Here is a 144,179-nt window from a genome sequence, read left to right as displayed (position 1 = left end):
AAAGCCAACAAGACTGTTCTGTTGCATCTAATACAGCTGGGTCTCTGTGCTGCATCAATCTTAGTTGGAGTTATCCAAGAAGTCATTTATATTTATACTAACTATATAACTTCAGTGAATGTGATGTATTTTTGCTTTGTAGTGTTTATGATTTTTCCAAGATGTCTAAGTCCTCTAATATATGGCATGAGAGACCAGGCCTTTAGATATTTATTTAAATACTACTTCACATTTGGTCTCAAAAGGAAAAACAGTTGTAATACAGAGATACATTTAGCAGGAGGAGGCTGAAAAGTCATTGTAAAAACCTATTGAAATATTATCTACAAGGCTTTAATAGATAATGTTATTTCATTATTAAGATACAAAAGGAAATTTCTCTTAAATTGCTAAATATATGAACTTGTGTCTTTATACAATGAGATTTTGGAGATGAACCTCACAGATATGAGAAGGTGTTTTGCAAGGGTTGTTTTATTTGTCCATGTTTTGCACTCTTTCCAGCCATATGACAAACATAATTACAGTTACCATAAAGGTTCATTTTCTTCAGTCATATACTGTTTTATGCAACATGTGTGACACTTGAAAATGAAACAATGAGAAAAATAAAATTCAGTGTAAATTACTGACTGCTTAATTTCTTTGTTGCTAACATGATTATGTAGATTATGTAGATAAATATAACATATGTCTCTCATTTGATCATAAAAAAATGTATGTAAACTGTTGCATGTGTATGCGTGCACATGATCTGGAAAGCAGACAACACTGTGAGTGTTTTTGTTTGTTTGTTTGCATTAAAAAATACATTCAAAGCCATGTCAAAGCGCTTTCTGCGCAAAACTCAGTGGTCATCATCAGCTTGTGAGTCATTACTTTATTTTTTGAGTCAGTACTGCGGCTCCCTATACACAGTATGCGTGATCGCGAATTGGAAAGTGAAAGTAGAAAGCGAGCATGTGTTCAAAAGCGAATTCAAATACCCTGCATATTGATGGCTCCCTGATGCCACATGAAGCTAGAACTTTCCCTATCCGATCTTATTTTCCCTCGTTCTAAAATAAATTCCGTAAACATTGCGTCGTCTCGAGAAATATCTGTGCTCACACGAAAACACTGAAACCGACTCAAAACGATGTATACATTCCAGACTAGAATGTGGCACTGTAATTCTACAACAGAGATACAATAAAAACAGAGAAGAAGAATTGGAGCATGAGCTTAAACCTTGTGCACTGTATACAATAATAATTGCAGTAGCTTTTTCTTCTTTGTTTTTTTTTTATTTTTTTTTTTACCATAATTAATATTATTGAGCAACCATATGGCCTGGTACAAAATATGAAATGTCTTAATCAGAACACAGACATCTGACTAGGGTCGACACGTGGGGTGATGACATCATCGTTTCACAAAATATACGGATTTGTTGTACACATGAAAACGCAATTGTTTTCAGATATATCCACTTTGGGATCTGGTTTAAAAAGATTGCGGTTTCAGGCTCCCAAAACGCCGGTTCTGTCAGGACGAAACGGCAATATGATGCAAAAAAATTACGTATACAGCTAAACGCGTCTCCGTGTGGACAAGGCCTCAATTTAATTCTATCTTTATTTTGTGTTGTCTTTGTGTTTCAAAGCTCTCGTGGTTCCTTCACTATGGATTCAAAAAACAGTAGGTGAAAAGTATCCAGATGACCTACTTCCTCCGAGATTCTGAAGTGCGGATTCAATGGACACTTTACTATCCCATGAGGCCACAGGAGAGGATTTGTAAATGGCAGTGAATGGAAGCAACTGATGCTAGTAGGTTACATGACAGTAACAACATGGAAGATTTAGTATGTACAAATTTAATTCATACTACCCATAATCATATTATATAGAGCATACTTTTTTAACAGTCGTGAAGTAAATTCAAATTCTACTCAGACAGTTTGTGATTTCAGACGCACCGTGTATGATTGAGTGAAGCGGCGTCTCAAACTAAAAAATGTAGGGCGGGACTTGATTTTGTCCATCGGGAATTGATTGGATCATTGTATCATTGTGGTTTGCTATTGATGTGATTGTGATCTCATATGAGTGACATGGTTGTCCCGCCCTCACGCCAAAAACACATCATCAGAGAAGAGATGACATGCATTGCAAGAGGGAGGGGAAATTATTTTGAAAATGTAAATGACAAATAATTTATAATACTGCAATATTCCATAAAAAAAAACTAGAATAATCTTTTTTGATTTCATGGTGACTTTAAGGTTGTTTTGCCCAAAGCCATCAAACTGGCATCATCAGAGAAGGAACACCATTCCAGAGGGAAAGCAAATTTCAGATTTTGATTAAAGATTATGAAGACAAACAAATATTGGATTAATTTGCATGAATTAATTGTTCACTAAAAGATTATTAATGTGCACTAACAATGGATATCTTGTCCATTTTGATTACATGCAGACTTTAAAAGTTTATTTAGCAGTAATTTACAGAGCTAAATAAATAAGTTCACCCACAAATGAAAATTATCACATGATTTACTCACCCTCAAGACATCCTAAGTGTATATGACTAACGTCTTTCAGATGAACACAATCGGAGATATATTTAAAAATATCCTGGCTCTTCCAAGCTTTATAATGGGAGCGAATGGGGGGCGAGATTTTGAAGCCCAAACAAATGCACCCATCCATCATAAAAGTAATCCATACATCTCCAGGGGTTTAATAAAGGCATTCTGAAGCGATGCGTTTGTGTAAGAAAAATATAAATTTTTAAAACTTTATTAGCTATAATAACTAGCTTCCAACCAGGGCCAGATTATCCATAGACGGGACTGGGCGAGTGCCCTGGGGCAACAGCCAATAGGGGGGGCACTCAGGGCCGGGTTATCCAATGGGCATTATGGGGCCCAAGCGACTGGAAGAAAAACAAGTAATAAAAACTCAGTGAGTGTTTTAGCGCAATTTTCTGACGTCATGGGATCACAACACTAAGAGATAGTAAATCTTTTTATGTTTTTTTTTTTTTTTTTTTTTTTTTGTGCGTTCCCGAGATTAGACCTTCCTTAATATAATGCCGAAAACCCGAAGTCTCTAGGTGGTCTGGTTGAGGAGGAGATAGAAGTGCAAGATTGGTGCGCACAGACAGAACAGAAATCATGAGTTAACAATCGCAATTTTGTCCGTAGGAAAATTGCGCTAAAAATCCTTGTTTTTTTACATTTCTGATAACGGAGCGTATATTTGCAATTTATTATTGCATATTTATTTTTGGCAAAAAGACACCCGCTACTAAATATCTACAGTGGTAGGGCGTGAGGTGCTTGAAAGTAGCCTTTTGCCGAACTCGCTCTTCTCCTTTTCCCAACACATATGATATGTAAAATGTATAGCCTAACATAAAGGTCTCTAGCGTTATATTTTGCCAACGAACTAAAATCGAAACCGTGATATGGCTTTGTGTCTTTATAAAACAGCACAAGACTTTAATTAGCCATTCTCTTTGTGCTGCGTGATTTAAAGAAAAGTGCGTAGGCCTACTTTGCTTTCGCGATCAGCATGGTGATTTGGTGTTTTCTCCAAAATAAAAGCTCAAGGGTTTATTTCTTGCAAGTGAAGAACTATACTATAGTGTAATGTAAAATATACTTTTGAAATATTCATTTTCATTATACAGTACATTTATAGGCTATATGGATTTTACGTCATAGGAATAATTATGTAAATCATTATTATATTATTATAATAATTGTTTGGCATCCTAAAACACCAGTGATAATGTAATGTAGACCGAGACTCTATATCATGGCTAAAAAGATGTTTGAGCCCTCTTTAATGTCCAGGTACAAGTCAATGCTTTTACTTTGTTCAATGTGCACAGTTCATGGGTTGAAGCCGGTTGAAGCTCTTAATTTTTAGCTCTCAAAGTGCACCAGATTGATGCATTTAACCTTAAAATGTACACAATTTTCTTGCGGGGGACCATGCCCCCAAACCCCCCTAGGGACAGAGGTCCAACCAACACAGTTTTACATAATCCTATATGGGAAACAACGATAATTTATGGACGTTACTCCAGCATAGTACAACAAAGTTCCTTTTAAGTCAGTAAAACTGTTAATGCCAAATTAAAATGTCATTGGACAAACTACATTTGGCCTGCCTACACTGTAAAAAATTCCTGTAAATTTACATGAAAATTTAACAGCAAAATGCTGTTTTCATGTAATAACTGCAAGTTACTGTTTTTTTGCAGTGCATTATGGGAAAACTTTGTCGCTTCAAATTGCGTGTTGACCAGCAGCAGTATGACACTGTTATTTAACAGTATAATACCATATTTTTCCATGCACATGAGTTTAGGAAGACATTTTAGTTTATCTGCATGAGGTCATTTTGCAGCTCTGCCTAGTATTATTTTATATGTAAACTACCTATTAATTTTAAATATTAAACATCCAGTGATGTTTTTGTGATTTAAGTCTGATGAAGCGACTTTGTTTTAATCCGGAAGATACCACAGGAAAGTTAGCCCATTGTACAGACTCATCACATCACATTCAAACGGGTAAGCAACTTTTATTCAACTTGCACATTTTCCTTAACTTATCCGAGTAAAAATCCGAGTGAAATTGTGTGTTTTTTTTCTTATGTGGTTAAATTTTTTACGTGAGATTCAAACCATCAATTATCTGCTGCTGTTATTTGCAACTAGTACTCTTTGATTTGATATGTAAGTTACCAAGTAGGCCTACATCAAAATATTAACATACAGTATAAATATCCAGTGAAGTGTAATTAGATGACAGGATAGCGTGTTTTAATCATGGAAAAGTAACCGAGTAAAACGATAGCATGCCTGTGAGCTCGTTAGCATGTACTCAGACTGCATTTGGTTTGTATTTGCTACCGTCATGCACAGTTTATGCAACGGACACATGTCCCAATCTATATTGAAGCAAAAGATAGTTGAGGTATGATCAAAATTCATAAATCTTGCGTGATTACTGTGAACGTGCATGTTCAAACCGCTGCAGAAATAGCAGCATAACAGATGGATGGAATGTCAATAATTTTCAGATTTTTCTTTTTAATTAAGACTATTTTTTTTAGGTATCTCTTCTTTACATTATGTTTACCTTGTCATTATAGATAAACTCCTGAAGGCTAACTTTGTAGAGAAGCAAGGACTCATTCTTTAAAGAACTGTAAGTTTGCCTATTGCTTGTTCTATTAACACCTGTATAGTTGTTCACCTAAAAATGGTAGTTCTCTCATCATTTACTTAACCTTATGTTGTCTCTTTCTCTTGGAGGAAAAATTAAGATATGGTTGTGGAGAAATGATGTCTGTTTGCTCAAACAATGGAAGACGAATGGGGACCAGACCTTCAAGCTCCAAAAGGAACATAAAGGTACAGTACCATTAAAATAATAGTTCACCCAAAAATGAAAATTAGCCCATGATTTACTCACCATGAAGGTGTATATGACATTCTTCTTTCAGACAAATACAATCAGAGTTATATAAAAAAATGTCCTGGCTCTTCCAAGCTTTATAATGGGAGTGAATGGGCACCATTTTTTTGAAGTCCATCTATCCATCATAAAAGTGTCCCAAATGGCTCCAGGGGGGTTTATAAATGCCTTTTGAAGCAAAGCGTTGCATTATTGTAAGAAAAATGTTCATATTTAAAACTTTATCGACTAAAACTGGGCACTGCACTGTAGCTTCCGGCAGATGTCTATACGCAAGTCGACTTATGCCAGTTCAAACAAACAGGGCTGAGCAACCGCGTTCGTCATTACTTCGTATGTCAAGTTCAAGTGTTACTCTTTCGCCGTAAATCTGTGCGTATGGCCGCATGGCGGAAACTAGTTATCTTAGTCTATAAATGTATAAATATGGATATTTTTCTTACACCAATGCATCACTTCGCTTAAGAAAGCCTCTATTAACCCCTCAAAGCAGTTTGGGACACTTTTATGATGGATAGATGCACTTGTATGGACTTGCCATTCACTCCCATTATAAAGCTTGGAAGAGCCAGGACATTTTTTTTTATATAACTATAATTGTATTCGTCTAAAAGAAAAATGTCATATACTCCAAGGATGACTTCAGGGTGAGTAAAGGCCTCATTATGCTTCTGCGTCAACTCCACGGCGTAGCTACGGCGTCACTCCTACGGCGTCATGGCCGTTTTATGGTTGCATTTCACCGCCAGAACGCTAGGGGGTATGTGGTTCGCGAATCTCTTTACTAGTTTGTTTTGGTTCCGTGCGCCGGTTCCGCTTTTTCATTTCCGACAATGGCGAGCGAAAGAGAGAGAGTGTTGTTGCCGTCTATGGTTGTTGCAGCTGGAGCTAATCGACGTTGAACAACAAATGTAAATAAACTTTTTTTCAAAACAACCGTTGATCTATTAATGTGCAATGAGTAAAAAAGCACGCCAAGAACAAAGGGCAAAGGTTTAAGTACAATAAAAAATAAAAAAAGAGTAATAGGTACAAGAAACACACAATATAAAACACAATATAAGTTAACCGTAATATAAAACATTATCTAAGAAAATTAACTATTTACAAATATTTATAAAAGTGCACTGAATCACTAGGATGCAAATGTTCAGTCTTGCTCTCTGCTCTCATACACCAATCACAGCCCTTGCGGTCTGCGTCGCCTCGACGCGTAGTTACAATTTTTTGGAGGTGCACGTCGAGCTACGGCGGAGGGGTTGGAGAGGGGTTCGCGGCGACGCAGAGGGGTCTGCGGGAGTACGCCGTCGATTCGACGCAGAAGCATAAAACAGGCTTAAATCATGGGCTAATTAAAATTTTTGGGTGAACTATCCCTTTAATCTAAGTCACCAGTCGTTTCATGTAGACCAAAGCATCAAAAACTGGACTCCAATCGCTAGATGTATGGTGAAACAAATTGAAACATGTGACCCGTATAAATTAGGCTAGTTTTATCTTTCATTTACTATGACTAATGGTGTTCCCCATTATTGATCCCGATTCTCTTCTTTTCCATTGTAGGGACAAACAGACATTGCTTTTCCATTGAAATGTCATCTTTTTCATCATTGGAGTTTAAATCTGCATAAGGGTAAGTAAATGAGAAAATTATAATTTTTACATAAACCATTCATATTCTGAATATGTTAGGCCTATTGCCTCTGTAGAATATAAGCAACAAGTAGCACATTAAGTTTAAATTTTTTTATTTGCAGATACAAATACTGTCAGTCATCTTAAATTGTTTTCTTTACCAATAGATGTCTGCCAAACCTGCTGACCTTGAGAAAATGCTTGCCTGTGTCTCCTTGTTTGATCCTTCTTGGTAAGTATGTCATATTAGACATGTCTGCATTTTGTTTCTCTAAAACAAAGCTAACACTCCAGACTGACACATAACTTTAGTTTATCAGGATAAGATTCACATTTATGTGCCTCAAGCTAGAATCTACTGACTATAAATGTACTCTGTATGATATCCGCAGTTAATTCCAAGTCTTCAGTGAATTATCCAGTAGTTTTTGGTTAGAAATTTTTAGATAATCAAAATTATACACTGCAAATCATTTTAATTGAAAAATTTCTCCTCTTATTTTTCAGATACTTTATTCGAATAAATCCGGAAAAGAGAATCAAAGCTGCACAGAGAAAAGAGGTGTGTAAAATAACTGGGAAAACTGTGCAGAAAAAGACTTTAACCATCAGTCCAAAAGTATAAAATGCTGATATATATTTTATAAACTATTTGTTTTGATATAAAATAATTGGCTAGTGTTCACTGAAGCCAGACTTAAGAGTATATTTGTATTTTATGAATAGGTAATGTATTTATGTATGTATGTATGTATGTATATGTAATTATGTATGCCAGTTTTAAGGCATATGGTAAAAGTCTATCTAATGTTGTATGAGAATAAATCTAAAAGTTTATCTAGTGTTGTGTTGTTCTTAAAGGTATTAGCTTTAATAAAAGCATGTTTTAAGGTAATCTTTTGTTTGAGTCATTTGTTTGCAAGCAATTTTCAGTGTTTTTTATTTTTAGAATGCAAATTTTAAATTGTCAGATTCTAGTAGTGTTACAATGTAAAGATCACATTTTAGAGTACTTTAAATACACTTTATAGTAATGCACAGTTTGTGTATATGCAGCCGAACACCCGACAGTATTATACTGTGCAGCCTATATTTTCTACAGCACAGTACTGTAATATTTTTACAGTAATAAACTGTTACTTCAGATTACAGCATTCTACAGGTAAATCTAGCTGCCTGTAGTTTACTGTAAATTAACGGGAAAATTTTTACAGTAATAAACTGTTGTTTCAGATTACAGCACGTCCACTGTAAAATTACAGCATTCTACAGGTAAATCTAGCTGCCTGCAATTTACTGTAAATTAACGGGGAAATTTTTTACAGTGTAGGGGGGACCTACAAGACATTGTGCCCAGCGGCCTCTGAATTCTTAATCCGGCCATGTTTCCAGCAAACCTCCTAGGGAGGTTTTGCCAAATAAACAAAGTAAACACACACAGACCTCCTCCCACCCCCGACATACACGAAACAACCACTGGGATTCAACACATACGTAACATAATAATGAATTTAACAATATTTAAAGTGCGACGCTCTGATCTTTCTCACTCTGTGCCATCAACAGCACACACGCCTGGAGATTTGTACGCAATCCAAGGACATTGTAGATTGCATATTAGTCAGTGTGCTATACCAGCATCTGAGGTTAACATCTTCATGTTTTATTTTGTCTGAATATGTCTGCTTTTAATGGTTCTACATCTAACCTCACTCAGAGTCCTTTCCTGGTAGATCAAGATGCACCGGTGAAAACATTCCTGTGTGTGAGCACATGTGTTATTTTCCTTTATGTCAATGGAGTCATGATCTTCACCTTGAGGAAAAAGACTGTTTTTCAGGAGACATCTCGCTACATTTTGTTTGGTCACATGCTTTGGGTCGATACGCTCAATCTCTTTATGAGTGTAGTGTTATTTGTGTGTGCTGTAAGCAGAATTTTTATTTTGAAAAATGTCTGTATCATTCTTCTTGCGGCTGCACAATCCCTCTATCAGATTGCCGTACTAAATCTGGCTTTGATGTCACTGGAGAGGTATGTGGCCATCTGCATCCCTCTCAGACATGCAGAAATCACCAGTTACAAAAGAACTAACATGGCCATTGGTGTTATTTGGGTGATGGGTTTGATTCAGTGCTTGTCTGAGATTATTATCTTCTATTCTATTGATACAACAAACACAGTGATGAATTTGTTCTGCTCAAGAACTACTCTCTTTAGACTGCAGATATATAAGAAACTTGAAATAGCTTTTACATGTGTATTTTTTGTCGTAGTGACTTTTGTTATTATATTCACTTATGCCTCTATAGCTGCTGTGGCTAAAACAGCCTCCTGTGATAAAATGTCTGCCAAAAAAGCCAACAAGACTGTTCTGTTGCATCTAATACAGCTGGGTCTCTGTGCTGCATCCATTTTAGTTGGAGTTATCCAAGAAGTAATTTATGTTTATACTGACTATATGACATCATTACATGTAATGTATTTTTGCTTTGTAGTGTTTATGATTTTCCCCAAATGTCTAAGTTCTCTTATATATGGCCTGAGAGACCAGGCCTTTAGCTCTTTATTTAAATACTACTTCATATTTGGTCTCAAAAAGCAAAATAGATGTAATACAGCGATAGGAGGAGAAAAAATAGATACTAACTGATGGGGGGGGGGGGACTATGTAAATGTTATCTAAAAGGCTTTAGTTGATAATATTCTTTCATTATTAAGATACAAAAATAGATTTCTCTTAAAGTTTAAAATATGAGTTTGTGTATGATGATGAGACATTTGAGATCAACCACACAAAAATAACTGACTTATGGAAAAGCATGTATCACATTAAACCACACTTGTCACAATGTTTGTCAGTGTAGTAACCACAAATATGGGATGTTTTTGTTTTTTTGTCCATTTAATCTTATGACAACTGCTTTTATCACACTGTCAATAATTTACAATAGATCAAATATGAGACTTTAAGCCTCTAATCCTTCTGGAAATCTATAAAAACAGACTAATATGTGCAACAGCTAAAGCATTTTATGTAGCATTATGTCAGATAATTTGTTCATAAACAAAAACTCATATGATGTGTTTGGGTAATCTTTTACAGCTTTTCCTTTTATTTTATAAATTTAGAGTTGATTATTGCTCAGTGGTCTGTAACAGTATGCACAGTTTTTGAATTAATATTTTGCAGTTTTCTCTTGTCCAAGCGTCTTATAGAGTTTATCCAGTTTGACATGACTGCTCTGTCCTTTCCAATGCATCTGTGCAATCTATTTGTCTATCAGTTAAATTGATCAATTCATCTTTTTAAATGGCCCTATGATTTGTTTTTATTACAATTATTTGTAAAGGTGGACATACTGTATTGTGATTTTATCATGACCCTGCATATGCACACATGCATACTGATAAATAAAATCATATATATTTAACCTTGTTAAATGTAAGAATTTATGACATTCTCTGATAATGCTCAGCTGAGATGTAATTTGTTGATGTTGTTTACCAATGTACAGGAACTTGTATATCAGCATAGCAGACATCTTTGTTCTATTATTGAGGTCTGTTTTCGAATCCATGCTCTGGGTTTGTTTGGCTATGTCTGTTTTGCTTAGAATCTTCTGTTGAGTAAAGTCTGACGTGAGTTTGTATATTCATCTCGTTTCGTCTTGTGTTTCTGTAATGCATCACATAGCGGACATTACAGAATACATCTTCTAAATTTCTATTGTATATCGTTCCTTGACTACAAAATATGTGTAGCCCTGAAGGGTAGGCCTATAGACAGTTTTCGTTAATACACCAAACTCACATACATCATGTTTCTACCACGGAATTAAAAAACGAAAAGTAATTGTGACCTTTTTATCTCACAATACTGCTTTGGCTTGATCTCTTTATGAGTTCACTGTTGTCTGTACTTGCTGTTAATATTATGAAAAATGCTCTCTCTGTCAGGGCTCATCCCTCTCAGACAGATAGATGGATAGATAGATAGAATGTTTTATTTAATGCCATGTCAGCATCTAAGGCTATTTTCATGGCAAAAATTCCATTACAAAAATACAAATATCATATAAATACCATAAAACCAAGCAAACAAACACAACAAGTCATGTTATACAAAAACATTTTAATTAACATTTAAAGAGATAAAAAATCCAAAACCTTGTCAGGCATAATCTTACTAAATAAGTCCTTACGTGAAATAACTTCATAAAAGAGCATTCTACTTGTATTATACCCAGGACAGTCCAGTAAAATATGTTTAACAGAGAGGGGAATCTTACAAAAACTGCAAGTTGTAAGTTGGGTATTCACCTTTAAGCAAAAAAGCATGAGTCAAACTTGTATGACCTACAGTATACGACATCTGGTGAATACCACTTGATCAGATCTAGTTTTAAGAGTGATTAAAAGTCTGTTTGAAATTTCCGGATGGATTTCATATAGCTTATTATTCTTGCATGTGCTCCACTCCTCTTGCCACTTATCTAATATATACTGATTAATAAAAGGTCTAATATCTTAGGGAGGAATTTGACATTCACTAACTTCCTGATTAAGAGCTTCTTTAGCAGCTGCATCAGCTCGCTCATTTCCTGAAAGTCCAACATGGCCTGGAACCCAGCAGAAGATAATACTGAAGAACTGATTCTGTAGATAATCCACTTTGGTTAAGATGCAGTCCACTAAAGGATGAACAATTTTTAAAGTGTCCATTGCTTGAAGGCAAGATTTAGAGTCTGTAAAAATTCTAGAATCCTTTTGTTGTGTATTTTCAATTTGTTCCAAAGCTAAAAGCAAAGCACGTGCTTCAGCAGAGAAAATTGAGCACTGTTTTGGAATACGGATTCCATAACTTCGATGTCCAGTCACCTTTGCTGCTGTTACACCATTTTCCACTTTCAAACCATCTGTAAATATAGGGAATTGATTTCTTATGTCCAAATATTGCATCTCTCTCAGACATGCAGAAATCACCAGAAGAACTTACATGGCCATTGGTGTTATTTGGGTTTGATTCAGTGCTTAATTGTATGAGTTGATAATTTCCTATACCATTGATACTACAAAGACAGCAATGCCTTTATTCTGCTCAAGAACTACTCTTTTCAGACTGCAGATATATAAGAATCTGGATTTAGCCTTCACTTGTGTATTTTTTGTGTTAGTGTGTTTTGTTTTTATCTTTACTTATGCTAGAAATCTTCCCCTTATGACGACACAATTCGTTAATCCCGATATCTGTAATAGTAAAAACGTATAATAGCTGTAATAGTAAAAGTTTTCGAGAGAGTTCCACATGTAATGCTAAATATTTCATATGCAAGCATGTCAGCCAATCACAGCAGTGGGCGTTTACACTGAAGTCTCTCAGCAGACACGCCCCTTCAAACAGAGCATTCATGCAAATGTACATACATGTCTGTGCAAACTAACCTGTTCATTTTAGGAGAGTGTATTTGACTGTTCAAGTCAAACATCAGGAAGATCAGGCCTTTCCTAACTGAGCATGCAACACAACTTCTCGTCCAGGCCCTGGTCATATCTAGGCTTGATTACTGCAATGCTCTTCTGGCTGGACTTCCATCATGTGCAACTAAACCTCTACAAATGATTCAGAATGCTGCAGCTCGTCTTGTCTTCAACGAGCCCAAAAGGGCCCGCGTCACTCCTCTGTTCATCTCTCTGCACTGGCTCTCTGCTCACATCAAGTTCAAGGCATTGACGCTTGCTTACAGATCTATCACAGGCTCAGCTCAGCTCCCTCCTGAGCTCCTACGAGTCTTCTTTCACTCGCTCCTACGAGTCTTCATCCCTACCAGAAGCTTACAATCGGTTTAAATGAATTTAAATGAAGTGGAACTTTTCTTTTCAGAACTATACAATGAAAAAGTAGTACATGATGATGCAATAAGAGAAATGTTAAGCCTTTTAGAAACAAAAATCAATAAGGAGTGCGCTTTTTTAACACAAGATTTTACAGTTCTTGAGTTGACAGAATGTAGAAAAGGTTTTAAAAAGGGGAAGTCCCCAGGGATGGATGGACTTCCCCTGGAATTTTATGAAACATTCTGGGACATTTTAGCACACAACCTATTGACTGTTTTTAAAGAATTTGACAGACTGGACATACTACCCGACAGAAAAGGCCTCCATAATGTAAGTCACAAGTGAACAGGGGTTGGGTAACCCTGGCCACTGTGAGAAAGGTTATGATACAGGTGAATCCTTCAAGTCTGCTGGCCCTAAAGATCCCTTGACATATACATCGGGCCCATTGACTCAGGTGTCCTGTACAACTACATCCGGGCCTTCAGGAATAATGGAATACATGTATATTAGTTTAGTTTATATATATTTCAGGTTTTATTTTTGAACCTTATGAAATATGTATATATTTCTGTAATACGTTATCTACGCTACGAAAGCAATTCGGTCGAATGCGTTTTTGACTCTGGGAGTGGTCTAAAGTGGACAAGCTCAAAATGTTTTAGACCACTTTTACACCTAGTGTCGTTCGCTTGTGATCCGATTGACCAAAACGCATCTTAATACTAGGTGTAAACAGTGCCTTAATGACCTCAAATAATTATTTAATTTGTTTCATGTCTTTGTTTATTGTAGATAATTTGCACTAATATAATGTAAAGGGGATAAATATAGAAAGCCTCAGAAAATATGCATACTGTTGGGGGCGCTGTGAGAAGAAAAGACTAGTGAGTAAAAAGGGAGAGAATAAGGGCAGTTAACGCATGTTGTTGTTCATGTTAAAACTTTCAGCCTCAAAATCTGTCACAGAAAACAAGAGAGAAAAACACCTGGGGCGAATAAATCTACAGAAAAGAAAAGGTTGTCATTGTTATTGTCCAAGGGGGGCAACACCTACTACATATTCACAGCTTAGTGAGGCAGGCATTCCTTCAGCATGGCATAGTGAGTATTGAGTTCCCCAAAGCACCAAGATGCAGTGTTGAAGTTCCTCTTCGAAAGGCAACATTTCAGGTTGCGTATGCAACCCGGTTCTCTGAGAAGGGGAACAAGATGCTGCATGTTGTTGTTGCCATGCCTCAGGCTTGCCTGCGTGTCTCCTTAAAACAAAAGAGTTGATGACGTGTAACTCAGGCACCCTTTTTAAAGTCATGGGTGCTCTGCGTGTGACGTCATGTTTACTCATGCCTCAGACACCGGTCATGCTGATCCCGTTCCTCATAGCATCAAACCAAGACGCTACAGCGTCTTGTTCCCTTTCTGGTTGAAACTCTCTTCACACTCGAATAGCATCCGTGCCCAATCCTGTTTCTGGAGACCTTCCTGCAAAGTTCAGCTCCAACCCTGATCCAACACAACTGAATCAACTATTTAAGATCTTCAAGTGTGTTAGATCAGGGTTGGATCTGAACTCTGCAGATCGATCTCCAGGAACAGGATTGGGCACCCCTCTCCTAATTTAACTAAGCACAATACTTTAATTCTTGCCTAATTAGTAGCTTTTATAAACATGTCTTATCCATTAGAAAAAAACATTTCTGATGAGGATCTTGAGACAAAACAATGGCTCTGACATATTTTAAGATATGTCAGTGCAAGTTGCTTTCAGTTAAAACAACTTAAACGTGCATTTTAGTCTGGGATTAGGCTTAAAACTAGTCTGTGAAACCGGGGGCTTGTGTGTTAACTGTGAACATACTCTGAGTTGGCTGAATTTACTCCTTCACGCATTTTTGAAACCAGCATACCTCAAGTAAGCAAGGTTTGTCAACCGAGAGTTTAGGGTGGACATCTATCTCTTCTGCTTTATTGCTGTAGTTACAGTGTAAAATACGCATGAATGATTATCAGAAGGTATGTTGAAAGATACAGTAGCCTACAACTTACCAGTGTTTCAACCGCGGAAAAACGTAGATATAACAGCATGTAAACAATGTCACATAATGTTACGTTTACCTCAGAAAAGCCATTCAGTGTTCAAAAACTAACTTAGTCAGCTAGAAAAATGAACTCAAGCCGGGGACACACTTAACGACTATAAAGCCGATTATGAATGTAATTTGATAGGCTACTTACGACTGATCATGCCCAAACGCACAGTCACAGAGACAGTAGCGTTCAGTCGGTGTTTAAAATCTGCAGCAGTTGTTGGAAACTCTGTAAGTGTGTTCAATTCAGTCTTAAAATGTTTCAGCTAGTCGTTAAGTGTGTCCCCAGCAGGTTACTACTTAACCTGTAGGCTACTTCAATATTTTAATGTATGTTTGAACATGTTTTTATTACAGCCACCATTTAAATGTTTATATATATTGTTTAAATGAGTAGAAACGCCCAGCCCTTTTTCCCATTACAACGCAACTATTTGTGCTATGCTATTTATTGTCAGGCAATTATTATAAAATGCACAATCTTCTATATTATTGTGTGCTATTGTGGCATGCTTGTGACGCACCCAAACCAGCCACTGGGATTTTGTTTGGTGGTATTTAAAATGTGATGCTCTGACATCTGTGCCTTTAACAACACATGTTGGGGAAGCGTGTACTGTAGATTGACAAGGATTTTGCAGTATTGACTCAGTGTTCTATAACTGCATCTGTGGTTATACAATTTTGAAAATGTCTAATTTTAATGAATCTAAATCTAATCTCACTCAGACTCTGTTGGTGTTGGATCAAGATGCACCAATGAAGGCGTTTTTGTTTGTGACCCCATGTGTCATTTTCCTCTATGTCAATGGAGTCATGATTTTCACTTTGGGGAAAAAGACTGTTTTTCAGGAGACATCCCGCTATATTCTCTTTGGTCACATGCTTTGGGTCGATACGCTTAATCTCTTAATGAGTGTAGTGTTGTATATATGTGGTGTCAGTAGGATTTTAATTACGAAAAATGTCTGTCTTGTTCTTCTCATGCAACAGCTTTCTTTCAGGTTTCTACCTTAAATCTGGCTTTGATGTCACTGGAGAGGTATGTGGCCATCTGCATCCCTCTCAGACATGCAGAAATCACAAATTTAGAAAGAACTCACATAGCTTTCGGTGTTGTTTGGATGATTGGTTTGATTCAGTCCCTGTCTGAGTTGATTATTTTCTATTCCATTGATTCCACAAACACAGCAATGAATTTGTTCTGCTCAAGAACTACTCTTTTCAGACTGCAGATATATAAGAAACTCGATATAGCTTTCACATGTATTTTTTTTGTGTTAGTATGTTCTGTTATTATCTTTACGTATGCTTCTATAGCTGCTGTGGCTAAAACAGCCTCCTGTGATAAAATGTCTGCCAAAAAAGCCAACAAGACTGTTCTGTTGCATCTAATACAGCTGGGTCTTGGGGCATCATCCATTTTAGTTGGAGTTATCCAAGAAGCCATTTATGTTTATACTGACCCTGTGACTGTACTACATGTAATGTATTTTTGCTTTTTAATGTTTATAATTTTCCCTAAATGTCTAAGTCCTCTTATATATGGCATGAGAGACCAGGCCTTTAGCTCTTTATTTAAATACTACTTCACATTCGGTAAAGGTAAAGTTAAAGTTAAAGTTAAACCAGTTATAATAGAGCAAAACATTTAGTAGCAAAGTTTATCTTAATTTACCATATTTAAATATATTGAATATGTTCCTGGACACTGAAATAATAATCTGAGATAAAATATTCGGTGTATAGATGTAAGTTCAGACTAAAATCAGACGAAATATGCAAACATTTAGACATGTTAAACCTTTTTGACAATGTTTGTATTATATAAGCACAATGTAAGGAATGGCAAAAATGTTTTGCAATTGCAATTTTTTGTAAAGGACTATGGTTATTACAGTTGTCATTTTGATTATAGTTATTTTTTTCTAATGTTTTGGACAGAATTAACATCTGTGAGTAATGAACTGTGAGTAATGGCCTGTTCATTCACTGATTCACTAAGGTGAGAAAAAAAATATGTGAGGAACAAAATAAAGTGTTTATGTGGAATGAAATGCTTCTCTTTAGAATGGCTAACAGGGAAGAAGGGAAGGATTAAATAAATAAAATAAAATAAACAATGCAGAGCTTTGAAGAGTATACCATAATTAGCACTTAAGCATTGTAAAAGTTTTGAAGTTTTGACTTTTAATTTTCCTTTTTTTATTTTATTTTTATTTTTTTTATGTGAATAACATTGCCAAAAAGTTAAGGTAAGATCTAGTAGTGGGAATTAATCATGATGACATTTATGGGATGTCATTGCACCACATTCAAACAACATAATTATATTTCCCTTCTGAGTTTTTAGAAAAGGAAGTGCGTCTTTCGTGACTTGAAAGCTCTCGAGTATCGCGACAAACACCCCCAATGGAACTCCCCTGAACTTTAAAGTTAGTGATCGCATTAATTATTTACATTGACTTTTCAGACTGACAAACATGTTTTTCTTTATACGATTGTTTGGGAATAGGTATTTCCATAAAGAATAACAGAGAAAACTAAATTTCATCAGAGATTCACAAATCGTCTTTCTTCAGGGCCTCAATCCATCACAAACACAAACAATTTTCTTAATGAGAGGTTAGTCTTACAGGACTCTTGATTCTTATTCAGCACTAAATCATTAGAAATGACATCTGGACATGACTCACTATTTAGACTCGGTCAGAATGGTGTGGGTGGTGGGGGGGAGGGGGGCTAAAAACATCAGTCTCCCTTCAGGGTTATTATCATTAAGTAAAACTTAAAATAAATTTAAAGAATAAATAAAATAAAATACATCACTTGAAATGACACTTTCTCCTTTTGGTGTTTTATTTCATCAGATAAAAAAAAAAATTATTATCTGAAGCCTAAATCATAAAACTGTATGTAGAAACAATATTTTAAGGATAAAAGAGAATAAAGAGAAACAACATATTGTCATGTCAATGTTATTCAGGTCATATGAGAGGGCTGATAAGGTTACAATGATCAAACCAGAAACCAGAAACGGGCTGCAAAAGTTCACAACACAACCAAACACAGAAACGCGCTGCAATAGCACTGACCACAACGGAAATGTTTTCAGGGGACCCCAATAAGTGACGAACCCGGCTGGGACATGCTTATTGCTCAAACGGAATTCCAAACGGAAGTGAGCATCCCTATGCCCTACTCCCTTTGAAGGGCAGATCCCTTGAAGTAGGGACTTTGGAGTGAGCAGGGCATTTGTGTGCCATTATGCAGCCGTTTGGAACACACTTTGTGAGGGGAACATCGGAAGACAACAATCGCTCGCTCGCTCGCTGCTAAGACCCTGTCCCAAATGGCACCCTAAGCACTCGTGGTCTTCCTACGAGTCCGCACATTCGTGACGTAATGCCGCTTTGACTGTCGGGAAGAAGTCTGCTGCGGAGCCCGCGTCAGTGCGAACTCGGCAAAAGTGTGCATCGATGGTGCATATCGACCGCAAAGGGGGCGCTCGCGAGCACCCTTCTGAGGCTTAAAATGACAAATGGGACACCCTACGGTCTCACGGACTTAACGGACACTCGCACGCGGCAGCCATTGTAAGTCCACAAGACCGAAAGTGCATATGAAGTGTGCCATTTGGGACTTTGTGGTCGATATGTGCCCTCACTGCACACTTTTGCTGTGCCCACACTGATGCGTGCTCCGCAGCAGACTTCTTCCCGACAGTCACAGCAGCGTTACGTCACGAAAGCACAGCTGTGTCCCAATTCAGGTGCTGCATCCTTTGAAGGCCACGTCCTTCGAAGTGCGCGGCCGACGCGGCCTTCGAAGAACGCACCGAGACTTGTTAAAAGCATAGACAGTAAAAGAAATGGACACAGCGACCCCATTGGATTCAACTGAGAAAAGTGAAGTCAATTAGAAGCACTCACTTCCTGATGGCTGACCGTACTGCGCAGACTCAAACTGAGCTTGTAGATGTGACGTGAGCAACCCGTTTGTCTTCTAGTAGCTGTGCCAAGAGAAATCTGAATCATTCCCTTCCGAAACTTGCAGAGACGGAGAGTGTGAGTAGGAGGTGTCCATGAGCTAGGAGCTGGAGAAACGTTTCTGATTAATTATTTTGTCATTTTGCCTCCACGTCTCCCCGATTGCCCACAAGCTTCTCCTCCTGTCTATACGGTAATTTCTCTACTGTGCGACAGAGACTCACGTGGTTATGACGCAATTGTTATCCTATTTTTACAAAAACTGCTTCTACGGGGCCATAACGTAAGATACAAGGTAATGGAGCCTTTTATACATTTTCGTGTTTCTTTAGAAATAAATAATGGACAAATGGAGTCTTTAAACGCCTCAAATGTAAAGTTATTTGCTGTCAAAGTGACGCCAAAATTAATGGGAGTCAATGGAATGCTAACAGCAGGTGATGGTCTGCTAATCAATGGCGGCCCCCGGGGAAGCTTCAGTTTTTTCTGAAAGATTACCCCCTTGGTTAAAAGGGGAAAGCAGATATAGCCAATTGCATCTCCGCAGTGCAACGAAGACTGTCCCAATTCGAAGGTCCTTCGAAGGCTCCTTCAATATGAGGCCTGCAAATGCTCCCTTTTTTCCCCGTGAATGCAGGATACATCAGAAGGATCCTTCGCAGCCTGCCTACCCCAGAATTAATTGCGCACCGGAGACGAAATTGCCAGATTACACTTTTAAATGTAAGTATTGGGTTTCAATTTAATCGAGTAATCAGATGTATCTAATGTATCAAATACAATAAAAGTTAGAATGTTGACTTGTATGTTACCAGTAAGTGATTTGATATATACTCTTTAGACTTTATTATGCACTTAAATTGACCATGGTGAACATTTTTAGACATTCTAGAACATTTCAACCCCATTTTGTTATAACTATATATGTATATATATATAAACTTATAAAGTTTATATACAAAGTCCAGTACAAATGTTACTGCCGCTCGTCACAACAGCTGTCACCAGTTGCTAGGCGACAAAACCAGACCGTCCCATTGCATTGAACTCCCGGGACAGGTAGCAACAATTTGTTAATGTGACAAATGACAATACATTTTGTCCAGTGGTGGAATGTAACGACATAAATACATTACTCTGGATTAAAGTATAAATTTGAAGTACTTTAGATTGTTATTCAACTCCACTTAATCTCAGAGGCAAATATTGTACTTTTTATGAAAAACTGACTTTTTACACATGGATATTAGATTTTGATATTAGATATTGTTTAAAAAAATATGAACAGTATATAATAAAAACACTAAAAATAGGTCTTAGATCAGGGATAGGCAATGTTCGGTCCTGGAAGGCCGCTGTCCTGTCCTCGCCTCCTCGCAGTGCATTTAGAGAATTGAGATGTCCTTAAAGATGGCTGAGCTCGATCGGTTTCCGGGCAATAGGTTGGAGGACGGAGGAATGAGGAAACGAGGAGGGATATTGAGAAGCACCCCCTGAATTTGGGCACAGCCCGCAAGTGCTTAGGGTGCCATTTGGTTGCCAACGTAATTTCCTCATTATTTTCACCTGGGATGATCCCATGACAACACAGCATGGTGTCCATCAGCTGAATAGCTGTTCTTATGACAGAAATTTCTTATTATTGCTGTTAACATTACTGTTGAAAATAAATATACATTTTATACAAAAAAAGTTTTTGAAATATGCGTTATATATCTCTGTGTGAGTGTCTTAAATATGGTATGTTTTAGCTTACCTAAAGGGCATCCAAGATGTAGGTGTCTTTTTTTCCGCAGTAGTTTCAATTTTGATATTTTTAGGTCAAACCGTTCTTGTCTGACAGTCATATCATGCAGGTCTATGGTCACTGTCTCAAAGAGCATGCACAGAGTCCAAATTAAAACAATTCCCCATCGTCCAAATTAAACAATTCCCCATCGTAAGTACACATTGATGGACTAAGACACGAAACGAGCGGTTTGTGTGAGAAAACGAACAGTATTTATATAGTTTTTACCTTTTGTAGACAGCCACGTCCGAGTGATCTGAAGGCGCGGGCGCTTCCTATTGTGTGACGTGTGCGCAGACTGGTGCATAAATATATACAATAGATGCCGCCTCGTAGCCAAGGCGGCATCTATTGTATATATTTATGCACCAGTCTGCGCACACGTCACACAATAGGAAGCGCCCGCGCCTTCAGATCACTCGGACGTGGCTGTCTACAAAAGGTAAAAACTATATAAATACTGTTCGTTTTCTCACACAAACCGCTCGTTTCGTGTCTTAGTCCATCAATGTGTACTTACGATGGGGAATTGTTTAATTTGGACGATGGGGAATTGTTTTAATTTGGACTCTGTGCATGCTCTTTGAGACAGTGACCATAGACCTGCATGATATGACTGTCAGACAAGAACGGTTTGACCTAAAAATATCAAAATTGAAACTACTGCGGAAAAAAAGACACCTACATCTTGGATGCCCTTGAGGTAAGCTAAAACATACCAAAATTTTATTTCAAAGTGAACTATCCCTTTAACTTTAAAACTTGCCATCATATCTTTGGACCCTGTATTACCTAATATTTCTTACCTATTCTTACCTGTTATTAAGGTTATTCTGTTATTATTCTTACCTGTTATTCTTACCTGTTCTTAAGCCAATTATTCTTATTATTCTTACCTTCTTCTTACATATTTCTTACCTCTTGAAACTTATTTAAACATAACATGACAAAAGTTGTATAATGTAACTGATGTATAGATTAATATCATACCCTCATGATCTTTTTCTCTAGGTTTTTTTTTTTTTTTTTTTTTTTCTAGTTTTCAGCTCTTTGTATTCTGATGACATTGAACATTTTGTTAAAGCTACAATATGTAATTTTTTTCGCAGCTAGGGTTCGCTAACCTCTTACAATAACAAAGGCGTAGGTTGATGACGCTGAGCGGAATGATGGAACTTGCTGTCATGCTGATGGATCAAATAAGGTTTATGGATGAGTGAATACATTGATGTATTCATTGATGTACTGCATGTTCTGCGCGTCTCTGTGAATGAGCGACACAGTTTGCGTGCCACTCATGGTGTTTTCAGCGTCTCACTATGAGGACATGAACACATGTGAACTTCATCGCAGAGCTGCTATGAGAGTCAATAAGAGAGTTAAATAAAAGTTCGGTCTAACTTGAAGAAATTATAACAGAAATATATTACTATTGCACAGTAGAGTATACTTTAAGTAGGCCTAATAATAATAGTAAAACACAATAATAAAACAATTATTAAGTTTATTAAAACTACAAATATTCGTGACGCACACACACAACCCAGCCTCTGGGATTCTGTTTGATGGTACATAAAATGTGATGCTCTGACCTCTGTGCCTTTAACAACCCTTGTGAGGGAAGCGTGTACTGTAGATTTGCAGTTACAAGGATCGTTGCAATATTGCAGTGTTACTCTATTCAGTGTTATATAACTGCATCTGTGGTTATACTCTTTTGAAAATGTCTAATTTTAATGAATCTAAATCTAATCTCACTCAGACTCTGTTGGTGTTGAATCAAGATGCACCAATGAAGGCGTTTTTAGTTGTGACCCCATGTGTCATTTTCCTCTATGTCAATGGAGTCATGATTTTCACTTTGAGGAAAAAGACTGTTTTTCAGGAGACATCCCGCTATATTCTCTTTGGTCACATGCTTTGGGTCGATACACTGAATCTCATTATGAGTGTAGTGTTGTTTATGTGTGCTATGAGTAGGATTTTAATTATGAAAAATGTCTGTCTTGTTCTTCTCATGGCTGCAACAGTTCTCTATCATGTCTCTAACTTAACTCTGGCTTTGATGTCACTGGAGAGGTATGTGGCCATCTGCATCCCTCTCAGACATGCAGAAATCACAAATTTGGAAAGAACTCACATAGCTTTCGGTGTTGTTTTGATCTTTGGTTTGATTAAGTCCCTGTCTGAGTTGATTATTTTCTATTCCATTGATTCTACAGACATAGCAATGAATTTGTTCTGCTCAAGAACTACTCTTTTCAGACTACAGATATATAAGAAACTCGATATAGCTTTCACATGTATGTTTTTTGTATTAGTGTGTTTTGTTATTAGCTTTTCTTATGCCTCTATAGCTGCTGTGGCTAAAACAGCCTCCTGTGATAAAATGTCTGCCAAAAAAGCCAACAAGACTGTTCTGTTGCATCTAATACAGCTGGGTCTTGGGGCATCATCCATTTTAGTTGGAGTTATCCAAGAAGCCATTTATGTTTATACTGACTATATGACTTCATTGAATGTGATGTATTTTTGCTTTATAGTGTTTATAATTTTCCCTAAATGTCTAAGTCCTCTTATATATGGCATGAGAGACCAGGCCTTTAGCTCTTTATTTAAATACTACTTCACATTCGGTAAAGGTAAAGTTAAACCAGTTATAATAAAGCAAAACGTTTAGTAGCAATTTGCATTTAATATGGTACCATATTTAAATATATTGGATATGTTCATGGATATTGAGATAATAATATGAGATAAAAATGTTTTGTAATTTGTTGTAAAGATGTACTATGAATCAGACTAAAATCGGATTAAATATGCAAGCATTTAGACATGTTAAACCTTTTTGACAATCTGTTTCTAATATTTTCCCAAAATGTGCCTGTAGATATGGCAAAAATGTTTTGTAATTGCTATTTTTTTTGTAAAGGACTATGTTTTTACACTCTTTCTGGTTATGTGCTGAAGATTATTACAGTTGTCATTTAGATTTGTACTGTTTTGGACAAAATTAACATCTAAATTAACTGTGAGTAATTGATTTGCAGGAGATATTATTTCATGTTTGACACCCATGATGAGAATAACATATTCAACATGTTAGCAGCCCTAAAATGACCCTTAAGAAACCCTGTTTGTCAAACATCACATTAACAAAATTACATGGACAAGACATGAAGCCACGGTATAGGAATATTTAATGTGACCATTAAAGGGAAAGCAAAGGATTTAAAGGGATAGTTCATCCAAAAATGAAAATTCTGTCATCATTTACTCACCCTCAAGTTGTTTCAAACCTGTAAGAATTTATTTTTTCTGTTGAACACAAAAGAAGATATTTTGAGAAATCTCTGTAACCAAACAGTTGATGGACCCCATTGACTTCCATAGTATTTTTTCCATCAACTGTTTGGTTACAGACATTTTTCAAAATATCTTCTTTTGTGTTCAGCAGAAAAAAATAAGTTTGGAACAACTTGAGGGTGAGTAAATGATGACAGAATTTTCATTTTTGGGTGAACTATCCCTTTAAACAAGACCCCTATCAGTGTCCAACCACGTTGCAACTGAACAACTGAACATACATTTTATTGCATAAATGCGATGTATTTAGCATTTATGCATTAGAAGTAAAACATTACTTATAGCTGCATCCTAATTCCGAAGTCTCATCCTTCACAAGCTTGCATTCAAAGGCCGAGTGTATATCGCGGTGCAACGAAGGCTATCCCATTTCGAAGGCTCCTTCGTACGGCCTACAAATGCGCCCATCTTTCCCTGGGCCGAGTGGATCCTTCGCAGCCTATTTAAAGATTAATTGTGCGATGGTGACGACTGAATTTAAAAAAAGAGAAAAAGTAATTTTAATTCTACTTCAAAATAAAACATGTATTATTAATCTGTTTGTTGTATCAACCTTACATTTGTGGCCTGTTTTTTTCATAAACAGTACATTCATTAGAATATAATAAATAAACAATGCAGAGCTTTGAAGAGTTTTTTTATGTGAATAACATTGCCAAAAATGTTAGGTAAGATCTAGTATTGCCAAAAAAAAAAAAAAAAATCATGATGACATTTAAAAGATTGCACCACATTCAAACAACATCATTATAATTTCCCATCTGTGAGTTTTTAGAAAAGGAAGTGCGTCTTTCGTGACTTGAAAGCTCTCGAGTATCACGACAAACACCCCCAATGGAACTCCCCTGCACTTTAAAGTTAGTGATCGCATTAATTATTTACATTGACTTTTCAGACTGACAAATATGTTTTTCTTTATACGATTGTTTGGGAATAGGTATTTCCAGAGACAACAAAAGGTTCACTAAAAGTCTTCAGGGCCTGAATCCTTCACAAACACAAACACTTTTCTTAATGAGAGGTTAGTCTTACATGACTCTTGAGTCTTCAGCACTCATGATCAATATAAATTATATTATATATTATGATATAAAATTACTTGAAATTCTGTCTCCCTTTGGTTTTTATTTTGTTAGATACATATAATTAGGCCTACCTAATTATCTGAAGCCTAAATCATAAAACTGTATGTAGAAACTAGGCTATACATGGAAAGGATAAAAGAGAAAAAAGATAAACAACATTTTGTCATGTCAATGTTATTCAGGTCATATGAGAGGGCTGATAAGGTTACAATGATCAAACTAGAAAACACGTAGGCCATAGCCTACCTGTAAAACAGGATTCTGTAGGCCTATCTAAATGTCATGGCATTTTGTTTGGTGAAAGAAGTAGGCTATGCTCGCAGACCTGGTTGTGGCGGTTATGACTGCCAAAGAGATAGAGAAAATGAAACTAAATGGGCTAAAATAGACATAGCATAGATCACTATCAGATATTGGTTATTGTTTAATGGTTATGTAGAAATGGTAAAACATTAGGTTTAACAATTGACAAATCATTTAATAAGGAGGCTGGCAGTAAATGTGTGTATAAAGAGCGTCATTCGCTACGGATTCGGTCATCTTAAAACGTGTATAAAGTGCGTCATTCGTTAAGGTTTCGGACAGTCATCTTAAATATCCACAAGGCTTGCCTTGGACCACAGGGTGCAATTCTCTGTCAACACCGACAGAGGGAGATCGTCATCCTTCATCTCAACAAGTATGGCGGCGTACAGAAGGAAATTGTTCGCTGTCGGACTGAGGTTGTATATTGTTTTTAGCTGTCTTATTCTTCAAGATTGTTCAATTTCATGAAACGTAGTCTTAGTGTATTTGTGATTTCTGTACAATCATCAATAATGGAACAGCAGTTGCCGTTACATAAACATATGTTGTGTAAATTCGATCAGATGTTTTGGCTGGTGTAATACATTGCTGCCCATATTTCTTATTTGAACTCTCTAAGATCTATTATTTAATAGCTTATTTTCCGTTTTATTTTAGCCTGACGTGTTCAAACTGTCGTGTATATAAAGTGTTGTCCTTGAATTCACTGTTCCTGACCTGAACTTTGCCATTATGTTTTGTGTAGCTGTGCAGCTTCCTTGATGAACAGAAGCTCCTGTCAGAGCGGCCGCAGACTGGCTCTTCTGCCCACACTCATCAGGAAGAACTGGAAGACGCTGAGTGTCACAGGTGCTCTGTGTGCTGTTCCCTTCATCCAGGTCTGCACCAACACAATGTGACTGGAACATTCACTGTGTGATTGTTGTAGCTGATAATATTTAATAAACAAAGTACTTAAGTACTTTAATTTAATAAAGTACAGAGTTCAAAAGATGTCGTAATTTCTGATAATTCACTGTCGTTTCACTCAGATATGTCACAATAGGGAAGAAAAAACTATTGCAACTTCATTTTATGCCATCTTTTTAAACTGTTGACATTTCAGGTTTGACATCTTTTAAAGGCCTCCTGAAATCAAAATTTAAGTTTTTTAGCTTTTAGTATGAATATGTTAGCCTAAAGTTTATGGATAAGGTGGTGTGTTCCCAAAACAATGACAAAATTCGCATTTAGGAGATATAAGCATACTAAACTTACAGTCTCTCACTTCCGCTAAAATGGATCACGGATTTTTAAGACATCACCACGGACTTCAGCTTCTCATCACATCTTCTGTCCAATCAAATGCTCTCGAGAATCTAAAGCGTCCCGCTCCGTATTTAGGCCACGCCCACACCGGGGGGGGGGAAACAATCCAACCGTCTCCATCGACTTTGCATTGCGAGAGGCTACCTCTTTGTCATTTATGACTTATAACAAAAAACAAAACAATGTCTAAAAGCTGCTATGTGACAAGGTGTACAGCAAACAAGCTAAATAACCCAGAAATAAATTTTTATAAGCTGTCGACCCCAAAAAACGGTTGTTTCAGGACATAAAAGTGGATCAATTGAGACAGAGCGCAACTAGTTCTCGAACTACTCTGAGAACTACGCCCACTGGAACGCGACATGATATTGTAAAAAATGCTACAGCTTATCTTACATAAATATAATATATAAAGCTGACATTTGGATATTTGACTTACCAGTGACAAAATGTTTACTGCACACGTAGACATACTGAGTGTCAGATCCCACAATTTATCTATTCTTCCTGCTGATGCTTCACGTCTTATTGCCTGTATCCACTTTTGTCTCCTTAAAGGCTGGCTTTTACGGTTCGGAAGCTTAAAAAAAAATATTTATGGGTTTTGTAGCTTGTTTGCTGTACACCTTGTCACACAGCAGCTTTTAGCCATTTTTCTGTCTTTTGTTATAAGTCATAAATGATAAGGAGGCAGCCTCTCGCAATGCAAAGTCAATGGAGACCGTTGGGTTGTCCCCCCCCCCCCCCCCCCCCGGTGGGCGTGGTCTTCAGATTATGACGCGTTGCGCTCTGTCTCTATAAATACCACCTGGCCAAAACGACGTTGACTTGTCACAGAGCAATATGGGTTGGAGATGTGTGTTCGGTTGCTCAAACGCTCGAGTTTTATTCTGTTTTCCAACTGGATGTTGGTTAAGAATGAAATGGCTAAAATGTATTCACACCTCTACTATTGAATCCATCAGCACTCGGATTCACTTCCATTGTGCTGTCAAGTACGACTTGCAGTCTGTGAGGTAAACTAAACGCTATTGGCTATTTGAAAAGGGGGAGGAGCCACTCAATATATCCCGCAGCTTTAAGGTCCTTGCACACTGAGTCCGAAATTTTCGCATGCGTTTTTTCGTATTCGTGAATATTCGTGATTCGGTGGCTCTAAATTGTCAAAACACCATTCAAAATGCTTGCTAGGGATGCGAAAAACGCAGAAAATCGAACCTGATTCGATTTTTTTTTTGACGGACGAAAGTTTCGGAGGCAGTGTGCAAGCGTGATTGACATAACGTGAGGTCGTATTTATTTTTTAACGTGCGGAAATTTCGGATGCGAATTTCGTACTCAGTGTGCAAGGGCCTTTAGCTTCCTCTTTCAGTGGAAATTACATCAACGCATCATACAAAGCTGAGCGTTCCAAGGCACTTCAGTGGGCCTTTAATATGGAAATTCAATCTGAATTTTATTTAATGTTGAAAATATTAGAGCAAATGTAAAGCTGGCTTGATATTGCAACTGAATAAAACAGAATGAAACATCTACAAAAAACAACTTTAGTCGAGCACATCTGCACAGGTCATCAATTTATTAATAGTGGCCTAGCAAGGTGAAGGCTCATTAATATTAGATGGCATGTATAAATGGCTAGGAAGATGACCTAGTAATGTCAACACATCTAATTAATATTTATAAGCTCAGTCTTCACCATATAATGACATTACAGTCTGCCATTAAAACTTCTCTAGTGTTCTTTTTTACTAAATTGGTATTTGAAAAACCTCTCACTCTGTTCTCTTTGTCTTGTTTAGAAACCAGAAGGTCTGTCTCATGAAGATCTGGTACGGAGAGCATCATCTCTGGTCACTGACAGTGCTAATACTTTCCTCTCACAAACTACTTTAGCGCTGCTCGACACCCTCACAGGTTATGTTAAGGTAATCACAACTATTAGGACAGTGGATTGATGCTTTTGTTTTAATGAATAAAAAATGTTTGCAAAAACAAAATCCAACATACTTGTCTTGTTTAGGCTATAAACAGTCTTGTGACTTTACACAAGCGCTATGTGGCTTCCATCAGCAAACTTACTCCTGCGGAGGAGAATGCTATCTGGCAGGTCATCCTTAGCCAACGTCAGAAGGTAATGACTTGGAAAAACACAGAGTTAATGTTCACAAGCTTTCATATTAGATTTATCCTTACAGTAATAATTTGTAGTTGTGTTTTTCTGACATTATGGTATAAATAAATTGTTAATATACCTTTTCTTTTAATGAAATTGATTGCAAAGTTTTTATTTATTTAATTAGGTAATTGACTGGAGAAAGGATTACAAACGATTTGAATCCTGCTGGAAGACTGCCATCAATCTCTCAGAGCTGGCAGCACAGACAGCCTTCAATGCAGGTAGTGCTCATTTTCTGGAGTAAGTGTTTAAAGGGTTAGTTCACCCAAAAATGAAAATTCTGTCATGATTTGCTCACCCTCATGTCGTTCCAAATCCGTTTGGAATCTGTTGTTTTGCGCAAACAAAGCACTCGTGTCACTTTATAAAATTGAGGTTAAACTACTGGAGTCACATGGATTACTTTAATGATGTCTTTACTATCTTTCTGCAAAACGTGCAGACAAAAAGCTCTCAGATTTCATCAAAAAGATCTTCATTTGTGTTCCAAAGATGATCAAATATCTTACAGGTTTGGGAATGACATGAGGGTGAGTAATTAATGACAGAATTTTCATTTTTGGGTGAACTAACCCTTTAAGGCTATTAAGTTAACACTGCTTTACACAACCTTTTTTTGTTAACAATTCTTTATGAACATCAGGATGTTTGGGTAATATTTAAATGAATAAAAAATACAACTATTGTATAATATGTTGTTATAATATATATTTAAATTTTTATATTATATATATATATAAATATATATATATATATACACACACACACACACACAATAATTTATACCAACAAAATACATTTAAATCAAGTAAAAAACAGCTCTTTAAGGTACCAATTGCAGGTTACCACATTTTAGTGTTAGGCCGTACTTATTTTATTAAAAACACAGTAAAAAATAAAGTAATATTATGTAATAATATTACAATTATAAATTTAAATATAAATACAATTACATGCGACAAATAAATATTTACTATTTTAATATATTTTATAATATCCTTTTAATACCCTCTTTACCTTCACTTGTGCATTTTACATTGACTTTTTAAAAATCCGGATTTCAAAAACGGAAGCACAAAAGAAAACTCGTTCGGAGTTTTACATCAATCAATCAATGACACGTTCGGTGACAGTGATCTGCATTACACGTGGGATTGCGTGGATAATTTTGGTCATGGCTTGTCTTGAAAAACGATGATCGTTTGATGGCCGTTGTAAGAGAAGTCACACTGCCAGATCTTCTGACACGGCTGTTTTAATCGGCTGTCGGTGAACATGTCAAACTAATGAACTAATGACTTCAGATTTTAGCCTAGGTTTAGAGGAATCTTTTAGAATTTGCTAAATTTGTCTTAGACGGCCAAATCGTGACCAAAATCGTAGTGTAGAGACTCATTGACATTTGGCACCTACTGCCACTTGGTGGTCATTTGTTGGATTGCGCTTTTAGCCACATGTTGTAATAGCCTAACCCTTGTTTGTCCTTTCCAGGGGCTGACCAAGCTTCTGTGACAGCACAGAGCAGTCTGCAGGTCGCACAGTCCCAGGTGGAACATTTTCGGCAGCTGATGCTGAAGGCTGAGAGAGAACTCAAAGACTCTAAAGCTGAGAACAGTGAAAGGCTTCAAAACCTCAGCCCTGGAATGGAGGATGAGGACATCCCAGATGCATATCTACGAGAAGACTAGTCAAATCAAGACCTTTATCACAGCTTTAAAGTATCTTGGACACTCTGATACAAAGACGACTACCATTATTGAAGCACAGAATTGTATTTGTACTTGATTAATACTCCCATCTGCAAGTTATTTATTTGTGTTGAAGTGGCTCAGGACAAATGCTGTGTAGTGTGTTACAAATCTGTGATGCAGCCAAGATAATTAATATGAATTAATATAAGTATTAAATACTAACTATGAGGGTAAGAAATGGGACTTGATAGATAAAGACTAACTTTCCAGGTCAGGTGCTTCACATTTGTTGGTAACTGATAAGTGCAATTACAGTTAAATTGAATGGATTTAAATTTAAACTAGTTTTAGATTTAAAAACTGCTGTTTCATAAATGTGATTAAAAAAATCTCTCTTTTTAATGCATGCACAATATGTGTGATCTACAATTACAGACATTTTCTATCCTTGTGGTTTCTTAATAATTCTTTAAATAAACAGTGGCAATTATTTGTTAAAATGTGAATTTCTGTCTGTATGTTTCTTATTAACATATCAACATTCTTTCAATTTTTTTAACCATCTATTAAAATGTAATGTGTAAAGACCTCCCTTCTAGACCTAAATTTGTAATAGCACTAAAATAGATTCACTTCTGTCTTGTTTGTCCCATTAATTTTCTCTTTCCATTCTCAACAAAAACAGTAATGAATCTATCATCTGTTTTTCACAGTCCACCATCCAAACACTCGTATTTATCTCCACCTGTTGTTTCCAGTGTGACGGGCTCATTACCAGCACATCCATCATGTCAGTAGAGATGTTGTCTGCATGCCGTTCAGAGTTTTCTCTTTTCACTTATTACCTTTTTAGTCAGCTCTCCAGAGCCAAGGTCATATGTCATTCCTTCGTCCTTTCACATCTTAATCCAAACAGATTTATTGATTGTTTGATTCATGGCATATAACTTCATAATGCTGCAACAGCAAACAAAAAAAAATCTATTTAAGGAAAGGCTATTTAATATTATTCAAATGGCTTGGGTCTTTAAAAAGTCAAAGAATCTTAAGATTGGACAAATAGAGTGACAGAAAGTGTTAACGCATAGGTCATGCATTAGATGTCTAAATGTAGGAACCGTGGACACAAATATAATATTATTACAATGTTATTGTAATATTACAAATATAACAATTGTTTATTACTTTTTTTCTTCTTTGAATTGAATTGGGTATTTATTTATTTTTTGAATTTTTTTTTGGGTATGTCTGGTTTTCTCTTTTTGAGAAGGGAGTATCTTCCCGAGAGTAACGGCCAGAAGGAGGCAATATAGGACAATAAACAGTTGACATGGTCTTCTCATCTTTATGGATGTAACACTTGTCTGTGGCATGTAGTGGTGTTAACCTCATATATGTTCCAGTCTTGATTGATTGATTGATTGATTGATTGATTGATTGATTGATTGATTGATTGATTGATTGATTGATTGATTGATTGATTGATTGATTGATTGATTGATCGATTTCAAAGACTTACTGACTGGTTGGTTGGTTAGAGAATAGATTTGGGTAAAAAATATTGAAGATTTTTGGGAAACAACTTTTCTTAATAATTTTTATTTTAAGTCAATTCCGTCTGCTATTCATTTATGAACATTATCATTTTTTATGTGATTTGTGAAGACCTCTCTTCTGACCTAAATTTGCAAAATCATTAAAGAATATTCAAAATTGGAGGAAATGTACAAGATTTGTAGATATGATTAATAGATTACAAACATGCTGAAAGGCCAAAAGTGAAAGTCCATAAATAGTTTTTCAAATACAGATCAAATGTGACCAACTCAATTATGAAGTATTTTTTGTAAAAGCAAATTATAATTTTTAAACAAACAAACAAATGAACTGAAAATGAGCATTTATTATGTTTGTTTAGCTATTCTGGACAATGTGGCAAAGCCTGGTTTCAGCATCAAAAACAATGTGGTATTTATAGTGTATTCTTTACCAAACATTGGTCAAAGTGACATGAAGACAATAGAAGAGTCAAAAACACTGTTCCTTCCAAGTCGTCATTCCAAAGACTCTGACATCTTCATGGGAAACAACTTGCTAAATGGACAAAGTAAACTCGGCCACGGTTTATATAGCCTAACTTTGGTTTGGTTTTATCCTATCAATGTCTGCCCTCTGCGACCATTGTAATGGAAATGCATCTATGACTACATGGATTTGGACACTGGATCCCACTTCAGGACTTCACTAACATGCCAGTGTTGACTGAAGACTGAAGTAATTTGGGGTTTGCTGGAATAATCAAAGGAAAACCCATAGTCGGTCCAGACAGCAAACATGTAGTTTTTGATCTTGCACTCTGTATTTATAAAGTAAAAGACTTGTTTATTGAATCCAAAATAAAAGAATGAGAATAAAAAGAATACTTCACATTGAGTGATGAGGTTGAACACAAAAATGAGACTGAGAGCATGAATGAAAACAAATGCATAAACAGCTCCTCGGTCCTCCCAGCCGGCATTAGACACCCTTCATTCCCTGCAACTCTTCTATGCATAAGTGCTGGTTACTGCCATGCTATATGATGAAATCAGTCACATGATTTATTTTCCGAGCGGGGCTGTTCTACGTTACTTGTCTAGGAAATGTTTAAAACTGCAGCTTATGAAATACTGTAGTGTATTTACTTGAATAAACTATAGAGTGTTCTGCAATGAGGGAGTTAAGTCAGGACGTGTTGGCACAAAGGAGAGTGCACCAAGCCTCCTCTTTTAAGGGTCCTTGAGGACTCATGCAACATTCCGGAGCAGGCAACACCCTCAATGTGCTTCCCGGTTTTAGAAAGCACAAGGGTGAAAAATATATTTTTCAGGGTGTAAAATATACTTAACATTAAAGTGTTTAGAAAAATCTTTCAGGCACGTAATACTTGATAAACGGCAATGCACTTTACAGAGTTTGAAAGGACAGGTTTGAGCAATTACATCTCAAGTGTTTAAAAGTATGTCCATTTGTTCTGATTCCAGGACAACCTCTGGAGCAAGATGAGGACTAGATTATCACTTGAGTTCAGGATACATTACCATTTGAATGTTGCCATGGCATCACATCATTAGAGACACTAAACCTCTTTGAGGGAAGCTTTCCCAGAAACAAGTTTAGAGGCTTTTGTTGCTATCTAACAAAAATGTCTGTAAATTAGATACTTTTTTATTTCTTAATTAGGCTATTTTTTCCATGACACTGATGGTTTTTTTTTTCGCTTACATTTTATTTATAGAAAGGTCAAGTCAAAGGTCATGAGAAGTGTTGCAAATACCAATATCTCTAAATTAGATAAAATTATTCCTAATCTTGTGATACTCTGCTATATCCAGCTTATAATTGTAAGTCATAAAACATAAAAATACAGATAACTCTAAAAAAAAGTACTTTAGTTTATTAATAATTTAGTTTAATAAGTTATGAATATACTGTACATTAATCCTTATTTTTCTAAATAAGGCTATAATCACATATATATTACAGATAAATCTACAAAACAAGACTTTAACTAGACCAAAGGGAAAAAAAAATCTCTATATAGTCAGAACCTGCCTTGCTCATCCTACATTTTCACATTAATACAGAGACAAACATCCAGACAGAGAGAAAAAAATGTACTTTATTGATCCCCTGTCACACATTAGGAAGAACAGTGAGATATACATCAGAATTAAGTTATTCATCATCATAAAGTTGTCAGTCACCCGGTAAGTTCGTTCTTCTTGAATTTTTTAATCACTTGGAGTACCTCATAAATAGTCCCTCTCTCAATGCCAGGTGAGACTGTGTGCCCAGTTTTCCTTCAATGTTTTTCCTCCTTTTCCAAATTAACAAATGGTGAAAGAATGAGTTAGAAGGAAAATTTGCTTTTAGAATAATTCTAGTCCAAACAGTAAGGTGAAACACTGGCACACATTACAGCAGATGAAGAAAACATTCAATAAAGATGTTCATAAATTTCCTTAACAGAACCTTATTTTCCAATAGGCATCCCTCACATTAAAAAACTAAACTCACCTGCGTCTAACAAGTAAGAGAGAGGATTTATTGCCTGGTTCATGGATTGTTTTAGAAAAAACTGTGTCAACAAACAACAAAAAGGGATGTAGGGTTTAGCTGTAGGAACGATGATGATGGGCCAGATTCTTTGTAAACCAAACCTTCTGGGTGCAGATGGACAAAAACACTGCTGAATGGAAGGAGTCTCTTGGTTCATATAGGCTGCTGAAAAAAAAACTGATCCTCAAGGAACGAGACTCACTGCTTCATTCAGAGAGGTTGTGGGAGAGTCTGGGGATCTCTGTCTTTGATGTACTGTTTTCATGGAGGATATATCAGTAACAGAGTGAGCTGACTTTGTTGATGGTGCATTGCGACTCCTGGGAAATCGTTTAGACAACTCTATAAATGGGAAATCTACTGTAAAGGCTCTCTTTTATTATTTTTTTTTTTTCCGTGATCAACCTCTTTTTGAGTTATATTCTTGCATGCTGTGATCAACAATGCCCTAGAGAAGAAAAAAAAATCTCTGTCCAATAAATCAAAGTAACAGTAGGGGGGAAAGGAGTGGCATAACTTCACTTCTTTCTTTGTTTTCCAGCTACCATCCAAATAAATGCTTGAGCTAAAGCTTACCCTGGTTGGATTGAGACAAGACAGAAAGTCGACAAATTGCTGATCTGGCATAAATGGGGTGGAGCTATTAGCCGCCCAGTTCATTTGTTGTTTGGAAGGATTAGCTTGTTAATTTATATATGTCTCAATTAGACTCAGACCAAGAGGTAGCAATGGGGTGAGGGGTTTTCTTGTGGCTTTGAGGCAAGAAAAACACAGATTGGAGATGAAAACTGGGGGGACGGGGGGTCTGAGTGGATTAGCAGGGGGTACGGGGATTAAGCCTGAAGCTAACAGAAAATTAGCGCCGGGACAAGTGGGAAAATATCTGATGACGATCCTAACCGAAGTATTAAATATAAATATTAAGTATTAAATAGAAACCCAATTTGTCTTTTAATGTTCTGTTTTATGCTCACAATACACAAGACTTTAATTACAATTAAATTAGTCCAAATTGCTTTCAATTTGTAGGCTATAACAGAAAAGTGAAAAGACACTTTACAAATTTGATGGAGCACGGCCAGTTATAACAAAAATACGTTATAACAAAAATACACTTTAAAATGGCTCTATGACTGCATCCAAAATCACATACTTCCCTACTATATAGTTGGCGAAAAAGAGTAGGCTATGTGACAAAAGATGTATTTCCGAAATCACAGCACTAGGCAAAAGGATGACCTACTTCCAGCGAGATTCTGAAATGCATACGATGGACACTTTACTATCCCATGAGGGCACGGGAGAAGATTTGTGAACGGCGGTGAAGCGACGCAACTGACGCTGTAGGTCACGTGATAAGAGAACATGTATACGTCCAGATTACACATTCATACTATGTTGAACATACTTTTTTAGCGGTTGTGAATACTTATTCAAAATGTTCCTAGTCGAGTAGCCTATTCAGATGCAGCCATTGTGATAATTGTAAGGCCTATGACTGGTTTGATTTTTTCATATAGGCTATGGGTTTTTTTTTTTTTTTTCGTAGGCTATGTCTATTTGACACTGGCTGAATTCGGCATAGCATACTAGAATACTCATGTAGAGTAGCCTATAGTAGGCTAGTACACCATTCTGAATTCAAGCAAAGGCTTTTGGCAATATATGAGGAAAATTTAATTCGTCAAGAAATCAAAATTGATCCCCTTTTCTTTGTTAGTGTACATCACTAGTCTTGTGGTAAACAATTCAGTCCTGTAAATTAATCCACAAGGTCACCAGAGAGAAGTCTGTTGTTTCACCGCCGAACAATCGAGTTTCGAAAAATTACGAGGTCAAGCAAAAGTTAAACAAAGAAACATGGCTACATTGTTCACTCTCAATAAGATTAATTCAATGTATTTACAAAAGAGGGTGACATTTCATTTCATGCATTGCCAAGTAGTCTATCAACGTGTTTGAATATTTCTTTGAAGTCGCGCTATAACTGTGAAAACGTGAAAATGCATGCATGCGGTGCTTTGCTACACTGCAATCATAATGTGCAAGAATGTGTGTTAACAAATCTCGGTAAACAAAACAGTTACTGTTTTAGAATATGAACAATCTACTAAAACTACTCTACTTTCAGCTATATTTGACCATCCGCTTCTTTAGTCAACATCTTGTTTTGCAAATACTGGTTTGCATGGACTGCGCTTCAGGTGAGACACACACCCCCATAACGGAGAGGCAGAGTGGTACAGTCCAGACTCAGCCTTTTCCCTATGGAGTTGTTGCTGAGGAGCTTTCAGACTGAGTTTCGGGGAGAACGAGAGAAGCGAGAGCGCGGGCGGCGATATGGCGCTGACAATGACTGCCCATTATCTCAGGAATAACCCGATTCATCCGGGACTGAATTTTAGAGTCCTGCTCATGCTGTCATTTGTGTCAGGTAGGTTTGGTCATGCCTTATTTGCTTGTGTCGTGAGAGCGCATGCCCTTGGCAAAGTTTGGGGGAATCCAGCGGTCCGTGGAAAGTATTGAGCGCGTGAACATGATGCCGTCCAGGCTCGCGGACAGTCCTTCAAAACGTCACTATGCAACGGCGTTTGTGCCACAAAAAGTTTCTAAAACTTACCTGTAGCCAATTACATTTCGGATGCCTTTAAAATATTTCATCTGGAACCCAATCCTTCCGTCGTAATTATCCAAGACCGTTATTTTCCCTCAAACTACGCTGATTCTGTGAACGCAGGAATCTCGCACGAGGACTGAGATTCAGCTGCCATGGAAACATCCGAGTAGAAACTGAGAAACAAACATTCGCTGTGTTTTATATATAAATAAACATTTCTTTCTAGCCTAAAATCTTTAAAGAATAGTCGGGTTCTAGAAATAACCCCCTGACATTTATGTTGGCAGTGGAATGCTAGTTATTGTTTGCCAGCTGGTAATCCATGCCAAATGTTGTGCCTCTTTGTTTTTTTTTTGTTGTTGTTTTTTTAGCTTGCAATTGTGGCCGTAGCAGACAAATAGAGCTCGCTGAGATTTGCTTCTTTTGTTGACTGAAAATTAAACTGTATAATGGACTGAGCCATACGTTTGCGACCCAAATCACAAGAGCGATTCCCAGGTTCTAGTAACTTGATCAGAAGTATTTTATGTAATCCAAAGTGACATTTCCATTGTGTGGCGCTTATTTGGTTTTGCACTTTGCTGGTTAATGACTGTAGGAAAGGCCTATCTGCTGGAAAATCCCATTTAAGCACGGTGCCTGGTTTAGGATGGTCTAGGATGGTCTAAGATGGTCATACCTGGCAATGTTAAGATGGATTTTCCTACAGGCACAATGCTCGTTGACAGTTAAACTTATTTTGTCTCTGTCCGGGTGCTATGAGCACACCTGTCGCGACCGCAGTTGCCTTCTTTTAGCAACGGGCTTCAGCTGTGTTGTATCATTTTGCAGCTGTAGGGGACACATGCAGGCAGAGGTCAGACCACAACTCGCGCACTGTTGGGCGGTATCCATAGTGACCGGTTTGTCTGCAAGAGACAGCGTCCTCGCGACCGATCGATCACTCACTGCTGATTCAATCGTTTTCCTGCCTTGTATTCCCACGCCACGCCGTGCCGTGTTTGTCGGGACTTGGGAAGAATTGCCGTTTTTGTCTGTGGCATGTATTTAAATGTTAGTTACCATGATATCAAAACAATTTTAATGGAATATTTCAGTATTTATTATAAATGATTTATCCGCACACATAATTGAATTCATGTTTCCTCATAATCTTGCAACATCTCTTCTTTGATGACGTGTTTACTGGCGTGAGGGCGGGACAACCTGTCGCAACTCTCATCACATCTCAGCAATAGCAAACAAACCAAATCAAATCCCGATGGACAAAATCAAGTCCCACCCTACTTTCTTTTATTTCTTCAAGAATGCGTTTATCTTGGATGTACGTCACAATAGGGAAGAAAAGATGACTGCAACTTCGTTTCATGCCTACTTTAAAGTAAATATTTGGACTGAGGTGAGGTGGGATGTTTTAAAGCTTTACTTGTCTACTTTTATGTACTAACTTAGTTTGGATTTAGCATTTTTATTGGTCTAAGAGCAAAGGGTCGTCACTTGACTTTTCCTTAGTGTTTTGTGATTTCTAAACATTTTAAATATCCTGTTTATTGTAAGGAGACAAATGTCAGGCCAGACGTCCTGCTGACGCCAAGACCCTGTGTCCAGCAGGGTCGGCCACTGCGTCTCCTGTCCTCAGGTTTGTCCAGACATGGTGTGGTTGTTAGCTGCACTGCAGTGAGTGATGGCGGCAGGGGAACGAGGAGGAAAGAATAACAGTTAAAATACCACACAGGAGCTGGGGATTAGCCCTGGCATTCCACTCTGTATATCCCCCGCTCCATCCCTCCCCCCCTCGCTCCCGTTCTTTCTCTACTTCTCTCTCGAACTCCTCTTCACTCCTTCTTATTCATGTCATCTTAATTGCTTTTCTTTCTCTGTCTCTGTCGCCGTGTTCCATTTTTATCCCTGAATCAAATTGGCTGGTTAATAACTTAAATTTTCTCTCAGGCCCTTTTCTTTGTTAAAGGGCGATTTTTCTCCACGTGTCTTGATATTTCAGCCAGGTGATATCAGTATCTAGACTTTTTGTATAGATATCATGGTACTTTCTATGAATATGATACGCTTTGGTGTCCATTACTGAACATGATGCACAAATTCTATGTTTTTGAGGACTATTCAATTTCCTAAAGTATTATCCAACATAAGATCAACAAGTTTGAAGAGTTTTAAATTCATCAAATGTCAGTAACAAAATGTTTGTGTCCCATATCAGGGGTCTTGACCTTCCCCAACATATTCAACTGTTAAAAAAACATGTAGCAGTGTTACAATTTAAAATAAAAAGTGAAAGTTACATGTGAAGACCAAGTATGGTAACCCACACTCAGAATTTGTCTTCTGCAAAACACACATTAGGAGTAGTGAGCAGTGAACACAAACACACACTGCAAACCGTGGACACACACCCGGAGCAGTGGGCAGCCATTCTTTCTGTGGCGCGTGGGGAGCAATTGGGGGTTAGGTGCCTTTGCTCAAGGGCACCTCAGTCATTTCTTGCCGGTATTGAGACTCAAACCTGCAACCTTCTGGTTACCAGTCTGACTCTAACCAATAGGCCACAACTGCCCGCAGTTTATCATTTTGATGTGTTAAATTTATATTAAATTCATTGTAGTGAAAGCAATTTTTTGATGAAAATTTACATTAACCATTGCAACCTCAGGAGGTTTCAGGAATAAGTTGTGTTAAACTGGAAGTAGCGACAGATCTTTTCTTCCATATTGTGATGTACATCCGAGTGAAAGCCAAATGTGTCAGCCAAATCCGTTTAGAGTGCTGGTGCAGTTTCCACCACAGAAAATCAGCACTGTCCTCGGTCCTAAATTCATATTGGTCCTGGACCAGGAACCACTAACATAAGAGGTTAATAGTAATTGCAGCAGTAATATATGAGTAAATTATATAATTTTGTTTTTATTTTTTCAGTTTTCTCTTGACTCAATATGATCGATAAAAACACTAAAAGGTGATGTGGAAATTGAAGCATTAGTGGTATTAAACACAATCCTTTCAACACTCTCAATCTCTGTGTATTTCTCTAGAGCTTAAAACACTGCTACCCGGCCCCCTGAGTGCTCACTCTTATCGGCCCTGTTTATATGTGGTATTAAGATGCGTTTTGGTCGATCGGCTCACAAGCAGACGAGGGAGACGGATACCCGTTTACACCTGGTGTTTTAATCCGTCTCCTTTGTCCACTTTTAACCACTTCTGTCCTGATTTCTTCGAGGGGAGGGTCTATAGGCGGGTAAATGTATGTATGTTTGTTTTTTTAGAACTTTTGATCTAATGGACAAATAAGCTCACGCAATTTACATATTAACACGACCGGAGACGAAGGAAAAACACACGGAGAGCAGCAACTTTCGTTTCTGCTCTGATAGCCACAAGATGACGCCGAACGCTGTGAGTGTGTCAGACATCAGGAATGGTTAGAGAACATTGTGCGTGGTACGTTTTTTGTCTTCAAACCAAACTTGGGTCTCCAGCCAACAAAGTTTAAATCCTGTCTGGCTAGCGCACTTCCCATAATGTTTACGCATTAAGTCAGTAGGCGGAGAGTAGGTGGTCTTTTGTTGCTGTTTGAACGCATTTGACCACATGAGCGTCTACACACTGAGTCTACAATCTGGTCAAATGTGTTTTCGACTACCCAAGTGGTCGAAAGTGGACAAGCTCAAAACGTTTTAGACCCCATTTACACCTGTCTTTAGCGTCATCTACTTTTGATCCAATCGACAAAAACGTTCACCCAAAAATGAAAATTAGCCCATGATTTACTCACCCTGAAGCCATCCTAGGTGTATATGACATTCTTCTTTCAGACGAATACAATCAGAGTTATATTTGAAAAATTCCTGGCTCTTCAAAGGTTGATAATGGCAGTGAATGGCTGGAAGACTTTGGAAGTCCATTAAAGCACATCTATTCGTGATTAATGTGCTCGAAATGGCTCTCCGTGGGTTAATAAAGGCCTTCTTAAGTGAAGCGATGCGTTTGTGTAAGAAAAATATCCATATTTAAAACTTTATCGACTAGAATAACTAGCTTCCGGCAGATGGCCGTACGCATCGACTTTCGCCAAAAGAGTGACCCCTAATTTCCACCAACTGCGGAACGGCTGCGGATCCGCTTCGGAATGGCGGCGGAGTCAATAGGTTTCCATTAAAGTCAATGTGTGTATTTTCACTGACTGCCGAACGGCTGCGTTCCGACTCCAGCGATCCGCAGCCCTCCGGAGCAGATACGCAGAGCTTCTATTTTTGCCGGATGCCGGAGAGCTCCGCAGCAATACAGCACTTATATCGCGCGATCATACGTGGATTTGCGAGATCTCGTGGGTCCTCGTGACTTCAGCTGTCAGTCATGGCCGCAGCCGTTCCGCAACAAATCCGGACCTGGTGGGTATTGAAGGACAGCGGAGCACGGAGCCGACACACAGCGGAGCCAATCCACAGCCGTTCCGCAGTTGGTGGAAATCCGGGGTAACCCTTGAACAAATGACAAATGGCAAAAGAGGCAAATGACGCCTCTTGCGTTTCAAACACACAGGACTGGGCAACCGCTTTCGTCATTACGTTGTGCTTCAAGTTCAAGGGTTACTCTTTTGGCACAAATCGATGCGTACGGCCGTCTGCCTGAAGTTAGTTTTAAGTTTTATTTTTTTTTTTGTTTTATTTTAGTTGTATTCATCTGAAAGAAGAATGTCATGTACTCCTAGGATGACTTCAGGCTGAGTAAATAATGGGCCATCAAGACAGAATTGATAAGGCTGGCAGTGCATCTGATCTGCAAGAAAGATACATCTGGAGCATGATATCATTGATCTTGTAATGCTTTTGACATGGAATATGTGAGGTAAAACAAAGTGTCCGTCCGCAAGACCATTACAGTATCAATGCATTGTACATGTTGAGAAGTCTTAGCCAGGTTCTTTATTCATTGTTTATTCATGAATAACCTACGAGAAACATGCATGTTTTGTGGTATAGTTGGAGTAGAGATTTCCACACTTTGGCACTCCGGGTCACACTGCTTTGGAGCAGGGTTGAATAATGAATGACCTCTTTATTTAGACCCTTTCATCTGTGCTTTTGAGAGCCTGTTGGTTCAGAGGCATACGGTGGAGAGTAAGCTCACCTTCTGTACCGGTTGTGATTCTAATGTTGCCCTTTACACTCACCCATAGCTTAATGACCAGATTATTTTAACATTTGGGGTCAGTAAGATTTTTATTTTATTTTATTTTATATCTTTTTTCAGCCTGGGCACATTAAATTGATCAAAAGTAACAGTAAAGACATTTATTTCAAACAATTTAGATTTCAAATACTGTATACATGCTGTTTGTACTCTATAAATCGAAAAGTCCTGAATTTTTTTTATAATTTCCACAAAAATGTTAAGCAGCACAACAGTTTTCAACATTGATAATAAGAACTGTTTCTTGAGCAGCAAATCAGCATATGAGAATGATCTCTGAAGGATCATGTGACACTGAAGACTGGAGATCAAATATTTTTGCAGACGTTTGCTGAAAATCTTACCGACATCAAACTTATGAAGAGATTTGTTTACCGGTTTAGGTAGATTCACAGCCAATTTGATTCCAGCCTGTATTTAGAAAGCATAATGAATGAATTTCTAATATTAAATTTGATAAATGTTAAAAAATTATTTATTTAAACATTCAATGAATAACTTAACATGTTAACTTTTCACAGCCCTAAATTTTTTAAAATAATTTTCTTTATTCATTCAGTTTTTCCATTGGTGTCTACTACAGTCAGTTTGTGAAGTTCGAATATTGTTTTTACTTGTGCATAGCAGGTACTCGACTGCATATTGCGTCCCTGTCCCTCTACAAAAAGTTTTCTCTTATTGTCCCCTCCAGAATAAGACTTTAGAGCATAAGCGTCATTTTTGTTTCCCGTGTAATATTGTAAACCGGCAATGAACATGGTCTTCAGTCTGGCTGACTCTTTATATAACTTGTGATGTTTTGGGCTATTGGTGAGCTGCACTATCAGAGAACAGAGCACCGCCAGCGATTTGTCCTAAACTGAGTTACGAAAATGTGCTTTTTGCAGAAGATCCAAAATCGGCAGGTTTTTCTGAAATTAAGGACCACAGGGAGATTTAATAGCCAACACAGATCGATTTAAAATTTTGTGACATTTAAAGAGAGGGTCGATGAGATGTCAGTGCTGTAGAGAACTGGGATTCATTCATCTGTCCCTCTGTTGCAAAAGAGGATTAAGCCCAAGCAATAATGAAGAGGCCAGCTTAGGATGCTATCTGTGTGTGTGTGTGTGTTGTGATGGTGCTGTTGTTAACATGAGAGAGAAACAAACAGACAGTCAGTGATCTCTGTGTGCAGTTCTCCCCAGTATTAATCTCTGAGATGACCAGCCCAGCTTTTTGCCGGAGCATAAAGGGCAGCCGAGTTCCAGTGACCTCCTCATCAAGCAGCTGTCTCTCTGTGGGTGGGGGAGACAAGCCGTGTGTCTTCTACGAGCCTGTGGTTAACACTGACATTTTCACCCCTTATGTAGTTTCTAACTTCACTCTATGGCTTGATTACTTTCTGCAGCTGTCACTGGAGGATGGCAGTCATAGATATTATTTTATATTTGCTGTGCTGCTGGTTATGACTTTGAGTGTGATATGATTCCTTAAGGATTTGCATTTTCTGCACTGATTTTGGGAGAACAATCAAAGCTTGAATACACAACTATGGATTTAAACATGATGAAAGCTGACTTTCAAAGACCATGGTCATGCAGGTTTTCACTGTACAACAACTCTAAGGAAGATCAGGCCCTTCCTAACTGAGCCTGCAACACAGCTTCTTGTCCAGGCCCTTGTCTTTTCTAGGCTGGACTTCCAACATGTGCAATCAAACCCTTTACAGATGATCAAGTATGTAGCGGCTCGACTGGTCTTCAACGAACCCAAGAGAGCTCATGTCTCTGCACTGGCTCCCGGTTGCTGCTCTCATCAAGTCCAAGACATTGGTGCTTGCCTACAGGACGGCCACGGGCTCTGCACCCTCCTACCTCCACTGTCCACTCTCTCATGAGTCTACATGCCCTCAAGGAGCCTTCGGTCTGTACATGAGCGGCGTCTCGTTGTTCCATCGCAGAGAGTCACAAAATCACTCTCAAGAACGTTTTCGTTCACTGTTCCTTGCTGGTGGAATGATCTTCCCAACCAGTTCCGGACAGCTGAATCCCTAACAATTTTCAAGAAACAACTGAAAACTCTTCCGTGAGCACTTGACTGCAGCCTGCTGAAAAATAAAATAATAACAATAAATATTTCACCATTTTCACCTATGCTCTCACTATTCATTAATCCCTCCCTATTCTAGCTTTTACTATCCTGAACAATAACTGAAACTTTGGGTGCTTCTCAATATCCCTCCTCGTCTCCTCGCTCCTCCGTCCTCCATCGATGACCTGGAAACCGATCGAGCTCAGCCATCTTGAAGGACATCTCAATTCTCTAATTGCACCGCGAGGAATCGAGGAGTGACAAGGAGGCTTCCCGAGGAGTCATGAGCGAGGATACACAGGTGTATCCTATGCGGAAGAGTTTTATCACTAAAACGTGACGCACATATAAATTCTCCTCCCCCTTCACATCAGTCACAATAATTTTAATTTATACTTTACCTTTCCAGTTTATATAAACCACACATCTCACATATTTCAACAGGATATCTTGCTTTATTATTATTTATTATGAATTTCTTAAATAAGCAAACATCAACAACATAAGGGCAGATCCTTTGAGCGTTGCTGATGACGCGGTGAAGTGACGCTCGAGTGATCAAGTATTCCAGTGTATGAAAAAAGCTTTCATTCGATTCCTCCGTCCTCATCTTCTTTCCTTGCAGCCTTCCCTCGCATCCTACAGACGGTGGAGCTGAGACGCGAGGAAAGGAAACGAGGATGCACAAATAAGAAATGAGAAGCACCCACAGTATTAATTGCACGTCTTATGTTTATAGCCTCTTTAGATTAATCGCTTGTTGTATTCCTTAATTGTAAGTCACTTTGGGTAAAAGTGTCTGCTAAATGAATAAATGTAATGTCTAGTGAGTGGTGCTAATTAATGCTTTATCATGTTTGAAAATAGCATACCACCTACACTCATACACTCACTCTTTATATAGAATAACCCATAGTGTTAGCAAATAAAAACAAATTTGCTGTGGCAACCATGTCATTTTCATTTGCTTCTTCAAGTCTTTGATCTGTATTTATCGAGTGTCGTGACTCGTGTTTCAATGTCTCCGCATCTAAAGTGCAATGCTGTGCAGGTGAGATTAAGAGCAAGTTTATGAGGTCAGAAAACTCATACGTATGGAGCTGGATATGTGATGCAATGTCAAATATTAAAATTAATTTTGGTCGATCAGCTCTAGTGGTCGACCGATATATTGCCAAGGCCGATATAATATTGATTAAAATAAATATAAAGTATATATAAAAATATCGGCTTTATAAGATCTATTTATCTGCTCTTTAAGATATCGGCATCGGCAAAAAAATCAATATCGGTCGACCACTAATCAGCTCACAAGTGGACGATACTAAATACAAGTGTAAACTGGGTCGAAAATGTTTTGAGCGTTTCGTTTCGTGTGTTTTTCTGTTGACTCAGGGTGCGTTCAAATGTAAATTGCACATGCTTATTTCATCCATCAGATCGAAAAATCTGAAAAAGCCCATACATTTACCCGCCTATAGACCCTCCCCTCGAAGAAATCAGGATAGAAGCGGTTGAAACTGGACAAAAGAGATGGGTTAAAACACCAGGTGTAAACGGGTATGTGTCTCCCTCGTCTGCTTGTGATCCGATCGACAAAACCACATCTTAAAACCAGGTGTAAACAGGGCCAAAATTTATTAGTTTACAAATCATGCACTATGTTAAAGGTTTTTGAGGTCATAACATAGTAATGTTCATTATTATTAGTTCATCATACATGATATATTAACTACTTAATGCATGTTAATGAATTGTATATTGAAGGTTGTATCAGTGATTTCAGGCCCCCCAAAAAAATGATCACATTCATCTAATCTTTCCTAACGATCCGCTAGCTGCCCGCCCCATAAGCATGCCGTCAAAAAACGGCGTCTCTGTAGCCAGCCTAGGCTCTGAGATCTGCACACAAAAACAATTGGTTTCACCAACCACTCAAAACCAAAACAAATAGTGTTCCAACCAATCACCGACAGGGGGAGGGTGTTGTGAGGTTTTGTGCTCGTGCACGCGAAGTCGGAGCTGAAGAAGAAGCTGGCTTAAAACCTCACAACACCCACCCCTGTCGGTGAGTGGTGGTGAAACCAATTGTTTTTGTGTGCAGATCTCAGAGCCTAGGCTGCCTAGAGAGACGCGTTTTTTTGACGGCATGCTTATGGGGCGGGCAGCTAGCGGATCGTTAGGAAAGATTAGATGAATGTGATAATTTTTTGGGGGGGCCTGAAATCACTGATACAACCTTTAATGAATTAATATATAAATATGTTAATTAATTCAACCATATACTACATTTTAACTAATGGTTTGCTTACAGTTATCTCTGTACGTGATACTTGCCCAGGAGGGACCATTTAAGCATAGCAAAACACATGTAAGTCATTTTGTTGTGTGATGTTATGACATGGAGAAAGGAAAGCATATAGATTTCATACAAAATGTAATCCATCCTGAGTTGTTTCTTTGCTTAAGTGTTTTGTTGCCATGGCGTCTTTCTCTCCCACAGTTCCCCACCTCTCCTCTCAAAGCTGTTTGATTCTGTATCTTTAATCTCATATTCCATCGTTTTTTGTTTTTTTCAGAATGATGTATTCTGGCCCAGTTTATGCACATTTGCTGCATTGTATGGAGGTTTCAGATATTTTTCAGATTGTCCCGGGACACATGGAAATCCCTGGGGTCTCTCAGAGGGCCCACAGCACTCCTTACAAAAGCCTGTTTGTATGTGGTGTGTTGTCATTGATTTCAACCCTCTATTTGTGTGTGCCCGCAGCCCTGGAAGGTTTTAATGAGAGGCCTGTTAAGTTTATTTATGCATGTTTGACAGTTTACTCAGTTTAGAATTCATTTAGTAATGGTGCGTGTTATCATATGGCCACTGGATTTCAGTATAACACTTCCATTGTTTGTGGGACAACCTTGATGTTATCGTTAAATAACCTAAAGGCATCATGATAGTGACCTTGGAATAAGCTTAATGCATAATCCATTAAGGGACTCACAAGTCTCACGAAAGCATATATTCGCTGACATATAATTCTGCTGCTTTTCATGGTAGTGCAGTGTTTGGTCGAGGTGCATTGAAAGCTTTTTAAGCCTGTTTTAAAATGCCTGGAATGCAGCGGATTAGACTCTGATCTCAGAACATTCTCCTCACTAACCCAAGTAGTCCCACAGTGGATTTGACCTGATGCTGAGTTCATCGTCACCCATTACATTGATAAGAATTTGGTGTTGATTATTTTAGGTGGAGCTTTTTTTTTGTTGTTGTTACTTTTGGCTCTCTGAAAACCAGAGCTTTGTCACAACCTTCTGTTCTGATTCACTTTTAAATGCAGTGCCTTTTACTGATAAGTGAACACCAGTCCTTCCTTCCTGGTTTTCAGGAAGCCTTCATAGGCACGCTGGGACCGTGAAGTGGTCACTCAGTTCCCATGCAAGCATTGTCTAATCCACCCACATTTATCAGCATTTTTGGGTGTGAACTATGTTTGGCTGACTTGTTTTTTGAAGCAGCCCTCTTCACTACTTCATGTCATAGTGTCTTGTTTGACATCATTGGATCTTCTTTGAATTATCAAAAGTAGTGGGTTTTAACTAGTGGTCAGCTGATATGTGTTTGTTTTTTTTTTTGCAAAAAACTTCTAAAACTCAAGACATCTATTTCTAAATGTAAAGCTGATAATCTTGCACTCACTCACTCACTTGTTTTCTTATTTAAAATTGAAAATTATTTTAAATTTGGCCAATCCAAAACAAATGATTCACAATTGATGCATATGAATGGGCAGAATAAAATGTACTTGTTTCACTCAGATTATTTACTGTAAATATATCGTTCTATCACTAGTTTTCTACTGGTGTGATTGAACGACGTGTCCGAGTTCAACCAGAATAACAGTCTAGCCACCTTTTTTGGAAATGATTCACTTCAAATCCTTCCACTGTGGATGAACACGTGCTTTAATCATTCATGGAAATATCTAGATTTCCGCTCGGCCTGGTTGGAGCACTCAAACTCCTCAGTATCTTAGTTGGCTGGCGTCTCTTTTTTTTTTTTTTTTTTTTTTTTTTTTTTTTTTTGAATGATTTCTTCATGGTTTTCTCATTTTGTCACTCTGGAATGCATGCACTCTGAAATGCAATTCTGGCAGCCACGCCAGATGAGGATTGCTGTAATTGTGTTTCCTTTCTTTCAAATGCACTAAAACGCAATGCGACTTTAATTATAAAGACTGCTGAGCTCCTAGCTGCTGACGTCACTGAATGAATGGCTTCGCTCTGATGTGGCACAGCATTTTCTGTCATGATTGCAGGCAAATGTGAAACTCTGCACGTGACTTCACATACTGTTGTCATCATCATCGTTGCATACCATTGTTGTCATATCATACACATAAGGGACTTTGAAGTTCTTGGAGCTTATAGTTTAACATTCTTCTTCTGATCTGAAAAGATGTGAATGCATTGCCAATGAATGTCTCTAGAAGACATTTTAACATCTGGGTCTGTAGCACCGGAAGTCTTTTGATTTAGTGAAGGGCTCGTGATTGAAAGACTGACAGTATTAACTTGAATTGAAGTACTCATCTATTTTGTTTTCATATGTTTTTCATCTGTAATCATGTGCAGAGAATCTGACTGCTGCATCCCACCCAAGTGCATCCGTCTCCTCTCACTCTTTAATTAGATAGTCCCTCAGTGCTGTTAAATTGGAGCTTATGAAAGAAAGTCTTTTGGGCTTCAATATGGACGTGTGGTGTGTTCAATTCAGACAGCATGCTCATAACTTGTTTTATTTATTTATTATTGTGAGCATGCTGTCTGAATTGATAAAAAAAGAAATTGATTTATAATTAGAGATGCACTATATATCATTAGCATAGCATATCACTAGCAAAATTGCTGATTAGTTTAATTATGCATGCTCATTTCCACCTATAGGATGGATATATATATTGTACATTTGATTATATAATGCCTAAATTCACTTGTAGCATTTAAAGGGGCTATATGTAGAATTCAAGAAACTCTATTAGCGACACCGGTGGCCTGTAAGTGAACAGGCAGCAAGTTATTGCTCGTGATCACACTTTTGCACACGTAACGTACAAGAGACTAAACGTGATTCAAGGCCCCAATATAGCCTACTCATGGCGAAGTTCTTGTTCATTCTTCGCTTAGAAGTAAAAAGAAGTTGGAAATCCCTTTGCAGCATTATACTTTTAATGAAAATACCCAACGCCATCCACGCTGCTGAGAGCGACGTTTAGATGAATATGTAAATATGTGTTGGGTGCTTTGCTTTCCTCTCAATAACAAAATAAACACAACAAAAATTACAGCGGTGAGAAAACGGCAGTTAAAATGCATCTGATCGTAGCAATGTGGATATGTTTGCACAATTCATATCTATATGGAAAAGTTGTACACTTCATTTGTCTGTATCATGTTATTAAATTGACACTATGATATTTTGATTATAAAGTATATTTGAGACTATAGACTAAATAGATCTGACTATGTGAGACTGTAGTTTGAATTAATCCCTTTTCGTTGCATGACACAAATTTACCGTATAGAATTCTGCATTATCCTGAATGTTTTTCAGGATTGTATAAGCATTAATTTCATGTATCATAGAATAGAAGCGAGGCTCTCTTGAGTGTGCGTAACCATCACAACCTTTTGATTTTTCCTGTCAAAAAAATCCCAAGTCCTTCACATAGAAATCAGTCCAGTCTGCAGGCTTTCATAGACAACCTAGCCGGGGAAGGTCTCTATTTTTTTAAAAGTTTCATTACAAGCTGTTCACACATTCCTACATATAGCCCCTTTAAATCGATTGTTTTCATTTCTAGTGTTTTTTTTGTTTTTTTGTTTTTTTAGACAACATAGTATAGATTCATTGTATAGGTAGTGTATGTATTTGTATAACATGAAATTTAAACTAATAATTCTGTACAGGCTAGAAGTTCGTTATTATTGGTGCCATCCTTGAATCGATTTGATTTTGGCACTTTCCCAGATTCGTCTGCACCTTTACTGAAGTAATAACTGATCTATTTTGTGTACTATGGTTTGTGAAAATTAAGCATCTGATTCTTTCATATGACAGCATATGAAAACACATTTGCTACAGTATTTTAATTGCATTCATTTAATAATTTTGCAATTTCCGTTGTATGCTTTTGTTGTCAACGTGCAGCATTGTTTGCCATTGGCATGTTTTGCATAAGGTATGTGGTCTAAAATGAATCCACATTTCAGTTGATAGAAATAGGCCCTACACCTCTGAGTCATTGCTTTTCTTTCAGGGAGTCTTCAACAGAGAGACTCAGTGAGATCAAACTGGCTCTTTCTCTCTTTTCATCATTCAAGTAAACTTTTTGTATTCCAACATCCTCCGCATTGGCAAAGCTGAGTTGAATTTGTCTGTACGCGCATGTACCCACCCTCTCTCTTGTTTTCCTGGGATGTGGACTCTGAAAAGGGATTTTTTTAGGATGATACGCTGGGCAAATATCCTAGATGTCAGAAAATCTCCCATAGGTTTAAACCTCTGTTTGTTTAGGAGGCCTTATTGGAGCTCTGCTGCACCTACCACAGCGAGGAGCTTGCATCTCCCACGCTCAAACACTGAATCGGCCCCCAAACCGCTCATTTCTCAGTCCCTCCCTGTCGCAGCGCAAACTTGATGGGCCGACCTGAAAGCAGACTGTTTTGAAGCAAGAGTCCATCTGTCCCTTCAGAGACTTGTGGTCAGACAGATCCTTGAGACCTGCTTTGCTTTGTGTATTTAAATCTGTCCTCACCACGCTAATGTATCACAGAGCGGGATTTGAGCTTGAGATTGGAACCAGCCCTTTATATCAGATCTGGATGAACTATGTAGAAACAAATGACCTAACTAGTCTGATCATAATATTGTACATCCATTCTGGATCGAAATCACAGCTCTCTCATTTGGCATTTCGGCATTTCCTTGTTTTGACAACTATTTGTTTTCAAAACCTTGAGCTGTCTACCTAGGCAGCATTTTAAGGCATCATAGGCACACTTCAGACTCAAAGGCTCTATTGAAATCAATTGTGATTTGCGCCTCGCCTCCCATGTGGAACTTTATTTATGTGCTGCGCGGAGTTGCTGCCTGTGTAGAGCTTTCCAAATTGGTCGCTTGTGAGGTTTCGTGTCTGTTAGGGTGCTGCCTATACATGCAGTGACGCAACTCTGTTAGGTTTTGGAACGAAATGTATCATTGCCCAGTGTGAAGCCTCTGTGAGAAGTTGCAGGGAATGAGGAAACAAGTTGGCTGGACAGCGGAAACAACTGGGACTTTCCCATAAGAAAAGCATTTCTCCCACTATTAGCAGCACACATTAAAGCCATGTTTCATTTATCTTCCTGTTGCTGCTGCTTGCTGAATGGTGTGCCCAGGGAACAGCATTAAATTGCGATAGTTAATGGTGTGATTAGCAGTGTTTTGAAGTGGAGAAGGAAGGAAATCACTGTTCAGAGACCTCTTTTGTTATCATGTAGAAAAACGGGGTCTCTCAGGGAGTGTTGGGGTTGAGCGCACATGGGGTGCTCTGTAATTTGGCCCAGGAGAAATGAAGGGCTGGTTTTTATTCAGACAGCGTCAGCTTTGATGTGTCACATCTTAATGTTGTACAGTTAAAGGAATAGTTCATGATTTACTCACGTTCATGTTGTTCCAAACCCGTATGCTTTTTCTTTTTTTTTTGTGCATATCTTCTTTACGCAGCTTTTCCATACAATACTTTACTCGTTTTCTTATATTGTGAATTCTTAATATTATTTTATTTATTTTAATGTATTTTAATTTTATTTTAAATACTACTTGTGTATTGTATGATTTTATATTTACATTATTTTATTTTGTATTTATTAATTTAATATTTATTTAATTTAATTAATTTGATATGTTTGTTTGTTTTTAATGACAGACATGGTAAAAATGAATTGCTGCTTGAAGATTGTTGTAAAAAAAAATATTGTTTGGAAAAAAGTTGTGGAAAAAATAAATATGACATGAGTTCAAATAATGAGTTTTTTGTTTTTTGGGGGGTTTTTTTCACTATATTTTTACAGTCAGAAAGATGTGTGAGTTTGGAACAGATGATAAAGTTTTTTGAATACATTTGCCAGAATATATTGAACTAGTCAAAAGCATTTGAAACCTATCTATCTTTTTCTTCTCCTATATGCTGCTGCTGCTGCTTTTTTTCCACCCTATTCCTTTCACTCTGGTCTCATTTTAACCAGGCATATGGAATGATATTAGCCTCAGAGGGATGGAAAAGACAACCAAAGTAAAATGAAAACATTGGTTTGTTCTGCTGGAGCAAAAGGAGAGTGTTAAGGATTTGACGTAGGAGATGAGAAACAGCTATTTTTCCATTGCTGTTTTGACCATTAGAAAACAGTGGCTTGTGAATTGCAGCTCTGTGAGGTTGACTGATTAGAAGCCTGAGGAATAGAGACACGGTGACTCAGCATTAGAATATGACCTAGGCTGCTGCGCTAGCCATTGTGCTGTTGCAGCTTTTCAGTCACGTGTTACAATCAAGAATTTTCACAGCAAGAGAGTTGATTTTTGTGCCGTCAAATCACAATGACGGTTTTGTGATGCTTTCATAATCTCACTTTTTGGCAATGGCATCAATAAAATCTTCACAACCATCAGACTTTCCTTTAACATCACTCATAATATGGAAAAAAAATGGCTTTGTAGCGTGTTTGCTATTCTGACTTTTTCTGACTTATCAAATTTGACAAGCTTCCTTGTAACTATAATGAAACCAATTACTTTAGATCATAGCCCCCTTTTTTGGGGAAAATAATGCCTGACAAATGTATTTTAGTGTGCATGTAAGAATTTGTGGGGGTTCCTCATGCTATATTTGACTTCCATCACACTCAGTCCCAGAATCCTCGGGTGCATCCACGTCCCCCTCACACTGGCTGTTTGTGCTCATATTGGGTAGATTCTGGCAGTCTCCTGGCCTCTCTGTGGTCTAGACTGGAGCTAGTATGCTGTGGAGCTGGGAGCCCCATGAGTCACTCTTCCCAAAACCACCATCTCTGTGTGTGAGCATAGGCTTCTCTGCTGCCCTGAAGACATCACCGCTCGGACTGTCACAACACAGGCTTTCACACACGTTTTCTGTCTCTTTACATGCATTCCCGATGGCCTCTTGCTCGGCAAGCCCCTGCACCAGGATGCTGTGAGGTGGCTCTGGTTTCTGTCATCAATTGTTGTCTGTTCTTTGAGAAACCAGCCTGCTGACAGCCGGTGAATTGCTGATTGTGTTCGTCAAGCTCTAAAAGGGAAACCATAAAAGTAGTCTAAAAGTGTGTTTACACTTGTAGTTCAGTTTTCTTGGTTCGTTTGGTCCGGACCAAAAAAAACATTTAGTCCTGGTCCACTTTGTATTCCCATGGACATTTTAACACCGAACCTAAAGGCATAGGGATATGTTCACAACCTGATTGATGGGCTTTTAAAGGTCCCGTTATATGCCCCTTTTCACAAGATGTAAAATAAGTCTCTGATGTCTCCAGAGTGTGTATGTGAAGTTTGAGCTCAAAATACCCAACAGATCATTTTTTACAGCATGTTTAAATTGACATTTTTTGGGGCTCAGAAAAACGAGCTGTTTCAGTGTGTGCCCTTTAAATGCAAATGAGCTGCTGCTGGACGACACAGGGGGCGGAGCCTCACGAGCTCGCGCACAGTCTCTCAGGACAATTTCATCTCACGGAATGATGATAATATCAGAAACTCTCAGTAACGGCGTTCATTTCGAGTCGGACAATAATGCCTACAGAGTCAGAGTGCTGTATAGAGATGAAACAGGTATGGTTTAGTAGTTTAATTACGGTTATTATAACGTATTGTCATCTGCTTGTAGGCTATGTATCCATTATTTATTAATAGCCTACAAGTCTGCTGTCTGAATGATGATCAAACATATACTGATGAGTTTAATAAAGTTTATTGTACATCACACAAAAGATGAAGCGTCAGTTTTACTTCAGAAAATCACCGTAAGAGCTGAGTAAACACAGTAGCCTAAGTTATAAGAAGTGCACAAGTAGCCAGTAGAGTTGAGGGAGCATTCCTGTGGGCGGAGGTTAGTCAAGAAACGGTTCTAGTGACATCATTAAAGAAGGAAGTAGAGGGATGTAGTCCAATCGAGCCGTTTTTTGTAGTCAACTTCTGTTAAATAAAATATCTCGCTTGGCATTGAACTTTGAGCTTTATAATTTTACAGATATTATTTATGCTCTAACGGCAACATTACACACTAACTAAAGTTTGAAACATGGGATCACGCAGAACGGGACCTTTAATACGTAGGCTATATTTCGTGAGGGAACTTGCCGAACATCCAAAACAATACTGTGTGCTTGTATGTGCGTAGCCTTCTTATGATGGTATTTTGACCTGCTGAGAACTCGTGAAGAGCTTATAAAATGTGTAAAATAGTCAAAAAAGTGGCAAGGAATCCTCCGTCACACACACAAACGAAGATCTGCTGCGAGGGGACGCGGCTCTGATGCCTGTACTGAACTTTGATGGGCAACATTGTGACTGACTAGACAAATCAGGTATGCTTGAGCATTCTGTCCTTTTTAGGGTCGCATCTTCCTGTTTTAGTTTGTTTACATGTATTTAGTCCATTGTCCGCCGTTCATATTTCATTCGAACCGCACCAGAGTTTGTTTGGAAGCGGACTGAGACCCATCTTTGTAGTGGTCTTGGTCCGCTTGTTTAGTGCGCACCAGGGTTCGGATGGCAGCGTTCAGACTTATTCAAATGAACCGCACTGACAGAACAATCGCACCAAGGTTCGTTTTAATCGAACCAAACATGCCAAGTGTGAACGCACTCTAAATGAATTGTGTGCAATATTACAAGTAACTTCTAAAGCCATACAATAGCTTTGTGTGAGAAAGACACTGACAAGTTATTTACTGAAAAGCTTTCCTTATACCACTTATTTTAATTAAGTTGTTTAATTCATTATTTATTTAATAAATTTTCTTATTTTAAAATATTAAAACTATTCTGCATATTATTGTGTGCTATTTTATTGCAATTTTGAAGTATTGTCGTTTAAGGTTTACCATGACATTTCTTTGGCATTAGGAGTTGCTCATGCAAACCAGCCAAACTGGGACTCCTTGGCTCAGTAGCAAATGTCTGAGTTAGAAGTTGATTCGTAGGACTACTGGAATAGAGCTTCACCTTCAAAAAAAGTGTTTTTAGAAAACTTTCAGTGAACAAAATTCTAATTGATATGCCCTTATATTGTACTGTTATGTAGAGCTTGGTCCAGCTATTTGTCTTTTTCAGGGAAGCGGAGACTTGAGGTCCCTGGTGCGTTCCTGCTGAGTGCTCAGGCCGCTGGAGATGCAGTGACCACATTTATGTGAAACCTGAAACCACTTCTGCTGTTGTTGCTGCTACATACAAAAATGGTGTAACCCTTAACGTCAGTGCCTGTCATTGTCTTTTAATGTACAGATTCACACACACAACACAACTGTCATAAGACCTTTAGCCCCATCCTGCACGCCTGCCGTTTTCTTGACACGACCTTGAGCTCTTCATTCACCCAGGTCTATTTTCATTCAGCATCTCCGGCCCTCTTTCATGCACCTGTGTCTGGCGTGTACAGATTCAATCCTGTTAAGCTCATTGTCTCTGTCCAGAACACCTGTCCCCTTGTACATGCTCCACCTCTACAGTCACTGTATGGTCATTTATCATCGTTGTCATATTTTGAAAGTAGTTTCTCCAAAAATGTCAGAAGTTGGTAAAGTATTTTGTCACATTCATGTAATGAAAAGGCAGTAAAAGGTTAAAATGCAATTTACGCAGGTCAGTTCCAGCTTATCTGTGCAAAAGAAAAATATACTAACGTAATAGATGAAAAATTAGCATAACAATACATTTCATAATAATAATATAGTAACAACTGTTGTTGGTATGTCTGTGAGAAATAAGCATTAAAGTTTGTGTATTCATTTATCTGAATTATTTAATTTTTTGCTTCTCACCTGAAGAAGGTGAATAACATTTTAGTTATTTCGTCAGCCAATCCCCAGGTCAAATCAGGAGAATCTCTATGATCGTGGATTATTACATGGCGTATATTTCACAATAGAATGTGAATCTGAGCTGATATTGTTAGTGAGAGTTGATCTTGGTTGGAATTGTTTATGGAGATTAGGTTTTTGGTTGTTTTAACCTGACCTGAGGAGGGAATGTTTATAAAGGGAATGTGAGGATGTTTAATGACAAACTAATTTCTTTCTTCATATTTCGCTCTCCTTCTACCTTCTCTTCCACTTCATGCATGGATATTCATTTCGGTCAAGGAGATGTGGCAAAGTTAAGCCCATCTGCTGAGTCATAGCAGAGGTGATAGCTCCATTGCGACCTGCCATGTGCGATGAATACAAACTGTCTTTGAGAGGGAAAATTGAACCCCGTCGCCTCACAGGACACAGACGTGCAGCTTCTCCCGCAGACACCCTCACATGCACCAACACACCTTGCAGGTAGATTGTGCGTGTGGGAGAATAGCTGACTGTGGCAGAATAGAGAGCGAACCCTTCTGGGAGCTCGGTGTCCTTGCTGTCAGGACAGTTAACTTCCTGTGCCGCTCTGACCTCTCAGGCTGTACGGATTTGTGTGTGTGTGTGTGTGTGTGTGTGTGTGTGTGGTGCAGTGACTGTGCTGTGTGGAGCATTCATGAGTTTGTATAATTCACATTTATTACACCATTCAGAATTTGTCTCTACTGAATTTCATTCTCAGACTCTGAAGCAATTTTGTTAATAAAACACATTAGTCATTAGTGCATTAGGGAACGTTTTGTTTGGCACATGGCACATGTTGGTAAAATTGTCTTCTTTGTGGAGTATGTGGCTAGGCATGCCGAAACTAGTCTTAAACACAATATCAGAAATTCTTATTTTCAGCTTAAACCTGTGAAAAAACAAATAAGAGAGGTACAGAGTCATTTCTTTTGGGAATTTTAAATGGAACAAAAATCGTATATATTAATTATTAAAAGATAATGTTAAAATAAGATAAATATTAGTATTTAATGATTTAATTTAAATGAAATTAAAGTATGAATTAATACGAGGATTTTTTTTATTTAGTAACAACAATTAATACATTTATTTATTTTCTTACCTGAAGATGAATAGCACATTATACTTTAGATGAAAGAAGATATAACCCAAATCTTATTCACACGATTTTTTAAAGTGAGTTTTCCCTGTGTAATATATATTCATCTATATACTGTAGAAAGTATATATATAATACTCCTAAGCAACTTAGAAGAGGGAATCTTACCAAAACCATCAAGAAATGTTTGGTTCATCTCTCACAATGAAAAATAAAATATAAAATTACTTAATTTTTCTTTTGGTTTGGGGGTAAAATATTAGTCAGACAATTCTTTCTCATGTCAGCCTGTTTATTGCTTCTTTCATCATAGATGGGCCAAAGTGTTAAACCCAAAAGTGTGTACTTTTGCTCCACTAGTGGCACCAAACAGAATTGTAAGTGTAATAACTACATAATTTACTTTTGGAAATAAAAGAATGTTTAAGTTTAGATTTTAGGTATAAATATTAATACAAAGCTCAAATGAAGACTGTATGTAAAGCGGATCAGGCTGAATTCAAAGTAAAAACTTAATAGCTTAGCAGAATGTTTGATGCTATCTATATTGCTTTGATCTTAAAGGTACAGTAAGCGATTTCTGGCTACACACTTGTAGCCAATCAGCAGTAGGGGGGCGAATACACTCATAATTGGGGTGGAAAGAGAGTGAGCAAAAGGGAGATTTGAAGAGTGACTTTAGAAAGAAAAATGGCTGAGAGACATTACAAAAGAGAAAAAGTCACTGGAAAAAGAAGGGTTATTATCAGGCAAGAGCTTTAGGTGCCGTGTTAATATTAGAAAATCTTTCCAGCGCTGGAGAGACTTAAGCAGGAAGGGCTGAAAATTACGCAGTGGTTTCATTGTTTCTGCTCCATATGTGAGTAACATTGATGTGCTGCTGGCAACTAACAACAAACTCTTGCTGGTTTATATACTAGTGTACTGAATGGTTTTTTTTTTTCTTCCTTGTCTTTTGTTTGTCATCTTCGCTTTATTTTTCGCAAAGCTTTATTTTGGTTCACTTCACTTCGGCTATGATAGAGACATCCACTGTTACATTGCATGTTTGTGCATTTTGTGGGCAGAGCAATGATGGGATGGGTTTGTTTGCTTGTTTGGGTTGATTTCAAATATCAACAGTGTTCAACAGTGATTCTCAGAAATCGCTTACTGCACCTTTTAAGGTGGTGTGCATTTTTTTTTTTTTTTTTTTTTTTCTTCAATGCTTATGTACCCATCAGTCATATAAGTGACACTGTATTGGATCCAAGCAGGAACCTTGTGGCTTGTTTGTTATGAATCCAGTGATTTAAGGATGGAGACTGGAGAGGTCTGCATTTTGGCATTCCCGGTGACTCAGTGGCCTAAAATGCCTTTGTTTAAATGCTGACGGCATAAAGTTAGTCAACATTTAGGCCTACAGCCTGAAATCCTTCAGATCATTTCCTCTCTTGCTCATCCATTCCTGTGAGGTCATCTTTTGGCTTTGCTAAACTTCTGGCGCTGATGAAGATGTAACCACTTCCAAACTTCCTTTATGATTCTGATTTGCCACATTTTGTCACTTCTCTTATTCCTCCTCTTCTAGTCACAGCGAGGATGTACCGTCGAGACAAAAGAGGGAGGGTCGTTGCTGGCAAGACAAACTCTCCGGCGGAATGTTTGGAGTCTGTTGCCAAGCAATACGGCGGGGTTTGATTTACGATTACATCTTCCGACCGGCAGCTTGTTGCAATTAGCGTTGTCGTTTGAGAAGCCGAGTGAGTGAGCGGGTGGGTGTGTGCGTACAGTTTTTCTGTTTATTTGTCTGAAAATGCTCCAGTTTTCTCTTCACAAGATCTTCACTGATCTTTCACACCGCCTGTTGCGTTTAACATTTATCTGTTCCCTCTGTTTTTAAACTTTTCTTTTCCTTTCTATCGATTACAGATTCCATGTCTTCCTCTGAGCTGGTCACTGTATAACATGGATGGTCTTCTGCAGATTAAATCCAGATATTTAGTTTTGTTTGAAGTGTTGCTCTGACTGGACCAAAGCGACGCGGTTGCATGAGGGGCTGGTTTTAATTCTCAGATTCAGGTCAGCAATCGGCCAGCCTTCATAAATGAATATGTTTGTGTGGAGAAGCTCATACTCTAAGATGGCTGCTTTAAGGCTCTTCTTTTGCTAAAACTTGGGGTTCCTTTGTGTACATCTTATTCATTGGAAACTCCTGATAGGATTGGATTGATTGTATCAATTCTAAATTGATACATCAGTAAATGGATTACCTTCAGGCAATATTGGAAAGAAACTGGTTGTCTGTAAATAAATTAATATTAAATACAAAACCAGTAGATTAATCGTTAATTGTTTTGGACCCAATTAAAGGGTTAGTTCACCCAAAAATGAAAATTCTGTCATTAATTACTCACCCTCATGCCGTTCCAAACCCATAAGACCTTCGTTCATCTTCAGAACATTATTTAAGATAAATAACACAACGCATGCGCGTGTTGATGACGTAGGAGCTGGCGTTCTGACATATGACTTACAAGCAGAGGAAGACTCACGCGAGGTCACGCATGCATGCGTTGTGGTGCTCTCGTAAACACGCGTAATGCAGAAGGGAAGAAATGACTGAATAAAGTCGATATTTTGTTTTTTTGGCACACAAAAAGTATTCCCGTCGCTTCATAAAATCAAAGTTGAACTACTGTAGTCACATGGACTATTTTAACGCTGTTTTTCCTACCTTTTTGGGCCTTCAAAGTGTTAATTAAATAGCTGTCAATGGAGCCCCTCCTGAGCCATCAGATTTCATCAAAAATATCTTAATTTATGTTCTGAAGATGAACGAAGGTCTTACAGGTTTGGAATGACATGAGGGTGAGTAATTAATGACAGAATTTTCATTTTTGGGTGAACTAACCCTTTAAGTCAATGTATGGACCAAAAAAAAAATGTATGTATATTTTTTTGTGTTTCACTGAAGAAAGTAATCCAACAACATGAGAGTGAGTAAATGATGACAGACTATTAATTTTTGGGGTAACTATTCTTTTAAGTAATTTAATGAATTGAATCATGCTGTCTGACCTTCCAAACTTTGCAGGATAGCAGCACATTGTACCGAAATTTGCAAAAGGATATTGTACTGTAGTAAATTGTTGGTACTGTGGTACCGCTGTACACTCCAGCAGATGATTGATGTGCTGTTGATGTGGGAATCCTGAGAAGATCCTCCCTGATGATTTTAATTCCATCATCTCCCAGCAGAACACATTGATTTGCCTCAGTCGCCACATGTTAGAGAACGCGTGCGACTGCGCAGCGTGTTCGCGTGTCTGTGTGCTACGTGGTTTCAGAGGCTGCGGGCACAGCTGTCTGGGTGTAATAAGACACACAGGTTGTCCTCGTGTGGCCTTTGTTGTTTCTTTGGCATCTTTTAGCTCTCGTCTCTCCCTTGGTCTCGTCTCGCAGTCTTATCCGCACACTCCCCTTTTGCTCTCATTTCACACACGCACACCCTCTTTCAAACATAATTAAGCTTTTGTTCAGCAAATGGAAAAAGGAAAAAATGATGACGGGCTGAGCGATGGAAGGTAGGCAAATGCAAAGGAAGAGAAGGAGGTAGGGAGGAGAACACTCAGAGTTTTTGTGGTGAATGCCCATGTTGTTCCTATTTTAAAGCCCTAGGGTCCCAATGGCTGCGCAGACCGGTGCTTTTGCCGGTCAGCCATTGTTCTGCGCACCATCAAATCAGTCTGACTTTAGTTCTTCTTTTTCTCTAGTCTGCTCTGGCTCCATTGTTCAACTTGAGATTAGAGTTAAAAAATAAAACGGTGAAATGAAAATTAAATGAAACAAATTCATGGGTAAAAAATATATTGTATTGTGGTTGAAAATGAAAATCGAGTTTCATTCGAAACCAACATCAATCGGGTCTGTCCGACGTCGAATGTTGACGTCACCCGATGTCGGATTCTCGCGTCAATCTGACGTCAGGTTCTGACGTCAAACCGACTTTCATTTCCAACCAAAATGCAACCCCTGCAACCAAAATCATCCACTGACTGACGTTACTACTTTCTACTCATTGACTTTAACAGAAATGTAGTGGAGTAAAAAGTACGATATTTGTCTTTCAAATGTAGTGAAGTTAAAGTAAAAAGTTTCCAGATATTTAAAAAGTATACTTAAGGACAGTACTCAAGTAAATGTACTTTGTTACTGCCCTACATAATTAAAGACAACATAATTTTATTTTATATTTTTCTACATTATCTAGTAGTATAGTTAAATACAATTAATATTAATTTATAGTATATAGTCATTTGTATTGCTGGAAAAAAAACAAAAAACATTTGGCCAGTTTAATAAAATGTTTTTTGTTTTATTTCTTACATTTAATTTAAATTCTCTCTCTCTCTCTCTCTCTCTCTCTCTCTCTCTCTCTCTCTCTCTCTCTCTCTCTCTCTCTCTCTCTCTCTCTCTCTCTCTCTCTCTCTCTCTCTCTCTCTCTCTCTCTCTCTCTCTCTCTCTCTCTCTCTCTCTCTCGTGTGTTCTGATTCCATTGTTCATGACCCATTTTTAGATTTTTTTTTTCTTTTTTTTTTTTTTTCTTTTTTTTGAAATCAGGGTTTTTGCAGCAAGTCAAACGTTAGGGATAATTTTAGCCTCCCTCCAGCACAATAAAACTTATTTAATTTGCTCCTTCTACAACACAGCAAATTACACCAGCTAACCGGTGTAGTATCCGTCTCCTTGTCAGACGTCTAAGCAAAAGGGAACTTTTCTCATTTGGAATTAGGAGCTGTGCTAAGAGACCTTGGCATCTGATTGATTGGAGCTTGAACAGGATAAAAACGGATTTGTTGAGATGGTGGACAAGTGCTCAAGAGTTCTTTTCTGCAGCTGCTCAATTGTCCTGACTAACGATGTCTTCTTTTCTGTCCCCTAGGGGTGGTGTATGGCAGTCAGGTGGTTGTCCCCCCTAAGGTGAATGCTGTGTTGGGAAAGAACGTCACCCTCAGCTGCAGGGTGCAGGTGGACACAAACCTCAGCCTGACGCAGAGCTCCTGGGAGAGGAAGCTGCCCACTGGATGGGTGACTATGGCCGTGTACAACCCCATGTTTGGCATCTCCATCCCTCCTGAATATGAGCGACGCCTGTCCTTCCGCTCGCCCTCTATGCATGACGCCACTATCGTGCTGGAAGACGTGGGTTTCGCTGACATCGGCGTGTACACCTGCAAGGTTGCCACCTTTCCGCTGGGTAACACACAGGCCTCCACCACTGTCAGCGTGCTAGGTAACTTGAGACGGTGTTTTTGCAGTCTGATTAAGTTAGATTATGCACTCATAGCGTGGTGCTTGTGTATTAATGCTAAAGTGCCGTGACAAACCTTTTGCATGTGCGCGGTCGACAAACAAAGAAAGGCGTGCATGTGGATGCGCATCGCAGCTGCTGATTTGTGTAAGTGGGCAAGTATGCGGTGTGTGTGCGAAAGGGTGGAAAAACATTAAGAGGAACTCCAGGGCAGGAATGAAAGCAGTGTTTTGGGAGACGGTCCAGCTCTTTCAGAGAACATGGTGATGTTTAAACTCTCTTCCTCCACCAAACCCCCAGAGCCATCTGATCTGCTAAACACAGATACAACTGAACGAAGCTGTGTGCTTTTGTTATCTGGGTGTACAAAAGAGACAACAAGGAAGCTTACAAGCACAGTGCTTTATGTTAGGTATATCAATTATGTATTGCTCTATGGAGGCATGAGGAGAGTCACCGTCTCCTCTGATAGCTGAAGATGAAGGTTACACAGTGAACTTCAAAAATAGACTTCAGCAGCAATGAAATGAAAATAAAATACTTTATTTTCAAATGAAATCCATTGATATAAAAATTAATCCTGAATGTATTGTTTTAGAATGCTGACATTTTCTAAATGCTGTTTATTGAACTTTCTATTAATCCAAGCATCACCATTACCACAAAAAATGTTAAGCAGCAAAAACTGTTTTCAACATTGAAAATCATAATAATATTAATAATAAATGTTTATTGAGAAGCAAATCAGCATATAAGAATGATTTCTGAAGGATCATGTGACGCTGCTCAAATGATGCTGAAAATTCAGCTTTGTCATCACAGGAACACTGGAATTACGTTTTAAAATATATTAAAATAGAAAACTGTTATTTTAAATAACAATCTAGTTTTGATTTATGCCACTCACATCCAGTGTAGACGTCTTGTTAGAGTAATAAATGACAAGCAGACAGACAAGTTGAGTGAAGGTTCATAAAGCACAAGCAAAAGATAAATTGAAAAAGATGATGTCATAGATAAAATGAGCTGTGCAATTGGAGGAAAATCGGAACGTAAATGAGAGCAGAGACGAACAGGGACTGAGTGCTTTAATGAAAGGAGAGATTGGGGGGGGGGGATGCAGGAGTATGGAAAGTGGTGGTGAAGTGAGAGAGCAGGATTGAGGGAGGAAGAGAACACGCGCCTGAGCTATAATTAGATCAGGAGGAATGTTTTGTGTGTGTGTGTGTGTGTGTGTGCAGAGACAGGAGTGTATGAGTGTGGGAAAGATGCCTGCTGCTTTTGGGATTCACTGCACTTTAGGGTCAAGGATGTCATTGCAAAGCCCTGTTGAATTTGTTGTTTAAAGTGACACGAGATTTGCTGCACACATGGGCATAGAGCACATACGAACACTGGCACTTATGACGTGTCACTCACCACACACCAGTGGACCATTGAAGGTACGACGACCACAGCTGCTACTGTCGTCTCTGAAGGTCAGCTGCCAATGTTAATACTTCACAAGATGGGAAGAGAAAAACTCATGGCAGAGAAAGAGAGAGGGAGAAACAAAGGCTAGTCAATGAGTATTGATGCATTCGGTACCTGTCCATTGACTTCTGCAAATTAATATTTATTATAAATAGGGCAGAGTATCGCCAACTACCTCATAATATGATGCACATTTTGATGCTAAATGATAGTATAAGTCCAAACTAACTTAAATTTTACTGAGCTGTTTTTCATTACATAAGACATCATGATAAAAGACATCACCATAAAGTGTCCAAATGCCTTTTATTTTAATTTTGAATAGCATTTTTTTTTTAGCATTATCACTGTAGGAAATGATATGCATATCTGTATATTTTGAGAGAAATTATCATGATCCACTACTGTTTGAAAGTTGTTGAGTTTTTTTTTTTGAGAAATTAATACTTTTATTCAGCAATGTTACATTAAATTGATCAAAAGTGACAGTAAAGATGAATGCTGTTCTTTTGAACTTTCTATTCAAAGATTCCTGAAAAACGTGTATCACTGTTTCCACAAAAAAAAAAAAAACAATTAAGCAACACAATGGTTCTAACATTAATGATAATAACAAAATCAGTTCAGCTTTGTCATCACAGGAATACATTACATTTGAAGATATATTAAAATAGAAAATGGAAAATATAGAAAATATTTTAATATTATTTCACAGTATTACTGTAGTTTTGATCAAATAAATGCATCTTTGGTGAGCATAAGAAACTTACAAAAGAATCTTACCGACACCAAACTTTTAAATGGTATTGTATATCAATATATGAATTGTATTATCACAGCCCTTCTTGACTTAGTGGGCCTCCCTTGTCACAGAGCCCAGGAAAACGTTCCCATTCATCTCCCACCTTTGATGACACTCAGCGGAGGAACGGAAGGGGACAGCGCCCCACACGTAATGTTTCTGTCAGCCGCTGTCAGTCTCCGCAAAGCTCAGTTTTCCAGCCCTGAACACTGCTGGATTCATAACGGCTCTCGCACACACCCAAGCCCCGCCCCTTCTGCCATGTAAACTGGATAAGCCATTAAAACAAATAATTTCATCTTCTCTGGAAAAGCACTTAGTGCTCTCTGATGAGAAACCGAGGCCGCTCTCAGCCGGTAGTTACCATAGAGGATTCTTTTTTTTTTTCATTCTGATAAGTCTTTTATTTCTTCTCAAAGAAAATCGAATTATTCTCAGTCATGCTTATCAGTTTATGAATTTATTGGCTGTGGTACCAGTGCGATTCTTGATGCTGAGAGAAAGAGCTTTTATTTAGCTTTGTACTCTCATCTGAATGGATTTCCTTTACCTGGGTTCATTATCTTGATACATCTTTCGAGTAATCGTGTGAGCATGTCTCCTCACATTAAAGTGCAGAATTAAACGCAAGCAGTGTGGTCCGTTTAACTCGTATGTCTCTGTCTGTCTTAGTGGAGCCGAAGGTGTATGTCTCGGCCGGATCGTCCGCTCTGATCGACGGTGGCAATGAAACCACGGTGGCCACATGCATCGCGGAGAGGGCTCGACCCCCTGCCGAGGTCTCCTGGGAGACTAATCTGTACGGCACGTCTGAGGCCCACATGCAGGACGATGTCAACGGCACCACTACGACCCAGGTGCACTACACCTGGCAGCCCTCCCGTCACTCCCAAGGACACACGCTAACATGTTTGGTGAAACATCCCGCTCTGCAGAGCGAATTCAGGATACCCTATATTGTCAATGTACAGTGTGAGTATCAGATTTTTTGTTTTTTTAGAGCAAATTTACCAGACATCCTTACTTGCAGCTTTGTTTTTTAAAAAATGAATGGAATAGAATAATCAGTTTTTGATTAGTGAGCATTATTGTGTGTGTTATTTTCAAAGAACCTCATGGAAAATGTTTTTCTTATTAAAGTTTGGTCATTGAATGTTTTGATTTATTTTATTATACACTCTTTCAGATATTTCCTGTAGTTTTTAACTGAAAAATACAATTTAAAAATACAAGAAATGCAGTTTAAAGTTGAATATTTTTCAATTTTCAATGTGTAAGCATTGCCTGAGAATGTTTGTCTGTTATAAAGAAGGAAAGTGGTCTTTATAACTTAATACTCTATATCCAAATTAAACTGGCTTATTCACAATCATATTGAGCTGAAAGATTGTGAATCAGAGTGAGATCATATCTGGAATTCTGTATGGACACTCAGCATTAGAGCATATCTTTTTCATTTGCTCACAAAAAAACTTGTGAATCCATGTAGCCTTGATAAAGTTATCACCCATTTGGCCGCTAAACTTATTTACTCACCAAATCGAAATGTTACACTCATTTGGTACTCGCTCCTGTGTGCACGCAAGCTGTTTTTGTTTGCTTGACGTTGAACAAACCCAAAGTAGCTTCTCCATGAAGATTTCACATTAACTTTTTTTTTTTTTTATTCTGTACCAAGTCAAAGCAGTCAGATTTATGTCCAGAGCCTACATCTGTTTTACAAATCACCCCAGTGCGGTAACTATCCACATGACATGATGTCTTGATGCTGTCTTGTGCATGATGGAGCTAAAAGCTCTTTCACTAGGACACAGTCCTTAAGGTTTCATGGACTTCTAGTGAATAAGGGTATTGATGTTCAGACGAAAGATTTGTCAGCGTCATTTAACGATTTCTACACACAGACTTCTAAGCACCATTGAGCAGTGAGGTTGGCGTGTAAGTGTGTGTCTGCAGCAGTGGTGGCGAGTGCGTAAGCGCAGATGTCTCTTAAATGAAATATTGATGTAGTGGTGAGAGGCAGGTACAGGAAGCAGCCGATGTAGGGAGTATGGGAAGGGAGAGGTCACATCAGTCATGGGACATGGTTATAGTCACGAAAGCTTCTTTCATTCATTTTCCATCAGTCTTTTTCATCTCGTTTGGTCTGCAAGACATCTTAATTCAGCACGCTCACTTAAAGAACTTTAAAGAGCTTTTCTAAAGGCACAAATCAATACAGTGTCTATAGTCTTTGTAAGTGGTTCTTTTCTGGTCAGACACAGAGTCCTAATGGTGAATTGTTTCTTTATGATCAATTAGCATTAATAATGTTGTTGTGTCATAAATTACTACTTTATTTCTAGCTCTCTGTCTGGCCTTCCGTCCGTCATAAATTTGTTACATTTTAATCCAATCAAATGCTCTCTAGCATGAGAATGCCCTGCCCCCTAATACATAACACCCACTGTAGCAGGTAGCAATGATTCAATGATCATGATTTATGGCTGTGATGTAACTAAAACCTATTGGGTATTTAAAAAACAGGAACCTTTGATATGTCCTGCCAAATCTTCCTTTTTCAATAGGAGATGCGTCAACACCGGACCAGAAAACTGCACTCGTTATGTCATTTCATAGGGTCTTTAACAAGGCACAGCCTTACCTTACCTTTCTTACACTACTCTGAATGATCCCTTTGTGCATTGTGTATGTGTGTGTGTGTGTGTGTGTGTGCAGTTGCTCCAGACATCCTGGTGCTGGGCTATGACGGCGACTGGTATGTGGGCAGGGAGAATGTGCAACTAAAGTGTCGAGCCAAGGCCAACCCGCCTGCCCAGCACTTCAGATGGTTCAGGTGTGTAACCACTGCACTCACAATAGCCACAGCGCACTATGTCTGGAATGGGTTCAAGAGTGTTAATGCCGGTTTCCTGAACGCCTCTCAATCAGCAGATGATCTCTATGATTCACAACACCAATAGTTGCTTTCAAACTGTCAGGTTTCAATGCAAATGATCCAGTTTCATGAGTGAATGCCCAAACATTGTACACATTCAAAACAAATCAGTTCTCTGCCACTAATATATTATGTTCGTCAGTATTTGCTCATTTGAAAGATTGAAAGTCAATCGTGTGCTTAAACATTTATTAATTGTGATTAAATCTGCCTAAAATTTTGGACACACCAACTCATTCTTTGTTGAAAATGGCCATAATGAATTAATTTAAAGGGGACCTATTATGTCCCCTTTTTACAAGATGTAATATAAGGCTTAGATGACACCAGAATGTGTTTTATGAAGTTTCAGCTCAAAATACCCCACAGATCATTTATTATCCCATGTTGTAAATGCCCATTTTTGAGTGGAAGCAAAAACATGCTGTTTTCGTGCATGTATCTTTAAATGCAAATGAGCTGCTGCTCCCCACCCACCTATCCCGAATAGCACTGTGCCTTTACAGCTCGTGCCTCGGATACTTTGCCAAAAGCTAACCAAACATCTTTTTGGTTTTGATTTTCTATCGTGGTCACGCTCATGTGACATCGCGGTTTTTTGTCATCTTGAAAGTGTATTATTGCCATTTTGTTTTAAAGCCTTATCAGTTTAAACTTCTGATATATGGTTTTCTGACCGCACACATCCGATGCACACATGCACCAAAAACTGACTGGCGCGCGAGTTTTAAACTAAGATCTCTTTCCTGTCTTTGCTCTTAAACTGTCAAACACACACAAGGTTATGTCAAAAACACACAAAGTTCACATACACACAGTCAGTTATGTCCCTGAACGTAAACAGCGGGGAAAGAAATAGCATGTGTATATTAGATCTGTGTATTAAAGTAACCGCAGCATAATATGCAATATCTACTGCTGTATGCTGTACATATGAATCAAACAACAGAAGAAAAACAGAAAATCACTCATTGCTCTTGATTATAACTTTAGTAGCTTTAATAAGAATAAATGTCTTGCTCAAATCTGAAAGTGTCTTGAAATGAGCATTTATGGGGAAATAACAAAAGGAGTGGATAGATTTTTACAACAAAAGGGTGGTGAAAAGTGAAATTTGCATAATTGGTCCCCTTTAAAACTATGAAATGACGTATGGTAGTTATGAACAAACAAAAATATGTTTAACAAGTCAAAACTTGTTTAACGAATCATCTTTTATTTGGCGACTTCCTCAGCTATGCATCTTGAAGGAGTTCCCATGTATGCTGGGCACTTGGCTGTTTCCTTATCTGGTCCAACTCATCCATTTCACAAAAAAAACTTACTTTTTTTTTTTTTAAAGCAGTTAACCATAGACATTTAGATCATAAGTCCAACTTTTGATTGACTCTGTAAATTACCATTGCTACTGACATTTTCCACAGTGTCTGGGCAGATGAAAGATCTTGCTATTTGGAAGCAATTTGACATGTTTTGTATGTTGTAGGTTGGATGGAGAAATGCCAGATGGAGCAGAGGTGCTGAATAACTCTTTGGTTTTTATGAGGCCCCTGCAGAAGAACGACTCTGGCGTTTACAGGTGTGAGGTGGCAAACGATATTGGACTGCGCAGTCGAGACATTAGAATACGCATTCAGGGTGAGTGAGAGACTTGAAACTTGCCATACCCATCTTATCAATATGTTTCCCATGTGAAGCTGGAAAAACAATAATAAGCAAACAACACAACTTAACCAGTCAAATTTGTTGAAATGTTGGCTTAAATCCCCCAAAAAATTTACTTCTCGCATTAATTCTTTCATTTACTTATTTCAAGCAAGATGCTTCTTAATGTTTTCTTCTCTAGAACCAACCTATCTCACATCACTCAGAGTTACATGGATCCTGATCCATTTTGTTTTAGGCACAGAAGCTCCCAATCATGTTCCTTTGCATGAGGCCTTTGCCTGAAGGTCATTGGCCCTCCATTAAGTTCAGCTCTTTTAAAAAAGTTTGATTTGGTTTTTATTGGGTTTCATGAGTCATTGTCTAATAAATTGACCGCTGAGACAGGTATCTGCTGTCAAACTCCATGGTGTTTATCTCCTATCATTTTTGTGTAAACATTAAACTTGAAAATTGAAAACTGCTGTTTAATTAGTTTCTGTGATAGAGACACACATTACCCCCCCCCCCTCCCTCCCTCCCTCGTGCACACTTATATCTCTGAGACTGTCACGCAGTTATACAAGGGGAGAATAGAGCGGAAGCAAACTTGACTGAGAGATGTCCTAGATTCATGAAACATTCACCAGCTCTTTTCAACCGCCATTAATTATGTATTTTATTTTCTTCTTTTTTTTTAAACTTTTTTTTTAATGCTTGAGAAAGATTCAGCATATGCATGCATGAAGCTATGTGTTTCTGTTGTTTGCGTGTGTTTGCGTTTTATGTCAAAGTTGTCTGCCTATATCTTTTTTAAGAGTCAAATTTTTTGAGTCGTGATGTTTCTACTAGAATGCCTACTGCTACTGTTTGCGTATTGACTGAGTGACTGTGGGTGTCTGCTGTTAGTCACTGATCTTTATGCATGAGTATGGGTGGGCAGAACCTGTCCTGCATGTTAAACACCCTGCCACTACCTGTGTGGTCACCAGTCACCCCCCAGATACACACCCACACTCTGCCTCCAGACGAACCAATCACATTTAGTTTGAATGATATGTACAGTGTTCGGAGTCGGACAGGCATGGGTTAACACATACTGTACATAATTTGTGATAAATTGGATTTTATGGAGGCACAGAGAAGAGAAGCATGAAAGGGGGAGGGATTTCTGACCTTTCTGTGACTTGACCTCTCTTTATGTCCTGTTAGCTTCCTTTCTGGACATTGACGTGCGGAGGCGAGAAGCTCTAGTGTTTATTGATTGAAACAAATTATTCTTTAACTCGCTGGGCGAAATTGAATAAATTAAAATAAATTGACATTATCCATGTCCTTGTGGTTTAAGGGGATAGTTCACACAAAAATAAAAATTCTGTCAATATTTACTCATCGTCATGTTGTTGCAAACTTGTATGACTTTATTTCTTCTGTGGATCCAAGATATTTTGATGAATGTTCATGCCGATTTTTTTTTTTTTTTTTTTTTCATACAACTGTGGTTCATGGTGTTAATCTCCAAAAATGCACTATAATCGTAGTCTTGTAGTTTTCTGAAGTATTCTGGAGTCGTACATTAGCTTTATGTGGGGAACTGTCCAAAATGTAAATCATTATCAATTTATATATATAAATATAAACCATTCAGATTCTTTAATTAATCATTCAGACCTTGTTCATTGAAAAGTCATGGAAAATAGCTGTGTGAATTTTCTCTTTTTCTATTGCACTCAAAGAAATAACCACATACAGGCTTGATACGAGGGTGAGTAAATAATGACAACCAGGGTGGTTTGCACCAGGCCCTGCATTCTCTAACTTGTACTGGGCCCCATACCATGCCTTGGTAACAAATTAGATTTTTGGGTGAACTATCCCTGTGGTTTAATAAATGCAACAAATGTTTGCGCTGGGAATACTGTGGAAGTGCAAAAATATTTCAGAACTTTTTGTATCAAAAATGTTTCCAAAAGAATGAATGGGACATTTGAGTTTTTTCTGAACCATATAGCTGCTCTCTCCTGCATGCATATACATTCTCTCACCAGACCCACAGATGGATCCAAATTACATTTGACCTTGCGGGAACAATACAGTCCAGGAATGCTTTATGTATGCTACGTTTATTATTCATTCCAGTGAGGATGAGCAAATTATTCCCCACTTTACCTGGAGCATTTGAACCGCGTAACCCTGAAGAGCTTGCAGCCCTGACTCCTGCGACTTGCACTCACACACTTCACAGCCAGCCAAATAGTTCTCATTGTGCCGGGAACAGGACACTCCGTAGTGGGATAGTTTGACTTTCAGGTCCCAGCCTCAGTGAACGCTACTTGCATAGTACAGATGCATGCTCCAGAATGCAATGAAACGCAACACGCTGCTCCCTAACACAATCAAGCGATCAATGCATGGTAATGGTGTTAGCTCAATCTCCTATCCTTGCACCAGTCAAGTCATGTTAGCAGGGTATTCTCGATGTCTGTTCCCTCCCCTCCCCCAGTAGCTCGTACCCTTTCACTGACCCCTTCCTTCCATTTTGTTTTTTTTCTAATCACTCAGCTATGTGGTCATACATACTCCCTCTCTCAGCTAACACAAATGTTGCTCATTAGGTTTCATTGTTGCAGACGACTGTACTTCATTGTTAGCTGGAGATGTTAGTATGTAGCTCCTCATGAATCCCTTATCATGAAGATCTCAACTCTTCTTTCACTTTCATGTTTTTTTTTTTTTCTAGTCTTTGCTCTGGACAACAGTTTTAGGTTTTGAAGCTGTCGGAAGGTTTGCAATCACTTCCTTTCAATAAAAGATCTGATCCAAAACCTGAAACTGTCACGTCCATGGCAACTGTTGGTCATTCTAGATGTTATGCTAGAAGATGTTACAATCTTGGAAGCAGATTCATATGACTGTTAATGATATGCGGATGTAGTTGGCATTGACATTATCTACTTTTCTTTGTCTGTCCATCCCTTCCTCCTGCCCCCCTTCCCTCTTGCCTTTCCTTCCTTCCCTCCATTAGATCCTCCCTCAACCACCACCATGCCCTCCACCACCCCTGTGCGCCTCCTAACCGCCGACATCTCTGCCACCGCACCTGGCAATAAACAGCGAGCCCTCATCACCTCTCCAACCCTGGCGCCTCTGCCGGAGGGAAGCCTAGGCTCAATTGTGGGTGGGGCAGTGGGCGGAGCCCTCTTCCTGCTGTTGCTGCTCATTCTAGGTGGTGTTTATTACCAGCGTCAGCGGCGGACTTTCCGCGGCGACTACTACACAAAGCAGTATCACGGCCCCTCGGACATGCAGAAGGCTCCCCAGCCCCATGAGTTGCAGCAAGTCTACAGCAAAGGAAGCCCTGACACCAAGCTCAAATCCAACCAGGATAACGGCTCCATCTACCCGGATAAGGATCGAGAAGAATGGGGTGATTTCGACCGAGAGCGATCACCCAATGGACGCAGTAGAGCTTTGAGGGAAGCAGGCGGTCAACTCAACCACCATAACCATCACAACCATGAGTATGTCTACCACAACAACCATCACCCCGGCCATCCGCAGACCTTAAGTCCAGCCCATCACATCCAGAGGAGCTCGCTGCAGCCAGAGCCCCGCAGGTACGCCGCTCCGCAAGTCATGAGCAACGGCTCCCCCTACATGTCAGAGGACTGCTACGACAATGACTACGTGTCGCACACCGATGGCTCAATGATCTCGCGGAGGGAGTGGTATGTCTGAGAAGGATGAGCAGGAAGAGACTGCGTAGACACTTGAAATGCTTCAGACTGCAAAATGATACAAGGATGAACAGAGTTATGTACAGAAAATTAGTAAGAAATGCACCTTTTCTAGTAGTTTACACATACCAATTTGTTTTTGTACATTAGCCTAATCATTAGTTAGCTCTTCATAGCTAGCTGGTTTAAAGGATGTTTTGGGACCAAGAGAGGGTATAATTTTTGTCTTCATTTGTTAAGGTCAGGCAAAAAGACATCTGCTTTATGTTTCACCAATAAACCAGTTCAGGGGTGATTTAAGTTGGGTTTTCTTGCCAAATCAATAGCCAGTCTCCTTTCCTTTGCACAGTAAGTTGTACTGTGTGATTTATTTAAAAGGAAGTCACTACAAAAAAAGAAAGGCCTTCAAACAAATGCAATTTGTATTCAGATAACCTGTCGATAAGTGTTTGAGTTTCGATGAATCACATCAACTTTCAATGCTGTCACTCTGATGGAGGCAGAAATTAGCTCCTGTCAACAGCCTGGCGGTTTCCATGGCAACATTTATTTCCTCTCTACTGGCATTCAGAGTTGGAGTGCTTTAGGGAGGTGCTAGACAGGGAGGACTGTGCTGGATTTGATAAAGTCCAATGGGAGAAAGCCAGACAGTATGATTGCCGAAATGGGGTGCTGTTATTGTATCAATTCAGCTTCTATTTGCATACCACTGTGTCACTCTGTTAGCTCTGGATTTCTTTTGTTTGTGCCATCAGAAATGTTTGCCGCTGTGTGAGTCTGTCTGCAAAAGGAGATGGTTGGACAATGTCTTGAACATCGAAAACTACTGCCATTGTTCAACATGAAAGCTTGTCCCGTATTAATGTAGCTGTCTGGCTCGTCTTCGTCAGACCATCACTGCCAAGTGTTAACGTCCGACTGCATTCAGCGGCTTGCATTACGTCACAAATCAAGTCCTGTGCCTGTCTCTTGTGTTTCTGTGTGTTTTCTGTGTCCGTGTGTCTGTCTGTAATATGTAAATCCAATCAGCTAGTGTTAACCGACAGTGTTTTGATGAATTTCCTCATTGTCTGTGCAATAGTGTTCAGATTTCTGGCCTCAGATCTCACACATTTATGCACATAATTTAACGCAGAAGACGATAGCCTAACACACGTGTTAATGGTCATTCATTTTTAGTGTTGGCTGGATCTTAATAAGCTAGCAGATGCATATGGTTGGGTTTTGAGATATTGGAGATGATATTGTAGTGCCTTAAACTGAAGACGTGCCCTGTAAGCATTATAATGTGCATGCAGAAGTTACGAACGAGTGAGTATCATTCTCAGAAGAAGTATGCGAGTAGTTTTTGAGGCATATAATGGTCAGGATGGGCCCTGAGAACATTATTTTGTACTGTCATTTGTTTTGTGTGCCATTTTCTATGATTTGCTTTTTGCAGATTTTCAGACAATAACTAATTGTTTTGCTCGCATTAAATGACATGTGACACTTGAGTTACAGTGCACATCAAAGAGTTAAGTAAAACAAAATATGTATGTGTACAGGTTTGGGCAATGCAAAGGTGAAGAATTCAATGTAAACAAGGTTGTTATGTATATATGCTGGCAGTTTGGAGAACCTTGTTTTGTTTGTTAGTTTGTTTGACTTTATCGTTCCTCTAGGAAGCCTGAGATTCAGCGGTGGAACGCACTAGAAAACCCACCGTTACACAGATTGTGAGGATAACACGTACACTTCTCCAGAACATCTTTTTCACTTTTTCGTTTTGTTTTACAAAGATCTACTGTAAAAAAAAATACAAAAAAATACAAAAAATAATTAAAAGAAAAATAGCAGAGAAGAAATGTATTTGCAATGTATAGATTATACTGAGCATTGTTTTGTAAAAATAATTTTTTGGGATACATTTGTTTTGAAATAAAGCACCTTTTTTCTGTGACATGTTTCTTTGTTTTATAACTTGGCCTCAGATCTGTTTCGTGTTGGTTGGAGGGGTGAATGTTGAGGTCTTGGGTGTGACTGGTTGCTTCAGCTGCAGAAGTGTTCCCTGTGGGGGTCTCCTCTACTCTCCTGGAGGCCTCCAGGGATGTATTCCTCACGCCCTCTTTTCCTTTGCTGTGGTTAACCTACTTCATCTCCGAATATCCCCTCGTGCTCTGAGCCTCATGCATATTTTGTGGGAAAGCCTGTGGCTAAAAGCTTCCTGTGGATGGGGGCTGAACTTCCTCTCAGACTTACCTAGGATAGCCTTAAAGTGGAGGGGATTATGGACTTGTTGATTCTTGTGTTTGCACTGCTGTTCTGTCGATCTGTGTGAGAGGAGATGGGGGATCTGGTTGATGAAGGGAAGATCAAGCACAGCTGTGGGACTAAATGGTGTTTGAGTGGTTTTTGTTTCATAGTCGTTGGTGAGTCTATCATCCTGTCCAATCAGCTGGTGGTGGGACAAGCTAGTAATTAGTTGTCAGAAGTTCCACGATGAATCAATGTCCAAAGTCAGCTCATGAAATGTGCCTCTTTAATCCAAGACCATGAGATCAGGGCTAAAATTAGTATAGTAAAGCAGTGGTTCTCATACATTTTCATGTGTTTGACCACCTTGCACCCCAAATCTGGGGCAAACAGATTTGTAGTGTCAAAGTAATTACCTGTTGTTTTAGGTGTGTACAAATAACCCTTAGTTTATAACTTTTATCTTGAAATAGCTAAAAGCTAATATCTAAATTTAAAAGATGGTGGAAATCAAAGTGCACAATTAAATATCCATTATATTCGGTGCAAACCGATATGATACTTTCACATTGTGCAAAACTTTGACTGTTTTGTTCATGTTTAATTCATTTAAATAAATTGAATTAAGTAGACTGGGCCTTTTAGCTATTGTACATTTGAGTCGACTGTTTGCTACATTAATGATGATAATAATAAGTGTTCCGTGAACACCAAATCTGCAGAGAATGATTTCTGAAGAATCATCTGACACTGAAAACTGGAGTAATGAGTTGCCATCACAGGAATAAATTACATTTTAAAATATTAGGATAGACAACAGTTATTTTAAATTGTACATTTCACAATATTTCTGTTTTACTGACCCCAAACTTTTGAACAGTATAGTGTTCTTTGTTAAAATCATTAGTTTGTTGATTTATTCAAAGTTGGTGCTTTTAATCAGCCAATCAACTTGTGAATCACTATGCATCTTTCACAGGCCATCAGAACCACAGCAGTAAAAGGAAGCAATAAAGCCTTTCTTCTGAACAATGCCATAAATTGTTTACGTCAGTGATGGGAAATGACACAAAAATGCTCTTTAGAGATTACAGAATAGAGACACTTTAATTCCCTCAGGTATTGTAAGTCCAGCATACTGTATAATTCCTTGGAAAGTGAGGTAGCCCATGCACTGAAAATAACAATGTCATTCATGCAGTCACCTTATCACGGGTGAGGAGGTCACGGTCTCTCACTGCACTGTTTGAATAGATTCTCTAAGGAGCAGTATTACCACCCCCCCTCCCTGATCCATGAGTGCTTCTGATTGGTTAAATTAGACCGGTAGAATGGTTTTGTTTGCCACAGCTCCCTTCCAGGCCATTGACACCGTCCCCATGGCAACAGACTCTTCCCGGGCTCATGACAGAGAGCTTGTTCTCTTGAGGGATACCTGTGCCTCCCGTCTCGCTCTCTATCACAGAGAAAAAATAGAGAGTGGATAAAAGAGGGCAATTCTCCAGGAAAAAAATAGGGAGAGCTTTTGAGAAAAGGGGGGAGCTTGAGACAGGAAGAAGGGAGGAGCCAAAGATGGACTAAGGTTAAAAAGGAGAACTGGGGAATGACAACGAAAATGCACGTGTGAAGTATATCAATAATAAAGATAAATTCCTTCTATGAAAGATGGTCAGTTTAAAAGGCTGCGATCTGTCATTGTGACCAAGTCATTTTCTTCCTTTTTCCTTCCAGAGAGAATATTTCCATTGGAAAATTTGTCATTTGTGACTCCTCCCTCTCAGATATCCATCTTTTATGACATATTTTTCCACTAATACATCACAGTGGTCATGAAGTCATTCCCTCAGTGGTAAGGCTGTTATTAAATGTTCAGTGCTCCATTTTTAGAGAGTCTCACATATATCAAAACTTGAATCTTGGAAAGTGTGACTGCACTTTATTATTTCACGGTCACAGATATACTAGGGTGTACAAATATGAAACCGAATATAGTGATATTAATTTGCCTCCAGTTGGTTCTCAAGAAGTCACGTTGACCCAAAAGACAAATAAAATGCTAAGGGGGAAATGCTGATAGATACGAGATACTCTTCAAGTCTTATTTCTGCAGTGAGCACTTCAGATAGCATTTGAGGTCTTTGTCAAACACTTAATGATTTGAGAGACCACCCAGAATCAGCTTCTCTTCTCTACAGTCGAGCACATTAAAGTACCTTCATAAAAATCTGGCAGTTTAAACAATGGCAGCCACAACAGGAGATGACCTCTGACACTTGACCTATCTTCATTCGCCAGAACAACCCTCTCGACAATACTTAAGCGGTGGGCTTTCTCTTGTCTAGTGGCCTCTTATTAGGAGAGACGAGTTATATTGAACAGTCATTGAGCCCTTTTGGTGAGCTGCATCATAAACATTTGCCCTTTTCAAGGACGTTTCTCTGTTTCTTGCCATTGCCCCACAGACAGTAATTCACAGTAATTAAGACTCATGGGTCGCAAACACACAACAGAAACCTTTCCGGTCCAACACAGACAAACTCCCTACCTGCACTCCAATATGGCTATCAGGTGTCAGCCAGCAGGGAGGGCCAGCATTCCCCATGTAACATTTACCAGAATGCATTGTGGTGCTTCTTCCCAACCCAGCTCCTGTTATCAAATACCCGCCGAGAGTGTTGAATGAGTTACGGGCTGTCCGTGTCCAATACGACAATCTGAGACCTATAACAGTCAGTCTAAGAGAAACACCTGATCCCTTTAATCAGGTTTAAAGATGCCTGCCACCCCTGAACCGGCTCTAAGCGAGTGTGAACTCATTTAATCCTCTGGGATCACCTCTACTCTGAGCTGTGAATCTTTCCGTCAGTCTCCAGAAACATTAAATCTGCTTGGTAAACTTCTTTTAGGAGGAATGAAAGCACCTTCAAAGGATACGGTTCAAGTCTGGGCTCACCTGCGATAGGTCTTAAGTCCAGCGGGGTTAAAGTGAGCCGCCAAAAAGGCACCTGAATTATGGAGAGGGCACTTTAGCAGGACAAAACTATTGAAGAGGGACCAACAGATTGCTGAAGATGTTTGTTGAGGGTCGTACAGAGAAATGGATAAAGGAAAAAAAGCTCAAAAGGGATTGTTCAGTTGTATTGACACAGACAAACACAAAAAAATAGGGCTGCCCCCGACAAATTTTTTTCTAGTCGACTAGTCTTTCATTTAAGCCATTAGTTGACTAATCGCACGTTTATATTAATTTAATTACTTAAATATATATATATATATATATATATATATATATATATATATATATATATACCCCTAGCAACCACTCTTAGCAACTTAAACATGTTTGATCTCATTGATATTGTTCATTGAAGCTATAGTAGAGTATTGTGAGAGATCGAGTTAGCGAGTTTACCTGCATTTACAGTAGACATAGCATTTTCCTTCAGGTCAGTCCTATATTCATAATAAAAAAATATTAAAGGAATAAAAGTATACCTTTTGAAAAAGTACCGCCCCAGTTACAGCTTTTGTACCTTTTTTTCTGACTGTAGTGGTAAATTCGGCAGTACACTTCAAGACAATAGAAGTATGAAATTGCATAAAGAAAAAGAAAAAAACACTCCTAACGTGACTAATTGTATTTAATATAAATTTAAACTATAACACATTTTCATTTAATTTCAGTTAACATGCAGTTAAGTGCAAAAGCATGTTCAGTGTGCACTTATGTAGGTTATTATTTTAAAAGTATATTAGATCTGTAATAATCACTCTTTTTAAAAGTATTCTAAAGTGTACTTTTTTCACGAGGGAAATCCTACAATTTCTATCTTTGTATGGATTTGGAGTGAATAAACCAAATTGTCTGTTCCTTTATTACTTGTAATATGTGAGGTGAATGTTGTGCAGCAAACAGACAGCTTTAACCCTTGCTGAATTGAACTGAAAAGGGGTCTTGTGACTCACTGTGGGGGGCCCATCTGTGGTATTACATGCCAGACGGTAGAATGATCGCCTCTCTCCTGCCCCCTCAGAGCCCTGACACCATCCCTGACCATTGTTCCTGTACACTGAACCACATATAATCCCAAATGAAGGTAAACCTTCAGAAAACATCTAGCTTATAGAGAGATAAATATAGACATGCTGGACTGGATGCTAAGCTATGTGCTAATTATAGAGTGTGGAAGGTAGGGGGAATAAAAAATAAATGCGATTAATGTTAGGAACATTCTCACTTATTAACAGAGTTCCTCTCTTATCCTTAATCGTCAAACTTTTGCATATTGTACAAAAAAGATAAATGATTGGCCATTGCCATTTCTTGTTATTATCGTTAGGATGCTAAATGACTGGATTTCGCCCATGAAATTTAACAGAGCAATGGTAAATATCACACCTTAACATGAAGGCTAATTCTTTGTAATTATGACGACTTCTGTTTGTTGTGTGTATTTTTTTAAATGGTAAAATGGCTTCTATCCTAGTTCAATGTGTAAAGACAATAAATGATTTTGGGCCTACATTATCGACCAATTGCAGAAGGCGTTTTCAGGAAACCTGAAACTAAGTAATTTTCGATATTTAGCCTACATTTCTTAGATGGTCAGGGGTGTGGCAGTAAAATTCTACATGTTCTTCATGTCTCTTTTTATGAGCAGTGCAGTTTTGTCTGAAACGCAAAGATCTTTTCGACAAACTGCCGAAATAAGAGTTCGGTTTAACTTGAAGAATTTATAACAGAAATAAAATATGGTTCTCAAAGTCTTCTTCTTATTAGCGGTTGTAATAACCCTATTGTAATTGTTAGAATTTCCAAGGATCAGCATTCTCCCCTAAAAGTGATCGGGCAGACCAAACCATAAGTCACAGAGATTTGAAACTTTGAGGGATGGTTGTACCCACCCCATATACAACATCCCACAGGCTCGTCTCAATCGCCCTGATGGTGGCGCTACAGCAATCAAAAGTATGCAATGGCTCATAACTCCTAAACCATTTATCTCAAGTGTCTTATAATATAATTTTATAAGAAAAATCCAAAATACACAATTTTGACTGTTTTTTATCAGAGACGTTCGTTCTGTCCGCCTTGCGCCAAGGATTCCAATGAATATCATTGGAATCCTTGGCGCAAGGCGGACAGAACGAACGTTTCTGATAAAAAACGGTCAAAATTGTGTATTTTGGATTTTCTGAAAAACCTACTTTTGCAAACTAGTCCTAGTTTATTTTTATTTATATTTTGCCCGATCGGAACCAAACCCGTGCAAAAAGATTCCCTGGAGTCTGATTGTCAATAATTATCAAAAAAGAAATTTCGATTCACGTCCGTGAGGGAAAACGGCTATCCCTCTTGAACGGAGTGAGATCATTTCACCAAACTCTGTACACCTATGTATGGGCTCAGTCTGTGGTTGCGTGAAGAAGGACATGGCGACTGGCAACTTTGTGGTGCTATAAAAAAAAAAAAAAAAATGGCTATACCTATAGTACGCAACAGTCCGAATGACTTGAAAACTGGCATGTGGTATGTTTGTCCAAGGTGCCGGGATTGTCTGTGAGGATATTTGCGTATCTCAAAAAACATGGCCACCTTCGGCCAATGAAATTCGAGCAGCTGTCAGACAAGGTTAACAGAGTCTGATCGAAACTCACTGGGCCTGTTTGATTCACAGCCCTAGAGGCCTGTAAGAAATTCAAAGAAATCGGCCACCGGGGGACGCCTTTGTGTTTTTCGCGTGCGTAAAGGATTTTGTAATTACACGATTTTTCGCACATGCCCATGACCATATGGCCATATTCGTACCATATTTTAGAACTCATTCTGAGCAACTTTGCCTCTAGGACCAGCGCTGTCAATTGAGTTGTTCATTAAATATTGGACATTATTTCAAAAACCTATGCAAACTTTTTGGCTCTACCTCAATAACGGTTAAAAAGTTTTAAAACATATATTTCCTTAGTAAATTACCTGTTTTGGTTGTGAATGGTCTTTTCCATCTATGATTTAGGTGGTGCAGGCTTCATAAATAAAACATAATACCTTTTTATACATGTGCTGAAAGGCCTTAAAGTGCTTGAACCCCGTTAATTGCTGTTTGCAGCTATATTTATTATAATCATTATTATGACCGCCGCTAGCGTAGCTAGCGAAAGCGGTCATATAGGGATTGTCAAAGTTTTTTTTTTTTTTTTTTTTCGTCACCTTACTGAATTTTTCGTCAACGATACCAGGGACACCGAAGCACCGGGGAACATGAAATTTGGTGGGCATGTAGCCCCACTAGACTTCTAAGGAAAAATTTCGTTTGGTCCCCGGGGGCCACTCCCCCCCCGCGCTGGGCCCCCCCAAACCCCAAAAAATGCAGTTTTTCCTAAATAACTACCTGAACCGTGGCACCGAGGATGAAGAAATTTTTATGGTATGTTGGTCTACTAGACTTTTACGGAAAAATTTCGTTTGGTCCCCGGGGGCCACTTCCCCCCCCGCGCTGGGGCCCCCGTAAATTTTTCGTCAACGATACCAGGGACACCGAAGCACCGGGGAACATGAAATTTGGTGGGCATGTAGCCCCACTAGACTTCTAAGGAAAAATTTCGTTTGGTCCCCGGGGGCCACTCCCCCCCCGTGCTGGGCCCCCCCAAACCCCAAAAAATGCAGTTTTTCCTAAATAACTACCTGAACCGTGGCACCGAGGATGAAGAAATTTTTATGGTATGTTGGTCTACTAGACTTTTACGGAAAAATTTCGTTTGGTCCCCGGGGGCCACTTCCCCCCCCGCGCTGGGGCCCCCGTAAATTTTTCGTCAACGATACCAGGGACACCGAAGCACCGGGGAACATGAAATTTGGTGGGCATGTAGCCCCACTAGACTTCTAAGGAAAAATTTCGTTTGGTCCCCGGGGGCCACTCCCCCCCCGCGCTGGGCCCCCCCAAACCCCAAAAAATGCAGTTTTTCCTAAATAACTACCTGAACCGTGGCACCGAGGATGAAGAAATTTTTATGGTATGTTGGTCTACTAGACTTTTACGGAAAAATTTCGTTTGGTCCCCGGGGGCCACTTCCCCCCCCGCGCTGGGGCCCCCTTAAATTTTTCGTCAACGATACCAGGGACACCGAAGCACCGGGGAACATGAAATTTGGTGGGCATGTAGCCCCACTAGACTTCTAAGGAAAAATTTCGTTTGGTCCCCGGGGGCCACTCCCCCCCAGCGCTGGGCCCCCCCAAACCCCCAAAAATTCTGTTTTTCCTAAATAACTACCTGAACCGTGGCACCGAGGATGAAGACATTTTTATGGTATGTTGGTCTACTAGACTTTTACGGAAAAATTTCGTTTGGTCCCCGGAGGCCACTTCCCCCCCCGCGCTGGGGCCCCCGTAAATTTTTCGTCAACGATACCAGGGACACCGAAACACCGGGGAACATGAAATTTGGTGGGCATGTAGCCCCACTAGACTTCTACGGAAAAATTTCGTTTGGTCCCCGGGGGCCACTCCCCCCCCGCGCTGGGCCCCCCTTAACCCCAAAAAAATGCAGTTTTTCCTAAATAACTACCTGAACCGTGGCACCGAGGATGAAGAAATTTTTATGGTATGTTTGTCTACTAGACTTTTACGGAAAAATTTCGTTTGGTCCCCGGGGGCCACTCCCCCCCCCCCGCGCTGGGGCCCCCGTAAATTTTTCGTCAACGATACCAGGGACACCGAAGCACCGGGGAACATGAAATTTGGTGGGCATGTAGCCCCACTAGACTTCTACGGAAAAATTTCGTTTGGTCCCCGGGGGCCACTCCCCCCCCGCGCTGCCCCCCCCCCAAAACCAAAAAAATGCAGTTTTTCCTAAATAACTACCTGAACCGTGGCACCGAGGATGAAGAAATTTTTATGGTATGTTGGTCTACTAGACTTTTACGGAAAAATTTCGTTTGGTCCCCGGAGGCCACTTCCCCCCCCGCGCTGGGGCCCCCGTAAATTTTTCGTCAACGATACCAGGGACACCGAAACACCGGGGAACATGAAATTTGGTGGGCATGTAGCCCCACTAGACTTCTACGGAAAAATTTCGTTTGGTCCCCGGGGGCCACTCCCCCCCCCCCCCCCCGCGCTGGGCCCCCCTTAACCCAAAAAAATGCAGTTTTTCCTAAATAACTACCTGAACCGTGGCACCGAGGATGAAGAAATTTTTATGGTATGTTCGTCTACTAGACTTTTACGGAAAAATTTCGTTTGGTCCCCGGGGGCCACTCCCCCCCCCGCGCTGGGGCCCCCGTAAATTTTTCGTCAACGATACCAGGGACACCGAAGCACCGGGGAACATGAAATTTGCTGGGCATGTAGCCCCACTAGACTTCTACGGAAAAATTTCGTTTGGTCCCCGGGGGCCACTCCCCCCCCGCGCTGGGCCCCCCCAAAACCAAAAAAATGCAGTTTTTCCGAAATAACTACCTGAACCGTGGCACCGAGGATGAAGAAATTTTTATGGTATGTTGGTCTACTAGACTTTTACGGAAAATTTTTGTTTGGTCCCCGGGGGCCACTTCCCCCCCCGCGCTGGGGCCCCCGTAAATTTTTCGTCAACGATACCAGGGACACCGAAGCACCGGGGAATATGAAATTTGGTGGGCATGTAGCCCCTCTACACTTCTACGGAAAAATTTCGTTTGGTCCCCGGGGGCCACTCCCCCCCCCCGCGCCCCCCCAAACCCCAAAAAATGCAGTTTTTCCTAAATAACTACCTGAACCGTGGCACCGAGGATGAAGAAATTTTTATGGTATGTTGGTCTACTAGACTTTTATGGAAAAATTTCATTTGGTCCCCGGGGGCCACTTCCCCCCCCTGCGCTGGGGCCCCCGTAAATTTTTCGTCAACGATACCAGGGACACCGAAACACCGGGGAACATGAAATTTGGTGAGCATGTAGCCCCACTAGACTTCTACGGAAAAATTTCGTTTGGTCCCCGGGGGCCACTCCCCCCCCCCCCCCCGCGCTGGGCCCCCCCAAACCCAAAAAAATGCAGTTTTTCCTAAATAACTACCTGAACCGTGGCACCGAGGATGAAGAAATTTTTATGGTATGTTGCTCTTAAGGGCCCACATCAACCTAGCCCATAATCACTCATTTGTGATTTGCGCCCCTCCCATAAAAAATGAAAATGCAATATTATTCTGCTTTAATCGCCCCTATCTTCAGTGGAGATGTTCAGAACTGCACCATATTTCATGTGTATGATTAACTTGACATCCTCTGGGGGTATCCTCTGCTAAGTTTTGTAGAATTTCATCCATGGGGGGGTATAAAATAAATTCATTTATGTGCACATTTAGTGACTGTACACTCATCGGCCTGTAGATGGTGCTGTTGAGCGAAGGGTTGCTGGTTTAGGATGATACTGTCACACACACACATGCAGGAATACAAACAAACGCAAGCATGCACACACACTGACATCCACACGCACAGACACACACCCATACACACACATACAAATCCACATGTACGCACACATACATACACGCACAGACACACACACACACACAGACACACACATACACAAACACACACACATACACACACACACACACACACACACAGACAGACATGCACATACTATTACTTTTTTTAGGTATATACATAAACACGCAATACAGCCAAATTACTCCACGTCATTTATTTTTGTGGAAAGCCAGTGCAGGCCTGAGCGGCGGTCATATTTTGTACCGCGATGCGGTACATCTAGTTTTTACTATTATTTTAAGGAATATCATACAACAATGATGTATATTTCATCAATGTTTTATTTTATTTTCAGTATACAAGTTCGGTTGTGCTGCATGCACCTTATTTGATATCAAATAAAATGCAATGTATTGTTGTAAATTAATTGTTAGATTTTCATTTGAATAGATTTTAAAATATTGAATAAATGGTTAACGTTTTTTTCATTCATTTCATTAGACATCATTTTTGATGATTAATTTGTATTAAATTATAAAATACAAGACAGAAAACACAGAATTTGGGAACAAATAAAAAAGATTTTATGAGGCCCTAAATGAAAAGGTAGCTTATGTGTTTACATTTGTTTTTGAGATCTAACAAACGTGGAATGCATTTCCTTCCCCTTTAATGGTATGAAATGATAAATATAGATATCAAATGATATGGAAAAAATATTGTGATGGTACAGAAATATGATACGCTTCACTTTTAACTCTTCACAAGCTGCAGAAGTCATATTTTTATTACACTGCCTTCTGATGTTGCCGTATGGACTTGCTGTGCAAAGATCTGTCACGAGCCTGGTTGAATCACGACTGTGCCAAACCTCCAATTCAGTGCCAAACTTTTTGCTAATATTCTCTATCCCAGCTCACACATTGGCGCTTACAGTCCCCTATAGCCACAATCCCCTCTCCTCATATTCCCTCCCCGATCTCCTGACTCCTTACGCCCTTGACCTCCTGCTCTCACTGTCTTTATTCCTCCAGTGCCAGCTTCTCTCAGCCCCCTCATGAGCCAGACGTGTGCTCAGCAAGGCAAATATTTACCCCTCGCTACACTTAAACAATCACTATTGTATGACTTGTGACTGAACATCCTGTTTTGTTCTCCTGTGAGAGCAGAGGTGAGCTGACAGTAACAGCACTGTGGTAATTATTGGGTTCTCGGCCATAAAACCCTAGGGGAAAACACTCGATAATACGTTCAATTGATTTGTGTTAGGGGAAAAAAAGACATTGTGATTCTTTTTCAGCATGTCCAACATCCTCAAACTGTGGCGTTTCATGTGGCAAAGTTGGGTAATATGGTGTCGCTGTTCCACACTCTTGGCCAAGAAGTCTGTTGATCATCCAAAGGGGCACACTTTTGAGTTTAATTAATCTTAATTAATGGATGTAATCCTTTTACTGGAGTCCTGTTGTGGGGATAACGAGCTTGTGATCTCAGCAACCTCATTGATTTTGGTGAACTTGTTGCGCAAGAGTGTGAAACTCACCGTAAAAGCGAACGAGCGAGGTAGTAATGACAGAGAAAGAGAGTGGAAGGGAAAGCTGGAGGAAGGAGTGCAGCAAAGCATAAGAGCACTGCGGGGTGGGAGAGACAGTAACAGCAGGCTTTAAAGGAGGGCAGCATGAGGTCCTAATTACTGAGCCTTAGAGATGGCTGGCAACAGCTTGCCCCTTCCAACCACTGCACAACCCACCCATCCACCTGACTCGCCGTAACAACAAGCCGCTATTTCACATACACTCTGACTCTTGATTAACAATTAAATCCACTAGGACAGATGATATGCACTGTAAAATACCAATTGAATCATTGGCATCGTTTTCTGAATCTTTTTCTGTCTTACTTTTTGTATTACACATCCCTAAAGTGTATGTGCATTGCTATTTTAACCCATTTTGTTCCTTTTTTAGCACATTTGAGAGTAAAAATAAGAAAATAATAGGGTTATAATTGATTTTATCCATCAGAAACTGTCTTGTGGGTTTAAAGTGGGTTTTACATGTAAGAATGGAGCTGAGAAGATGCAACTTTGCTTTAAAAAAGCAAATGGTTAGCATCAAATGACCTTTTCCCATTATTTTCACTGAAAATTACAAAGATTTTTTTTTACATTGGTATAACGTTAAATGATGAATCACATAAAACCAGGAACATGCAAAAAGAAAGTAGTAGAGACATTTTTGATTTCATGCAGACTTTAAAACAAGTCAAATTTACTTCAGATGCAAAATTAATATTACTTAAATGTATAAATAAAATAAAGTGTAGCCAAAATCTCCTTAGGAAGGTTGGGGGAAAAAGCTTAATTCTACATATTGTCTCAAATCAAGTCATGGGCTACATCTGAAATATGTACTCTGAGTATAGGCATTTCTTTTAAATAAGTATACTTTGCAACTGTTAAAAAAATTATATTCGGTCACACTTTAGATTGGGTCTAATTCTCACTATTAATAGTAAGGTAGTTGTTAAGTTTAGGTATTGGGTAGGATTAGGGATGTAGAATATGGTCATGCAGAATAATGCTTTAATATGTGTTTTATTAGTATTAATAAACAGCCAATATCCTTGTTATAGCAATGCATACTAATAAGCAAAGTTAACAGTGAGAACTGGACCCTAAACTAATGTGTTACCATATGTATGAATGTGTGTATGATTGATTGTAATCTGGACGTACTACATTCGTCATGTGACCTACCAGTGTCAGTTGCGTCACTTTACTGTCATTCACAAATTTTCTCCTATGGCCTGATGTGATAGTAGAATCTCACTGCAAATAGGTCACCTGGGTACTTTTTGCCCACTCTTTTATGAATACTGTGACATTTAACAAATGGGGAAATTGGCTATGCATTTTCAGATGAAGCTATTGTCTTCATTTTGCTGTTCAAGTAAATATTTCTGATTTTAAAGATACTTTTATGTATTTATTTATTTGCTAAATTCTTCTGGCTGTATGAACTCAATATTTTTGCTTACTCTGCCCTCACTATTGGCATTGTCACATTTTTATTCATATCTTTATTTAACTGAGCTGTCTTGTAGTCTCTCGCTGTTCTGTTAGTTGCCTTTTGCAATCTTTTGTGCTTTTTGTTATAATTTGTGGCATTTAGCTGTTCCATGCCAAGATAAGCAGTGTTTTTAGTGGAACTTGATGTACCTCCAATAGCGTTGGCCGTGTTTATTTATTAATTAGCTTTTCTTTTTTCTCACTGTGTTGTGGCGCCTTTCAGACATGTCTCAGAAGCAGATGACATCCTCCATGGCTATTGCTGGGGCCGTGATGGGAGCTGTGCTGGCACTCTTCCTCATCACCGTCTTCACCATCGTGCTCCTTACAGCACGCAAGGCTCCCCCAACCACATACTCAGATAAAGTGTGAGTACATGCAATATCTTCACCTATACAGATAATCTGACTTTTAACTTTTACCTAACGACATGCAGGATGAGATCTCAAATACATTACATTACATTTTTGCCCAATCCTGTTTAAAATGTTGCACCTTTAGTCTTACTGAAGTTTGAAACTACACTTTTGTGGACACTATCACTTACTTAATAACAATTTTATATATTAACAAATACAGGACATTTGTATAATGAAAAAAAAAAAAAACATTTGCATAAATAAGGAAGAAAACTTTCCCAGAACGTTCAGAAGTTGCATTTTAATAACTTTAAGGGAACAGAAAGCATTCTTAAAACATAACATTGTTTGCATGGGTACAGACATTGTCAGACATCTAAGATATTGAGTCACCTGCTTTGCCACAACTTAGACCTTCAGTTGGGGCAGTACATGGGCACTTACCTGGTGAATTATTTAATCATTACCATGCTTCCTCAGCAACTTCCTAACCTTCCTTTGAACTTGGACTGAAAGAATAAATCTTTAACTATCACCACCCTACATTGTGAACTTACAGACTTGCACCAGATTTCTTAGTAGCGTTTCATCGATGTGCTCATGTGTTACAGTTTTGGTCTAACACGCCAAACCGATTTACTCATAGTCACATATGTTTAAAATGAGTTTATTGAAGTGAATAGTTTATTGAAGAGTTTGTTTTTCCAGTCAGGCTATCATTAAGTACATTACACTCCGCTTCAGCTCTGTCCGGCTCACCTGTTGGCCTGTCAGAACGAGGCACTTCACGCTACAGCACCTTTTTATGGCTTAACCTTTGCTTCATCCCTTAACTGTAATATATTTTGTCTGGTCAATTATTACTAAGCCCAGAAACCCAGTCAAGACTGTGAATGGTCTATTCTAGTGGGAGCAACATCAGATGGTTTTCTTTTGTTTCCTGAAAAGGCAACTGCATGTCATCACAAAGAGAGACTATAGCCACAATAGACTACAGTTGTGTATTTGCTTTTGCAGTATACAGAGACTACCACACGATACATCATTTCAGAACTTGTGTGGGTAAAAGAGCTTCAGATAGCTCCTTTTTGACAAATCATGTTGATTTTTCAGTTTTTTTTCTTTTGGTTCATGCTAAAAGAGCCGCTTTATTGTTCTGTCACTAAGAGTGTCTCTAGATGTGAGCCCACAGACGTCTTATTTCAGCCAGCCCGGAGGTCTCCCTGTTCCCACAGCCTCCAAAAAGCAGCTCCCCTCATAGAGCTTCACATGGCTTTTCACGCTGCACTTAACCCCGGGTTATCATCTTTTTGATCTTGGTTTGAGGCCACTAATTAATCGCTGGTGAAGTGGCATTTCACAATTGTACTTTTTAAAGTGTTAGCATTGCTTTTTAACCCCTGGGTAAGCACCGCTTTTATGGTGCCAAAAGTATAATGTGATATGATTCATTGCAAGCATCTTACAGAGAGTTGTTTAGCAATAGATAACCAATAATAATATAATATAGCACAGAGCTCCTAAAGTGACATTGTGATGGTATAAAAATGAAATGGTAGGGGAAATTATATCTCTTAATCGTATTTATTAAATCATTTTTTCCCCTCAAGAAACTTTGCAATTGTTTACAAAACTTTTGTGATGGACATTATAGAGTGAGGGGGAAAACATATTAGCTTTGGGTGAGAACGCAAATGTTTTGCGATGCAGCGCAAAGTTTCGCCATTGAACGCAATACTTTTGTGAGAGAACGCAAAACATTTGCTGAAACTTTCACAAGCTGTTTAGTTTCAGTAGCGGGTAGAAAAATGACTGCTGACTGTCAAACACATTGATCAAACGGTAATTGCATACGTGTTAATTGGAGGAAAGAAACTGTTACAGTATGTTGCTTTTGAAGGTTGAAGTGGCTTAAAATAGCTAGAAAGTCTTGTCAAGATTGACGTGTTCATCCAATTCATGTTATTCGCCATATAAATATGCAAATTAAAATGTTAACCCAGGTTTACAAATGTATTGTGCCCACAGAAGACCACATAGATTTGTTGTAGATGTTTTTATTCTGTCAAGGCCCAACCATTGTTAGTTTGCCACAGGTTGTTAGTGTTTGTGTCAGCAGAAATAACACTGAATATGGACGTTCTTCTCGTATTCTATAAAAGGAGGTAGTGTAAATAAATGAATATAAATAGTTAAGCAAACATAGCAAAAAAATATATGTTTCCTAGAACCATAGTGATGAATGCAGTTCTCATGAGGATGAGGTCACAGCGGAGTCTTGCGTGATACAGCTGTTCACAGGGAAAATTATATCGGGGAACAGGGGAAAAGCGGCAGGCAGACAATTCTCAGCGCTCAAACGTCTGGCCTCCATATGATTTGTGGACCTTGAAATTTGTTTCAGAATTTTCTATTTTTCTCAAACCTTCCATTGTAGTTTCTGCTGTAATATGACCTGAGCGTGTTATCCAAACATGACAGCTAAGGAGACGTTCACACTGGATACATTCTGGAGTTGGCTGTCTGTTAGGTTAGTGTAGTCTTGAACATGCACAAAATTAACTTTTAGCAGATGTACGCCACTGTTCAAAAGGAAATTAATACTTTCATTCAGCAAGGATGCGTTAAATTGATCAAAAATGACTTTGACATTGTTTTCAAAAACTTCTATTTCAAATAAATGCTCTAAAAAAAGTATCATGGTTTTCCCCAAAATATTAAGCTGATACTATTAGAATCATTTGTGAAGGATCATGTGACACTGAAGACTGGAGTAATGACTGCTGACAACAGCTTTGCACCTTCACAGGAATAAATCACATTTTAAAATATAATAAAATAGAAAATCGTTATTTTAAATTGTAATAATATTTCATATTATTGTTTTTACTGTATTTTTGATCAAATAAATTCTGCGCAAGTGAATTCTATCAAACATGTTAATAAATCTTACCAACCCCAAACTTACGAACAGTAGTGTCCACATTTAAAATGTTATTTTTTTCTCTGACTAAAATATAATCCCGTCTGCGTCCAACTAGCAATCAGAAATTAAGGTTGATGACTGTGACGTTAATTGGCTATTTGAATAAAAACAGTTCCTGTGTAGAGGGCCCCTAAGGTTTTCAAATTTGCTGAATTGTTGACTGTTAGTATTTATTTATTACTTGTTTTCTGCTGCGCTATCTTTATCCACATCTATCTTGAAGCGAGCCCTCTCTGAAAGTTCTCAGCGGTGCTGTCAGAAGCGTCACTCTCAGTAGAGGTGCAAGAGGCACTCTTATCTATTTCGGCTGATCCCTGTTCAGCCTCTGTGTGTCTTGGCTCAGCTTTACTTTGGCTGCAGGCTGCATGCAGATCAGTGTGGTGGGACAGCTGGGTTTGGTCTGACGGATGTCGCTGCCACTGCGCTGGAGACAGCAGGGAATCTGCGAGAGATAAGCAGCATTGGGATGCTAACACATGGCGCTTATGCAGGAATGAAAGCAAAAATGTCCATATAACTCTTGACATTTAGATCTGATTGCAACCAGTAGTCATAGATGAGAAAATGTGCTTCCTTCAAATGCTTCAAGATGTATTTTTTTATAGGTTTTTCTATTTTTATCAGGTTTGTGTGAGCTTTCCACTTTCATTTCCGAGTCGTGATGTTTTTGTGTTTGAATTTGTTTTGATAGCTCTCATTCATCTAAAGTGGCCTTGAATTTATCCTTCACTAGATGATGTGGCAGCCTTTAAAGTATTAAAGTAGTTTTAGTTTATATGTCAAGGTCTTGGCTTAAAATCAAGACAATTGGAAAATGTTCCAGGCTCTCTTAGGAGGAAAACAAATTAATCTGACCTTCAACTGTGCATTGAGTACATGAGAGGAGATTAAAAGAGAGAAAACTATATGAGGACAATGCAATCTCGTTCCCTCTTTGATGCTAAGTCCAAAATTTTGGCCCTTGTTTGGTCTCTTTGGACATCCAGGTGGAACCAGTGAGAGTATCCATGCCTGTCTGCGTCTCTTCCTGCTCATGTACGAATGCACTCACCATATCATCTTTCTAGTCCATGGATGACATCTCCTGCTTTTAATCCTCTATTTCGGTCATAACTTTTCATGGGAAATGCTAATGTGAGTCCATATAGACTTAATGAGCCATAAAACACTGTTGTACACTTTTCCATCTCCGTCTGATTTAGACTTTATGTGGGGAGGGGAGGGGACACATTAGACAGACTGATAGTCCATTGAAAATCAATTACACAAAACAATGTACTACTAATGGTTGGAGATTAATGTCCACAGGAAGTGGAAAAACAAAGACAAAGTTGATCCCTTGAGGAATGAGGAGCTTATGGATGCACATTGGGGGAAAAAAATGAGGAGAGGTCACAGTTGACATGTTTTCCCTAAAGGGTTTTTAACCAAGAGGTGTGAACTAACTCTGTATTTTAAGAGCTTGTTCTCATTGGTTGTCAATGCAGAGCTTTCAAAACTAGCAGTGAAGGTTTAAGATTCCTTGTTTGTCCACTAATGACTCTAGGCTATCTTTATGACATTCAGTAGATGACCTTTATGGCACACACAGCAGTATCTAAATCCAGGGAACGAGAACAGGTATCTTTCCATATATTAGGCATTCTGGGAATTCAAGGTCAGGGCAGGGCGACCGTCTGGACCACCCAATGCATAGGGATACAAAGCAGAAGCTAAATAGACATCAGTCCATCAGAGCCTAAGTTATAGGGATGTGAGACCACTCCTCTTAATTGCTAGTGTAGTTGTAGTCAATATCAGATCAGAAATTATTTTAATAAGCTTGTTTTAGCTTTGTTATATGCATTAGAGACAGCACTATATATTAAATATAGTATCTTGTAGAAGTTTAGGACATCAAACCACGATGAATTGTTTAAAGGAAATGTAAATGAGATGATTGTTTGTTCGCATACTGTATGTTCTTATAGAGAGTCATTGCAGTGATTCACAAGTCAAACAAGAAGACAAAGTCATTTGTTTCCATTTCTCTCGGTTTTGTTTGGAGTTTTAAAATGGGCCCCAGTTGTATTTATGTATATCACTAATATACACCTCCACCCACATGTGTACCCACACAAAGTTACTCCAGACGGGGTCTATTGTGGCCTGCTGGTGTTTGGTTTAGAGGTCCAGAGAGCATGAGAAAGTATGTCTCAGTGTGGCCGTAGGGGCTCGAAAACATGGAGGCCATTTTGAGTGGCTGGGGATTGAGTCAAAAGTGACACCTTGCATGGGAATCATAGACTCTCAGATTTGTTTTAGCCTTAAAAATGAGATTATTTTGTGTTCAGCTTGAGAAATTGGCAGTATTGCCATGGATGTAAAACAGAACAAAACTTCCATTCTGTTCCCAGAACTAAAAGAAGGTGTGGTTGTTATTGTTCCTCAGACTAAACACGTTTCATACTTTTGGCTCTTGACCACCATTTCCTCCATCTACTGACAAGAATACAAACAGTGACTCTGTACGTTTTATCATCGAACAAACTTCTGTGAAATGTTTAGCTTGAAAACAGCGCCTAAACAGTACATTTCTACAAAATAAATGCCACTTGATTTTTTTTATGTAATGCAATGACATTCATTATTTTTATTGTGGCTTATGTATCCATATACTTTGGGGTCACTGCAAATAATATTGCTAATCATGCAACATGTCAGTGATATACTTATTCTAACTGTTGTTGGTTTTTGTCCTACAGAATTGACCTCCCACCAACTCACAAGCCTCCTCCTCCATATACAGAGAGACCTCCTGTCATCCCTCTGGCCTCTCAGGCCCCTCAGGTGGCCTCATTCTCTCAGGTAAACCTCTCTGTTTACACTGTGGAGGTCCCGGCTCTATAATCTGATTTATTTTCCTTCAGTGGTACTTTATAATAGAGCTGCATTCGAAAGATGACTACTGGCATTTTTCTTATTATTTAAGGAGTGATTATATGCTCTCTTTTAGCTCACTTTTTCCAGATTTTTTTCTCTTTTTGTCTTTTCTTGCGTTTTTACCCATCCAACACATAACACTGCTGAAAAATACACCAGCCTCATGTGGTTTGCTGGTCTTAGCTGGTTTAAACTGGTCTCCCAATCAAACAAAATTGGTTTATTATCTGGTCAGCAGCTGGTTTTGTCTGACCAGATGAAAAGTGTCCCCCAAAAAAACTTAAAACAATTAAAAACTGGTCAGCTTTTTTTCATTCATCCATTATTCCTAAATTCAATTGACAGCCCTAAAAAAAACCACACTGCATTCAATCCATCTAATCACATTAAACATTGCATTTCATTGTCTAACAGCATCAGCATCCAGTGGAGCTGCAACTAATACTTTGGATATAATATGCACTATATCTGTTGTGTCATTTTATAGGCTCGTCGGATGGAGAGGCATTACGAACTGGCCGAACGCGTGCCTGTCAGAATGGCTCGGAGGGACCTCCACAGCCCCACTCACCATTCACTGTCCTATCAGGAGTGGATCTGTCATCAGAACGGGGAGGACCGAGTTTACATCAACCATAGAGAACACTACGTGTGATGACGTCCTCGTGTCAACTGCAGGGCACTGCCAGCCCCATAGTGAAAACTGTTTACGAGAATACTGGGAGCAAAACAAAATCACCGCCATACAGTAATTAGAACATTGAACTATTACTGGTGTATATACAAGGTCTATATAATGCGCAATGAAAACCCTGGCACCATATATGTATTATTAGTCTGGCTTGTTTAACATTTACAGTATAGTCCAATATAAAATAGATTACCTAGGCTGCCTATATGAGTCTCATTGTTCACTCATATTACGAATCTAGTGGTCAAGGGTGACTATGGTTGACATTATTAAGACTGTACAAAGTTTTCTATAGGGATCATTGCCCTTTGATTGTTTTACGCAAAGACTTTTTCCTCAGTAAAATGCTATTTTTACTCACTGTAGACTGGTTGTCATTTTAGGTGATATTTTGACAAACTTGAGATTTGTTTGCTTATGACAAATAGTGACTGCTAGAGTTCATTTGCCGTAAGTTTTCTTGTTTACACTGTGATGTACAGTAGATGTGAATTGGCATCATAAGGCACATTCTTATGTACTTTGCCCTTGCTTACAGTATGTGTGTGGATACTGTATCATGTATCATGTAAATATCTGAGCTCATTATATCAGTGTGGCTTTTTGTTTGTATAAGCTCAATTAGATCATTTTTGTTAGATCAAACTTTTTTTTTCCTTTCAGCTTAGTTAAACATGAACTTTGAATCTCATAACCAAAGCAATCTTTGAATTACAGAATATCGATAATCAAATAAAGCGATGTAACCTGTACATATGAGACTTGTTTTATTGTGCAGCACATTTAAAATGACATCATTTTCCATATTGGTTTGCAAAAAAACACGTCTAATATAACTACAGCGCTACTTCTCAAATCCGCACACAATCTTATTAGAAGGGTTTGAGAGTCAAATATAGGTTGTAAAACCTGATGAATACCTAAAATGCTGCTCTAGTCATCAAGACTGCTATACAAACTTCCCCCAGTCGATGATGGAAAATTTCAAACCACAAAATGCTCTCTGGGAAGGCGCGAGAGACAGTGAATGGGGACGGGCGGGAGTGTTTGTAAGCTTTTCGGCACAGACTTCTGTCTGCATGTCAACTTATGACTTGTGTTGTAGGTAAACAAACTGGTTATCTGCTGGGCAACTGGATAGGCAAGGCCATTAAACAGCAGGCTTTTAATGAGGTGGCGGCCACCAGGGAGCAATCTACACTATTCTGGCCTCACCGTTCGGGGAAATGTCAGCCAGTGGACCCCCAAACACTCAATGAGAGCATTGTTTATTGCATCAGTGAGTTACCTCTCTGGAATGCATCCACCATCGCTATATAAAAATGTGTCAGTCCCACAATAAAGTATAAAGTTGGACTCATCCAGGATAAATCCATTTAGACTAATAAAGATTCTCAGTCCAAATCTATTACAGAGCGCGCAATAACATAACAGCTCTCTCATCACCTTATACAAACCAGAGACGAGCCATGTTTTGATATATGTACTCTTCTACCGTTTCTTGACAGAGCTTGTATATCCTTTTATGTTTTGTCTCCTGATCTCTTGTTTGTGTGTCTGACCTGCGGTGGATCTGATATTTCACCGCATTAAGAAGCCATCTGAGGGATTTGAGGTGCTGAGGTCTATAATTTTCACCTGAGAGATTTCGTATTTGTTCTGGATGAGCAAACGTTCTGTCGTTCCAGCAAAGGTCTCAGTTTTGCGAGTCTCTAGACACAATGTGGAATGTTGCATAAATATTTTTGCAATAGTATCTTCGGAGAACGAAACCTTTGGGAGCTTTATAATATGTAGACATTGAGCTTCTCGCAAAACTGGTCTGAATTATTTGTACATGAATAGTTGAGCTGTAAGTCTTTTGCTAACATACAGATTCAAAAGATTTGGTATATTGAGCTATATAGACTTATATGATACTTTTAAAGCAGTGGGTCACCATGAAATCAAAATTGACCATTCTTGCTTTTTACGGAATATTGCATTATTATTATCCGTGCATAAATCTTTTTTTTTATTCATGTGCCCTCATAATCTTAAAATCAAAATAACTTCCCCTTCTTTTTGGGGGTAAAAAATGATATCTTGATTTTGTGTATTTTTAGCATTTTAATTAAGTTAGTTTTATCTCAGTTGATTAATAATAATAACAATCTGAATAACTTTAAGTCATCATGTGGCCACTTTGGAGGTTTGCTGAGGCCCCTTATTTGAGAGCCACTGTTTTAAGATGCTTTTCTGTCCTTTTTGAATCTTTAATGCTTCAGTCTCTAATCATTATAATTGCAACTAATTTGGATGTTTGAATGAATTAACCCTTTAAACTGCACAGACCACTTTCAGTGTATATGGCATCTGCATTACATTAGCCTATAATCCTGAATATCTCTGTGAATTCCAAAAATCAGCCGGGAATGCTGGAAAATTCTAGTTGCCTGTGAAAAGTCATTTGTCACTGTAGATTAACGTGGACCATCACTGGCGCAGTGCTGGAGTGTAAAGTAAGGCCATAAAAAATATTTAACACAGCAAAGTGCATCCCAAAATCCTATCCTGCAATTGATATCAGGAGACTGGTTAACTTTATTATAGTGGAACAATCTGCTATGCTGTCTGTCTTTCAGCATTTCTCCTTCGTATTCTGAACCCACCATCAACGCTGACACGTAATGGAGATGCAGTCAACGGCAGCCATATTGGACACCTGCCACGCTGTACAGCCATTAAACTATTAAGTCAGTCGGCCCCAGAGTGACCGTCCTGCGCAGATTTACAGCCCTACAGGAGACAAGGGAGAAGAGGAGAGGGGGACAGTGGGGGATGGTTAGCACAGAGTCCAACATTACAGATTTATGACGACGGGGCAGAAGGTGGTACAGGCCTCCTCCTTTTCTTCTCTTTTCTCCTTCAGTGCTAAAAGTCACCCTGTTGTCTTTAAGAAACAAAGCTGACGTAAGGAACAGGGATATCTGAGGTTAGGACTGGAAAGCAATATTCTTGACAGACAAATTGTCAGATAAAGGAACATCAAATGTGCCTTTATTGGCGTTAAGTGGTAAATCTTTATTCATGTGTTCGCTGGAAAAAACATTTAAAAAAGAAAAAAAACTCAGTAGGCTACATGGGGTCATGGATTGACTTTTGCTTCAGAAGTTTTAAAGCAAACCAATCCGATTTATTACTAGGCCTACACTGTTAAAAAAAAACATCTCTGCTGATAGTCATTCAAAAATACTTTCAATATAAAAAAATATTTGTATTATTATTATTTTATATTTGTTCTTTTGTAGCAGTAAAAACTATTTTCATGTAATTGCTAATAGTAGGCTATAAAACATAAGCCTACATCATGTGTGTCCTGATTGGCGTTAAAATGCTGTGGTAATACAGCCGCGTTGTCTGTGTGAAACGTCTGTGTATTTTCTGTGCAAAACACCGCGCGAGTGTTATTACGGGAAGCAGAAAGTGTCCGTTTTCAACTCGTCCTCCCCCAAATGCAAGAGGCAAAAATCTCCAACCGCAGCCGAAGTCGAACACACGTACCTAAATTGGCATTATCTTGCACAACACCTGAACCGGGCCAAGCAACTTAAGAAATTAATGTGAATGCTAATGGATGGCCTTCTCCAGACATTATACTTCCTTGATTCAGTATGACTTCATCAATCACATCTAGGCCTACATTTCAGTGGACAGTGAAATCAGGCCAGTTGACAGTCTTGCCAAGGCCCGGTGTTGTGCCGAATTTCGACCCCCTGCCAAATTATAACCCCCCTCGTTGAAGTCAGTACCTGATTGCCTAATCCTAACCCCACCCCTAATCCTAACCCCACCCCCACAACTAATCCTAAACCTACCAATAGGGGTAATAATTTGGCGGGGTCGAAATTTGACACAACATCTGGACTAGATAATCTTAGATGGGCCCCTCCCCCGCACCCAGATCTCTCCTTTTCCCTTGCTCTTCCTCTCCTCTGCATTAACTATGTTAACAAATACAACTTTAGATTTCAATAATGTAGGCTATTAGAAGCCTAAATATTAAAATTAACATTAACAATGCTGTAGAAGTGCAGTTTATTAATAGTATGTTAACTAATGTAGTTAAATAGAGTTTAATAAATTGAGCATTATTGTAAAATGTTATCGATTTTTTAGGCTATACACCGATTGAGACGTCATTAAAGTGAATAGTTCAAAGGAGTCATTCGTTTGCGTATCGGATGTGTCATTAGTGGGTGTGTAGCCTAAGGCACGCATTGTGTGATTATCTCGGCAGTTTAGGACATCACACAAGATTTGTGTCAACACAGAAAACATTTCATCACTGGATAGGTTTTTCATTTACCAAAATTGTGGTTTATGTCAGCTGAAAGGGCGGAACGCTTTTTAGAGAAGATAAGGCAACGTTTTTTAGCACAATTCACACCCCGCGGTAATTCAGGAGAAAAAATCTCCAAATGCTCCACGTGAAACTGCGGTCTTCCGACCTTTTACTATCGTGTCAATAGGGGTTATGCGCAACATACTTCCGGGCTCTACAAAACAGATATAACTACTTCCGGTCGTCAGCTACTGAGGTAAACACAGCGTAGGAATGGCAACCTTTTATAGCCGGTGTTTACAGGAGCTACCCATTCTATCCATTTCAGATGTACATTGTATTGCCAAACGGACTTCCAGAGCCCCGAGTACTCTGTTAGATAAAGGATTTAAGTTTTACGCCTCCTCATTTATTCATGATTATGAAGGTAATATGTAAGTTAGTATATGTAGCTTTTGCTAATGGCACCCGATGTAGAGTTAGCTAACTATCAGTAAGTTAGTTTAGACTTGTATGCTATCAGTAGTTTAACCTTTTATATTTGCTTGCAGACGATTAAAACAATCAAATGCAGACTGCATTTTATTTTTTTATTAAAAAAATGTTCTTATACTTTTAGCATTCGTGACATTTTAATTAAACCAGAAATAAGAATTGTATTCTAAAAAAGCGAAAAATAAGTTACCTCAGAGATCACCTACCGCTGCAGAATGCAGATGCGTACGGAAGTGCAAACCGGAAATGCTTATACCTGTTTTCCGGTTCGAACGTTGGGCGTTCCGCACATAGACACTATAAGAAGGTTCCGCATAACCCGTATTGATTTATATTAAAATGCGCGCGCGAGAGAGAGAGAGCAAGACAGCGCTCGACGTTTTGTTTGAAGACGTGAGAGTGCGCGCGCGCGGCCGGGGCGCTTTTCTCTGCTCGTAAGCAGTCATTCTTTTCTATCTACATCACTCACCGATCAAATAATAAGGCTTTGGCGGCCGCCAAAAAAAAAATCAATTCAGGAAAACCCCTGACAAGTCTCGTAAACGTTGGCTGCGCTTCTTACCTTTTTAATTGTGTAGAAAATCTATAAGGCTATTTTCTTCTTCTCTTCTTCTCTTTTCTTTCCTTTTCTGAGCAACGGACTTGTGCTGACCGGACATTTTGAGCGTACTGAACTTCAAATCAAATGACAACATAAAATTTTGATCAGTGGCCAAACCATTTTTGTGTTGGGTGTGGCGGGGTTCTTTACCATTCTTTACTATTTCAAGGACAATTAGGAAGAAAACAAATAAAAAAGCTTTTATGTAACTCAACTATTACATATTTTTTCCACAAATATTTAAAAATATTTTTTCAAAATTATTCCATAATTTAATGAGGGTCCAGGTCATTGATTTGTGTCAGTAAATGGGGCTTTATTAATTTGGATTTCTTTTCTTCACCACGCTACTACTAACCGGTGTGATGACGCATTAGTGATACTGAAAGCTGATTGGCTTGATGTTTACATGCGGAAATTTAATTCTTCTAGACTTTATAATAAGATGATGTCCGATTTATGGATTTATCCTCCCTTGTGCCTTTTTGCACGCATTTTGGACAGAAGCAATGACTATGGGATCCATTAGACTGTAAGTGCCTTGTGAAGTCGGTGCTAATTTGGTCAATTATGAATAGCTAATGAAGATTTTGGGCAAGAATAATTCCACGGATTATCATAATAATAATAATAATAACTGTTTAAAATTAAGTTGGTTACTTTTCAATAAATGTGTTGAGATTCGGTGTGCGCTCACGCTTGAGACTTCAAGTGTACGTGCATGGTTATGAATTATTTGAATTTGATTTGCTATAGCGATGCGTGTTACGAATTTTGACTGCATTTGTATACACTCGAACTGGTCGTTTTCTGAGTTGGTTGAGAGACGAGGCGAACAATTCAGAGACTTTTGCAAAGTATTTTCTATGCAAATCTTGTGAAGCTGAAGCGGAGAAAGAGACTTTTATTCTAGAAGATCGGCGCATTTACGCATATATCCTTTACATATTTTTATTTTTTAAAGAGTTCATATTGTTTTTGTGGAGACTTCTATTTAATTGTTCTTTTCTTACGTTAGAAGGAGTTTGGCGTTTTATTTATTTTTTTGTTTATTATTTTATTTATTTATTTTGCATTTCTGAGGAGAGTTGTATTTTGTTCTTTTTTTTGTATTGTTTTTTGTATTATTTTTATTGCAGATTGGAGGATGTCGATGCCGATGATCGACTCGATGGCTCACATGGGGGGAAGAGGAGGTGAGTGCTTTGGTTTTTTATTTGTAAATGTATGTTATGGTATGATATTGTTGTACAATGATTGAGTAAATTAGTGTGAAGAAACTTGTGCAAGGTAAATTTGATCCACCAATTTTCCCATCTAAGTGATCACATGTATTTGATTCCTTGCATATTAAATCAACTTTTCAATTTGAGTAACTAAAGTTATCTATAGTAACAATTTGTAATTGACCGGGTCAACTGACATTGAGTATTGGTTGTTATTAAACCATTAATACTAACTATGTGAAATATTATAATAGTATTTAGTATGTCTGTTTCTGTGTCCACAGGTCCGGCTCACAGGAGGAAGGAGTGGCAGAGCGGCAGCCAGAAGAGCCCAGATGATGGACGCCCGTCCACTTCATCTAAACACTCTCGCAGAGGTCAGAATAGGCTTTGACCAATTCTTACATTGATTATAAATATTATTACAGAAAAAGGAAAAAAGTTTTTGATGTCTGAAATTTTCCAGACTCATCATCATCTCTGAGCAGCAGAGGCTCGTACAGCATTGAATGGAGGTGGAGTGGTGATATTTCGGAGAGCCGAAGCGAACAGGACAGTGGCAGCGGCTGCGGTTTGTCCTGTTCCGACAGCATGGAAGGGTGGCGGTGCCCTCCGCTGCCGGGTCAAGTTCCTGCCGAGCCAAAAGAGACTTCAAGTGGCCGAACTGCTCAGGGTGCCATGGAGGCTTCTCCTGTGAACAAGAGCTCAACAGGTGAGACTGATATAAGGCTGGGCGGTGTAAAGTGTACAGATAGAGATGTTGCTATTTCATGCGGAACTGCTTCAAGTTTTTAGCATGTTAATGTCCGGTCACATTTACTGTTGCTCAGCTGAATTTTGCTTTCTGATTTTTTTTTTTTTAAATTTTTAAATATTTTAATCGGAACATTTTCAGAGCATTAAGAGAACATTCAAAAGTAACATTCCCATAATGCAAAATGATAAAATATAATGTTCCTTTAACCAAGAAAAAACATTTTTGAAACATTGAAAAAAACTGGACGTTATGAACGTTCAGGGAACATTTAGAAATAACGATTGCTTAACTTTATTAAAAAACTTTATTTATACAGTAATTTAACAGTAAAATGTAAGTTATGTCATGATATCATTAATTTAACATCAGAGATGTTTCTCTTCATTTCAGAAAAACCTACAAGGAAGAGGAAAAGAATTGGTCGTTTCCTCAACAGGGTATGGACGGCTGTGAAGGGTTTTTTCTGCTGCTGTTGCCACAGTTGTGCTGTGGATGTTGTGGAGCCTTTTGTCCCTCCAGCAGATCTGGAGCCAGAGCCTGATCCATCATCACCTGATCCTGATCCATCATCACCTGCACCAGATCTCTCTGACATTGAGCCAAATAATGGTAAATCGCCAATCCTTATTTCTCCGACATTATTTTAAACGGTATTGTCATCTTGTTTCCCACTAAAAATATCTTAAGGCTTGTTTTCAGCAAATATTCATATTATTTTCCCCATATTAATATTATTTTCTCAACACAACCAGGACTGATATTTTTTAAATAAAACAATCTCATATATATTTCTCATATTTTTCTGTTTGTTTTTCAGAGTCCTTTGAGTCTCTCTATAAAGCGGGAGAGATGATTGGATGTGGAGCGTTTGGCAGTGTGTACAAGGGAACACACAAATTTGATGGCAAAAAGGTAAATCTTCCCGAATTGTACAAACATTTTGCTTTTGTGTGCATCAAAACATATTCAAAACAATTTACAGATGGTTTAATACTTAGTGTAAGGTCAGGTGCTTGAATACTGTTACTGAAACAGTTTTTTTTTTTTTTTGCAGGTTGCCATCAAGCGGATGCGCAAGTTTGACAATTTTCTTTATCTTGATATTGTAAGTCAACCAAATCCTGAATATGTATTTAGTTGTTTAAGTGCAGATTTCTGTAGTTAATACACCTAAGTAGGAAGCACTAGGTGTAAATGTGATTGACAAAGAAGCCTAGAGGCACAAAAGATAAAACTTTGAGCTCTTTTAAGGGCTCTTTTGAACGTATCTAAAAAAATCAAAGAAAAGTATGTTTAAAAATATGTTTTTGGCAGATTTTTACCCAGCTAACCTTCTGTCTACTGCTTTTCTCTAGCCTGGACATCCTGAACCTCTCATTACAGAAGTGGCGCTGCTGCTAATGATGAGGCGAGAACCCATAAGCCCCTACGTCATACAACTTTACGAGTGGTTTGAACACCCTCGCAAATTCACTCTCATCATGGAGTTACCCGAACCCTGCGAGAGCTTGCTGGACTTCATCACTCGTCGAAATCCTGAAGTGTGTGAAACAGTAGCACGGGTCTTCATGCGACAGGCTGTGCTGGCAGTACAACACTGCATCGAGCATGGCGTTTTTCATAATGACATTCAAGCGCAGAATTTCCTGTTGAAGAAAAACTCGTTAGACCTCAAGCTGATAGACTTTGGCTGCGGTCAGCTATTCAGTAGTGAGGGCTACGAGAGCGACGTATACGTTGGTGAGCATTTTGGGAGTGTGGAAACCTGAACGTAGTGACGCTTTAAGAAAAAAAGCTCAACAATGTGCAAATGTCTTACAGGAATACAGGATCACTGCCCACCTGAAGTCTTCAAAGAACCCAGATTCCACGCCGTCCCAGCAAATGTCTGGGCTCTAGGAGTGATGTTTTATGAGATGGTGAACGCATCCCGTCCTTTTTGCAGTAGAACAGAAATCATAGAAGCCAAAGTTACATTTCAGAATTCCAACTTATCCAGAGGTGAGTGAATAATATTGAAAACACTGATAATCACACACAAAGTAAAGGCTCTGTATAGATACAGTTAAAGTTAAAGATAAGGAACATTTTACATTATATTAAATCACGTTTTAGATGCCGTTTTCATAGATTGCAAGTCACATGACTAACCAGCTTTCTCCTTATTAACATTTGTACAGAATGCAGGGATCTGATTAGCCAGTGCCTAGCCCGGGATCAAACGAAACGGCCCACGTTAGAGCAGATGTCACAACATCTATAGATTGGAGAAGTTCAGGGGATTCACTCGATCAGTGATTTCAGGTGTGAGGAAGTGTAACAGACAGAGTATAATTATTATCAATTTTCTTCAACTCTGGATTGTTTTTAGTGAGATTTTCAAATTTGTGTTCATTGTAATGTCCTTGTTATAGTCAAGTCACCTTCATTTATATAGCGCTTTGTACAATACAGATTGTTTCAAAGCGGCTTCACGGTAAACAGGAAAATAACAGAATCAGTGCAAACAGAATTCAATTCTGTTGTAAAACAGCTCTTGAAATATCATTCTTGAGTTGACCTGTTCATATAATCTTTGTATTGGATAGGAAAGAACACACTTGCTGACCTTTATGGAGGGTTTGAGCTGGAGATTCGACCCGAAGCCTGAAGTCTAACCCCAACCTGACAGGGAACTCAAGCGCCACACCAGAGAGATCAGAGCCTGTCCACGTCTGAGCAAGAACATGAGAGACTGAAGACTGGAAACAAGTCATCAAGTCATCACAGCCACATTTGCTTTGTTTTAAAAGTCAAGACAAGTCATCTCTATATATATAGCGTCTTATATAAGTCAACGATTACGTTCAATGTTTAACCTTGTATAATTGTATTTATCTATTTTATCTATTAATCTTTCTGTTAATGTTAATAAATTGTTGTTTCATGAAAAGTTTCATGATTTCAATAAATTACACATGCTTTTTGATTAAACTAGATATCTTGTAAAGAGTTCTTATATCCATAAGGTTGGCTGCACTAAGAGTTTAGCTTTCTTGTTTTCTCCCCCTCTTCACATTAATGTCACAGCCTCTGCTATAATATTATCTGTTCATTAAATTGGTATCGATAAAAGTATCGTTCAGGAACCAGTATCGAAGTCACTGTATCGGTAGCGATATCGAAAATGTTTGAATGATACCCAGCCCTAATCTTTAAATATGACTTCTTTGAATAAATGCTTTCAATGAATAAAAACAGAAGAAATGCTTTTAAACAGTCTCGGCCCATGAGAAACCTTTGAACTGAAACAAAACTGCTGCTTCTCGAAACAAAACTGTAAATAAAAATCTACATGGTTGCAAACTTCAATGCATTGTTGAGTCTGTCTAAAACATAACTGTACAATAATGAGACTATAACCTGTGTACAATAATAATTAGAAAGATTTAGGTCAATCTTGAAGCTTATAGGAATAGTTACCCAAAAACAAATACAAAGAGTGTCATGAAACTCTAGATGGCGCAAGCTGATGGGTCCTTTACCTCAATCTGTTTGCAATCACATCATCACTATAGGGCACAGCTGATTGGTTCCTACTGTAATGATTTTGTAGCCTACTACTGTAATGACTCATTGGCATGTAATGAGCCAATGAGCTCGCTTGCTGCTCAACGTTCAAACACGTTGCTGTAGTTTCAGCGCGCTTTCATAAACCCTGCACCTTCCCCAGCTCCAGCCCAGCAGCTGCTATTTTAAAAATATTGAAATTAACGGAAACATGAGGTAAAAACTAAAGCTGCATGGTTGGTATTTTCAATGTTGTGCATAATAGCCTACATATTTTAAAATTGTATCATGTCACCATGTCAAATGTTTACGTGCTTTTTTTAATCTTTCTCTTTTTTGTTCCCTGAGGTGTAGCGGTGATGAAATATTGTTCTTGTAAATACTTTACACTATTTCAGTAAGAAAAGGATGATCAAAAGTGATTTAAAAAAAGGATTTAAACTGAATTTTGAAGTGTCCTCTTCTTGTAAACTCGGAGATGTGGATTTGGACGGCAATTTAATCACCACACGACCTTGGTGTTTGTTAAAAAATAGTATGTAATTCGGCCGGGGATTTTTACACGGGTGTGAGAAAAACACTAACATTCTGGATCCAATGAGAAACAATTACCGTCCGAATAGGGCTTTTGACATGTTGTGCACAACAATTGTAATAAAATGTAATCTAATATATCAGTCAATATATTTTATTACTTTTTTTCTCATTTTGTGTTCCAAGTGTCTAACAATACAAACCAATAATTGCAGTAAAAAAACGTAAAATAAGATTTTCGCTCGATTTCTCATTTTTCATTTCTGGTTTACAAATCGGTTTATGGCTTCGATAAAGTAGGCTAATAGATACGATTAAATATCAAATTGAGATTATTTTAGTAACCGCTACGAAAGATGGGAACTACGGGTGTTATGGATTCAGACACTGTGGTTCATATCTTCCTAAAGAGATTATAAAGAGGAACCAGAGAGCTGCAGCAGCAACTTAAAATCAGCCACATTTATCTCACATCTAGATGAAAACCATCTGTTTATAAAGCCTGTCACCAGTAACTGCCTGTTGTCTTTTGGCAATAAATATTTAATAATGGAGAGACAATAATTCTGCTTATGGCTGTGAGTGAGTTATTAATAAAGCGCAGTACAGTATGGCTAAAGAGAGGTTCTCAACAATGTCATGAGTCAAACAATGAGGCAAATGACTCTTATGAACTAGTTATTTTAATCAGTCAAAACAATACATGAAACAGACTCAGTTTTGCTAATAGTGAGTCAGTTGTTGGAATCTGCGGCCCTGTCCCAATACCCACACTTAATCACTTACGTTACTATTGTATTTGGTTCAAGTGTTCAAGTGTCTGAAGAGTCTGAGTAGAACTTTTAATTGCTTGATGGGACACACATAACTTTATTTACATATTTATATTTGTAATACTTAAATAGCTGCTCAGTGGTCTCTATTACAGATGACTTCTAATATGCAACACTTCATGCTTTATTACCAAATTAAATGTAATAGCTAATAATAATAATAATAATCTAATTAATTTAACTTACATTGTAACGTTTTTTTCTACATCTCACAATTTCGGGCACACTATGATGAATGATGGGATACACTTTGCTCTGAAGCGATTTTAGAGATACTGTAGCATGATAGTGTGCATGAAAGGGCACTGAGCTTTGGCATTTTTCAGACCTGCAGGGAACAGTCTTGCAAACTTCATGTTGGGTGCATGCGCTTAACTGATTGAGATTATAACGTCCTGTTGACAACGTGTAATTAAAGATACAGATTCGTAACATAACACAATGGTTATATATGGTAATATATACTGTAGTAAAAACATATAAAAACAATATTCACAGAAATATTACTGGTTATTGTTTAACACAATGTAAGGGCAAGACAAATGGATATGTACAGTATGTGGTACAAATACTACAGCCAGGATCACTAGAGTGGCAGCATAAAAAAGTATTATACAAATAGAAAAGCACAATATAACATGTGAGGAAAAATCTGTCGAGAATCACTGCAGCATGCTATGACTTTGCTGTATACGAATCAATACAAAATGTTGCGCTTTACTGTATACCACTGCGCTATGTCTTGCTTTCCCAGACACCCTTGTGATTTCCCTGCACTACCCTTATTGGATTGAAACTGTGAGACTGTTTCAACCAACTTCTCTTCCTTTCTAATCATTATTTATGAGTTTTTTTCTGGGTTCCGTTCTGGCCGCTGTAAGAGAGAGGCTTTCTTTATTCTTTTCTTTTCTTTTCTTTTTTTTATAGGAGCCCAAAAATAGCCTACATTTTTCTTTATTAGTGGATGTCTAGGCAATTCAAGCTCGGACACAGAGATTGTGGAGGATACATCTGGTGTTATAAGGGAGAATATGTGTATGCAAGTGTTTTGTTAACACCAGGGGGATCAAGGTGCCCTACAGAGGGGGATGGTCACGTGAACAATTGATTCTGCTCAATGTCTCAATACGTCATCACCCTCTCTCTCTCTCTCGCTCAACTTTCCTGCTATTTCTCCATTTGTCCATCCATTCCCTGAAGGTTGCCACTGCACAGGCCTCTCTAGCTGTTTTTCTCTAAAACTATTTTCACAGCTTCCTCAGTGATCTGTGATAGTGCTTCATTTGACCTTCAGTGCAAAGAAAAGGATATCAAACCCAAAGAAAATGATATAAATATAGACACTATGAATGATAAAAATGATGAAAAACAGCTGTCCCCATACAGCCGCAGTATGATTAAAACATTAGTGAACCTAAGCTATCCATGTTGGTTGTATTCCTGTGCTTCCCTTCTCCTGACCTCTTCCTCTTGCCCAAATATCCAACCCATCCAGACTCACTCGCAGAAGTTTCCTTGAATAATTTCCCTCTCTCAGGAACAAAGGGATTCTCTCTTAGTCTGTCCTAGTGATTATCTGGGGCCATTGTGGCATTTTGCCTCAGTGAATGAGATCATTCAAGTGGCTTTCACAAAGGCAAAAAAAGACTTGAGAGAAAGAGTTTAACTCTTAATTGAAATGGCTTGCTATAAAATTACAAGTCAAAAGGGTCAGTAGTTTGCGAACTTTATGAAAACCTCTATTTGTGTTTCACATTTGTGTGTCTAAATGAGGCGGGTAAATGTACAAGAGCTCTCAGCAGAGAGTGCACATCAATAAAAAAAAAACACTGGAGTGTATGATCAATGAACAGACATTTGTAGCGAGGATCCATTTAGACAATCAATAATATTAAACCAGCAATGAATCATTGTTCTTTTTATGAAATGAATTAGTAAAGTTATGTCATTCACTTCACTTTGGTAAAAATGTGTCCAATTCTGACTTTTCTGACCTATAAAGAGAGATTTCTGTGACTCACCTTGCAATGATCTCTCCATGACGCAGTTCTTGCTGTGAAAGCACTTTCTCTAAAACTCAATTACCACGTCTTTGCCAGACAGCCTCATGTAAGAATGACCTGCACTCAACTGTAGTGCACTACTTCTGCTTCTTTCCCATAGTGCCACTGGGCAAATCCTGCTGTGGGATCATGTTCTATCGGTTGAGAATACGAATACAAAACGTAGTATTCTTTAATTGGCTCAAATCCGTGTCTAATGCAGCTGGAATCTTGTGTTGTTTGTGTCTGATGGCTGCTGTTGAATTGCATGGTCAATTGATTCTTCATTTGATGTCACATTAAGGCATTTTGGGATATTTTCTCTTTAGTTATTTATTTCATTTCATTGCAGATGTTTCTGGTCAAGTGCGAGAAGTCAAGCTCATTTGTGTTGACGTACTCGAGATAGTATTTCCTTTTGCCGCTTTTATACAACCACAATCCCAAAACATATTGGCAGAATCATCTGTGAGGATGTCATCACGGACAAAATTACAGCTTATTATCCTTTTTATTTATTTGCTTTATGATCGGTGGGGTTGTGAAGAATTGGACCCAGTTAGTGAAGAATGTAAATTAAAATTTTGGGGGACATTTTAAACTTAACACACATTATGTGCAAGATTGTGTATGAACATTGCTTGCCAAATGTTGTGTTAAATTACAAACTTCAGATTTTGTGTTTTCCCTATTGTTCCATTTATTATACATCGCTTATCTAAGCCAAAAGTTTAGTTGAAGAGTGAAAAAATGAAAAAGACTGACAAATGGCTCAACAATAAGAACGACTTGATGATGTGAAAAGGTTTTGTGGGTGTTCTGCGTTGTCATTATGTTTGTTGATCATATTCATGTGCTTTTATAGAACAATGAACATCACTGTTATGAAAACTGCTTATGTAATCAGGTTATCTAGCTGCAGATGAAAAGTTATTGTAATTATAGTAATTTCATATTATATTTCATATTATAAAATGAATATATTTAATTTTTTTCCAGTGAAAGGCTGCTTGTGAATCAGTCATGGAGCAATAATTTCCAGCTATTTACTGAAAATTAAGAGCTAAAACAATTATTTGTTGTAACTTTTTTTGTGCGTAAAAACATTTAAAGAGAAATGTACTGTGTTTGTGTGTGTGTGTGTGTGTGGCCTGGTAAACCCTACATTATGGGTGGCATTATGGATTGCAATATCCAAAATCCTTATTCGTGTGGGGACATTTTTTGGTCCCCATGAGGAAAACAGCTTATAAATCATACTAAGTGATGTTTTTTGAGAAAATGTAAAAATGCAGAAAGTTTTCTGTGATGGGTAGGTTTAGGATAAAAATCATTATGTTTATGGAAAGTCCCCATAAAACATGAAAACGTGTGTGTGTGTGTGTATGTAAATATACTTAATTCCATCAAAAATAATCTAAAATAAACAATATTTGATATTTATTTTTTTAAACACAAAAAGTTGTTGCTAAAAATAGAATATATCTCTAATGTGGTGGCACCAGTAAATATCAACAGGTCAAGTACTAATCAAAGTACAAGAACAAAACTTCAAAGCCTGTCGAAAAATACTTATAGTCCTTATAAATTGAGTCATTCAGACAATTCAGTCATCATTCAATCAGACAGGGCATTTAATTACATAGCTACCGCTATTTAGAAAAGCTTAATAAAGTGAATAACTTCTAAATGTCCTCAATTAGAGATTTCCCACTCCTACCATTTAACAAATATGACACACAGGGGCAATTTAAAGTCAGTCAGTCTGAAGTAGGTTATATAAAACGGCAATGAATACAAAATGTTCCTTTGAGTTCATTTTTTCTCGACAGATGAGTATTTGGTATTCTTCCTTACATTGAGGTTCGTCTTCTCGTAGTGTGCGAAATGTTCTTCTCGTGCTTTCTAAACAGTCCCTTCCATAAGTGTTGTCATTTTACAGATGGTACAGATATTTCTTAAAAGTCTGTGATGACAATAACCATATTTTGTTTATGGAAATCCTAGCATGGAAGTATTTGAACATCAAAAGACATCCTATATTTGTTTCTGTTCAGCATCAGAATGTCATCTGCAACCAGTAGGCCTATATAATTGAATGTTTTGAAATCGCTGTTCCTTTGGACTCTCCGTAGTCATCTCAAATCAGCTGCATCCTCAGCAGTTTATTCAAGTGCAAGGTCGAAAATATATGATGAGATTTTTTGTATGTTGTCAGATGCAAAAAAGGGCAAATAACATTGAAAACACATGTTTACTGGGGGGTCGTGTTGCACAAAAGACGTACTAAGACAGGGAAGCAAAACAACTTGTTTCATAGTGACTTATAAATTAGTTTTGAATTGCCATGTAACATTCAGTATTAAATTAAAAACCAAATTATGAGAACAATCCCAGCGTGAATTGTAAGCTCCAAAAATGTTAAACAAATTTACATGACATAATGCTATTCTGACTGAGAACTGCTGTGATTGTGTGGTCACATTGTTCCCTCTAGTGGAGAAAAACATACTGCAACTGTCACTAGGTTCAGCTCTTTCTATGAAAATCAGTAGAAAAGCCTTGTCAGGCAAAATGAACCAAGAATTATAAATATTACACAGCTTTATACAGTTACTAGTTATAAAAGACAGTTTGAATGAAATAAATGAATACAATAGGTGTACATCTAGACTTCTCTTGACTGACGTGTGCTTCTTGAAGAAGCTTTTTGCTTAATTCTTTTGAGAAGACCTGGTGAAGAATATCCTAGCACCGTAAGAAAAGCACTGTAAAACATAGCGCTCGCTCAAACCCCCAAACCCCGACCTGCAGCTGCAACGTAAGACTTTCTTTGTTCAGTGTACTCCACATTTCTCTCTCCCTCCTCTTCATTTAGTCTTCAGTTTAATTTTTGGTGTGGGGGTAGGGGAAGATGCTTGGGCTGGTGAAGGTTTGGCCAGGGAAACCACAAGATCAACTCTAAAAAAGAAACATGTAAAAGAAGTGGCACAGAGAACATGATAAATTCAAGAAAATAAACCACGGTTGTTTTAGTTAATTAAAGTCATATTGAATGTGTTTTGAGCATCATTTGTTTCTTTGCAAGGAGAAATTCAATATTTGGAATGATGTAAATTTAAATTGCTCGATTTTCTTTTCTTTTTTTTCTTACTTACATTTCGGTGATTTTATCCACAAGTTTTTTGATTGCTTTAACAATCTTGTCAATCCTCCCCTGTTAAAATGAAAATAAAACTTAAGTGTCAAGTTTGAAATAGCCTATGGTGTGTGAAACAATGTGCATAAATTAGTGAGATCTAATAAAAAAGTGCATTTCTGGTTAGGTAAATGAGGGCAATGGTAAATTCCTGCTGTTACCTAACACATTCAGTTTCTAAACACTTTTTTTAAACTAAACTCTTAAAAATAATGGCTCCAAAAGGGTGTTTTTGCAGCAATGCCATAGAAGAACCCTTCGGGTTCTCCGAAAAACCTTTCGGTGAACAGTCCTTATAGATAGAATAACATTTTCTTTTCCTTAAAGGGGCTATATGTAGTTTTCAGCGGCCTCTAGCGATGATGTTTCAGATTGCAACCAATAAGTTTACAAGCGAGTGCTCGTGCACGTGCTCGAACTCATGAGCGAGCACTCTGGGTACCGGCCAGACTGAGATGCAACACACCGGAGAAAGCATCACACAACATGCTGGAAATTCAGGTAAACTCTCACTGCAACGTTACAATAATAGGCTACTTTTATCAGCTTGACATTGAACTAATGCTCCATGCTCGTACCATGATAAGTATGGACCCCTAGCAACCGTGCCGAATTTTGCCACTGCAAGCACCACTTCACATTTTCTTCAGGAAATGTACATTCTAGGTTTGTAGATAAGGTTTCTCCATGATTCAAATGCCCTGCCGATGTTGATCCGTGTTTGCGTCCGAAGTTGATCCGATTCACGTCTGGCCTTACGAGCTTCAGCAGAAAAAAACTTTTTTTGTTGTTTTTTATCAATATGTGGAGTTTGTGTTGGAGTCTGTGTTGTGCTGGGAGCAGGTCGTTTCTTAGTGTTATCAGACATGTCATAAGTTGCATAAGTCATAAGTCCATGTCATAAGTCGCAGTGTCGTCGCTGTTGAGTGCAAAGTCAGTAGACGAAGCGAGAGGCTCGGGAGCGCGCATGCAGGTCACGTCACTGGATTTCGCGGTAAATCCAACCCGGCACCTTCACATAAAAATAAGAATACTTGCTTTCCGAGGTAATAGCAAAACCCGCAAAGTGGATCATTTTAATGTGAGATTACCACCCCTTCACACACAGGCAATAAAAAAAAGATTCATTTTAGTAGAAAAACTACATATAGCACCTTTAAGGTCCATTCACACCAAGAACCAAAGAACAAACTACACTGTAAAAAAAAAAAAGTTGCTGCCTTAAAGTTTTAAGTACAGTCAACTTAGATGTTTAAGTAATTTAAATTGCATTAAACTGACTTAATTTTTTTTTTAAATCTTATAAGTTGTAAAAAAAAGTTGAAAATTGCTTAACTTATTTTGATGAGTTATGCAATGTAAAACATATGTTGTTATAAGTTATTAATTATATAATGTTTTACAGTGTAAATTAGCGTCCTAGGGCTGCACAATTAATCGCAATGAAACCGCACGTGATTTGGCAAAGGCTGCGATTATTTTATGCGCAGCTTGTCAGAGCAGCACGGCTGATCCGTAGTAAATGCTGCTCCATCTGAACACCAGAGGGCGTCTCACGCAGACACTCCAAATATGCCCCACCACAGAAGTAGATAACACCCATCATTCCAGGAAATCCCTATGGGCATCATCACTGTAGCTGAATAAACAGAAGATTGAAACGCTTTGATTGATTAAACATGACTAATAAACACACGACTGCCTTATTCTGTGTCTGAAGCCACATCATCTCACTGAAGGATGCTCAGCTGTCGTTAGGAAGTGAGTTTGGAGTAAAAGGATGTTATTAAATGTTGTCTTTTGTTGGACAAGAGGTTCATAAATGATTATCATATTTGGAAAGATGTTTGACGCGTGTTGCTTTTCAAATGCATTATAAGTGACTCAAACTCACAGTGCTTTCAGATGGTGCAGCGTTTACAGAGCCGTACATCAATGACAAGCTGCGCATAAAAAATAATCGCAGCCTTTGCGATTTCAAAATCGCGATAAGCCAAATCGGTTTAAGTGCGATTACATGTAAATTGCCATTAATCATGCAGCCCTAGCGTCCACAGTGGACAATATCTTTAGGTTTATTCGCACGTGCTTGTCTGTCACTTTAAATGTTCGAGCTCGTTATAGTAGGATGGATTCTGATTGGCTGTCAATGTTTTTTATTGTTCATCAGTTGAATAAAATCGTTCTGAAAGTGATTCCAACTATATTGTTTCTCTGTGCCGTTATCATTATAGCTGTGGCGTGAATTCTGCTATTCTTTAATATTGAGAATGATTTTTAGAACCATATCTTTATAGTTATCGTCCTTGGTGTGAACGGGCCATTGGTGTGAAGAACATTTTAAAAATCTAAAGAACTTTTTGTGGAATGGAAAGTTTCTATGGATGTTAAAGGTTCTTCATGGAACCATTGATGCCACAAAGAGCCTTTAAATATAGGTCTCTATATATAAAATCCAACTGATGCACTTACCTGTTGAAGTCTGTATAACAGTGGCAGAGAGAAGGCACATATCACACCTGTTCAGAAGTGAAAGGATTACATTAACGCCGTGTAACATCAACACAGTTGTTTAGAATTCAGCGGTTTAGTGACTAATATTAGTTCAAAAAATAGTTTCAGTCATGATTTGCTTTACATTACAAATTTCAGCAGGATATCCTTACCGGTCATCACCAGCGTGAGACCATTAGCTTGGACCCCCACATATGTCAACAAATACAGGAACACAACAAACTACACAAACAAATAAAATACAGTCATTCCGATAAAAGCATTATATTTCATTTTGAATGGTTATACTTTAGATTTACATTTATGCATTTGCAAGATGCTTTGTTTTATCTGAATAGATTAACAGTGCAATGAAGCCTACAGTATATATTTTATATCTGAGTTCCCTTGCTGAACCAGGAACCTTTTGTTCATATAATAATAAAGTTAAGCTTTTTTCCAAATATGAATTTCTTCACTTTCACATGCTTATTCTCCCAGCACCTTTGCCTTTGGGAATGAAAGCGCATGGTAATATTTAATATCAGTACTGATTACGTAAGTCAGCAGTATCCCCTGATGTAGTGAAAGTAGGTCATAAATTGCAGTAAAAACTGCTCAGTGTAGCTGAGGTGAGATATTTAAGATGTGTGTGAGACCTTCACTGAGTCCATGATGCTATCGATGAAGAACAGCCTCTTTAACTCGGTGACAGCCGTAGCAATCAGCAAAACGATTTGTTCCGCCATGCGGACTGTGTCCTCATCTGTCAGCGTGCGGTCCTCATCCAAATATGACCTTTTTAATAAAGAAAAGTGGACCAGCTGAGAAAGATTACATGCATTAATCCCAATTTATTTGAGTTGCTTTTCCCTCCGTCAAGCTCCTGCCAATTCACTCAATATTTGTTTTAAATCTGCTCAGCTGTTATGCATCTCAAGAATGAACATTTTAACCCATGAACAACATGATATGGACTGTATCAGAGTGAACTCGTCCATTCAAAACAGCTTGCAAATAGGGCAGACTGGGGTTCATAAACAAGAGTGTTTTTTATTGCGATTTGTTATTTTAGTTCAATAAAAAAAGGTTTATATTCTATTCTAATATACTAAAGAAGTTAATATTGAGCAGTTTACATTTAAGACAACAATATTAGCAATTATGCTGTGTATTCTGCCTTCATCAATGGAAAACTTTCAAACAAATTCAAAGCTGAATCCCCGGAACCCTGCAAAAAAAAAACTATTAGCAAACAGTTTTATAAATCTCTCCATAAAATACTCATATGCATCTTCAAGCAACACACAGTAGGTGCTGCAGAGTACAGTTTCATTCCTCAATAAATCAGTGTTTTTTAACGAATTGTTTGAGTGAATGATTCAATGACACACAAAAAGCTGTCACTTGGTTTGTTGTCAAATGCATAATGGTGCATTCCATTTCACATTTCAATAGGTAGCCTACTATATCCATCCTAAATAGTAATCGAAATTAGAATTGGGCTATTTACACACCACTGTTTTTAATTAAAAACTGAAAACTTTTGATGAGTTTTGCCCGTTCATTTACACGACTACAGTGTTTTGGGGGCCTGAAAATACAAACCTTTGAAAATTACACTGTTATCGCCACCGTGTAAACTTCAAAAACTAAAATTTGTGAAAATGGTGACGTCACGCTCATGCTTATTACGTGTTCAGTCTGTAGGCGTGTAGTGTTTCTTTACAAAGTGACATCGCTAACTGCTGGCCCGTCATTCATAATACAGCGTTTTTAATTGTTTTTGCGGATCCGTGTGAACAGGGATCATTTTAACAACATTGTCGTCTGTACGCCAAAAACGCAAATGAAAAACTTCACAAAAACAGTACATAATAGTGCATAGTATAAGAGAACTGGGATTCAGCAACAGTGTTTGTGAACAATGTTGTTTGAGTGAATGATTAAATTACTTTTTTGTTGTTTAATGAATCTGTTTTTGAACAAATCAATTCATGAGACTTCGTCTCATGAACGTCTCAGACATGAGACTTCTGTTACTATTCCATTTGCTCTTAAGAGCTACAGTAAACAGCAGTGTCAGTTACACATTTGGGGTTACGGCTGTTTAAACTGTTATTGTTTTACAGCATACTCACTGGAAAGGATGAGATCCATCGCTGAGGCGGACAAGTGTCGAAGCTTTGTAAAGGAAGCGTACAGGGAGCGTGAAGGCCATAATGCCCAAACCGAGGTTGGACAGGATCGTGATGGCACTGAGCTGGAACAAACAAGCCAAACCCACAACCAAACCAGTAAACACCAGCCCGGTGGTCCCCACATCTCGCCAGTATAACAGATCCAACACTAGAGAGGGCAAGAAAAATGAATGTGTGGAACGTCAGGGAAATAAACATATAAAGAGGCATAGCCAGGCTGAAAGATGGAAAGCGACTGAGGGAGAAATGCAAAGATCATGCTTTGAAGTCGGCCCCAAAAAGGGATGCAGATGTGCATGTTTGCACAGTGTCTGGTAATGTGTGTGGTAAAACAGACTATCATATTACAGATTTTCATCCATTCTTTGAGTGATTCCACAAACTTTAGTTGAGTGAATTCACTTTAGAATGAATAATTGACAACATTTTAAAGAAATTCTCTGTTTTCGAAGACCATTCTAAATTTAAACCAAATTATTAGTATTATTTTGGAGAATTGAGACATTTTTGCAGTGAAGAGAGTAAGCAAACTCTGGGCTTTTTACATTTAGTGGGACTTTTAATTTGATAAAAGACTAAAATTCACATTTGCATTTTGTTTGAACTGTAATCTTATTCCCCAAATATGTTAAGAAAATGATCGATTCATTGATAAATAAAGCACTAATGTCCCTTAATTTTAATGTCAGCCTATGTCAAATAATGGAAGTGACATCCTACATAGGAAGCTGAATCATCTCTGTCAAGAAGGGTTCTCTCTCTTTTTTTTTCTCCCTAATGTGTAATGTATGATAATTTAGGTTTGACAGAGGGGAGAAAATATAAAATGCAAAAACTGATGCCATATGTGAACACATAAACATCTGTAACCTTTTTTTAATTAGCTAGCAGCAAGCTTTAGCAGTGAGTGCTATTACTGTCAACACAACATTTGTTGAGAGTAAAAAAGTTGTGATCTGGATGTATTTAATGTACTGAAATTGCAACATGTGTTCATTACCAGTATTATCATTGTAGTGATAATGTCATTCAGACACCAAAGTATCCAACTTTGTGTAAAACGAGTGATCTACCAGTAATGGGATGGGTAGAGTACATATTGAGTATCCAAAAACAAAATATTAAAATACTCTGTCAAGGCTAAATATTCTCAGTCTTTTTCAGGCAACGTGAAGCAGTGGGAAAGCTCTCAAATAGCACAATAAAAGGATAAACGAGGCTCAGTGGAATATGAAAACAACACAAAAGGACAGAAATGAACAAGTGGAATTAAAAAGTTCACAGAAACATAAAGGAGTGGCCTTAATGCTGTCAAGGACTTTACTGAGATTTAGTTTTTTAATTTTAAAAAGGCTGTCAGAGATTTTCATTTAGAATTGATTATTGATTATTATGACAAGCAGACATGTGATCAAGGCCGACTCCACCAGAAACACTTGATGAAATCACGTCATTGTCCAGCCAAGCTTGATCACATTATACACCCCAGGCTGTGCCAAACACGCCAAGTCTATAAACGCATTCAATTTTGTCAGCATATGAACAGACTAATCTGAATCGTCCACTGTCCAGTTGTCCATGAGCTCATCTATCACTTATTTGCAGATTATTTTGTTCAACTGCAATAAATTAGAGCAAATGCTCTTTGAGTCAAACATATGAGATAAACGGACAAGAAGCCCTTGTGTCAGAGAGAGTGCATGGACGCAACCCAAGTGGAACAGCTAATGGCAGTGTGCATTTTCACGCCCTTTCCACTGTAAAGCCAATAGACCCCAACAGCTGTTGATTCCAATTATCCTTCAAACGCAGGTGCAAATCTGTGCTGTGGCGCACATGGTGCAAAGCTGAAGGAGCCATTATGAGATCAATCCAAACCCTCTGAAATCTTCTCTACTAAAAAAATCTTCCACGAGGCATTCACTCCTCTTTATTGCTGCCTAACATGGCCGGGTCAGATTGAATCTCTCTGGGGAGACGTATATGCCAGCACTGCCAAAATAAGACTGAGAGAAGATCTCACCTCCTTCTTTCAGACATCAATGTTTCCTTTTCTCCCTCTGCCTCAAAATCCTAGAGTCATGCATCAGTCCGCTCCTGAAAGCAGTCCATCCATCAGATTCCCATTGAGAAGTCCTGTGTGATGTGCTGACTAGTCAGTATTACTATACCTCTAGTGTAAACCACTCAACTTCAATCTGATCCCCCCGCCCACACACAAACACGCGCGCGCACACACACACACACACACACTTTCCTCAGTTACAACCTGCTCTTCGCATACCAGCACATTACACAAGTAAACAAAATAGCTCAGGAGACCTCAGTCCCAGTGCTGTTCTGTTTTTGCGGAAGACTCTCACCTTTGCTGGCCATTTCTGCTGCTTCCACACCAAACCCCCTCTCCTCCCAGAACTCCACGAACCCTCTGGGCTTTTTTTGGCCATCCTAGCGTTGTCAGCAGGAAGGGGTTGGTCTGACCTAATAATATCTCAACCACTTGGACACTCCATCTTTACAAACACACACATACACAGCTATGATCCCTCATGGGGGGTTCTGAGCTTAAGGAACCTGAGACGTCAGCATATGTCTGTGTGTAGACAAGTCTTGACTTCATCTCATGAGAAATGGATAACCTTAGATACGGGCAAATTACTCAGGGATTGTTCAGGGAATCCTGTGCTTTTTTTCTTCTCACATGCTAGCAAAAGTGCTGGCCTTTAACACCCAGCTGAAGATGTTGTGTGAAGATTATTCTGATGATTGTGTGTGTGTACAGTTTTATATATTGATATTATATATTAATTTATTTTAAATAATATTCATTTTTATATTAATAATAGTATTATGATAATGATTTAATAAATAATAATAATATAATATAATATAATTTTATATATATATATATATATATATATATATATATATATATATATATATATATAATCTAATTATTACATTTACTTTATAATCAATAGGGGTGTAACGATAACCTCATGTCACGATTCGATACATATCACGATACTGAACTCACGATACAGTATTATTGCAAAACTCCAAGACATATGGTAAAAGGATAACACATCTTTTTACTGTTGATTAAAATGCTAAATTTGGTTTTACATTGGGGGTGGAAATGAATAGGCTGGGACTTGGTGCTGGTGACACCAGAATAAAAATATTCATGATTCTGAAGCTGAAAATACAGAATTATTTTAGACGAACATTCTTGCACTCTGTCACTGGCTACTAGACATATTTAAAATAATGTTGGCCACTTTTTACTGGTAACATAAGACATTTGGCATAATCAGGAGGACCTACAAATATTCCCCCATTGCATTATTATACATTATATTCAACATTATACAGTATATTGTAGTTTAATGTAGTACTGACACTGAAACTCTTTAAACTTGAATTTATTTATTTCAGAAATTGTAATTTTGGATGAATCATACACATGCGCAATACATTTAGTCATTTTTGTATTGCGATATATTGTGACACGATATATTGTAACACCCTTAATAATCAATACTACCACTACTACTATTATTAGATTTATTTTTATTAGTTCTTCATTGTGCCATTACTGCTTTCTGTTTAATAGTGTTAAAAATCCTAAAAAATCCCTCTGTTGTTTTTTTTTTTCATGTTACTTGACCCAGCAGATGACTCAGTACTACCAGCATCTGATGCAATGATCGTTCTGCTGTCAAACACATTTATTCATGACATATTTTTATTTGCGTCATTCCATGGACACACAAGAAGAGTTATAAAGACAAAAATAGCCTGTTATGTAATAATGTGTATGAATGCATTTTTAAATTAACATAATCCACTAATCTGTCCGAATCATCCCTTGTAAGAGTCTCCTAAGTTCATGTTTGAATATGCCATTCACGAATTCTGCTCAAGGCAAACCATGTTCTTTAATATGAATCACTGAATCTACCCCACATAAGAGGCTACTGTGTGCTCTCTTTTTATCTCTCTCCCTCTCTCGCTCTCTGTCTTTCTCTCTAACTGGGCTACTGTGAAAATCTGTTATGCACATTAATCTGTGCATGTTAGGTAATCCAAAATTATCAAATGTTCAGCACAGATGATTAACAGAGGGAGTTCAAGAGGAGAGGCGGAGGGAGGGAGGGAGGGAGGCACTGAACATGTGAAAAAGAGAGCCACTGTGCAAAAGGATTGCATGTTGGTGTGTACAACAAGAGGGAGGACACTGCGAGATGATTGGTACACAGAAATAGCTCAGCCAATCAGAGTGATGACAGGAAAATAACAGGCTCAGAGAGAGAGAAAGCTTAGAGAGAGAGAATATCACTGACATACAGAGGAGGAAGGCAACAAAAGTGGATCAAATTGGGTAGAGCAACTATGCCTACAGATAGATTAGATCATAGTGAGAATGTCTAGCAATGGGTAGAGTGACAGAAGGAGAAATCAACCGTTCTACAGTGGATCATTCAAGGATGCTTGAAGGTGCAGAATCAGCCTCTTGGGAGATAATGCTGTGAAGGCCCTGAGCAGAAAGGCTGCACACAGCCAAACCAAAGCCAGCGAGCAACAGCACTGGGTGGAGGCCGTGAACGGATTCAAACGAGTGCGGAAAAAAAAGACACCATGAGGACATCCAGGAAAGGAAGCGTGGAAATGCCTGCTTTTGTAAGGCAGCTGGTGAAGGAAACAGAGAAAAGGGTCACCTCCTTTTTTAAAGGGGGGCGAGGGGGAGGTGCGGGGGAGCTGTCCGAAGGCGAAGAGGCAGGAGAGGAGGAAGGGGTCATCCCTAGCCCCTACTTAGATCGACCGGTTCTGGACAAGCATATGCAAGAGGGATGTGCCTCCTGGGGACTTACCTACGCCCTGGCCAGCATGCAGGGTTGGAGGGCCCACATGGAGGATTTCCACAACTGCTTCCCTCAGCTGGGGGGGGAACTGTCCCATTGGGGGTTCTTCGCCGTGTTCGATGGACACGCAGGGAGCGCGGTGGCCCAATACTGCTCCCGGAACCTGCTGGACCACATCTTGGGCACAGGTGAGCGACAAGCTGTTCTAGAAAAAGCTGTCTCTTTGGCTTATACTGATGACAGTACACCATCAGTTATTTGAGAGCACAGCAAACGTAAAGACTTGGAGGATTTTGTTGAGAAACAGAATTCCCATTTGATCATCACATCACATGATATTGTGATATTGTTGATCTCTTTAGAATAGATCTGAGAGGATCTCCTCAGATTGGATTAATTTCTAAACCTACTGTACATCCAACGCCACATATTATTACTTAATTAAGCCATGATCTGACAAGTTTATTTTAGTGGACAACATGTTCCTAATGTAGGAGCAATTAGAAGTCACATAATGGCTGCTTGTTGCAATCTTTACTAATGAAGCCTTTAGATCCGTCTATGTGGTTTAGTGACATGAGCTTTTTCTTTTCAGGCAAGATCCGAGCAGATGCGGATGTGGAAAGGGTCACTGAGGGCATCAAGGAGGGCTTTTTTCTCATGGACAAGCACCTTCATGCCATGGCCTGCCGTGAGGGTTGGGAACGTGGAGGGACCACTGTCGTTTCCACTGCTATCACCCCGCACCACATCTACTTTGTGAACTGCGGGGACTCTCGGGCCGTCTTGTGCCGTGCGGGGCGGGTTGCCTTCTCCACAGAGGACCACAAGCCCTTCAGCCCTGGTGAGAGGGAGAGGATAGAGAGCGCTGGAGGATCTGTGACTTTGCAGCGCGTGAATGGCTCGCTGGCAGTCTCTCGGGCATTGGGCGACTTCAGTTACAAGACAGCCGAGTGGAGGCCGGTCACAGAACAGATGGTCTCACCCGAGCCGGAAGTGTCGGCTGTGGAGCGCTCGCCAGCAGATGAGTTTCTGGTTCTGGCCTGCGATGGTGTGTGGGACACTGTCAGTAATGAAGAGCTCTGTGCCTTCGTACACAGCCGACTGCGTGTCTGCACAGACCTGAGAGAGGTCTGCTCCCAGGTCATCGACCTCTGCCTCTATAAGGTTAGTATGAATGGAAGATTTTTAGGCAGTTCTCACTGATTTCTAGCCTGGGAAAACCCAGACAACTTCCGGCAAATTTAGATTTGTTCTGCAAGTAGTCAGGCAAAGAGCTCATTCAAGCCCATTTCCATGCCGTCGAAATCGCGGCACCAATCAGAAACGTTGAGGCGGGCTTTACACGATGACGATCGCTCTGATTGGTTTTAAGTCTATCCTATCATATTGCGCCCAGAGGCATTTGAGCGACGTCCACTCCGTTGGTGAAGCACCAACTTTTAAATGCATTATTATATTCAAATTGCAAACACATGAGGACAGTCTCCATGAAAGACCCACTGGCAGATGAACGTGCTACTACATTTCTCTCCGAAACGGTAGGAAATTAAATTTTAACTGTGACAAGATGATTGACTGGGCAGTTTACGTGACAGTTTACGATAAAGACGACGAAGTAGTATGTCCCAAAGCTTGCCTACTTTTTTGCTACACATTCAAAAGTAAATACATTTTCTTCACAAAAAGAGTACATACTTTTATGGCGTAGTGTAACTTAGGCGAATTGGGACGCAGCATATGGCTTTACACGATGCCGATCGCTCTGATTGGTTTTAGGAGTTTTAGGTCATTTGAGCGACGTCCGTTGGTGACGCCCCTTTGGAAATGAGTTATTAAAGAAGCTTTGCCAGACCATAACTCAGTTACTACTGAGAATGGTCTGGTTTTAACCAGGCTAACTGATTTCAATTGTGTGGTCCAAACCTCGAGTTTGATTTCTCCTCACACTCATGCAGGAGATCTAGGGCCGAGAAAATGGCAGCTTCACTGCTTTATTCACGTTTTGTTACATTGGATTTACCACCAAAAGTTTACATGCATAGACCAACTCTAGCGTTTAACTGCCATGGATGTATTGCAAAAAATGCAATTCCACATGCAAACTGCTCTCCAAAGTTTCAGAGACAAGCCGCTTTCAGAAATGTGTCTGAAAATATATTTTCAGATATATTTTATTATACAAATTTATAATTTATATACAAGTTATTTATATACATAATATACAAGTTTTAGTTGCTTATATTTCCTCAAATGTTTGGACATTTTTAATATTTAAATATTTAAATTTATATACTGTACATATATTTTCCAAAATCAGTTACCCAAAATGTATTTTAGGATCGTAAACATGAAGTAAATTTTATAATATGAAGTCTGGAGTCTGTTGGCTATGGCATCTCAAGCTGACTTCAGCCAGGCTGTTGTATTACATAAGAGAAATACAGAATGGCCTTTAGGCTGCTGAAAAGGATGTGTGCCGACCTGAAAATGTCAGCATCTTTCTCTCTGCAGTGAGCCAGATCTCTGCTTTGTCAGGTCTGCGCTTTCATCTACCATTTCAAAGTGAGGCTGCTGTATTCCGCTGCTAAGCTGCAATAGGATAAACTACTTTTAGCCTTGGTGTTAGGAGATTACAGCATTCTGCCCAGCGTTCTGCCATGTAGGGATAGACAACCGACAACATCCCTAAGAAATGAAGGATAAGGTCTGCATTAGCGTCACCAATTCCAATCTACTTAATTGTCAACGTGAGGAAGTTGTCCTTAAAACAAAAGCCTCAAGACTGGCGAGCGTCATGCTACTGCCTACCTTATCTAAAGACACATCAGAGGAAAACAATGCTGTTCAGCTTAGCGATGAAATCGCATAGCGGACACATTAATTGCACATCTTACATTTCCATTTATTTTGTTTGGATGTCTCTTCGTATGTTTGCTAACAGGGGAGTCTTGATAACATCAGCATCATTCTAGTCTGCTTCCCTGGCGCCCCCCAGCTGTCACCTGAAGCACTGCACCAGGAGGCTGAGCTGGAGGACTTTCTGGAGTCCAAAGTAGCTGGTAAATCATCCGCGTAAACCTGGCTTCTTTTGATGTTGCTTTTAAGATTTATGTCACATATGAAAATCCTTTCAAATAGTGGATTCATGTAATGGTCCTCTAGTGGTCTGCTTACGGAATTTAACCATTGTCATGCATATTTCTTTGGCAGAGATATTTGAAGAGCTGAGTGCAAGAGGTGATGAGCCTGATCTGCTGTCCGTCCTGACAGTTCTGGCTTCAGCAGTGATACCTGGACTTCCACCAGGGGGCGGCCTTCAGAGCAAGTGAGTGTGTGTTTTATATCATGCTTTACTGCTGCTCAAAACTGCAGTCAGCAATGATGTGTGAGAAGTTCACAGACTGCAACATGCACATCTTTAAGAACTTTTAAACGGTTTCTATACGAGATCTATAAGCTAAGCTTTCGATTAGCGTTCTTTTTAATCTTTCTTCCATTTTTAAACTGTTGTTGTTAAAAATAAATAATTATTATAATTTATTTATTGATTTATTATGATTTACACTCACCGGTACAAATTGCTACAACCCGGTTGGACCCACTTTTGCCCTCAAGACTGACTCAAACCTTTCAAGAAGTTGCTGGAAACATTCCTCAGTTCCTCAGTGAAAACATCACGTCATATCCATGATGCGAATCTCCCGTTTTCGCCCACAGAACTGCCACTCACTGGATATTTTCTCTTTTTCGAACAATTCTCTGTAAACCCTAGAGATTGTTGTGTATGAAAATCCCAGTAGATCAGCAGTTTCGGAAATACTCAGACCAGCCCTTAAATCATCTTTCTTCCCCATTCTGATGACTAGTTTGAACTTCAGCAGATCGTATCGACCATAGATCGACCATGTCTACATGCCTAAATAAATTTACTTGCTTCGTGACTGGCTGATTCGATATTTGCGTTAATGTGCAGTTGAATAGGTGTACTTAATAAAGTGGCCAGCGAGTGTATGTTTAATATAATAATTTAATCATTTATTTTAATCGTTTTTATTAATAATAATAATAATAATTTATATAAAAGTGTTGGATCAAGTGAATGAGAGAACCATTTCACAAAATTAATAAAGTTAATTCTTCCTACAGTTTTAACTACTGGGGGGGGGGGGGGGGGTGTTGCACATATAATTATATTATATAATATAATTATGAGATTAAAGCTGCAAGGATGACATATATATACCCTTGTGCTGCAGAGCAATGTCCATGTACACAGCAGCTGTTCTCAGATTCAAGTGTCTACTCAGTACAGGCACCAGAGCACCTATCAACTCCACAAGTAGAGCTCAAATGATATGTAGGTGGGATGACTGACAAAAGAACAGAGGGCTGAACTTTGAAATAACATATTTTTTGGACATTTGCAGGCGGAACTGTATAATTTCTGCCTACTATCAGCAGAAAGAGGCACGACGATCAAGATTAGCCCAGGTAAGCTTCTGTGGAAATCTATTTTCTATGTTACAATAACATGTTAAAATGACTAATGTATTTGTCATTCCTGTTTGCTAAAGTTAATATCTAAGCATTTTTGATCTGAATTCTGTATCTTTTCAGGAATTCCGTCACACAGATGCCAATTAGAGTCCGTGTTTTATAAATGCTTAATGGATGTGCTAGATTGAGGTGATCAGTTTTCTGTCTTTTAAACTCGTGAAAAATGGAAATGATCTTCTTTTTGGACAGCAACACAAATTTTACTTCCTACTTTTTGTATGTTTCTTGAATGACGAAACTTACAAAAAGCAATGCTGTGCCACAATGCAGGACAATAATGACTGTATATAACTTTGACTCTTTAGATTGTGATATGTTCAGTATTTTCCTTACCAAATGTATTCAATGAGTCTTACAATCAACAATACTCAGGTAATGTGTTTAAGCATGATGACAAACTTTTAAGATTCTCTTCAGTCTTTGCATTATAACAGGTCATTTTTTAAACCGATATACAAAGTCAGAACTTAATAGTAGATTATTCTCTGGACTCTGAGGAACATTAAATTAGCAACAAGTGTATCAGTGATGTATTAAAGAAATAATTCACCCAAAAATGATTTACTTGCCTTTAGTGCTTACTCCTTTTAGAAGCCTGACAGCATGTGGTAACAAAGTGTTGTTGTTTTTTTGATAAAAGTAACATGATCTTGAGTAAATAATGGCAATATTTTCATTTTTGTGTAAACTACTCCTTTAAGATTTCAAATGAGGCAAACGTGAAATGATGAGATTTTAAGAAACAAATTCTATCAAATAAAATTCAAACAAGCACTTTTACATTTTGGATTATATACAGGCCCATAATATGGTCACAGAGTGCAAGTTTTTCTGTTTTTGAACAGTTGTTTCCTGTAAATCTCTCTACTCTGTTTGCATGATCTGTACTGTGTTGCCTTACTGACCTCTTTGAAATTATGCCAACGTGTTAATATTACTGAGATTTTCCTAATGACTAGCAAATGAACTGATGCAGTGCTGTATCATGTTGTGTAATAATTTTTGTGCACATTTTACAGATATCGTGCAATATTTGTGCTAGCATAAAGGTTGAAAAAAAAAAAAGATAATAAACAGATCAAGTCATTCATGGTATTTCTGTTTATTAATGTCTGTCCTGCTACATAACCAGATGGCTTTATGGTAATTAGTCATACATTTTGTGTGTGTGTGGTTGATCTCAGATTTCAGCACAGGAGTTACAATAATCAGTAGCAGTCTTAGAAGAAAAGGTTCTATTTAGAAACTTAAAGGGTTTGGTCAGGCACTTCATATATAAAACCTTTTAGGGGTTCCCATCATGGGATCATTTTACGGATATAGTTTTAATTCATTCATTTTTAATCTTAATAACATTTTATGAACTAAAAAGCTTGTCAACATATTTTATCACTAGAAAAAAAAAAAGATTGCATAATACTTTCATGTTTAACAGGTTAAGACATTTCTCCATATATTACTTGGCATAAAGTGTTCTTTAAAATTGAGTTAAAAACCCTAGGGTTCTACTGTATGTAAAACAAAACCCCACTGAACTTTTTTTACCCAGTAGTGCACAACACAACGAAATTTAAAAAGCAAACATAAGTTCACAACACAACGATATTAATCCACAATACAACGGAAATGAGTCACAACACAACGGAAAATGTACAACACAACGGAAATGAGCCACAACACAACGGAAAATGTAAGTTACAACACAACGAAATAAAGTCGCAACACAACGGAAATGCTACCGACCACTAGAAGGCTCTCGGAGCGCGACAAAGTTCGTTTTCCATGCCACTGTTCTATAGAGTCAGCAGTCTAAAAAATATATGAACACCACGATTAGTTTTAACAGTATGTATACAACCATTGTATATCGACATTTATTATTTCAAAATCACCTACGTGCATTATAACTGCATATTTGTTCTCTAGAATGCTTTGACGCCCTAAGGGAAGGTCCGCCAATTCCTTCAAGTTGTTAAAACGTATAATTTCATTCATTAATAAAACATTCAAAAAAAGACATGTTCCAAATCCAAAGCTTGATTGTATTGGTAGTAGACTGACTTACAGCTGATTTTTTTTTTTCAATACCACCCTTCATGTATTTACAGTAAACAAAATGTTTTGGGAAATTTCTGTAATATAATAAAAGTTTTTTTTCTTTCATCATGTTTCAAAGGTTGCAGTTCCTATTAACCAGGCTGACTTACAAACAGGTGAAATTGTGCCAATAGCTCCCTGTATGCACACAATACGCAATTTTTTTTTATATATATAAAAACATTAGGCCTACTGTAATTCACCAAAAAGTTTTTTTTCCATGTCCCAAAGCTCTTGGTAGGTTCCTAGCAGACTGATTTATTACAGGTGAAATTGTGCCAATACCTTCCTGTAATTCTGCAATTCACCAAATGTTTTTTTATTTTTATTTATCAAATTTTATTATATTAAATTATACGTTTTACTCACTTATTGGTGGAATTGCCAGACGTTCCCTTAGGGATCATGCGCTGTGGTAGCGCGTCAAAGCTGTAATTCATGTAGGTGATTTTGAAGTAGGTATATTTTATGTCGATATACAATGGTTAGCCTACATACTGTTAAAACTAATCATGGTATTGATCAGAGCCCGTCTACATTCTCTGGTATTGATATAGTAAGACTGCCGACTCTGTAGAACAATGGCAAGGAAAACTAACTTTATCGCGCTCCGAGAGCCCTCTAGTGGTCGGGAGCATTTCCGTTGTGTTGCGGCTTTATTTTGTTGTGTTGTACATTTTCCGTTGTGTTGTGGATTAATTTCGCTGTGTTGTGGCTTAATTTCGTTGTGTTGTGAACTTATGTTTGCTTTTTAAATTTCATTGTGTTGTGCACTACTGGTCCACCACCGTATGTACCACTGTCATCCTCAGGGGGGCAGTAGAGACTCGCTCCTCATTTAACACACTCGGACTGTGAGACAGCAAACTCAGTATGGCAAGCCGTTTTGACTTTTATTCATTACCAGGATATGAATTCTTGATATCAACAATTCAGTTTTCAGTAGTTAAAATGCTAATTCTTGATATCAGGGATTAGATTTCTACTAGTAACAATGGATATTTTTGATATCAGGAATTACATTTCCACTAGTAAAAATGTTCATTCATGATATCAACAATGACGTCATCAACTGATATCTGCAATTGTATTTTCACAAGTTAAATGTCACCATAGGAATTGCTACGAGTAAAAAAAAAAAAAAATTTAAATCAATAATTTGATTGTCACTAGTGACAATGTTAATTTCTGATATCATGAATGTGATTGTTACTTGTAAGAAAGTGATTTTAGATAGGCTATCTGAAATTACTCTCCTGATTATTGATATCAGAAATATATTTTCAGATATCAGAAATAACAAATGTAACAACATGTTGAAATACATAATAAAATAAACTAGTGAAAACTGAGTTCTTGATATTAGGAATTTATATTCACACTAGTAACCACATAATTATTGATATCAAAAATTAAGATTTTTACTATTAAGAATTGTATTCCTGATATGTGAAATTGGAATTTCAACTTAGTAAGAAATCAATTTTTGATATCAACAATTGAATTTGAATGGCAGCCATATGGTGACATTTAACTATAGTGAAAATACAATTACAGATATCAAGAATTATAGTGTTTTACTAGTTGAAATGTAATTCCTGATATCAAAAATTGACATTGTTACTAATAATCCAATTTCTGATTAAGAATTAGCATTTTAACTACTGAAAACTGAATTTTTGATATCAAGAATTCATATCCTGAGAAAGAATAAAAGTCAAAACGGCTTGCCATACCAACACAGCATTGCTGTCTGTCACTCAGAAACAGATAGGCTATTTTTTAATAAATAAACCTCTATGAATGACAAGACTCTGCTGTAACACAGATGTAAAAAGTCTGAGTAGTTATTTCTTTTGAAACACAAATGATGATACCAAAATAAATATTCAACAAAGCAGTAAAAATTGCCTTTACAATATACAATATCTACAGAATCTATACAGTCTATCTACAACAAAAAAAATAATTGAGATGACTCTGTCTTTTAAAAGACGGATGATACTTTCGCATTATATCCATTTTGCTAAAAGTCTATTTGCACATAATTGTATTGTTTCTTAGGACACGGCGTCGTGATAGAAACGATCAAACAATGAATAATACTGACCATCTCTCTTTGATTTGACACTTGTATTTCTTCCTCCGGGGACTGTCTCTCTGTAAGTGCCGTGGCTTCATCTGCCTGGCTCTTGAAAATCAGTCTGTTTTCGCGAAGAGCCGTTAAAGTATCTCTCCAGAAGCACAGTGTGATTGCTCACCACACCGGCCAATCACTTCAGCATCAAAGTGACTCTGAGAAGCGATGTTAACCATTAAAATCACATTTGTGTATAATGATTTTTTTTTTTTAAATTGAAAGCCGTCTCCTTAAGAACCAAGCCATTCATGAATGCTTACATTCGCCGTCCTTGTGATCTACAGAGGTAATTGGCTATTTTAATTTGAAGTAATTGTCTCTGTACTGTATATTACAATAATAGGCTAAATGTACAATTTACATCTTTAATTGCATGCAATAAATGCTTAAACCTCTGATAAATGAATTCCCAGCGAACAGTAGGCTACGAGATCAGGGTTGGGAATAATTCAGAACTGAAAAATTGCCTGTCCTTTAGTCAGTGAGTGTGAATTATAATTGAATTATCCAAAATTCCATAGGAAGTTGAACTGGAATTTGGTTTGGAATTGCAATTCAAAGAAATTCAACACAGCAAATTAATTTGGGGAAATTAAGGCTTTTTCAATATTTCCTCAATAGTCCTCAATGGTTTACTAAATATGTTATATAAATGTAATACTATTTAGATTACAATTTCTATAGCTGGCATTTCAAACATCTATCTATCCATCTATCTATCTGTTTATCTGTCTGTCCGCCTGTCTGTCTGTCTGTGTCTATCTTTCTGTCTATCTAGTCAGTGTTTGTCTTAAAGGCACACTATGCAGTTTCCGTTTTTCTCAAACAGCGACTCTTTAACGTTACTGTCGTAAATACCACTCGCACAGAGCCGTCTCTGCACTCTTCCGACCACGCTTTCTTCGTCGACTCTGCCATGATTCACGTCTGAAATGCGTGCTAGTGTCTTCCATAGAGGCTGCTTCATGTGTTGTTGATGTATGTGACGTCGCGCCGTAAAGTAAGTCATGATTCTCGCGAGATTTGTCGGGGCGCCACCTCTCAAACTTGCATTGCTGGTTTTGCCTCGTGTTTCGAAGATAAACGATAGTCTTAAGCCCCTTTCACACAGCGCTTTGAACCCGGGAAATTGCCGGCAAATTGCCAGAGTGCCTTCTGTGTGAACGCAAACACGACCCGGGATTGATGCCGGGTTGGGGACCTAGTAACATTGCCGTGTTCAGTCCCGGAACGCGCCCTGTGTGAACAAAAGCTGTAATAATGCCGTGTCGTAGTGATGCCGCTGAAGCCGGGATCGTTCGCCAGCTGTGAAACGGTACGTAATGCTCAAGTTTATGATGGAATCAGAGAAAAAAATGCACAAGCGTGGTTTCTCGAGAGAGAAATCGCAGCTCATAAGCAAACTTAAGATGCTGCTTAGACATTACAAGTCACATCGATGTCACGTGTCTTTACGGGATTTTTACAGGTTGTGTGTGAACGCACTCTCTGATTCCGGAAAATCACTGGCAGCGAGAATGAACCAAAATCAAACGAACCCGGGTCAAATCCCGGGTCACTTTATCCGTGTATTTTCCGGAATCTCTGTGTGAAAGGGGCTTTAGTGGTTGAAACGACTAGGATGAGTAAATAATATAATTTCCATTTTTGGAAGTGCTAACCCTTTAAGAAACCTAAACTATGCTTTTGTAGTTAAAAAAATTGTCATGAATATAAATTAGCATTATAAATTTGTTGAATTTCTAATCATTTTAATTATACGTATATATTTGAATTACAATTTAGAATTTTAAAGCCAGTCTTAATTCAGTTCTAAATGGTACACAACCCTGAACTGAAAGTCATGATTAAATCCTGTATATCTTTATATGCAATTGATGAGCAATATCCAACGTCATCTTTGTCTAACCGAGCTACCTGTCGACACTTGTCTCCTGAAGGCGGTTATTCATGATAGCAAAGGCGCCCACTCCACCAGAGAAGCCGTTCTGGCGAACGTGGCTCTGTCTTGGGTTACCGTGAGCGGTCTCTGAGAGTTGCTTCTGTAAAATTGCCAAAGAAACCTTGTTGGTCATAAAGTCATTGACTGAGATCATTTCTCCAGACAGTCTGCGCCCTGTCAGATAACCTCCATCTGGTCCTAAGCCAGCGTCAGTCTCACTATCACAAACTGTTTCCACTGATGCATTAGTGAAACGCTTTCCCGACGCTTCGTTGGCCGGGGCAGGGTGCACGGCATTGCGTTTTTGAGCCCTCTGCCGGGAATTTCCCGGCGGAGGGTGGTGGTTGTGCCGTTGGTTGGCAATGCGCGGGAAGCAGCAGCAACAGCAGGCCCGACCTCGACGCCTGTACGGACGGCAACGGCAGGGACACTGAGGCCTGTTGCAGTCCAGTTTGCCGAGGATCCAGTTGAGCGTCTGCTTGATGATGATGGAAATGACATTGAACAGGGAATAAATGCAACACACACCCATGAGGATGAAGAGGCAGTTGCCGAGACGGTAGGCCTCCTGAGCTTTATAACTTTCCCGTTGGCTGCTCACTACATCCCCGAAGCCAATGGTGCTGAAGGCCACAAAGCAGAAGTAGAAGGACTCAAAGTAGTCCCAGTCCTCCATGGCAGAGTACAAGGCAGACGCGCAGCATGCAACCAGCAGGGCTGCGATGCCCAGAATGAGCATTACGTAGTAGACCGATGGTTTCCAGCCCTCCAGACTGTCATCCTCGCTCCTGGCCTCCTCTCCTCCCACGCCGGAGCGCCGCAGTTGCCGCTCGTGACACCAGCGCATGATGTAGGCCAACATCGTGATGATGCGCTCCAGGAACAGGTTGAAGAAGAGGATTGTTCCTGCACAGCCAAGGAGTCCATAGAATATCAAAAAGATCTTACCTGCAACCGTGACGGGAGTGGTCATGCCAAAGCCTGGAGGGAAATAGGAAACAGGAAGTATTTTGATTATGTATTTTTAATACATTTATTAGGAGAAAAAAAATAACGCACACACACACACACACACACAAAGTTTCATAGTTTAGTCCTCCTTGTGTCACTCCAATCCGCTGTGGTTTTTTGTATTCTGTAAACATTTGTTTGCTTTTTAATACAGTGAAAGTAGAGACTAGAGGCTGTTAAGCTTCAAAACTGACCAAAAAAATCCACCATATGGCACTATATTTCAAGTGTTGTGGACATTCAATTGAAGTACTTTCAAGTGGTCATGAGAACAACAACAGCCAATAACATTTGACATAAATCACGTCAAACCAGGCAGGGCAAGACCAGGAAGTTTGAAAGATTTCAGTTATGGCAAAGGGGAATTTCAAGTTAGAAATGCAAATGTAGTTGTGCATTGCTTTTTTACTTTTGTTTTATGTAAAGGAGCAGCTTGGATGTTTTGTAGAAAATTCTGTTTTTGGGCCACGGAAAAAAGGCAATATGGCATGGGCTCAGAGCTACGAGGGCAAGTGATGACAGAATTTGCTTTTTTTATTAGTCCTTCAATGATAACCATGGTAAAAAAAAAAAAAAAAAAAAAAATATATATATATATATATATATATATATATATAGCCTATATATAAATATATAAATATAAATATATATATATATATATATATATATATATATATATATATATATAAATTCTTATTAAATAAGTGAACAAAGTTGATTTGGTCAGTGGAAATATTTATAATATACATTTTTGTATTCTAGAAGCCAGACTTATTTTAGTTCCATTGATTCATTATTATAATTTTTGTTAATATTTTGAATTAGATTTTATTGTTTTAAACTTAAATTTTTGAATTAGATTTTATTGTTTTTAACTTTAATTTTAAAATAAAGTTTTTGTTTAAATATGTCTACCGTACAGTATATTAAGTTTTATTTTTTGTTTATTTAGTTTTAGTTAGTTTAGTACTTCAACTTTAAACAAAAAAATTAAATGTTGCCTTGGCAACTAGTTGAAACATAATAAGTTTAGGTTTTTAATACTTTAATTGATTTTAGTTAACAATTATAACCATGCCTGTAGCTCAAACAGTAGAGCATGGTGCTAACAATGCCTTGACTATGGGTTCAATTACCAGGGAATGCATGAACTAATTAAAAAGTAACTCACCAATAGTGGAGATTACTGTACCAACAAAGTAGAAGGCCCCTGAGAAATCCCAGCGGGGCCTAAGTTTGTCCACGCGGATCCCAACCACAAAGGCCTCCTCATATTGCCTTAGCAGGACCTGCAGTGATTTCAGGTTTATGCTGTTTTGCTCTGTGAAGTTGGCCAACTGTTCATCCCAGCGCTTGTGAGCCTGCAGCTCAGAGGGATGCTCGAGAGCGGAGAACACCACCGCCCCAAACAGCAGGTAGAGGAGGATGAGGGCTGCCAACAAGCCAAAACGGGCATTGTCTTCATTCAGGTGCAGTGGGAGGCAACAGCTGTTGCTGACATCTCTTCCACGTGGCATGACTTGATCATCAGCAGGAAATGACAAGAACAGGCAAACATGCACACAGACACAAGAACACACTCACTTTCAAAACGCACACATAAACGTCACCACAATGGGCTTTAGAAGAGGTGTAGAGTCACATGAAAACCATATGTTTGCAGATACAGTTCAAAAATGAAGGACGAGTGTGTACTGGACAAAGTTCTTCATGTCCATTAACATTCTGCTGGATTCATAACCGCATCACTTTCTCCAGTGGCACTGAGACAGAGACCATCGTAAAAAGCAGGGTTATCAGGTAAAATGACACATGATTCAGGAAATAAGACCTCAAGATACACCTTTTGGGTTAGCAGGTAACAGTAGGCAGGCAAGCGCAAGATTGTTATCTTTCCCCATCTCGCTATCCAGGTATAGTTGGTGCCACACCAGTCAGTAATAATGTTGTGGTCCTCATGTGAAATCATCCTTCAAAGCAGGCTGAAAAAAAGAAAAACATATATTGCCACTTTAGTGAAAGGTATTAGAAGGAAATTCCCTTAAAGTGCAAGTGCAGGCTATTTACAAGATCACTAGATCCTGACTATTTAAAAATTATATAAAAAATTATCAAGCACACACAACTGAATACAACATTATGTTTTATTCTACACATATTCTAAATGTTTTAATTGTATATTTGGTTTTTAAAGGCCATTATTAAGACTAAAACGATTTAAATGGACTGGATCCCTGATTATCAACAACAAACATGGCTGCAATTATTAGGAAAATGTCAGTCTCATTTTCCTTATTTTAGTGATCAGAAAAAATTTGGTTATCGCAAAGAAACTTTTAAAGTGGTGAAATTAAAGGTTACCTACCTGATTTAATATTTATTTTTTGATTAAGAGCACCGATGTTGTCACCAAAGTCCTTCAAACATCTCTCCACACAACATAAAATTCAAACGTTAAGTTAAACTAAAAAGGCGCCGTCTATTCGTGGCAAGTGTGAATCCTTGGCAGTGCGTGATTGAATGATGCAGCCGAGGAGTAGTGACAAAAAGAGAGAGAGAGAGAGAGAGAGAGAGAGAGAGAGAGAGAGAGAGAGAGAGAGAGAGAGATGTAATGAGCTGAGCAGCCTAAGGTATCAGTTGTATTCATTCCACTGAGAATCGTTTAAATCTTAAAAAGGTTTTTTCGCTGATTCCTTCTGTGGTCTTTTCTGCATTACGCCATAGTCTTTTTGTGTATTATGAATCACTAAATCGTTCACTCAACCGATTCTTGACAGAATCCAATCTTATCTTTTATTCACGTGAATGTCTACTAAAAGAGTGTATCCTACTGAGGAGGACTAGCACTCTGCAGAGAATTTCAACTGAACGAATAGCCTATACTATTTAGAACTATTTATGTAGGCTGCTATTGTTGTCTTTTTTCCATTTCTTGAAAAAAAAAAAAAAAACCTTTATAAGCAGTTATAAAAAAAAAACGTTCATAGTCAGTCATGAAAGTGTAACGTGATCGTCAATGGAAGAGACTTTAGTGAACGAAAATTATGAGCAGGCTATGTACAGTATAAGTAAACGAGAGTGATTTGTTCATTTCAAAGATTTGTCAATTCACACACACACACAAAAAAAGAAGAAGAAAAAAAATTAAAACCTATAGCAATTTTGGCCGCTATTGTCTATGTAGACGCACAAACATTTAGGGTAGGTAGAGGTAAGATGACCTTTTTCTCCCGACCATAGATGAAACAAAACTCATCTCAGCACTTTTGATGAATGGCTTCACTATTTTTAATTCATTTCATCTGAATATCAACATTTGTGAGATTTAGTCAGAAAGAGTTTTGAGTGATCTTATAGTGATCTATGACATCGTATTATATTAAATATCATAGTTTTTGTGTGTCTATTTGCTCATGAGAGATTTGTGGACAGACTGGACACATTAAGGTTTTTAGAATTGTGGAGTAAAAGTTATAGTCTTTATTTTGAAGTAAAAATATAAAATTAGACTCTTGGGGTAAGATGACCTTTCTGGTAGGGTAGGGGCCATCTTACCACTCTTTTGATATTTGACATTTTGTGCTATAACCACTAAATTAGCAAATGTTTCTATTTATTTCCTATAACAACACATTGGCAGATGTATCATCATCCTGCACATGCTAAACATGTGTTACAATTTAAAAGTAAATCCACATTGTTCACATTCGGGGCATCTTCCCCCATCCCACCTACTAAGAACTTGGGTATCGAGCCCTCAATCATATAATCTTCAGAGAGGCAGCAACATAGACATTGGAAGGCGGATTTAATTTACATTTATTTCCATTGTAAGCCAAAAATTATCTTATTGCAATCAACAGTTGCTGAAATCTTCGACATAAAAATGTAGACAACGTGGATTTTTTTTTTTTTTTTTTTTTTATCACCTTGACTTATCACTTTGCATTTTATCTGTTATTCCCTTACATTCATGTAAGGCCATACGTCAGTAAATTTACTAAAATAATATTTTGATAACATAAATGCCATTAAAAAAACTAGGAAACAACAGTAGTATTGGAATGTTGATGCAAATTATGCTTACCATGGTAATTTGTTTTTAAGGACTGATGTTATGATAAATACCTAAACGCTCACAAATCACCCCTACGCCATTACAATCTCTCTGAAAATGCAACGTCAAGGACATCCAAGTACAATTTAAAAGCTGTCAGACCACCATATGCTTGTTGCGTTACTGACATTAAAATATTGCTTTGTTTGATGTCGACAGACAGAAATATAGCCGCGGTACTCAGTTTCTATTGTGAGATTTGCTTAGATGGCTGAGACGACATTGCTTTGTTCTCTCTGACCAGCCCACCCTTGCCTTTCATCTTGGTTGCCAGCTCACAAGACTGTATTCCCCCATCATTAGAGTACTGGTCATTGCTTGTAAGTGCCCAGGTGCAGTGGAGACAGACAAGCGCTATATCAAAAGAGAGTGTGGTATTTTATTCATAAACTTTGTCCTTATTGGAAGACAAGTGTTTTGTCGCATAACCGAAAAGACAGCAAAAGCCACGTCTCGCGTTTGTATTACTCCAAAAGCAGCAGCGATAATCATCGGTTTGGGCTCCGAGTGCTACACTGTCTTTAAAGTCATCAAGAGATCTGAGAAGTGTGATCTGCATAATGTAATTCATCACAGGTGCTGTGTGATGAATATAGTGATAGCTCATTATGGAGTCTCTGTCCTCTTATTTTTCCTCTCTCTTTTCGCTTCATCCACCTGACAGTTCTCTTTGTCTTTCTTTGTCGTCGATGTGTTAAAATCAGTGCTCTCAAAACTGGCCTTCACACTGCTGCCTGTAAATGAATAAGTCATTTGTTTGATTATATATGTATTATGCACTTTAATGACACACAATACATGATCAGATATGAACACTTTATTTCAGATTTGAACTAGAAGCTTAAAATCTCATCTTTTAAATATAAAAACTCAAGTTTTAGGTAATAAGTGACATTCTGTATAGTGAATATCACAGTAAATATGAAATCAAAAGAAATAAAAATCAGCATTATACATCATTAAAAAAAACGATACAAGCTGACAGGTTGCCCTCATAAATAATTATTCAAGATTATGAAAAACAAGCATACTCAACATATGAGAGTTTAGATAAAGTCAGCTAGATAGATTTGTTAGAATACAGAGATAGAGGGAGAAAGACAAAAGGGGGAGAGATATTTCGGTCAGTAAAGAACAATGAAGGCATTGACACGTATATCTATAGGGTCTGCACTCTAGAGGCAAACACCAGCACGTTCTTCTCAACCTCAGCATTGAGCTCGCGCTGCGAAGCCCTGGGATTCTTCTTCACAAAGTCAGCAATACTCTGGATGCATTCCCTCTGAGGAAGGAGAACATCACGTCACAAACGTTTATCTGCTTTATAATGAATGTGTTCTGTAATACATTCTGTTATGAATTTATTATAAATTAATGTTAGACTTTCATGGATTAGATTGGTTGGACCGTGTTAGTATTCATTAGGTATACAGTACAAAGCAACACAATTTACAGTACAACTGTGAAGTGCCTAGGCCTAAAATCATAAAGAAAATACATATATAGGTATTTGTAAATTATTTAATCATTAACGATTTATATTAGTTTGAATAATTTCATTACCAATTTCATAATTGTGCAACATATATATATATATATATATACAGACCCTTTCCAAAAAATTTGAATATCATGGAAAAGTTTATTTATTTCCATAATTCCAGTCAAAACGTTAAACTTCCATAGATTATAGATTCAGGGCCCACAGCTTAAACGATTTCAAGTATTTAGTTGTTTATTTGTACATAATTTGGGCTTCCAGCTCATAAAACCCACGAAAACAGGATTTCAAAAAATTTTTAATATTACATGAAATCACACAGTAATTACACAGTGATACCATGGTCATTGAACCAGGCTTTGGTTATTTTGGCAGTGTGGGCAGGTGCAAATCCTGCTGGAAAATGAAGTCAGCATCTCCATAAAGCTTGTCTGCTGAAGGAAGCATGAAGTGCTCTGGAAATGTCCTGGTAGACGGCTGCGTTGAGTGGACAGCACAGTGGACCAACACCAGCCGATGACATGGCTCCCCAAACCAACACAGACTGTGGAAACTTCACACTGGACTTCCAGCATCTTGGATTGTGTGCCTCTCCATTCTTCCTCCAGACTCTGGGACCTTGGTTTCCAAATGAGATGCAAAATTTGCTCTCATCAGAAAAGAGGACTTTGGTCCACTGTGCTTTATTAAATCCAGAGTCAACGCAGCCATCTACCAGGACATTTCCAGAGCACTTCATGCTGACTTCATTTTCCAGCAGGATTTGCACCTGCCCACACTGCCAAAATAACCAAAACCTGGTTCAATGTCCATGGTATCACTGTGTAATTACTGTGTGATTTCATGTAATATTCTAATTTTTTGAAATCCTGTTTTCGTGGGTTTTATGACTTGGAAGCCCAAATTATGTACAAATAAACAACTAAATACTTGAAATCGTTTAAGTTGTGGACCCTGAATCTATAATCTATGGAAGTTTAACATTTTGAATGGAATTATGGAAATAAATAAACATTTCCATGATATTCTAATTTTTTGGAAAGGGTCTGTGTATGTATGTATGTATGTATGTATGTATGTATGTATGTATGTATATATATATATATATATATATATATATATATATATATATATATATATATATATATATATATATATATATATATATATATATATTAGGCTTTGCAGACTCTGTTGTGTGCGTTCATGTGTTCAGCCATGGCTTTGGAGATGCTCTGAAGGGAGGGTGGGATCGTATGCGACCCTGGACCACAAAACCAGTCTTATGGGTAAATTTTTTAAAATGAAGATTTATACGAATAAATAAGCTTTCCATTGATGTATGGTTTGTTAGGATGGGACAATATTGTATCTCCGAGATACAATTATTTGAAAATCTGGAATCTGAGGGTGCAAAAAAAACCGAAATATTGAGAAAATCGCATTTAAAGTTGTCCATTTCTGTTGGCGATTTTACTGCATCCACTCACAAAAAAACATTTTTGATATATTTAAAGGGGTGATGAACTGAGAAATCAAAATTTCCTTGAGCTTTTGACATATAAGAGATCATCATACTATAATAATATCCTGTAAGTTTCAGAACTGAAAACTACCTTGTTAGTCCAATAAAAGCTTTTATAGACATCAGGCTCAGCAAACGACTCGTTTTTCAAAGTGGGGAACAATGACGTCAAAGAGGATAAAACACCGCCTCCACAAAAGAAGATAAACGCCTACTTCAACACGGCCTGTTTAGCCCCGCCCACCGATTCGCCCAAACATGCTAAATAACATAGGACGACATGATAATTGCTACCGGATCGAGCTACTTACAAGCAATAAACATGCTGTTGACTAAATATTGTGCGTGCCTGTTTGTGGAAGAAGACAGTCTGCATAAGCTTCCTTCGGATTCCAGCATGGTTAAACTTTATTAAATCAGTCAATCACAACTTCCCGACACGGATCTGCCAGCAACATGCAAGTAACCATGTGTATTCTAATGCCTGATCTGCGATCAGTGATTTCTGATGTGTAATTATTCAAGTTCAGATATCTTTCTCTTAAAATCGTTCAATACTGTTTATGCATCAGTGACTAAACGATCAACTTCACATAATTTCTCGTAGTATTATGAAAATAATCTTTTTTAAACTGTTATTAAATTATATGCAGAAAGCGATCAAAGAACGATCCCTTTCGCCCAAGCTGTCAATAAAACAGCACAGCGCGAGCCGCGAGAGCTTATCTGGACACTCACCAAACTCGTGATGAAATAAAGACACTGTTACACTACACAACGAAGCTTTTACTGTGTATTCACATCGTGTTTGCATTGTCATTTTGTGTAAGCATTTGTGAGAGTGCAAAAATTGCGTTGCAATGATAAGATCTTTATTCACGCGATCAACAGACTGTCTGTCATCTGCTCAGTCAGTGCTCATCATGCTGCAACATTTCATGTGATGGAATAGATTTAAATATAATGCTTTAAACGATACTTTTCACGATTTGTTAATCTCGATAGCTGTAATAGTAAAAACGTAGTAAAAGTTTTCGAGAGAGTTCATGTAATACTAGCTATTTCATATGCAAGCATGTCAGCCAATCACAGCAGTGGGCGTTTGGACTGCAGTCTCACAGCAGACACGCCCCTTAAAACGGAGCGTTCAAATCTGAAGCTGAAATCAGGCTTGGAAAAATGGCTTTTATTTATAAATTATGACAATTTTTGATGTAAAAATCATACTAACATTATAAGGGCACCCCAGGCAACATTATAAAATAATAAAACAATCCAGTTCATGACCCCTTTAAGGTAGGAAATGTACAAAATATCTTCATGGATCATGATATTTACTTAATATCCTAATGATTTTTGGCATAAAAGAAAAATCGATAATTTTGACCCATATAATGTTTTTTGTTGGCTATTGCCACAAATATACCCGTGCGACTTAAGACAGGTTTTGTGGTCCAGGGTCACATATGCTTTCAAACATTGCTTGCCTCTCCGAAAAATTGCCTACCCTACCTTTAACCAACAAACTAAAGGCATCGACACTTTAGATAGCAGAAGAAAAACATTGAGCATTTAAAAAATATAGGCCTATATATCAATACTTGTTCTCATGCAGAGAAAAAAGTGTCATCATTCTGGCTTGTTTGTGACTGAAGAAATGTGGTGTTACAATTGCCCTAGGCCTATGTAGTACAAACGCAGTAGTTTTTTTGTAAAGACGCCAAAGAAAAAGCAAAATCTTACCCTGTATGCATCTATCTGGCTCTGCCCAGAGAGTCTGTCCAGAAGCTCACGGCAAACCTGCACCCCAGTGACAGCAGTGAGCAGATCTTTACACTGTGCACTGTCGGTCTTCAGCCAGCCCAGCAGAGCCAGCTGCAACCCGAACACAATCACAATCATGCTGGTTAGAATGCAAATGAGTTAAGACCATAGTAAAACATGGTGGTGGATCTCTGTAGTCTTCATTTTTTTATTCATATTTGGCAGAAAAGCTGCATGTGACAGAATTGACGTTTGACACACCAACCTGCTGAATCAACTGAGCATCTGTCATCCCGTTTGACTCCGCCATACTTTTGTTGTTGTTGAGAAGTTCAATATGTCTATGAACTACAGCTAAAATTCTGTTCCTTGCTTTTGTGACACAACCATAGACTGTAAGGACACAACTTACATGATCTTCCTGTTTACACCACAGCGTGTTCTTCTTCCTCCAATGAAATCAGATTTATTTTCGCACTTGCGCCCACTTATGGACGGGCAAGTCATTACATCAGTTTTTTAATGACAAACATAATTTCAAACAATCTAAACAGCAGCAAAAACATAACTATTATAAATAAATAAATAATTATTTAAATTATTTATATATATTTTATATATATTATTTATATTTAATATATGAAATCATATTATAATCCGAAATGTTTTAACATCAGAATTCAGAATGAGAAAGCATATTTTATTGTTTAAAAGTTAAAGTCAGTTACTATATTTCAAAATTAAAACAGACATGAATATCTTCCTAGATTCATGCAAAATTTGCATGAATAAAATAAATGTTCCAAT

General features: G+C 38.3%; 8 protein-coding genes and 2 pseudogenes across 13 annotated transcripts in view; 8 read left to right on the top strand and 2 right to left on the bottom strand.

Moving 5' to 3' along the window:
• LOC307144996 (odorant receptor 131-2-like) overlaps positions 1-291 on the top strand; it is a 961-nt pseudogene extending 670 nt beyond the window's left edge. The window contains exon 1 of the transcript in view: positions 1-291. This exon is cut by the window's left edge and continues 670 nt beyond it. The product of the transcript in view is annotated as an odorant receptor 131-2-like (transcript).
• Positions 292-8,794: 8,503 nt separating this feature from the next.
• On the top strand, positions 8,795-9,769 carry LOC307144774 (odorant receptor 131-2-like; the record flags this gene model as incomplete). The annotated part of the gene is made up of 1 exon (XM_079847335.1): positions 8,795-9,769. One exon carries the CDS (start codon positions 8,795-8,797, stop codon positions 9,767-9,769), a length of 975 nt encoding a protein of 324 aa, XP_079703461.1.
• Positions 9,770-15,731: 5,962 nt separating this feature from the next.
• Positions 15,732-16,696, top strand: LOC307144773 (odorant receptor 131-2-like; annotated as a pseudogene). The gene has a single exon. The product of its transcript is annotated as an odorant receptor 131-2-like (transcript).
• A 5,846-nt stretch (positions 16,697-22,542) lies between these two features.
• LOC307144772 (odorant receptor 131-2-like) lies at positions 22,543-23,499 on the top strand (the record flags this gene model as incomplete). The annotated part of the gene is made up of 1 exon (XM_079847334.1): positions 22,543-23,499. One exon carries the CDS (start codon positions 22,543-22,545, stop codon positions 23,497-23,499), a length of 957 nt encoding a protein of 318 aa, XP_079703460.1.
• Positions 23,500-25,627: 2,128 nt separating this feature from the next.
• Positions 25,628-31,336, top strand: diablob (diablo, IAP-binding mitochondrial protein b; the record flags this gene model as incomplete). Of its 2 annotated transcripts, none has more annotated exons than XM_079848002.1 (6): positions 25,628-25,992; positions 26,322-26,454; positions 28,687-28,812; positions 28,908-29,018; positions 29,188-29,284; positions 30,555-31,336. In XM_079848002.1, the coding sequence occupies 6 exons, from the start codon at positions 25,952-25,954 to the stop codon at positions 30,749-30,751; spliced, it is 705 nt and encodes a 234-aa protein (XP_079704128.1). In that variant the 3' UTR covers positions 30,752-31,336. The 2 variants fall into 2 exon arrangements, with proteins under 2 accessions (XP_079704128.1, XP_079704127.1); XM_079848001.1 differs by lacking the exon at positions 25,628-25,992 and adding an exon at positions 26,041-26,153 and having other exon boundaries at positions 30,555-31,258.
• Positions 31,337-37,118: 5,782 nt separating this feature from the next.
• Positions 37,119-96,347, top strand: nectin3b (nectin cell adhesion molecule 3b). Of its 2 annotated transcripts, XM_079898241.1 has the most exons (8): positions 37,119-37,289; positions 62,909-63,259; positions 66,225-66,524; positions 68,271-68,388; positions 69,977-70,128; positions 88,862-89,006; positions 94,728-94,830; positions 95,393-96,347. In XM_079898241.1, the coding sequence occupies exons 1-8, from the start codon at positions 37,196-37,198 to the stop codon at positions 95,558-95,560; spliced, it is 1,431 nt and encodes a 476-aa protein (XP_079754367.1). In that variant the 5' UTR covers positions 37,119-37,195; the 3' UTR covers positions 95,561-96,347. The 2 variants fall into 2 exon arrangements, with proteins under 2 accessions (XP_079754367.1, XP_079754366.1); XM_079898240.1 differs by lacking the exons at positions 88,862-89,006; positions 94,728-94,830; positions 95,393-96,347 and adding an exon at positions 73,160-75,812 and having other exon boundaries at positions 37,120-37,289.
• A 5,843-nt stretch (positions 96,348-102,190) lies between these two features.
• LOC307144723 (serine/threonine-protein kinase pim-2-like) lies at positions 102,191-105,815 on the top strand. Of its 2 annotated transcripts, XM_079847284.1 has the most exons (10): positions 102,191-102,212; positions 102,527-102,619; positions 102,709-102,954; positions 103,390-103,608; positions 103,817-103,911; positions 104,054-104,104; positions 104,355-104,739; positions 104,821-105,000; positions 105,180-105,303; positions 105,588-105,657. In XM_079847284.1, the coding sequence occupies exons 1-9, from the start codon at positions 102,197-102,199 to the stop codon at positions 105,260-105,262; spliced, it is 1,368 nt and encodes a 455-aa protein (XP_079703410.1). In that variant the 5' UTR covers positions 102,191-102,196; the 3' UTR covers positions 105,263-105,303; positions 105,588-105,657. The 2 variants fall into 2 exon arrangements, with proteins under 2 accessions (XP_079703410.1, XP_079703411.1); XM_079847285.1 differs by lacking the exon at positions 105,180-105,303 and having other exon boundaries at positions 105,588-105,815.
• Positions 105,816-112,192: 6,377 nt separating this feature from the next.
• Positions 112,193-120,286, bottom strand: rtn2b (reticulon 2b). The gene is made up of 7 exons (XM_079847976.1): positions 120,214-120,286; positions 117,791-117,998; positions 116,309-116,447; positions 115,823-115,892; positions 115,629-115,675; positions 113,116-113,174; positions 112,193-112,918 (listed from the first exon to the last, which is right to left on the bottom strand). The coding sequence occupies exons 1-7, from the start codon at positions 120,224-120,226 to the stop codon at positions 112,828-112,830; spliced, it is 627 nt and encodes a 208-aa protein (XP_079704102.1). The 5' UTR covers positions 120,227-120,286; the 3' UTR covers positions 112,193-112,827.
• Positions 120,287-122,174: 1,888 nt separating this feature from the next.
• On the top strand, positions 122,175-127,914 carry ppm1nb (protein phosphatase, Mg2+/Mn2+ dependent, 1Nb (putative)). Its single transcript, XM_079847257.1, has 6 exons — positions 122,175-122,903; positions 123,311-123,882; positions 125,660-125,777; positions 125,929-126,043; positions 127,146-127,209; positions 127,336-127,914. The coding sequence occupies exons 1-6, from the start codon at positions 122,492-122,494 to the stop codon at positions 127,360-127,362; spliced, it is 1,308 nt and encodes a 435-aa protein (XP_079703383.1). The 5' UTR covers positions 122,175-122,491; the 3' UTR covers positions 127,363-127,914.
• A 5,511-nt stretch (positions 127,915-133,425) lies between these two features.
• On the bottom strand, positions 133,426-136,111 carry kcnk12l (potassium channel, subfamily K, member 12 like; the record flags this gene model as incomplete). Its single annotated transcript, XM_079847873.1, has 2 exons — positions 135,637-136,111; positions 133,426-134,435 (listed from the first exon to the last, which is right to left on the bottom strand). Exons 1-2 carry the CDS (start codon positions 135,980-135,982, stop codon positions 133,426-133,428), a joined length of 1,356 nt encoding a protein of 451 aa, XP_079703999.1. The 5' UTR covers positions 135,983-136,111.
• Between the last annotated feature and the right edge of the window lie 8,068 nt (positions 136,112-144,179).

The sequence above is a fragment of the Squalius cephalus genome, assembly GCF_949319135.1.
Source record: "Squalius cephalus genome assembly, chromosome: 17".
In the NCBI taxonomy this organism is placed as follows: Eukaryota; Metazoa; Chordata; class Actinopteri; order Cypriniformes; family Leuciscidae; genus Squalius; species Squalius cephalus.
This window is presented reverse-complemented; position numbering and strand designations above follow the sequence as displayed.

What these genes read in the sequence shown, in the direction of transcription:
- nectin3b (XM_079898240.1), top strand. Translation starts at nt 37,196, where the DNA reads ATGGCGCTGACAATGACTGCCCATTATCTCAGGAATAACCCGATTCAT. An exon ending in CATGCTGTCATTTGTGTCAG is followed by an intron (nt 37,290 to 62,908) that starts GTAGGTTTGGTC and finishes TCTGTCCCCTAG; the next exon opens with GGGTGGTGTATGGCAGTCAG. An exon ending in CTATATTGTCAATGTACAGT is followed by an intron (nt 66,525 to 68,270) that starts GTGAGTATCAGA and finishes GTGTGTGTGCAG; the next exon opens with TTGCTCCAGACATCCTGGTG.
- LOC307144723 (XM_079847284.1), top strand. An exon ending in ACAAATTTGATGGCAAAAAG is followed by an intron (nt 103,912 to 104,053) that starts GTAAATCTTCCC and finishes TTTTTTTTGCAG; the next exon opens with GTTGCCATCAAGCGGATGCG. An exon ending in CGAGAGCGACGTATACGTTG is followed by an intron (nt 104,740 to 104,820) that starts GTGAGCATTTTG and finishes AATGTCTTACAG; the next exon opens with GAATACAGGATCACTGCCCA.
- rtn2b (XM_079847976.1), bottom strand. An exon ending in TGTTATACAGACTTCAACAG is followed by an intron (nt 113,175 to 115,628) that starts GTAAGTGCATCA and finishes TCATTTTAACAG; the next exon opens with GGGAGGATTGACAAGATTGT. An exon ending in GTGGATAAAATCACCGAAAT is followed by an intron (nt 112,919 to 113,115) that starts GTAAGTAAGAAA and finishes TTTCTTTTTTAG; the next exon opens with AGTTGATCTTGTGGTTTCCC.
- ppm1nb (XM_079847257.1), top strand. Translation starts at nt 122,492, where the DNA reads ATGAGGACATCCAGGAAAGGAAGCGTGGAAATGCCTGCTTTTGTAAGG. An exon ending in TCGACCTCTGCCTCTATAAG is followed by an intron (nt 123,883 to 125,659) that starts GTTAGTATGAAT and finishes GTTTGCTAACAG; the next exon opens with GGGAGTCTTGATAACATCAG. An exon ending in GACGATCAAGATTAGCCCAG is followed by an intron (nt 127,210 to 127,335) that starts GTAAGCTTCTGT and finishes GTATCTTTTCAG; the next exon opens with GAATTCCGTCACACAGATGC.